Below are 131,645 nucleotides of genomic sequence, written 5' to 3' on the forward strand. Positions count from 1 at the left end.
GCCACACTGGCCGGCGCATTCACTTGCAGGCTTAAATTCTTTACACCACCAAGGGACCATAGACCTTAATATGTGACATGAATCTGAACTTGATACGTCTACCTATTCCTGAGAAAAAGGGGTCTAACCAACCGAACAGACAGACACACGCACAGATGGACAACATACTGATCCTATAATGGTTTCGTTTTTATCTACTTGTGTTCGGAACTCTAGAAAAACAGTCTCTCTTTTAGTAATGTTGTGCAGGACCTCTTACTGTCATTAAAGACATAACTGTTACCACACAATGTGATCAAAAGTATCCAGACACCGCTAGATGTCACGAGATGCGGACCCACCAGTATAAAAGGAGGCGCGAAGTACTGCGTTGTCAGCAGAGCTCACTGACTTCAAATGTAGGCTAGTAATTAGATGAGATCTGATTAAAAAATCTATCAGAGACATTTTAGTATATCTAAATCTACCCACGTCGTGTTGATGACGTGATTTTGAAGTGGAAACGCGTAGGAACAACCACAACTAAAGCAAGACCAGCCCCCCCGGCTAGCCGCGCTGTCTAACGCGCTGCTTCCCGAGCAGGAAGGCGTGCCGGTCCCCAGCACGAATCCACCCGGCAGATTAGTTCCGAGGTCCGGTGTGCCAACCAGCATGTGGATGGTTTTTAAGGCGGTTTACCATCTACCTCGGCGAATGCGTGCTGGTTCCCCTTATTCCGCCTCAGTTACACTGTGTCCGCGATTGCTGCGCAAAACAACATTTCCTTGTAAGCTTACACCATAATTATTCTACCACTAAAACGTTTGGGGTTACACTCGTCTGGTATCAGACGTTCCCGGGGAGGGGGCGGCGAACTGCACAATAATCCTTGGTTCGGTGTGCGGCGGCGGTGGGGTGGATGGACTGTTGTGGAGTTGTGAACTACTGAGGGCTATGGCAGGAGGTAGCCTCTCTGTCGTTTCTAGGTCCCCGGTTTAATACATACCGTACATACAAACGTACAAACCAAGACCAGGAAGATCTCATGTACTGATGGACAGGAACCGCCAAGTTTTGCAGAAAGTGGTTGTAAAAACAGCATGAAATCAGTATAATGAATCATTCTTGAATTCCGGTCCGCCAGCAACCCAGCTAGCATAGTGACTGTGCTGAGGAAGTTAAAACCAATGGAGTATAATGGTAGAGCAGCACTTGACAAGCCACACATTTTTGTAGGCAGTGCTGAGCGACGCTTGAGGTGGTGTAAAGACTGACGCCACTGATACTGGATGACTGGAAGCAAGTGATGAGGACTGACGAATCACGCTACACCTTGCGGCAGTCGGATGGAAGGCATTGGGTTTGGTGAATGCCTGAAGAACGTTACATGCCATCACGTCTAGCACCAATGGTGAAGGTCGGAGGTGTTTTTCGTGGTTAGAATGTGATCCCCTCACTGTGGCGAAGAAAACTGTAAACTCGGAAGGATATGAGCACATTTTAAAAGCACTGTGTATTGTGTACAGTAGAGTAACAGTTCGGAGAAGTTGACTTTGTACCTGCACGACCATGCGCCCCATCATAAAGCAGTGTCTATGAGGCAGTAGTTTGTGGACAATAACATTCCTGAAATGGACTGGATTGAACAGAGCTATAACATGAATCCAGTGCTACGCCTTTTAGAAGGTCAGCTTCGCTCCAGGCTCCAGCTCCCTACACTATTAACTCCTCTGGTTACGGCACTTGAGGAGGAAAGGGCTGCTGCTCCTCCACGATTTTCAGACCCGTCATTTGAAGTGCTCCTAGCAGAGTTAAAGACACCATAAAGGTGGCTATATTAATGTCCACTAATAGGTGTCCAGATACTTTAAATCAAACAGTGTATTGTTGACGAGGGGACTACGCTTCAGTATACTTTTGGAATCGATTACAGGGGATCAAGGAAAAATGAAAGTGATAGAAAGCACAATAAATTTAAGTAAAAGTGAATTGCTTAAGGAAGTGAGCAGTGTATTAAGAGGACTAATACAGCGTTAAGTAACATTAACATTTAACAGGCTTCTGAAAGGTAAAAGAAGGGGAGGAGCGGTCTGGCGAACCCAAAAGGATGTAACAGAAAGAACAGCGAAGAAATAAAACAGATCATGAGTGAACAGTGTGTTTATCTTCGCAAAAGAAGAGAACGAATGCACTGAGAGGAAAGTTAAGAGGTGAACGACGAGTTGAAATTAAAGAATAAGATCCAATGATACACTCAGCAAGCAGATAAAGAGATACTGCTGAAGAAACAAGATTATCAAACGAACTGAGTGAAGTTACAATGCGTCATGTTCCTGTGAGACTAATACGAGAAGTGTAAAGCAGACGTAGCTGAGATTACACAATGACAGACGTAGCATTCCGTTACGATGCCACTAAAGCACAGTTAAATTGTGTTAAGAGTACTTAAGGGTAATCAACGGTTGATTTTAACAATGTTCTCGAGTGATCTGAAATGTCCTCACAAACAAAAAAGAAAATAAAGTATAAGCGAAGCGAGTCTTTTTCAGCTAGTAATTATTAGATTTTTCTCGCCAGTTTCAGTTGAAAAATGTCAATGCAGTATTCAAATCGTTCCCACACTGCAGCGAGCGTGTCTTCATGTGGTTGTTGCGTATCACATATTATCGCATTATGACGATTCACCTTTCCATTGGAAATAGAAATGCCGTGTGGCTAGGACCTCCCGTTGGGTAGACCATTCGCCTGGTGCAAGTCTTTCGAGTTGACGCCACTCCAGCGACTTGCATGTCGATGGGGATGAAATGACGATGATAAGGACAACACAGCACCCAGTCCCTGAGCGGAGAAAATCTCCAACCCTGCCGAGAATCGAACCCGGGCCGTGAGATATGACATTCCGTCGCGCTGACCACTCAGCTACCAGGGGCGGACAGTTACATGGAATGTTGCCTCGTCACTAAACTTTAGGTGTGAAGGAAAACTGTCATCCTCCATTTTGCCAAGAACGAAATTCCAGAACTGCACACGTTGTTTGTCATCTTCCCGAAGAGGTTGCAGTAGCAGAATTTTGTATGGTTTCAAGTGTAATGTCGACACAACACACGCCAAGTGAAGTCGACGGCGGGCGCATGTTGGCCTGAGCTGCACGGCGAACGGATTTCTGCGCACTCCTTGTGAAACTATGACGGGTGCGTTCGACGTCTATGTCAGGCACTCGGGTACGGTCCGACGATTTGCCTTTACACAAACAACCCGTTTCTCGGAATTGTTCACGTCTTCGTCTAATGCTCTGTGCTGTAGAAGGATCCACACCACGCTGAACAGTTATTACTGACCCGCACTGCGCAAAACGTGGAACACAAAATGCTCTCTGTTGTCCCGACTCCATTTTTACTAGAACTGAAGTGGGCGCACACTGCTACTACCTAGCGGGAACCATGTAAAATTCGAGACCTTTCTCTTTCCAACCGTCTGTCGTTCACGCACGTATCTGAAATAACATAATAGTTTTGATTTTTTAAAATCGGATGAATCTTTTTGATACACCCTGCATTCCTGCTTCAGCCCTATAGTTTCATAAAATTCCCATAAGTGGTGGTGCTATACGTAGCCTTCAAAATGCAGCCTGTCACAGAGGTGCGTTCCATGCAGAGAGCTGTCACTTGAGTTTCTTTTGGTGGAAATCCAGAGTACTGCATATGTTCACAGGCACTTGCAGAGTGTCTACGGAGACCTTTCAGTGAACAAAAGCACGGTGAGTCGTTGGGTGAGATCATCGCAACAAGGTCGCGCAAATCTGTCCGATCTTCCTCGTGCCAGCCGGCCGCTCACAGCTGTGACTCCTGGAATGTTGGAACGTGCAGACACTCTCATTCCAGGTGACCGACGGATTATAATAAAAACCCTCGGTGCTCAACTAAATGTCTCTGATGGCAGTGCTGGCACAGTTGTCCACCAGACGGGGTATTCAAAGTTTTGTGCCTGTAGGATTCCTTCCCGCCTAACAGAAGACCGTAAAAAGCAACGAAAGACGATTTGCGAAGAATTGCTTGCGTGTTACATGGGTGAACGTGACAATTTTTGTTCTAACATTGTCATGGGTGGTGAAACATGATTTCATCACTTTGAAAAGGAAATAGATTGGCAACACGTGAAGTGGTGCCACACTCGCTCTCCTCTGAAGAAACAGTTCAAAGCCACACCCTCAGCCGGTAGTCACGGCAATGGTCTTTTAGGACTCTGAAGGGATTATTCTCTTTTATGTCCTCCCTTGTGGTGCAACAATCAACTCTGAAATGTATTGTGCTAACCCCAGGAAATCGAAGAAACGACATCAGTGCGTTCGTCGGCACAAAAATGAAAACCAACTTCTCCTTCTCCAAGTCAATGCAAGACCTCACACAAGGCTGTGCACCCGATAGGAGCTCAGCAAACTTCATTGGACTGTTGTCGCTCATCCACACTACAAGCACAGATCTTGCACCTTCCGCTTCTACTATCTGTTTGGCCCAGTGGAGGATGCACACCGCGAAAAGCAGTTCACAGATGATGGGCGGTTATTGATGCAACAAAATGTTGGCTCTGACGTCGACCAGGAGAATGGTACCATGCGGATATACAGGCCTTCCCAGTAAGGCGGAGTAAGGCCGTCACATTGAACGGAGATTATGTTCAAAAATGGGGTTTTTCAGCCAAAAGAGTAGGGAATAATGTGGTGTATTGGAATCCTGAATAAAACCAACCTGCTCTCAGAAAAAAAATGTGTTGTACTGCTTATTGAACGTCCCTCGTATAAATCCGCCAACATCACGATGTTAAAAGATAAGTTATGCAGTCGCTCCCAATCCATGTCCAACGTGTGAACAGTTTCACTACGTAACGTGAGCCCATCTCGTAATTATCTTCCCTTGCCGTAAAGTCCAATCTCTCCTCTTTTACCCAAGGCAAATTAGGAAAAATGGGAGAAATAATTAATAAAGTTTTGAAACTTTGGGAAAACACTCATAGAGGATTTATTAGTAAGAAACAGAAAATTTCCCTCCCATGGCGAGGGAGCATCGCCCTCCTCCACTCCATAATATAATTTTTTTAACTTTTTCCATTTTTTTACGAAAAAATTTCTAATGAAATCCTGTTCAGGGCAGGTCATATGCACGTTTTAATCATCATAACCAGTTTCTAAAACATTCTATGCGGCAGACTGAAAATTTATTAGCCAGCAAGGTTGGCAGAATTTTCAGCTTCGATTTTAATTCAGGTTAATCCTTCTTCTATTCCTCCACAACTACTTGTCTTTTATTAAGACACAAACATATATGTAGCACTTAGTACTACGAGGGTTGGAACTTAAATAGTGGCAACTATTTATTCACAACCGATACAAAAGAGTTACAAGTTTGCACCTGTTACTGTCCTTCAAAGTAGTCACCAGCGTTGTGTAGAACAAGTTGCCAGCGATGTGGAAGGCGTAGTATACTGTTAAGCAGAGCCTGTTCTGTTGATGGTGCCAATGCAGCGGTCTACTGCCCGTCGAATCTCTGGAACAGTTCTGAAGCGAATGCCAGTGGTTCCCTCATCTTCGGAATCAAATCAAAGTCACAAGGACTTAAGTCCGGGGAGTATGGTGGCTGGTACAGTACTTCCCAGTCGCATCGACCGAACAGAGCAGCCACTGCTTGCGCTGTATGCGCCCACGAATTGTCGTGCAAAATGATGGGTGGGTTGCGCAGAATGTGTCGACACTTCATTCGCAAAGTTGGTTGCAGGTGATGCTCCAAACATGAACAGTAATACTGTTCATTGACAGTCTGCTGTGGAGGAATGTAATGCATTTGGATAACACCATCACAGTCGTACACGAGAATCAGCATAACTTTCACCATACTGGGACTCTGACGCACTTTCGACTTTCGTGGCGACCCATAATGATGCCATTCGTTGGATTGGCGTTTCAGTTTTGGCTCGTACGCTGTGGCCCACGTCTCATCCAGCGTTACGATACAGTGTAAGAAAGCCTCTCCTTCATGCTCATAACACTCCCAGTGCGTCTGAACAGCGTCGTAACGCATCCATTTCTGCATATCCGTCAGTTCTTGTGGAACGCATTGTGATGCAATTTTTCGCATGTCCAGGCGTTCCTTCAAGATTCGAAGCACTGTCGCATGCGCTAATCCGGTTTCGTGGGCGAACTCACGAATTGTATGTCGTCGATCACTGTCCACAAACGTGGCAACAGCATGCAGTTCTTCTTCGGAGACGCTAGGACGACCTGCCCGATGCATGTCTGCCACAGTTTGCCGACCTTCACTGAAGGCTTTTACCCAACGTGCCACTGTTCTGTACGGCAATGCTGATTCCCCGCACGCCTCTTGAAGACCTTGGTGACACTGTCGTGCTGTACGACCTCTGGCACATGCAATCTTGATCCAGCTCCGTTGTTCCTGTTTCGAAATCGACATCGTTATGTTAGACCGTTCACTCACAACTGACCGTGTTTCCCTCGATTGTGCGCACGCTGGTGACATGGGACGGGCGAGTCCAATTGCTCTGAGGTAAGATAGATATGTCAACAACGTGTGCTATCAGCGACAATAGTAGATTCCATCCCGGCGGGGTCAGGGATTTTCTCTGCCTCGTGATGACTGGGTGTTGTGTGCTGTCCTTAGGTTAGTTAGGTTTAAGTAGTTCTAAGTTCTAGGGGACTGATGACCATAGATGTTAAGTCCCATAGTGCTCAGAGTCATTTGAAGTAGATTCCATTGCATAGTGTCTCCACAGCAGTGTTGCCACTATTTAAGTTCCAACCTACATAAAATGAAAAATCAGAAAGTCCAAGAGAGAGCTAAATTCTTTTTAAAACTGATATTTACTGATTCAGAACAGTTCCGCTATACAGTTTTTTGTTGGGTGTGTAATCGAAATCATTTCTCATGAATTTGGAATTGTTGTAGAATTAGTCAATAATTACTACCTTTATAATAATTTACAATCATCATATGTACAACTAAAATACCACAGCCTCTGTTGAACATTAAATAAGCTGTTGTATATAATTATTACATAGAATCATCCTCATAATTTTCTGTCAAATCGTTTAAGAATAACTTTAGTGCAGTTTGTCCTCGAAAGCTCGTGTACATACATTTTCTTCCGCGACCCTGACTGCAGCCGCGAAAATCGGTAGCAATATTTTGTCTGGAGTGGCGATCGTTACACGTGAGCTGGAGAGAGGGATGAGTTTGACTCCGTCCAACCCCAGTTTCTGGATCCAAGCTGTTCCCCAACTACAGGGTGCTTCAAAAAGGACTTTACAACTTTAAAAATTCATATAGATTTATTGAAAGAAGAAATAGAGTTGGTTTTAGTGTTACTTTGTAAGGGAAACACACACATCAAGTTTTTTTCTTTTTTTTCCCCTTAAACTAAAGATGTTGTCTGTGGCTTCCGTCGGTTATTCTGCACTCATCCCATCGGAAGTCAGTTTCTTCCGAAGCTCACTGTAACATTGCAGCTGTAACTTGCTCAGTGGCGGCATAAATTCTGGCTCTAAGTTAAGGTAAAGAAGCCGGCACAGGAGGTACAAACACGGTATCCTTGATAAACCCCATTAAAAAAAAAAAATCGAGTGGTGTCAGTGTTATATCCTGGCCAGTGGCGCCAACCTAGTCCGCTGCCAAAAGGTTGGCAGCGTCAAAGTCCGGACGCCGTCCGCATAAGCAGCGCCAGCGATACAGGAAATCGCCGGAAGTCTGCGCGCGCCACCGCTGGCTTCTGGCTTCTTAAGCGCTGGAGTCGCGAGCGCCAGGACAGTTCTGTATTCGCCGCTCAGTGGTATGCTCGCCACCGTTTTGTGTACTTACTAGTCCGTTGTGTGTTCATCGCAGCAGAGTTGATGTTTGTCGTCAGCCGACGCTGACCTAGCCGCTCCGACTCGATCTAGACAGATTTCTGTAGACACGGAGTTCACTACTGTGTTTCTGTATCTTCGTTAATAAAGATAAGTACCGACTGTTATTTAATCAGAGTGTTTGGGTTTCATCTTTCTGTTCACTGTTCCAGCGGACCGGTCGGCCCGCTATTAAAAGTGTGGCGGTGACTTCGTAAGCCGTTTCTACAGCGAAGTGTTTGTCGCGGCACCACCGCCATAAAAGGCAGGTTTGGGGAACGTGAGGGCCATGCAATTGGCGCATCACAGTCAATCCATTAACCCGGAAAGCTGTCACTGAGAAAATCCCGGATGTCAGCCTGGTCGTGGGATGGTGCACCATCTCACATGAAGTAAACATTTCGTTCTTTGTCATCCTCATCGATCTGCACCATATCCAGGTACACTGTCCCGTTGATGGTTCTCTCACGGAAAAAAGGGATCGTACACTTTGTTCTTGCTCAATGCACAAAAAACGTTCAGTTTAGGGCTATCACAAACATGTTGCAATGTTTGATGTGGATTTTCACTGCCCCAAATCCTACAGTTACGTGTGTTAACCATGCCACTTAAGTAAAAAGTCGACTCGTCAGAAAAAGATGATTTTGTCCAAGAAATGTTCATCCTCATGCAATTCGTATGTTATTCACTTTTTATCAGATACAGTGAAGACACTCAGGTATTTTTGTGTTTACTGAATGAAATGTTACAAATGTGTCTGTTAGCCTCACTCAGTGGTAAGATAATTTAAGAGTGGTAATGCATTTTAATGGTTTAAGTTTGATGACTATGCTCCTCACACACGCATGGCCACAGTCTATGGCAGCTGTGGGTGGACTAAGTCATAACAGTACCTGAGGGAAGCAGCAATCCGATGGTTGGGGTAAAGAGGAGGATTGGGGCAGAGAGGAGGGCGGATAGCAGGGTGGTGTCTGGGTAGGGCAGCTAGGTGCAGTCGTAAGGGGCGGGAGGGGGGTGGAAGGGAAGTGGAAAAGGAGAGAATTAGAGAAGAGGAAAACGACTAGTGAGTGAGTTGCAGAAGTAGAAGACTGTGTTTTGCTGGACTGGGAGCAGAGAAAGGGATAGGTTAAGTGCAGGGCAGGAACCAATGAAGGTTGAGGCCAGGGGATTACGGGAATATAGCATACAGGGTGTTACAAAAAGGTACGGCCAAACTTTCAGGAAACATTCCTCACACACAAAGAAAGAAAATATGTTATGTGGACATGTGTCTGGAAACGCTTACTTTCCATGTTAGAGCTCATTTTATTACTTCTCTTCAAATCACATTAATCATGGAATGGAAAAACACAGCAACAGAATGTACCAGCGTGACTTCAAACACTTTGTTACAGGAAATGTTCAAAATGTCCTCCGTTAGCGAGGATACATGCATCCACCCTCCGTCGCATGGAATCCCTGATGCGCTGATGCAGCCCTGGAGAACGGCGTATTGTATCACAGCCGTCCACAATACGAGCACGAAGAGTCTCTACATTTGGTACCGGGGTTGCGTAGACAAGAGCTTTCAAATGCCCCCATAAATGAAAGTCAAGAGGGTTGAGGTCAGGAGAGCGTGGAGGCCATGGAATTGGCCCACCTCTACCAAACCATCGGTCACCGAATCTGTTGTTGAGAATCGTACGAACACTTCGACTGAAATGTGCAGGAGCTCCATAGTGCATGAACCACATGTTGTGTCGTACTTGTAAAGGCATATGTTCTAGCAACACAGGTAGAGTATCCCGTATGAAGTCATGATAACGTGCTCCATTGAGCGTAGGTGGAAGAACATGGGGCCCAATCAAGACATCACCAACAATGCCTGCCCAAACGTTCACAGAAAATCTGTGTTGATGACGTGATTGCACAATTGCGTGTGGATTCTCGTCAGCCCACACATGTTGATTGTAAAAATTTACAATTTGATCACGTTGGAATGAAGCCTCATCCGTAAAGAGATCATTTGCACTGAAATGAGGATCGACACATTGTTGGATGAACCATTCGCAGAAGTGTACCCGTGGAGGCCAATCAGCTGCTGATAGTGCCTGCACACGTTGTACATGGTACGGAAACAACTGGTTCTCCCGTAGCACTCTCCACACAGTGACGTGGTCAACGTTACCTTGTACAGCAGCAACTTCTCTGACGCTGGTAATAGGGTTATCGTCAACGGCACGAAGAATTGCCTCGTCCATTGCAGGTGTCCTCGTCCATTGCAGGTGTCCTCGTCGTTCTAGGTCTTCTCCAGTCGCGAGTCATAGGCTGGAATGTTCCGTGCTCCCTAAGATGCCGATCAATTGCTTCGAACGTCTTCCTGTCGGGACCCCTTCGTTCTGGAAATCTATCTCGATACAAACGTACCGCGCCACAGCTATTGCCCCGTGCTAATCCATACATCAAATGGGCATCTGCCAACTCCGCATTTGTAAACATTGCACTGACTGCAAAACCACGTTCGTGATGAACACTAACCTGTTGATGTTACGTACTGATGTGCTTGATGCTAGCACTGTAGAGCAATGAGTCGCATGTCAACACAAGCACCGAAGTCAACATTATCGTCCTTCAATTGGGCCAAGTGGCAGTGAATAGAGGAAGTACAGTACATACTGACGAAACTAAAATGAGCTCTAAGATGGAAATTAAGCGTTTCCGGACACATGTCCACATAACATCTTTTCTTTATTTGTGTGTGAGGAATGTTTCCTGAAAGTTTGGCTGTACCTTTTTGTAACACCCTGTATACTGCAGGGAGAGTGCAGTTACGAGAAGCTGGAGTTGGTAGGAAGGAACCAGATGGCACAGACTGTGTAGCAGTCACTGAAGTGAAGGACAGTGTTGGGCAGCATGTTCAGCAACTGGGTGGTCCAGTTGGCTTTTAACCACGGTTTGTCAATTGCAAGTCATGCAGACAGACAGCTGAGATGCCTGTGACCTGAGTGGAGTAGGTGGTGATGCGAAGATATTGGGACATGTCATGCATCAATGTCTATTGCAGGAATATGAAGCATTGGGTTGGAGGCAGGGGAGGAGTACAGATGGAAAAGGATATGGTGTGGGTTTAGCTGTTGGCAGAGTGGCACTGTGGGAGGGGTCAGAAGGATAATAGGTGGGATATTCCTCTTTTCAGGGCACGAGAGGTAGTCGGACCCTAGTGGAGAATGTTATTCAGTTGTTCCACTCCTGGGCAGTACTGATTCACAAAGGAAATGCACCTCTGTGGCCAGATGCTGGGTATGTTTGGGGTGGTAGGTGGCTGGAGAGACAAGTCACAGAAGATCTGCTTCTATACAAGTTTGAGTGAGTAATTTCGGTCTCCGGAGGCCTTAGTGAGCCCACTGGTATATTTGGAGAGGGACTCCTCATCACTGCAGAAGCGACAGCCGCAGTTGGGTAGGCTACATGGTATGAAATGGTTGCAGCTATCGAAGTGGAGATATTGCTGGTGGTTGGGAGGTTTGATAGGGACAGAGCTATTCTTAAACTCAAATCTTGCCTTGCCATCATTCCCCAAATTCCTCTACACGGAAATGAGCCTTACATCTGCAGAAAGAACCGCAATCCACCACTTAAAAACTAATCCTGTCCTTATAATCATACCTGCCAACTAAAGTTCCACCACTCTGGCTTTGAACTACAAGGATTAGCTTGTGCAAGGTCTCTGCCAGCAGTCAGATTTGTCCACCTACAACCTGCCACCATCTACAATCCTGCTGCATGCTGTGAAGCAGTCACTGAAGTGAAGCACATTGTGTTGGTCAGCATTTTCAGCAACTAGGTGGTCCAGTTGACTTTTAGCCACAGTTTAACAATGGAAAGTCATGGGTACAGCCAGCTTGTTAGCTGTCTGCCCATGTAGAAAGTAGCAGTGGTTGCAGCGGTTTGTAGATCACATGATTGCTTTCACATGTTGCCTTGCCTCTGACAGGATAGGAGATGCCTAAGACTGGAATAAATGGTTTTGGGAGGATGTATGGGACACTTATCACATCTAGGTCTGTTACCAAGATATGAGTCATGAGGTATGGAGTTCTGAACAGGGGATGAGTACGGATGGATGAGGATGTTGTGTAGGTTTGGTGGGCACTGGAATACCACTGTGGAAGGGGTGGGAAGGACAGTGGATGGGATTTTCCTCATTTCAGGGCATGATTAGAGGTAGTTGAAACCCTGGTGTAGAGTGTGATTCAATTGCTGCAGTCCCAGGTGGTACTGAGGCATGAGGGGAATACTCCTTTGTGGCTGAACAGTGGGTATGGGAAATCAGTTTCGCACAAGGTTGTGTGTATAGTTTCAGTCTGTGATGGTCTCAGTGAGATCCTGATATGTTTGGAGATAGACTGCTTGTCACTGCAAAAGCAACAAGCACGGTTGGGTAGGCTGTATAGATGGGACTATTTTGTATGGAATGGTTGGCAGGTGTTGAAGGTACTGCTGGTGGTTGGTAGGTTTCATATGGATGGAGGTGCTAAGGTAGCCACCCTTGAGCTGCAGGTAAATATCCAGGAAGGTGGCTTGTTGGGTTGAGGAAGACCAAGTGAAACGAATGGGGGAGAATGTATTGAGGTTCTGGAGGAAAGTGAATAGGATGTTCTCACCCTCAGTCCTGATCAGGAAGATGTTGTCAATGAAATATGACAGGGAGAAAGGGTGGAGGGTTGGGATTCTGGGTGGTTAGGAAGGTTTCCTCTAGGTGACCCAAGAATAAGTTAGCACAGGATGGATCAATGCGAGTGCCCATTTCTGTACTATGGATTTACATCTACATCTACATTTATACTCCGCAAGCCACCCAACGGTGTGTGGCAGAGGGCACTTTACGTGCCACTGTCATTACCTCCCTTTCCTGTTCCAGTCGCGTATGGTTCGTGGGAAGAACAACTGTCCGAAAGCCTCCGTGCGCGCTCTAATCTCTCTAATTTTACATTCGTGATCTCCTCGGGAGGTATAAGTAGGGGGAAGCAATATATTCGATACCTCATCCAGAAACGCACCCTCTCGAAACCTGACGAGCAAGCTACACCGCGATGCAGAGCGCCTCTCTTGCAGAGTCTGCCACTTGAGTTTGTTAAACATCTCCGTAACGCTATCACGCTTACCAAATAACCCTGTGACGAAACGTGCCGCTCTTCTTTGGATCTTCTCTATCTCCTCCGTCAACCCGATCTGGTACGGATCCCACACTGATGAGCAATACTCAAGTATAGGTCGAACGAGTGTTTTGTAAGCCACCTCCTTTGTTGATGGACTACATTTTCTAAGGACTCTCCCAATGAATCTCAACCTGGTACCCGCCTTACCAACAATTAGTTTTATATGATCATTCCACTTCAAATCGTTCCGCACGCATACTCCCAGATATTTTACAGAAGTAACTGCTACCAGTGTTTGTTCCGCTATCATATAATCATACAATAAAGGATCCTTCTTTCTATGTATTCGCAATACATTACATTTGTCTATGTTAAGGGTCAGTTGCCACTCCCTGCACCAAGTGCCTATCCGCTGCAGATCTTCCTGCATTTCGCTACAATTTTCTAATGCTGCAACTTCTCTGTATACTACAGCATCATCCGCGAAAAGCCGCATGGAACTTCCGACACTATCTACTAGGTCATTTATATATATTGTGAAAAGCAATGGTCCCATAACACTCCCCTGTGGCACGCCAGAGGTTACTTTAACGTCTGTAGACGTCTCTCCATTGATAACAACATGCTGTGTTCTGTTTGCTAAAAACTCTTCAATCCAGCCACACAGCTGGTCTGATATTCCGTAGGCTCTTATTTTGTTTATCAGGCGACAGTGCGGAACTGTATCGAACGCCTTCCGGAAGTCAACAAAAATAGCATCTACCTGGGAGCCTGTATCTAATATTTTCTGGGTCTCATGAACAAATAAAGCGAGTTGGGTCTCACACAATCGCTGTTTCCGGAATCCATGTTGATTCCTACATAGTAGATTCTGGGTTTCCAAAAACGACATGATACTCAAGCAAAAAACATGTTCTAAAATTCTACAACAGATCGACGTCAGAGATATAGGTCTATAGTTTTGCGCATCTGCTCGATGACCCTTCTTGAAGACTGGGACTACCTGTGCTCTTTTCCAATCATTTGGAACCTTCCGTTCCTTTAGAGACTTGCGGTACACGGCTGTTAGAAGGGGGGCAAGTTCTTTCGCGTACTCTGTGTAGAATCGAATTGGTATCCCGTCAGGTCCAGTGTAGATTTGTCCAGGTAGATTTGCTTGTAAGTGTTATCTTGAAAAGAAAAGTAATTATGGATAAAGGTATATTGTTGGTCATGGTGATGAGGGTGTGGGTTTGGAGTCATTTAGGCATTGGGAAAGGTAGTGTTCAATAGCATCAAGGTCATGGGCAGTGGGGATGTTAGTGTGGAGGACTTTGGGATCAACAGTGACGAGGTGCTTTGAGGTAAAGGAACAGGAACGATGGAGACTTGGTGGAGGAATTTTTTAGTGTCTTTTTATATACGAGGGTAGATTATGTTTAATGGACTGAAGGCATTGTTCCACGAGAGCAGGGATTCTCTCCTTAACTGGGCACAATGGGGTGTCCTGGGTGGTTGGGTTTATGGACTTTAGGAAGCACACATAAGGTAGGAGTGATGGGGGTTAGGAAAACAACTGACTTAGGGTAGAGGTTCTGCGATGGGCCTTACAATTTGGGAGGTACGGCAGATCCTGACGGATTTCTGCAATCGGGCCACTGTGGCAGAGTTTGGAGTGGATAAATCTGACTGCTAGCAGAAAACCTCTGCTAAATAATTCACTCCACAGTGGTGGAACCTTTGTCAGTAAGTAGGAGTATAAAGCTGGGATTAGTTTTTGGAGAAAGATTGCAATTCTTTTGGCAGATGTAAGGTTTGTTTGCATGTAGAGGAATTTGGAGAATGATGGTGAGGCAAGGTTTGAGGTTAAGAATGCCTCTCTCCATATCAAACCTACCAACCACCAGCAATATGTCCACTTCGACACCTGCCACCCATTCCATACCACGAAGACCAATCCATGCAGCCTATACAGCTCTGGCCATCACTCGCAGTGACAAGTAATCCCTCTCCAATTACACCAGGGATCTCACTGACACCTTCAAAGACGGAAATTACCCACGCAACCTTGCACAGAAACAGATTTCGCATGTCTTATCTCTCCAGTTACCTACCACCTTCCACATCCCCACCATCTGGTCACAAAGGTGCATTCCCCTTGTGAATCAGTACTACACAGAAGTAAAGCAATAGAATCCCATTCTTCATCTGGGTTTTGACTACCTCTCGTTGTGCCCTGAAATGAGGAATATCCTACCCACTATCCTTCCGAGCCCTCCAACAGCGGCATTGTGCCAACAATGTATCCTTGTCCACCCCTACGCCACCACTGTGCTCAACCCCATGCTTCATATCCCTGAAATAGACCTCCACGCAACATGTGTCCCAGACATTCTCCCACTGCCATCTATTCCACTCTGGTCACAGGTATCTTCTATCCCATCAATGGCAAGGCTACCTGTGAAAACAGTCCTGTGATCTACAAACTAAGCTGCAACCAATGTGCTGCTTTCTATGTGGGCATGACAACTAACAAGCTGTCTGACCACTTCGATTTGTTTGCTAAAATTTCTGGATACTATGGTCGCCTATAAATTTATCTTGTAGAGTTTCTGTCCTCAAATAACGTAATGCACTCCTAACCAGAGTTCCATCATTTCAACCACATCTTGTCAGATTAACAATAAATACAATGTACATAACAATGAGCAACAGGCTGCTCCTTCCCTCTGGTCTGTATACAATACAGTAAGACAATTACATAACATTTTACATAACCTTCATTGGTAATGCAGGCTCATTGGTTATTCCTTGTCGGTCAACCATAACACCTTCCATCAGTGGCTGCACAGAATAACATGTCCACCGCAGCAAGTGACGACTTCCATTCACCACTTATGCCCATGAGGGGTGCAACTCCTGCATATGTTCTTGGCTCTGCGTAAACAGAAGCACAGTGACTGTGTTTTCCTCCAATCTAATTCAGTTAACTTAAAATAATAGTTTTTCCTCTCTACATTCATGTAAATATCTTCCATTTCTTGAAGGGCCTACGAGTGTACCATGGCATTTACTAATGATATGACATGTTACACTACATAACCAGAGTTATATGGAACCTCAATTACAACTGCATTGTATACAAAGGGTTATTGTAGACTGACACAGCCCTCTTCTCCAGATGCTGCCCTGCCAATTCACACAGACAGAAGTTATAGTCCCCAATTATCAACAGATTCAGTGTTTAACAACATATAATTAATATTTTTAAGGTTTATGTCAATTATTAAAGTGTAAGAAAGAGATTTTGAAAGTATGGCACCACATTTCAATTTGTACTGTGTATGTTAGTTGTACTTGAAATATACATTTTTCCTGAATATTTTACTTTATGACTTTTTTCCATAACACATAAAAATGTATTACAGACTAAACTGTGCAGCGCTATATTTGCTGTACCTTGTGCTACCTCGCTGGAGAACCTGTTCGAGAGATGGGTTTTCTTAAAGCCTCATACATAGCAGGTGGGGGGATCAAGTTAGCAGTTAGCATTGTGTTATCTACTATTCCCGACTCTCCCTTACTCATGCCAGTTTCTTTACATCATATTTACCTTATGGGATGTTGTATGCATCTCATTCTTAAATACAGGCATATGATAATATTCCACTGGGTTCCATACTCACATAACACTGATCTAACTAAATACTTTTTTCTGCATCCATGTGCTTCCCAATGATGCCCCTTTATTGAAGAGCACATATCTTACTTTTTCTCCTAACTGATTTCTTGTGAGTATTAGTATTCAGAGGAGGATCTGTAGGTAGTAAATCTCCCGCTCTTTTTATCATTAAGTAATAAGAAACTGATCAATTTTGCTGTGCTTAATCCATTCTTAGGTGTGTAAAGAGATCAGTCTAGTTCCTACTTATTTTCTAGTCTAGAATAAGAAACTAAGAATATGTAGTAACTTAGGTGGCCTAATGCGTCCCGTTATGATGAACTGAACAGATTTTGTTGACACCATTTTTCATCATTCCAAGAAAGGTGTATGATTTATTTAACTGCTTTTCTTAAGCTTCTGGCATCTCATTCTCGAAAAAGTTGAAATTAAGAATAATTAATGTCAACTTGTAATTTATCTTTTACAACTCATCAGCTAAAAGCTCATACATGTGGATCTGTTGCAAGTTTTAAATCGTGTCAGATATGGATTCATTGCTCAAAAAGCCATGAGATCACGCTTCAAACATAATGAAAAATAATTTATGTATTTGGTCTGTGCAATTCTTCAAGCACTTTCTAACAACTGCTTGTGTTTCTTAATGTACGTCTTGGCTCCTTCCTGAATCTTTTCATCCAAGATGAAATTTATAGAATATGATGAGACACAAATAGAATGTTTTTGAAAAATTGTACATTACTTTATTAAATAAACTTTTGTAAACAATGAACAACACAGTCAACAATTAATAGCATTATTTTACAAATATTCTCTCGCAATCAATCACAACAAATATCACATCTGTGAGGACACAACTTACAAGGAATTCTCGTCTGGAAGAGGATAACAGTGACATTCAAAATGCCGGGTTCCTTCTTTGTAGGAAGACAACCACATAAAACACAAATCAGCAACATGCATAAAAAATACTATGTTATCAAAATACAATATACAGCAGGATTTCATTACCTATTTGCAACAACACAGAAGATAAATGAATGATAGTGTTAAACTGACTGTTATGCAACACTAACAATATTCTCAACACAAAACTTATTTCTCAGAAAAGAATTAGCAGTAGTATTGTGTTAAATGTAGGCTGATATATAGTAGCTGCCCAATATTCATTTCATTAGCATAACATGTTGTTAGTTACGATAATTTTCAAATTTACATAAAAATTTTATACAACTAATACAGAAACATTGTACTTTTGTCAAAGGTTTCTAGCACACAGTGCTCTGTAAACATCATAAAATTAAAAAGAAAGTAAAACAGGATAACTTAGAAATATATTAGAGTTTGTACCACAATATTAATAAACAAGTTCTGGACAAGTTACTGGTGAATCATTTCTTTTCTACAACATCTATGTGCATGCTCACACCAGAAAACAGCACCTGCCTGTGAAAAATAATCTTCAACTCATACAAGACCAGAAAAAGAAATGTGTACTATTCTGGGGAAGTAAAATAGAAGACTCAAGACTGGTCACAAGAGCACTGGGAAAGTAAAATGCCCATGTTTGGCAAACAGCTTACAAAACTTGAATGCAACTAATTCTTGAGTACCATTCAATTGTTTTGAGTTTTTGTCAAGGCAGACTGATGAAAAATGTCACAGAAATTCAGAGACTTCTAGTGGGACTACAACGGAATGAGCTAGCTCACACAAAAGTATGACAGAGATGTTCTGGGAACTCACTTGAGAATCTTTTGAAGCCAGGCATTGTTGTTGCAAAACAGTACTGAATAAGTTTAGAGAACTCGTATTCACAGATGGCTGTGGAATATTTCTGCTGTTTCTATTGTATAACTCACAGAGGGATTGTGTGAATAAGGTTCTGCCTTGGTATGTGCTATATCGATCTTTGCAGTTGTACCACAGAGGATGCACGGTAATGTGAAGCCTAAGTGTGAATATGTGTGTGGAAACGAAGTTACAGCGGTTGTGTGGTGTGTTCAGCTCAGTTGAATTAGTTATTAAGCTGGAATCCCAACACTTTTGGATATTATTGTTTGTTTCTTGAACATACTGAATGTCTGAACGAAGGAACTGTCAGATCACCAAAGTTACGCGCTGTCGGGCGTGGTCGGCACTTGGATGGGTGACTTTATCCGGGCCGCCATGCACTGTTGCCACTCAGCCTCGCGATGCCAACTGAGGAGCTACTCGACCGAATAGTAGTGGCTCCGGTCAAAGAAAACCATCACAATGACTGGGAGAGCGGTGTGCTAACCACACGCCCCTCCTATCCGCATCCTCAGCTGAGAATGACATTGCAGTCGGATGGTGCCGATGGGCCGCTTGTGGCCTGAAGACGGAGTGCTTTCGGTGTGTGCTATAATCAGTGGCATACAAAGGCATAATGATGTTTATTGTTATGTCACCACATGTGAATGAAATAGGACAAAGTGTGTGTGTGTGTGTGTGTGTGTGTGTGTGTGTGTGTGTGTGTGACAATTTCAAATATTACTGACAGAAAAATTTTAAAGTAAGAAAGAACTATGCCTGTTAGCTCCTTCCTCAAAAGGAAAGAATGAAGGCAAGGTAAAATGCCCCTTTGACAAGGTCATTACAGGTACCCAACTTGGATTGGATAAGGAAATCCGCCATAATCTTTCGAAGGAACCATACTGACATCTGCTTAAAGGTTAATCATGAAAAACCTAAATCAGAGTGTAGCCACAAAGTCTTTTGCAACTGATTTATCACATAAACTGTGCTCGGTGCATTTATCACATTAATTCTCAATAAAAATCTGAGCATTCGATAGTAACCAATATTGTTTTCATCAGAAAAGTAAGACAATGTCTTAAAAGTAATTGAATCACATGGATGTAGTAGAGCCTATATTGACCAGAGGTTACACTGGCTTCATTGATAAACAGCTCTTGGAACGCCTTTGTTTCCATCATGGTGTGCAATTTGGTACACATTTCTATGCAACCTCTCAGTACCAAGTGGCCACTTCCACAAACTGCTCAGTGCGAAATTTGTACTGGTCTGAAGGTTTCGTGTTAGGGAGAACACAGCATGTTATCTTGGGTGGACAGTCATAGAAAAATGGAAAAGTAACTTCAGGTGTGTGTCAGGGAGGTGTGTATGGACCTTTCTCTTCCTCTTGTATATGAATGACCTTAGAGACAATATTAATAGTAACTTCAGATTTTGCACAGACGATTCAGTTATCTATGATAAAGTACTGTCTGGAAAAAGTTGCTCAAATATTCAGTCGCATGCTGATAAGATATAAAAGTGGTGGAAAGATTGCCAACTTGCTTCAAATGTTCTAAAATGTAAAATTGTGCACTTCACAAGACGAAAAAGTGTTGTATCCTATGACTACAATATCAACAAGTCACAATTGTAATCAGTCACCTCATACCTTGGTACAACAATTTGTAGGGATACTAAACAGAATGATCCCATAGGCTCAGTTCCTGTAAAGCAGGAGCCAGAATTCAGTGTATTTGTAGAATATTAGGGAAATGTAATCAGTTTACAAAGTAAACTGCTTACAAAATGCTAGTGCATCTCATTCTAGAATATTGAAGAGGTACGTGGGACCCGTGCCAAATACGACTAACAGGGGATATTGAACACAAACAGAGAAGGGCAGCACAAATGGTCACATGTTTGTTTGGTCTGTACAAGAGTGTTACAGACATGCTGAAGAAATGAACTGGCAGATACTTGAAGACAGTTGAGAACTATCCTGAGGAAGTGTACTTATTATGCACAGAAACCAGCTTTAAGTGATGAATCTAGGAATATACTACACGTTGCCAGGTATCACTCCCACAGGGATCATGAAGACAAGATTAGATTAATCAGTGTGCACAGAAGCATTTGAACAGTTGTTCCCACACTCCATACATGACCCTAATAACTGGTACAATAGGAAGTACTCTCTGCCATGTGCTTCACAGTAGTTTGCAGAGTGGACATAGGTCCAGACTGAGTCCCAGCAGCTTGAAGTTTGGGTCACAATCTGTGTCATTCAAACAAGATTTTGTGCTTATTCGTAAGGCTGTGTTCAACAACGGAAGATTTTTCCAGGTTTCCATATTCGATGTGCTGCTGATGTTGGGTATAGAAGTGGGAGACAGTTCGAATAGACTGTCCCATGTAGCTAAAGATGGTTTAAATCCCAGACATGGGATTTAAACATCTGCATAAAATTTCCCCTATTTCAATCAATGTTGCTCCACATAATGAACATTGTGTGCTAATCTTGTCATGTCACTCAAATATTTGGATTTGCATTTTCTGGAGGGAGCTAACTTTATTTCATGTGACTGATACACATTTTCTCGGAACGCAGAGGTTGGAGATTTATTTTGGGGCCAAGATGGTTTTTGTCCAATGTGCTTCTAGTTCTACATTTCAGCATGTTCATCACAGCTCTCTTTGGGGCAGGACAATGGAAAATGTGCCCACTGAGATAACGGTCTGTGTGGGTCGATTTATGATACACTGGGTGTCCACACTGACAACTCACCTACAACTTCTCCATTTCTGCAGTCAACTTCACGTTAGGGCATATGCTGTTCGATTCCCTGAAGACAACATGAAACATTTGGATTCCCTGGAGATAACATGACAAGGAGACCTCACGGACTGGCACTCTTCGTTTTTTTCATACTTGGACTCGCACTTGGGAGGGCAAATGTTCGACACATGTCCAGCCTCCCAAACTTAGGTTTTCAGTTATTTCCTTAAATCACTCCAGGCCAATGCTGGGATGGTTCCTTTGAAAGGGCACAGCAGATTTCCTTGCCCAGGCTTGAAACAATTCAAATGTGTGCTCCATCTCTAGTGACACCAATGTCAACAGAACATTAAACAGTCTTCCTTCCTTATTCACACTTATATGATTTGATGGGCAATGCCCGGAGGCCAACTTCCCAAAGCAGTATGATGCAACTCTCAAAAATGTCATACAAATTACTTTTGAAGGTTAGATAATTTCCAAGTGCTGTTAAGTACAAAAGATTTGTAGTTATTAAAATAGTCATCGAGAATAGGTGAGTCCACTATGTAAAAGTTTGGTAATTATATGATTGCTGGTTCAGATCTTGTTAGGAGCAACTTACTATTATGATTATTATTATTTTAATTTCATATTTATCAGCAAATACAAGTGCTAATTAACAAATGTTGAATCATAACTTTTTTAATAAAAATAACATCTTTTTAATTACTGGCTGCATGAAAATGAATTAAAATGCATTTCTGTTAAAGTAAAAACATTATGCTGTGATGGCATAAACAACCAGCAATTGTATTTTGTTATTTATTTAGTTTCCTGTTCCAGCTGCCACATGCATTGGAGGGGACGACTCACTAGATATATTATAGACCACAAGGGGATCTAAATGAGAGAACCCATTGAAAAAATTAAGAGGTAAAACCACATTTTGGAGCATTCTGGACGTTTCAGACCATATATTTCAATGGTGTTTCATACTCCTAAAGCTTGCCAATTTAAGCCTGGATTAAAATGTATTTTGTGATCATCGCGTATAAAAAGTTATACGATATTAACATTTATATTTACTGACAGTTTGTGTACGACTATTATCGATTATGTCCAATTAGGGAAGCATCAAGGAAAAATAATATGTATAAAACATAAGCTTTTTTGATCAGCTTAATAAACAGTTGATAAATCCCTGCAACGTAGGTGTTCTGCTAAATTGTAGTGGTAAAAATGAGTAGATTGAAACACTTTTTCCAATAAATATTTACTTATAATCATTCCTTTGCATTTTAAAAAGGGAAATCAGTCCAGTGGTGTAAGCGGAAATTTGGAAAATGCATACGTGTACACACACACACACACACACACACACACATTTCTATAACATATATGGATTATGATTCAACATTAGTTAATGAAAATTTCTATTTGTTAATACATACAGAATTCATAAAAAGAGAGAGATATTGTTACTGGGAGATTTTAAGATTTTTGCAGAACACGTTCACCAAATGTTTTGTACTTAACGGCGTTTAAAAATCATCTAATCTTTAAAAGCAATGTTTTTAAATTGTATCGTACTGCTGGTGGGAAACCAATGACCAGGCAATGGCCTTCAAATCACATAAGTATGAAGCAAATCAAAGAGGGCCAAGCTGTGTAAGTTCCCTATGTAAATCTGAAGGGCCGGAAATGTATTTGAACTGCTGTAACCCCATACTGAATCTCGTCTATTTCCTCACTTTTTCTTCCTCAGGGAAGCTAAAGACATAGCTTGGGTACGTCCGAAAGGAGGCATAGATCACTCAAAACCCACAATGAGAGGCATCCACCTGTAGTGAGGATGAACGGAGAGAGAAAAAAAAAAAAAAAAAAACTCTTGACTCCCCAATTTTACTGTGGCTAATACTGGTGTCATACCCACTACCATGCAATGAACAGCAGTTAATGGAGTATATGTGTGGAGGTGCAAACCATTTACATAAAGTAAAAGTGCCAAGAATTCAAATTCGTGTTCAAAATACTCCTGTAGTATCACATTAGCCAACATCTTCATCACAAAATTTCTGGTACTCAAAATTTGCAAGTATAAATTTAATCCACAGCCAAGTAACTCCATTTTAATTCAGGCATGTGCACATAGCCAAATTTGCTCTCCCTCCAAATGCACACACAAACAACAAACTAGCAATATAATTTTGTTTCTCGAATAACAATTTGCAAGAGGTTTAATTTCTCCGCAAACAGATCAGAAACATATTTCATCATTCATAATTTGCACTATAGGCTTTTGTGTATTACACCAGGAAGTTTAAATTACTCTGCAAAATTAAAAAAAACTTTGAAACAGAGGAATATGCATAATACCCCCCGCCCTTTACCCACACACGCACACACGCACACACACACACACACACACACACACACACACACACACACACACAAATTACAGGACTCGACATTGTTAAGGACTTAACAAACAAGACACACAGATGGGATTCTGTTACTGTAAATTGCCAATCCGTGTTTACATAATCACATACAATTTGTACATTTGTGGACCTGCCATAGCATCATGCTTTCATGAAGAAGATACTATGCTTCTGAAGATGACAAATTAATTTCTCAGTGAAATAAAAATATACTTGCAACTGATAACTGAATTTTATTCTGAAAAATAAATAACAAACTTTACTGCCAAATACTCCTGTAATCTTTGTAAAGTCTGATAAATTTCAATAAAAAAAGTGTGAAATTTTGGTACAATACATTGGGGCGGTTAAGCACGATTGACAAATGGTTTTGTTGAGATTCAAACAGATGCATTGTGTAGTTGTTAATGGCAAACCCTTTAGAAGAGGCAAGGTGTAAAAAGGAAAGGGTCTTGCGTTACTATGATAATCTTTTACATGGTGTGGGAGATGAAAGCACAACATATTTAATCTTCCAATGCGAAGCACTAGAGACTAAAAGACACAACATATTTGGATCATTAATTCCTAACAAATACCTAGTAAAAAGTCTCCTGCTGCTCTTCAAGGATACTGGCTGGCCTTACTAGAATGGCAGGGAAAGAAACTGCACAGTAAACTTAGTTTCGGTGGGAACAACAGGGATGAAGACCATTATTGTTTTGTCTCTCTGATTAAATCAAATCTAATTCTGTTGGAGGTTTGAGTCCTCCCTCGGGCTTGGGTGTGTGTGTTGTCCTTAGTGTGAAGTTTAAGTTAGATTAAGTAGTATGTAAGCCTAGGGAGTGATGACCTCAGCAGTTTGGGCCCATAGGAACTTACCACAAATTTCCAAATCCAATTAAACACTTTCATTTGTGTAGATGGGCAGCTACACAGATGAAAACAGAGTTTGGTGAGGTTCATGGTGACCACGGACTGGTATTTATGTCCATTTATCCAGAATGTGTCAGTTCCCGGCTGGTTCACTTTTAGGCCGGCTAACTGAGGAAGCTACTTATAAAACCACCGAAAAAGCTCGTAATACAGTAATGGAAGATCACAGAAAGAAAAGTGTAAGCTTACTAGCTTTGTTGGCATTTCAAATGAATGAAACACTACTTCCTGTGTGAAAATATCCTCATGAAAAGGTTGCGTGCACTGGTTTCATAATTACTACCTTTTGACCAAAAGCAATTACGCAAGAACATGCTGGCAGAGTTTATCCATGCTCAGGCACAGTATGCAGTACTTCTTGCAACCTGTTATCACAAGTCTTACAGTTTAAGATCAGTCATGTGAGAAAATTATAAAAAAACTGACGTATTTCCCTTGGTCATCATCTTATTTAAGTTTCTCCATTCCACATCAAGCTGAAAGAGTTCAATCATGGAAGACGGGTCTGGATTACTGCCACTTCTCGCATTGAAGACAGTTAAAACAGAAGCTAATGTAAAATAAATTTTGAGAATGGTTTTAGAGAAAGTATTCACTCGTTTTCATAAAAAAAATCTGAATAATTATTCTTGCTTACTGAAGCAACTGTCCACAAAGTTTCAGCTTGGGACTGTTACAGGAATAAACATAATATTTTCGTCTCTGCTTTTTCTTCTTGCCCTCTAGTTTTGAAAAATTCCCTTCATTATTCTGTAGAGGTAAGAGAAAGAAGTAGTACCTGTATTCCACAGAATACACTGTTATTAATGCTATTTTTAATTTCAGATAGTGGTTGAAAGGGATACTTGTGGCTCTGTGGGTTATGTTCAGTGCCAAAGAGAGGGACAAGAAGCATTACACACATCATAATATCTTTGGAGTGCTCACTGAAATCATGAAATATTTCATAAATTGAGAATGATTGTGGCAGTCAAAAATGTTCTTTCTAAGCAATGCTTACGAATGGAAACTATGGCTAGTTTCTGATACTATGATATTTGTAAAGATGCAAAGATGAAAATCACATAATGCATGCAGGTTTCATTACACATCACTTATTATACTTCACTGATTTGCCTTCCACTATGAGTATCACCAAGTTGCCTCGCTCGCAAGCATCCACAAGTTACTCAATATCCCTGAGCAGCTACCAAGGTCATGAGCAACTAACAAACTTGCTGCCCTTTATTATTAGTATTTCACACATTGCTTTCCACAATGTAAGATGAAGATTGGGTTTTAACGTCCTACCAACAGTAAGGACATTAGGAACGAAGCGCAAACTCAAGTCGGAGAAGGAAAGTGGCCATGTCCTCTTCACATAGTAATCCTAAGATTTTACTTAAGCAATTTATGGAAACTGTGGAAAATATAAATCTGGATAGTTGTACAGAGATTTGAACCTCCTTCCTCTCAAATGTAATTTGTGTCTTCCCAATGCATCCGTTCATTTGGTCTTTCCACAAAAACAGTAAGAACAATGAATGATTTTAAATTTACAACTGCATATTATTTTACACTACTATTTGTATTATAACAAACACTTGTTCAACATGAACAGTCAACAGCTTCTTTCTCTCAAACCACCTGGCAAATATTTTGGCTAAAGCAAGGCACTTGACAAGTAAACTACTCTCTTCAACACAGACATAATCTCCTCCCTTGTATAAAATCCAGGAAAAACCCAAGCTAAAAAATACTGTCTTTACATAAGACACAATCATTATTATTTCTTGAAGAAATGATGTGAATATGGCAATCAAAGAACAAAGACACACAAGACTAAGCAATAAGCCTTTTGAGATCTGAGCTGACGAGGCAAGTGTTTGAGTTTATTACAGAGAGTCAAATTGTCTGATCCCCAGAGAGACTTCTACTCTTATCCTGTAGTTTCCTCCTCAGTGCTGCCACAGCCACACCTGTAGGAACTGGCAACGACATAGATTGCTCTGCGACAGTCGGCCGAGGAACACAGGACACGGACTCTTGTCACGCCAGAGACAAATCCTGCTGGTGAATAATCCTGTCTATGTCAATTCTTAGTCCCTCTGTGCTACATTCCTCTTGTTTGAGCAGCACATTGCCATTGCTGCAAGCCAGCTCGTGCCGACGCAAGCCTCCCCTGTTGACAACAGTAATGTGTCTTTACTAGTGGAACACAGGTTGCAGAAAAACAATCAAATAAATGTCCTGAAGCTCAAAAGCAGCTGTCCACCAAAGGTTGTTTAATTTACTGAAACAAGTTGAACTTTTACCTCAAAGTTTTATGTTTTACATTACTGGCTAGTTTCAGCCCATGAAAATTTTACGGCAATGACCTGTATCATCATACCTATAACCACGTTGTGTCACAAGGGAAACAGGAATTTGTTCCCACACTCAAATCAAATTTTCTTAAATATAAATGTGAATAATTACGAGCAAACATTGCAGTGCATGCTGTATGGCAGTAAATTTGCTTACTCAGTTGATATACTAGGAAATCTGACTTGTGTCTTGTAACAAATTTCTGGTTTAACATAACTAAAGTTTGTTTAAAATGTGATTACATACAAATAAGTGCTGTAAATGTGAATTTTAAAATGGTCTCATGCCAAAACTAGGTCATTATGCAATATAAATTCTGAAACAAAAAGGTGCAACTGGTTCCAATAAACTGACCAGGCTACGGTGGACAAAATGGTTTTGATCTTCCAAAAATACATTACGGCTGTCGACTGAAATTTGAGAGAATCAATGAGATAAATAAACAGAAAAAATGTAAAAGTAAATAAGAAAAATGAAAATGGCAGTTTGCATAATATGGACTGTACAAGTGACAAACTATTGGATTATCTGCTCTGGAAATAAAAGAAAAAAATATTTTTATGTATATGGAAACATTTGTTAAAAAATAAAAGATATGTAATTCAGCTTAGCTATGAATCCTTTTAGTGTGTCAATATTTAATTTCATTCATCATGCAGTGAAACACCATGGACAGCACAACAAATTCAGGTGACTTTTTAAACAGTAACATAATCTCTTGGGATCTGTGATCCTCACATTTATAACAGTTTTTCATTGCCTGGATCACTAAGCTCCTCCCCCTCCTTTTTTATTTCATGTCAAACGATGGCCATCATATGTTGTAACCAATCCTTCAAGAAAAGTTAAACCCAGTGCATTTATATGTAGCAACTGTGGGGAACATATAGCCCTGTCATGGCTCCTTGCATAAGTTGCAGATTTTCAAGGGAAGGTGGAAATCTGAGCAATGAACAAGATAAAATTGGGACTTCTCTACACCTTTTTGAGTTGGTGGAACACCATGGTGCATTATTTGGTTCAATTAAAGGCAGTAACATTATATTTTACTCACTGAATACAACTTAACCAGCTGTTGCTGGATGATGTTATAAAATACAATGATACGTCAAAACACAATGACCACTCCCTTAATAAAAGTGTTGATCCACCTTTTGAACATAATAAGCAGCAATTCTGTGTAGCATGGATTCAACAAGCCATTGGTAGGTTTACAGAGTTTTGCTACACCTGATATCTAAGCGCAGCTCACGTAATTCCTGTAAATTAAGGGCCTCTGATTTGTGGGCACTGAGCTGGCAACTGATATTGTTCCTAATGTGTTCCACAACTTTCTAATCAACTGAATTTGGTAGCCAAGACATCAGAGGTAAGTTCACTCTCACACTCTTGGAAACACTGTAGAAGGAATCTGGTCTCATGACACGGACAGTTATCATGCTGGAAAATGGAATCTGTAATACCACAACCCTTTGGGACCCTATATCCTTTTACCAGTCTCATCCCCACTTTCCCGAAGAGGGAATATGTGTAATATCAGTATGCTGCTTTGATATTGTCTTTTCTGGTTATCTGTATTTGAATACACTGAAGATTTTCTTTTGCAACAAATTAATAATTTGCATTAATTTAAGCTATTGTTTTGACATTGTTTACATTGGGCCTCACCAATATGCAGAATGAAAGAAACTTGTTGGGTTAAAAGCTGATGTACCATCACAATTTGTACATTATACAAACTTCAGGGCACATGGTAGGGATAAAATTGCTATTGTAATTGTGGGGTGATTATCGATTGAAGTTCCGATATTTCTAGTCATTGAAAAACAGCTATTTTCATGTTTACAAGCTACAAAACAAATTGTATCCAGAATAGAAACATGACATGATAATTTTTCATGTGAGAATTACGCATACTGTTTTAATTGGTGTTAGTTAATGGAATTGTAATTTCGACTCTATAGAAATGTAAAGTTTTACTTGTACAAAATTTAATTAATTGAATCTCGACCTTTCATTCAATAAAACTAATCCCTCGGGTCACCTGAAAATGGAAGATGTATGTAAAAAGTTTTAATTGTTAAACCTAAAAATTTAATATGTGACAATGTCAGTAATTGTTTAAAATCATATAAATAGAACCGATTTGTACACCACCATATACCAGTTGGAGTTCAGTTTGACGTCAGTCACGAGACAGTCTTAAGTCAATTTTACATGTAGTTCACCGCCGAACATCTAGCGTGCGAAATTAAACTCGTTGAGAACATGAATTCCTGGAGCTTATTCCTGAGTGGCAATGCAGTAACATCAAGATGAACCTACGGTATCATTAAGAAGTAGCACTCTGATTACACAAGATACATGATATTTATTTGGTGGAAGATATCCAAAATATGATCTGGTATATTGGTTTCTTGTGTTAAGCAATAATACACATCCCAAACTTCGCCCCCATATTTTTTTATTTATTTATTTTTTTTTTTCTCCCACATTATATTACACATCGTAGTTGGGAAAGACCTCAAGCATTAAGGGATACAGGTGGTTCACAATAACATTCATGTAATCCATAGCTGACATCGTGACTTCGATTGATACCACAGGTCCAATGGAAGCCCAGATGAATGTCCACCACAGACAACACTTTGCGAAAAACCATTCCCCTAGATGATGGCATTCCCAGACACAACTGTCGACCATGTGTAACAAGAAACAAGATTCTTCCAACCAGGACAAACGTTTCAACTGATCTACAGTCCAGCTTCAGCGATCCTATGTCCTGTGCAGTTGTAATTAACGATGTTATTGGAGCAACATGGGAACACATAGCAGTCACCAGCTGCAGAGCCCTACGTTCAACAATGTGCGCTGAACAGTATGTTCTGGAACACTCGGTTTCATATCAACATTGTGCTTCCTCGAAGATAGGAAGAATTCTGAAAAGATACCATATCAAAAGTATTTTTAGTCCGCAAGCCAAGATTAGAGCGCTCCTTGGCTCTATAAAGGATGACTTGGGTTTGAGGCAGCCCGGTCTGTACAAGATCCCTTGCCACTGTGGGAAGGCTTATATTGGTCAGACAATCCGGACCATTCAGGACTGATGTGTTGAGCATCAGCGGCACACACGGCTGCTTCAACCTGAGAAATCTGCAGTGGCGGAGCACTGTCTCACCGAGGGACGCAGAATGCTCTATGACGAGACACAAATGGTTGCCCCTGCATCTCGCTATTGGGACTGTGTTTTAAAAGAATCCATAGAGATTCGTTTGTCTGACAATCTTATTAATAGAGACAAGGGTTATCTTTTAAGTAAGACTTGGGACCCAGTGTTATCTGACATTAAAAAACAACGGTCTGTGTTTCGAGCGTCGGAATAATTTTTTTTAAATTTTTGACAGGGATATCTCGATTTTGCCTATTTCCACCACTGGCGGGGCGGTATGTTTACTGCACTAGAGGGCAGTTACAGCACCTTCTCGCACACGCGTTGTGGGTCTTCTGCGGCCTATATTTGGGGGCCGCCGCTTGCGCTAGGAAGTCAGTTCCGGCGAGATCGTGCACCAGCACTCTCCCCTGAAGATGGCGGCCAGTTGGACCGCGGAAATATTGTGTCATGAAGACATTATGATCCGGCTGCATACCCGTGAAGAATATTATCAATTATTACGCTGGGAAAGCCTTCGTAGCCACAACATTGTGCTCTGTCATTAGAGCTGCCACAAATTGCCACCTATCTTGCTTATGGACCAGGCAAGCCTCTGACCTCTATGTTCCATGATGAGGTGTGGATGTCTGACACCTTGTCATCTACTAGTTATTTCACTGTTTTTCAACCAATGTCCAAAGGTGCTCACAACAGTGACACGCAAATAGCAAACAAGCTTCGACGTTTCTGAAATGCTGGTTCCAAGGCACCAGTTCATAACAATCTGCCCTCTGTCACAGTTGCTTATGTCAGTGGATTTCCCTACTTGCAGAACCCACTGTTGCCAGAATGAGTCCTCAATTGTCTCTGCTCTGCTTCTATACTCTCATTACTCCATCATATTTCTACATCACCACTAGGGTGTCATTCAGTCTCACAATGGGCAATGATTATTAAGTTCTGGCTTGTTTTGTAAATGAGCAGTTGAAAAAGGAAGAAAGGAAGTGGTACTGAATGACTTATAAATTCACTGAAATAAGTGACTAGCACAGCATGAGCTAGTTAGTTAGTATCATGTTCCATAGATAATTTGCATGGTAAATCATGATGATGTGGAATGAGTCATTTTAAAGTCACATGATGAATTATTCTAATTTGTAAATATGGAAACACGCTGCATGTTTATTAGCTTTCTGAGTTAGCAATTCCTTCCCACCAGCTTTCACACATTACAATAATACAATACAATACAATAGTGGAAATTCTTCTATGGGATAGAAGCAGTTGTCAATGAGAAACTTTTTCAGTTTGTTTTCAAATTTTTCTTTGCTGTCTGTCAGACATTTTATACCACTGGGTAAGTGATCAAAAAGCACTGTGCAGCCCTTTTTGTGCTAAAGACGACCTTAATGTGGAGTAACAAATATCATTTTTCCTTCTGGTATTGTAATTATGTAAATCATTGCTCCTTTCGAACTGCAGTGGATTATTTACACAAACTTCACAAGGGAATAAATATACAGTGAAGACTTAGTCAGAATGCCCAACTCCTCAAACAGATGTCTAGAAGATAATCATGGGCGAACACCACATATTAACACCACATATTATTCTTACAGTATATTTTTGAGCAATGAATACTTTCTTTCTTAAAGATGAGTTACCCCAGACCATTATTCCTTATAACATTATTGAATGAAAATATGCAAAACATGTTTACTTATGATTTCCCATCATTCTAAGTGGAAATGTGGTTGAACAAAACTGTTTTAGGAATTCCAAAATGCACTTCTTCCAGTTTAAATTCTCATCAATTTTTACACTTAAATTTTTTGAAGTTTTCACCTATTTATTATTTCCTCACTATGTGTTACAATTATCATTGGTGTAGTACAGCTAGATGTGCAGAACCGAATATGTTATGTATTTTTAAAACTGAGAATGAGACCATTCACATAAAACCAATCAATGATACTGTCGAGAACATTGTTTAACATTTCTTTCATTGCTGTTTGTATGCTTGGACTGATTACAATACCACAAGAAGAATACTGAGATTCAAACAGTCAAATGGCTTAGACAGATCACAGAAAACACCAAGCAGAGCTATATTATTATTTAATGGTTGTAAAATTTGGTGAGTAAACAAGAAAAAGGTATTCTCAGAAGAGTGGTTCTTCTGAAACACTAACTGTGACTTGTTTAGAATATTTATGTTGCTTCAGTGAGATACTATTCTAAGAATACATAAACTTTTCATAAATGTTGGAAAATGAGGTCATCAATGGGGTAGGCTGGTAGTTATTAACATCTATCTTATCACCTATCTTAAAGAGGGATTTAAAATGGAATATTTCAGTCTTTCAGGAAAAATGTCTTGAGTTTGAGGTGCATTACATATTTCAGGTAACACAAGTCTTATTATATGGGAGCACATCTTTAGTACTTTAGTGGAAATGCCAGAAAAACCAGATGAGCTTTTATTTTTGGGAATATATAATTTTCCTAATTTTAGGAAGAGAAGTTGCTGATACATTCTTAGGACTGAATTTCACGAGAGTTGCTTTTTCAACATACTGCTGTGATTTTTCTCTTGAACTGTTTGTCCCTATACTTTTTATTATAGCCCGGTTAAGAAATGATTATTAAATATATTTGCTATCTGTGACTCATCATTAATAATCCTTCGATTCAGTTCATTAGTGATGTTATCCTGTTCTGTGGCTGGTTGTCCCGTCTTTCATTTAACTACATTCCATGTACCAGGGGTTAGTTAGTTAGTTGGTTGCGTGTTCCATTGATCAATCGCACAGTACAGTAGCCGTTATGATGGGACATGTCAAGTGCACAAGAAATGCACATATGAAATAAATTATTTTTTTTAATATACAGGGTGTCCCAGCTATCTTGCCCACCCAAAATATCTCTGGAACAATAACAGCTATTGGAAAATGACTTTCACCGGTATCAATGTAGGGCTGGGTCCCATGAATATACATATTTGGAAACATTCTAAAACGAAAGCATATGTGTTTTTAACACAAACTTATGTTTTTTTAAATGGACCTCCTATATTTTTTCTTCAGCAATCCATAGCATGACAAAGCACATACACAATGGCGTTGATTGCGTCGGAATATTCCCATTACATCCCGAGATATTAAGACGCGAAGTTGACGCTTCACACACCCGACATGCGCTGCTAGCGCACGTCCTGAGGCTCAGGCGTGAACCCCATGCTGCCCATAATTGCGATGTGATTGACATGCGTAATCACACTTCCATACTTATCAAGAAGTCCGAAACGAATAATACGGTCTGCTGCCATCCTGCTGCGATTACGGGCAGCATGGGGGTCACGCCTGAGCCTCAGGACGTGCGCTAACAGCGCATGTCGGGTGTTTGAAGCGTCAACTTTGCATCTCAATATCTCGGGATGTAATGGGAATATTGCGATGCAATCAACGCCATTGTGTATGTGCTTTGTTATGCTATGGATTGCTGCAGAAAAAATACAGGAGGTCCATTTAAAAAAAACATAAGTTTGTGTTAAAAAACACATATGCTTTCGTTTTAGAATGTTTCCAAATATGTACATTCATGGGCCCCAGCCCTACATTGATACCGGTGAAAGTCGTTTTCCAATAGCTGTTATTGTTCCAGAGATATTTTGGGTGGACAAGATAGCTGGGACACCCTGTATATATATTACAATACAGAGTTAAAGATTAATATTTCTATTATTTACCCCATTCCCTTAAATGGCACAAAATGCATATACTATATCTATAGATTTATTTTTTCCTATTCAAGAATTCATCTATGGTATAGAAGGAGTTGTCAAGGAGATATGATTTCAATTTATTTTTGAAGCTGCTGTCTGTCAGACACCTTATTTCATCTGGTAATTTGTCGAAAATGTTTATAGCAGCATATTTTACCCCTTTCTGTGCCAAAGATAGGTTGAGCAAAGGATAGTGTAAATCTTTCTTTTTTTCTGGTAATATAATCATGAATGTCACTGTTGTTTTTAAAATGGGCCATGTTGTTGAGAAGAAATTTCATTAGTGAGTAGATGTATTGTGAGGCTGTTGTAAGAATTCCCAATCGTTTTAAAAGATGCCTACAAGATGTGCAACTATGAACCCCACACATTATTCTAACCACTTTCTTTTGAGCAGTGAATACTTTTTGTCTAAATGTTGAGTTACCCCAAAATATTATTCCGTATGACATCAGAGAGTGAAAGTATGCAAAGTATGTTAGCTTACTAATTTCTATATCCTCAAAATTGGCAATTATTCTGATAGCAAAAGTTGCTGAACCTAGTCACTTTAGGAGGTCTAAAATATGAATTTTCCAATTAAGATTCTTATCTATATGTACACCCAAAACCTTAGTATGCTCTACCCTCTCTACTGACTTCTAAGGATGTGTTATATTTATTGAAGGAATTGTACTATTTGCAGCAGAAAATTGGATGCACTGTGTTTTTTCAAAGTTTAGAGCAAGCCCATTTGCAGAAAACCAATTAATGACTTTTGCAAAGACCTTATTTGTATCATTTTCAATTTGACTTTCTTTTACTGGATTAATAATTATGCTTGTATCATCAGCAAACAGTGTCAGTTCAGCTTCCTGTTTCAGATAGGAAGGGAGGTCGTTCACATATATCAAGAACAGAAGGGGACCCATGATTGAACCCTGTGGAACACCTAATGTAATTTTACCCCAGTTAGATGAAGTGGCAAACTTATTTAAATCACTGGACCCATATAACGAAACTTTTTGCTTCCTGTTCTGTAGGTATGACTTAAACCACTCATATGCTATTCCATTTATAACACAGAATTGTAGTTTCTGTGACATAATGTCATGGTTCACACAATCAAATGCTTTGGACAAGTCACAGAAAATTCCTATTGGTGACATTTTACTATTTAAAGACTCTGTTATGCAGACAGTGAAATTGTATATTGCTGTCTCAGTGGAACAGCATTTTTGAAATCCGAACTGTGATTTACTAAGTATCCCGTTACTGTTGAGATGGCTAACCAATCTCGAGTACATTAGTTTCTCGAAGATTTTTGAGAATGCTGTAAGCAAGGATACCATCCGATAATTATTGACATCTGTGGTGTCCCCCTTTTTATAGAGAGGCCTAACAATGGCATATTTTAACCTGTCTGGGAAAATACCTTGAGTTAGTGGTGCATTACATATGTGACTCAGAACATCAGCTGTAATTACTCCACATTGTTTTAATACGTTATCAGATATGCCATCTACTCCAACAGAACATTTATTTTTCAAATATTTAATAATTTTACTTATTTCACAAGAGATTGATAGATGAAATTAATCTGACAAAATTTTTTCAAAACACTGTTCCATGTATTGCCTAGCTTTTTCTTTTGAACTGTTCTTACCAATTTTTTCTCCTACAATTAAGAAATGGTTGTTAAATACATTAGCTACTTGTGTATTGTTGGTTAGGATGGTCTCGTTATCTTTAACAGTAATACAACCTACCCCAGTGGTTACTTTTCCTGTCTTCCTTCTAACAACATTCCATACTGATTGCCAGAGTTGTTACATTTCTTCTCTAACATACATATTTCTTGATTTCCTTACAACTTTTCTCAGTATGTTACAGTAATTTTTATAGTGTGAAACTACTTCTGGATCTTTACTAGTTCTTGACGTCTCATACAGTTTTCTTTTTCTTTCTGAAGACACTTTAATACCTGTAGTTTTCCAAGGTTTCTTTGAAAAGCGTGTGATGTTACACACTTAGTAATTTTCTTTGGGAAACAATGTTCAAAGAGGGATATAAATTTATCAAGAAATATGCTGCACTTATCATTAGCATTTGGCTCATTATATACTTCTCCCCAATTAACATTTCTTAAACTTTCTCTGAAGTGCTGTATAGATACCGGGTTGAGCGACCTCACACTTTTACTTAATGTTTTCTGAACTGTACACCCTGTTAGATTTTGTAAGTTAATCACTTGTGCATCATAGTCTGACATTCCATTTACCACAGGGAAAGCACGTGTTTGTTTTTATCCTCTTTCTGTACAAATACATTATCTATTAACGTCCGTCCTACTGTCCTGATGTATACGTGTAGGGAAATTGATCACTTTCAGCTTACGTGGGCCAGTTGGAAGAAGACCAATATCTACTGGACACAAGTTGTATACCTGACACTAACAATAACTGCTGAGGGGGAAAAAAAGGGTTGGAGGGGGAGGGGCAGTGTCAGGTATATATTTAACGCATTGAAGTAATTTAGATCAATTTACAATTACTTATTCTTAGAAAGCAAGGTGAAATTAATTTGAAATTTTTTATGTGAGATTTCATAACTTAACATATACAGAATTTCACGGAATTTCTTTTACTGATTATGTGATAGATGTTCACTTCTTGGACTGCACTGATACTCGCTTTGGGCCGCATGTGGCCTGTAGGCTGAACACTCATGCCATTTACCCTTTACTACATTCTATAAAGCCTCAAGTCTATTGTCAGAAGTACTGATTTATGACATTATGTGTAAGTTCTTTGATTTTTTAATAACCGTCCTTAGTAACTTTGAGTAGTTTTTGTAGCATGCAACTATTGCAGGATCTCTACTCATTTTTGCCAACACATACACTTCCCTATTTCCTTCCAAAAGATCAACAAGAGCTTCTACCTTCGGTAGTATAAACACAATAACAAGTGACATATTAACTGATCACCTGTTCGTGAATTCTCGCCCACAGTGGCAGCAGCTCCCGACAGGTGTTTTCGGACTGCCGGGTTGTGTTCGGCTCACAGAAGAGCGGCGGTTGATGCGGTGTGCACGCAGTAGGTGCCGCTGCCACTCACGGTCCCCGCGGAAAGTGCGGCGGCAGTGGAGGCAGCGCCGGGGCGGGCGGTTCCTGGAGTCGTCGTGCAGCACCATGTGGTGGCGGAAGTGGGCCATCCGCGATATCTCCTCGCCACAAACGAGGCAGGGGAAGGGCTGCCCCCGTGAGTGTGCGATGCTGTGTATGCAGAGCTGCACTCGCGTAGCGAACCGCTTTTCACACGTCGTGCACGAGAAGGGCCGCTCACCAGTGTGCCACGCACACAGCGTCGCCAGCTCGGAGGCACTCTCGGCGGCGGCGCCGCACTGCTTGCAGGAGAATGCGGACTCCTCCTCCAGCCCGGGTTCGTCCCACGCCGGGCCCTGTTCCAATAGTCGGCGCAGTATCGGAGCTGCCGGAAAACAAATCGAGTGTCGTCAGCTAATGTGTAACACTGCCACACCTACGGCATTTGTAGATTTAGATGATGCTTTAGCACTGTCAACTCGATGTAATGTACGGAAATGAGCTCTCTGTGGGAGGCTACCATTAGCATTTGGATCACAGCCCCTGTCGCTCAGGACCAGACTCTATCCGTTACGCTGCTGATGACTTCAACACTTGAGAATGAATAGTTTAGGACAAACACCAGGTTCCTCTCAGTCATGCTTTAATGTGGTTGCGTGCAATTTCAAGTAAACACCATCGCGCAACATACAGAGCACGACAAACCGATGTCTATACAATTCATTATGCCGTGGCAGGAGGCAGTGGGAACAAATGCTAGTTATGAAGTAAATGTAATTTAAGACGCTTCCATGGCATGGTGGCAACGAACTCCAAGGAGAAAACTGTTAACGGTAAGGAGAAACGAGAGGGAGAGATGTTCTTAGTACACTGTACATCAACATAGATACTCTGCAAGCCACTGTACGGCACAAGGCAGAGGGTGGCCTGTACCACTACTAGTTATTTCCTTTCTTGTTCCATTCACAGAGTGAGGAAAAATGAGTGCCTATGTGCCTCTGTATAAGTCCTAATTTCTCTAATCTTATCTTCATGGTCCTTATGCAAAATGTACGTTAGCGGCAGTAGAATCGTTCTGCTGTCAGTCTCAAATGCCAACTCTCTAAATTTTCTTAATAGCGCTTCTCAAAAAGAGTGTCGCCTTCCTTCCAGAGATTCCCATTTGAGCTCCTGAAGCATCTCCATAATACCTGCATGTTGTTCAAACCTACCAGTAACAAATCTAGCAGCCCACCTCTGAATGCTACAATATCTTCCTTTAATCTGACATGACGCAGATCCGAAACACTCGAACAGTGCTCAACAATGGGTAGTAGTGTATTACACACATCAAAAAAGTTCTGCATCATCTCGGTTCCGAGGGTTCCGGAACCTGTACAGAAAATTGGAATATAGATCAACATGAACATCATTTCCGCCCTTTTTATTGCTCATGAAAACCACACACTGCATGTTGTACCACCATACAGCGAGACCTTCAGAGGTGATGGTCCTGACTACTGTAGACGCTGGTACCTCTAATACCCAGCAGCACGTCCTCTCGCCTTGATGCATGCCTATATTCGTCATAGCATACTATCCACAAGTTCATCAAGGCACTGTTGGTCCAGATTGTGCCACTCCTCTATTCAGTGTAGTCCCTCAGAATGGTTGGTGGTCACGTCACCCATAAACAGCCCTTTTCAATCTAACCAGGCATGTTCAATAGGGTTCATGTGTGGAGAACATGCCTGCCACTATAGTCGAACGATGTTGTTATCCTGAAGGAAGTCATTCATAAGATGTGCACGATGGGGGTGCGAATTGTTGCCCATGAAAATGAATGCCTCGCCAATATGCTGCTGATGTGGTTGCACTATAGGTCAGAGGATGGCTTCACGTATCGTACAGCGGTTATGATGCCTTCCACGACCATCAGTGCTGTATGTCAGCCACACATAATGCCACTCCAAAACAGCAGGGAACCTCCACCTTGCTGCACTCGCTGTACAGTGTGTCTCAGGCAGTCAGCCTGATCGGGTTGCCTCCAAACACGTCTCCGACGATTGTCTGGTTGAAGGTATATGTGACACTCATCAGTGAAGAGAATGTGATGCCAATCCTGAGCGGTCCATTCGCCATGCTAATGGGGCCATCTGTACCACGCTGCATGGTGTCGTGGTTGAAAATGTGGACCTCGCCACGGACATCGGGAGTGAAGTTGTGCATCATGTAGTCTATTGCGCACAGTTTGAGTCATAACACGACATCCTATAGCTGCACATAATGCATTATTCAACATGGTGGCACTACTGTCAGGGTTCCTCCGATCCGTAATCCGTAGGTAGCAGTCATCCACTGCCGTAGTAGCCCTTGGGCAGCCTGAGTGAGCATGTCATCAACAGTTCCTGTCTCTCTGTATCTCCTCCATGTCTGAACAACGCTTGGTTCACTCCGAGATGTCTGGACACTTCCCTTGTTGAGGTCCCTTCCCAGCACAAAGTAACAATGTGGACGCGATCGAACTGCGGTATTGACTGTCTAGGCATGGTTGAACTACAGACAACACGAGCTGTGTACCTTCTTCCTGGTGGAATGACTGGAACTGATAAGACTGTTGGACCCCCTCTGTCTAATAGGCACTGCTCATGTATGGTTGTTTACATCTTTAGGTGGGTTTAGTGCCATCTCTGACAGTCAAAGGGACTGTGTCTGTGATACAATATCCACAGTCAACATATATCTTCAGGATTTCAGGGAACCGGGTTGATGCAAAACTTTTTTTGATGTGTGTATATGTGGTCTCCTTTATAGATGAACCACACTTTCCTCAAATTCTCCCAAAACCACTGAAGTCAATCATTTGTATTTCCTATTATACAGTCCTTACATGCACATTCCATTTTATATTGCTTTGCAACATTACACCTAGCTGTTTAATCAACGTAACTGTGTCAAGCAGCACACTGCTAATGTGGGACCCGAACAACATGGGATTTTATCCAATTCACCTGCATTAATTTACACTGTTCTACATTTAGAACTAGCTGCCATTCTCCACACCACCTAGACACATTGCCTAAGTCATATTGTATCCTCCTACAGTCACTCACTGACAACACCTTGCCATCCTCCATAAGATCATCAGCAAATAGTCACAGATTGCTGCTTACCTTGTCCACCAGATCGTTTATGTATAATGTCTGCCAGATCATTTACGGATATAGAAAATAACAGCAGTCCTATCACAGTTCCCTGTAGCACTCCTGACAATACCCTTATCTCTGCAGAACACTTGATGTCAAGGACAACCTACCACATTCTGTTACTTAAGAAGTCTTTGAATCACTCACATACACGAGAACCTATTCCATATGCTTGTACAATCATTAAGGCACTGTGCCAAATGCTTTACAGAAATCTAGGAATATGGAATCTGCCTGTTGCCCTCATCCATGGTTCACAGTATCTCATGTTGTAGAAGACAAGAACTCTGCCAATCATATCAATGCTAACCAAAGCACTAACCGTAGGTGAGAAATGGAAGGGGAAACAGAAATTTTATATGCAATTGGAAAAAGAGATTTCTGGAAAAGTCATGAATTAGATGAGTCCATTGTCTGAGGCCTTGGAAGTGAGTTGAAGGGTACAGTTGGCACCCACCTCTCGAGCATAATGGCGGCACATCAGAGGCTAGTAAACCAGTTTAGCGGAGTGCAGGTTTAATGTTTACTTAGTGAACCAAAGCTGGACAGAAGACTCGAATGGTAACCGCCTTAGTGATAGCGTTCCTTACACATGCCAAACAGCGGAATGCGCTTCCCTGCATCCGACTTATTTTGAGTGACCCTCAGAGCATGGGGCTTTCTTATTCATTTGTGTAATTAACAGTTTATAAAGTTATACAGAATAAATGTTATCTCTTTTATGTCGTGGTTATAATTTTCTGCGCAACTCCCCTAAATGCGTAGTAAAAATGATGATCTAACATTAATATACATTTGCATCCATGGCAGGGAGTGATATGAGACAGGAAAGAGATTATGGTAAGCGTAGGCCTATCAGTCTTATTCTCACTGATGTAACAAGGATGCATTACACTGGAATACACATTTTGAAACTTCAAACGTAGCAGGGATAAAAAACAGTTAAAGTCATCTACAACTTGTAGATATGACAGACTACAGTAGTAAGAGTGAAAGGGCCTGGAAGAGAAGCAGTAAATGAGAATGGAGTCAGGCAGGGCTGTGGCCTCTCCCCAACATTATTCAATCTGTACACTGAACAAGTTGTGGAGGAAACCAACAAGAAATTCACAAAGGGAATTAAATTCAGGGAGGAAACCAATGAATTTGACAATGACACTGTAATTCTCTCAAAGACGGCAAAGGACCTAAAAAGAGCAGTTGAACAGAATAGTAGTATCTTGTAAAGAGGTTATAAAATGAACCTACACAAAAGTAAAACTTAGGTACTGGAACATTGTCAAGATGAACAAGGTGATGTTATGAGAATCAGATTAGGAAATGAAACTCTAGTAGATGGGTTTTTCTGTTTGGTGGCAAAATGTGTGATGATGACCAAAGTAGAGAAAATTTAAAAAAGCAGACTGACAGCAGCACGAAAAGTGTTTATGAAAAAGAGGAATTTGTAAACATCAAATAAGATTTTAAATGTTAGGAAACCTTTCCTGCAGATATCTGTCTGGAATGTAGTTTTGTACAGTAGTGACATAAAATGATTGTTCGACACTGATGGCCGGAGGCCACACCTGGGGAAGTTCGGCTGACAAGCTGCAAGTCTTTTCTGTTAATGCCACATTGAGCAACTTGCATGTCAACGATGATGAAATGATGATGAGGACAACACAACAACCAGACCCCGAGCAGAGAAAATCTCCGACCCAACCAGGAATTGAACCCAGGTCCACCGCATGGCAGTCAGACACGCTGACCACTCAGCTACAGGGGCGGACAGGGCAGTGAAACATGGACAGCAAGTGTTTCAGACAAGAAGCAACCAGTAGTACAGAAGAATGTTGAAGATTGTGTAGGTAGACTGGATAACTATGGAAGAGGTACCGATTCAAATAGGAGAGACCAGAAATTTGTGGCACAAACAGCTCAGTTGCTAGGCCACATCCTGAGGCATCAAGGAATTGTCAATTTAGAAGTGGAGGGAAAACGGTGAGGGAGAGGGAAAATGGAGAGGGGGAGGGGGAAGGGGAGGGGTAGGGAGAGAGGGAAGGAAGGAGAGGAACAGGCTCCATCTCAGAGTAGTACTTACACCCTATGTCGTCTACTCTGTTGGATGTAAAAAGGTTCAAATGGCTCTGAGCACTAAGGTCATCAGTCGCCTAGAACTTAAAACTACTTAAACCTAACTAACCTAAGGCCATCACACACATCCATGCCCGAGGCAGGATTCGAACCTGCGACTGTAGCGGTCGCGCGGTTCAAGACTGTTGCGCCTAGAACTGCTCGGCCACTCCGGCCGGCTTGTTGGATATATCCAAGTCTTGTTCTTACCCTATAGTTTTTACCCTCTACAGCTCCCTCTAGTACCATGAAGTTATTCCCTGATGTACTAACACATTTCCTATCCCTCCTGACCCTTCTTTTTGACAGTGTTTTCCACATGTTTTTTGGATTGCCAATTCACCCACTGTTTTCACACCTTTTCATATGACTTGCAGATAACAAAAGGAGACATAAGTTGGTGGTGGATAACAGTATGTCTATTGACAATGATGGAAAATTATGCACTACATGCTATTAATGCCACTTGAGGTGCAAAAGCATGGCTGACCACAAAAGATACCTGACAAACATGGAAGGTCTTCCCGCACTGTCGAAGGCAGAGAAACTGTGAGAAGGACGGAGAGCAGAAACAATCATCCAGGAGCACAGAATTACCTAAAAGAGTAGTGAGAAAATTACTAGCAAAAATTGACACTTTCCCGAACCACTCTTGCTGTGTTTTCAACAGCCAAATGTTTCCACATCTTTCAGTATGGCATGCAGATAACAATAGGATTTGTCAGCTGATGACAGATAACAATATGCCTGTCGATGATGATGGAAAATCATTCACGAGATGCCATCAATTATTGATCAGTCATCACATTCCTTCTCCAACAAATTGCAACAAAATGGAATTTTAGATATATGGTGTGTCTTAGTGACTTCATTTCGAGAAAACATCTTCTTGTGTTACTCCATGCACTCATCAACATCCAAAAGTATCATGGAGTAATTCAAATAAATCAAAAGTGGGTCATCTGTCACTTCCCACAAATCATGGAGAAAGTATTCTAGCAGCTGCCACAAAATCTTATGGATGCTGATGTTATCGTGATCAGAGAAGAGATGTCATCAATTAATATCAATCAGAAGAACGTATCAGAATTCCACTTTTCATCACATTACAAATGGCGGATTTCTGTTTTTCATGTTGAAAAAAGAAGATAAATATCAAATCACAGCATAAATTGAAACTTCTCTGCTTTTTTGTGATCTATATATTCTTAATAACAGGAAAACAAACCAAAAGTTAAATATTTTGTATTTCCTGCTTTTTAAAGAAAAATGGGAAAAAAAGAAAAAGAGGACAAACATTTTGTGAAATCACAGACCTCGCAGTCTGGTGTTGTGTGGCCTTGATTTTTTTCGATCAACTATGCCCGAATTGTCGGGGGAGGGGGGATATCCATCAATTTTTCAGTCTCAGAAACATTAAAATGTTTCCGTAGAGAATCCTTCAAATGTAAGGAAAGAGAATGTATGTGGTCCAAGACATAATGTATCCTTTAAAATTGCTGTCATCATCATTGTTCTTGCTCAATCATTTCTCACAATAAACAAAAAGTACATGATTTCGAACATCATTCAAAGATGTGTCAAATATTGCTCCAATCTATTTTATTTATTTTTTGACAAATTATTTTACAAAACATTTGACTGTTTTTTTTCTTTTTCTCATTTCTTAAAAATTTTCTTATTTGCATTAACAGTTTTCATTCATGAAAAATTCATTGTTTTTGTTGACATAAACGGTGTGTGCCCTTGCAAGTGATGAATCTGAAATTGTATTTTCCTATAACTAAAGCATACTGTGTTCTGTGTAATTATGTACATGAGAGAGATGATCAACAATTTGAAGGTACATTTACTGCCAAAGTATTTAAATCTGCCACAAACTTGGATAAAAGAAGAAAGGTGTTAGAAATCACAGATGTAATGACTAATTATATTGTAAGCATAGACCATAGACACCATAGACTGCACGTGATGTCATTACAATGAAACCAACATTTAAGGCACATGACTTGGAGCAGGACAATGAGTTTCTGTTATTACAGAATGTGAGGAGTTGAGTTGATAGTTATGGTTTTTCTCATCTATAGCAGAAATCGAGCATTGATTTTAACAATAAAACAATTTGCCTTATTACTATTACACATGTAATAGTGCAGTTAACCTGATTTCTCTGAAATTCCTAATATTAATGAGATGATTATTGTTTATACATGTGGCCACATGAAACATACTGACAGGTCTGTTTACAAGCAAGAAAATTACAGTTCACTAGTAAATACTTGTTTTTGTTGCACTGCGAGTCTTTTAGTCTACTGTTTCCACAGGAGTGGAACACACAGTATCAGTTTGGTAGGCAACATTACTTGACTGATGATTCCTCAACGAAATGTGTTAAATGTTTTGTTGTGCTTTTATAAGAAATGAAATCCACTTATAACCATAAGTGGTTATATTTTATGACTTTTTCCACTTAGTGACGCCAGTATGTAAAGCAAGTAAGAGATTTCCAGTTTACGTTAAAAGAATCTCCTGCGGCAACTTAACTGGTTCACTCAACAAGAAACAATTTTATAGGTATAATTAACAGTCTACATTCGTCTTTAATTGTGTATGACACTGTCAGAAGCATATCTGCACCATGAATGACTTTCACACTTGCATATAAAATTACTCAAGACCTGCTGGAAGTGTTTCTTAATGCTGTGATAAGTCATGGAAGAGCAGAATATCAGTCTAGCACTATGAAGCTGCTTCCAAGGCATTTTTGTTACACATTCAGACTGTTACATCTACTAGTTACGATTGCTCTGCCATTGTAATAAATAATGACTATGATTATGTATCTCATCCAGTTTCTTACACTTTGTATATGGCTAGGAAACTGGACAAAAAACTGAAGTGCCACATTTGGAAAATTTCACCATGTTCTAAAATTTTTAGTACCAGTCCCTTGAGCAGGAAAAACAGAGGTGGCTTATGTATTATATCCCATGACCATGTTTATCTGTGCACAGTGGGCCAGATTAGACAAACATCCATCTTTAATATGAAAAACCCTTTTAAGAAATTAGTTAGCTTTTCAGGACATATGGAGTGATGCTTTCCTTCAGCTGAATAAACACATTTCAAACATTCCTCCCCTTGATAATCACATTCATCAACAGAAAAAAAGACCTTTACTAGTTGAGTATTGTAGACAAGGCTACATGATGAAGTGAGACTCCACATGCAGAAGCTACACCGTGCTCTGATTAGAGGCACCCACACAAAAATAGTTTTGTTTAATAATCAGAGATTTGGTGATTGTTTTGAAAATAAAATTACATACACATGTGGTGGCACTTACAGCTGCAGAAGTCAAGTCATCTTAAGCTGAACTCTAGTTTTTGTGTTTGTTTGTGTGAAATAAATTAATGAATTTGAGTCCCATTCTGTATACCTTCTCTGTATGTTTCTTAAACCCTGTTGCTGACAACTGAGAAATTAATGCGTTTGTGTCAGTGTAATTCAGAATATCAGTTTCCAATTTTTTATGCCTTAAAACTGTTTTATCATCTTAATTGTTAAGATGACCAAACTATTTTTTTTTTTCTTCTTCCCCCTCATATCGAGTTTCCACTGCAGCAAAAATCAGTGTAAATAAAGTTGATTCTAAAATATCTGATACAGTAACAAATTTCCACAGTACAAGATATAAGCTTTGCATAAGTGCTGTTTTTCTGTGGCAAATTAAGTGCTTCTACTATTACCATCATCAGTACTTTCATTTTTCTTTTGTGTTAACAGCAGATTTTATAATTCTGTTCAACTTTTTGGCACCAGGTCAGGAAGTGAAAATGTTGTCATCAGAAATGTACTCCCTCCATGACACTTTACCACACAAAAAGCTGCAGCCTTAATGCACACAATACAGCCTATTGCAGATTCTAATTAAGTTATGAAACTAATAATGATCCTGTTTAAAAACTGCTGTTTAGCTCATTCTTCCAAGAGAGCAGTTCAAATCTATAAGAAATATACAATAATATTAACACAAACACAGTGGTATCAAGCTTGATTAATGCCTGTATAAAGAGTTTAGGATGTACATTGCTGTCCATATAAATGATTTTTCCTTGGTGTGTGGGGGGGAGGGGGGAGAACATATTTTATTATCTAGCTCAATACACAAGTATATCAACATTTTGTTATACATTACGCTCCCTATCTTCCTATTGTTTCCGTATCTGCATTGTATTATGCGGAAGTCAGAAAATATATGGGCTTATTTTGTGTAAAACCTGATATTATGCACATAAACGAATTTCCTTTCTTACAAAAGCATACTAAAACATTTCACACATATTCTTGTGGAATCGTTAGAAAACTAATGCTGCATGCAAAATTGTTATTTGTCTTCCACTCCTGAGGAAGTGGTGAAGTACGGGAATTCACAGTGGGGAGAGAGGGAGGAGGAAAGGGGGGAGGGGAATGAGAGAGAGAGAGAGAGAGAGAGAGAGAGAGAGAGAGAATGTATTCACAGAAGAATAGTGAATCTGTCGTTTGTTAAAAAGAATAGTCAATATGTTTCAACTTGACCACATGTATAATCGATAACTACTACTTTATTATCAGGAATTTCGGAGAAACTAGGTTAACTGCACTACTACATGTGTAACAGTAGTACTACAGTTCGTTGGAGTGTCAAAACCAATGCTTGATTTTACCTATAAATAGGGAAAACTGTAACTGTCAGCTCCACTTAACGCAATGCATAATGGCAGGAACTTGGTTTCCTGCCCCGCGTCACGTGACTTAGATGTTGATTTCAAGCCTTAACACAGAAGAGATACAGAACTGCACAGTCTATGTTATATATGGTCTATGGTTGTAAGGGAGACTGATAAAATGCCTTGGTGGGAAAGCAAAATCTGAGGCAGAATAATATCTGCCATGTGCATTTCCCTTTAAATGTACAATTTCGTTGCGCTATTTTGGTAGCTGTATCTGTAAATTCTACTGAAACATAAAACAAACTAACCCACTACTGCTAACTCTTCCTCCTATCATACAGAAATCCACTGAGTGCTTACTGAGTGTGGTTTGTTTAATTTTCTCTTCCCAATAACACAATTGTCTGAGGCAACCATGTGGCTTAACTCTTGTGATGAAATGGAATCTATACCATTACTGCCACTTGTTCACAAAATGTGTGTGGGAGAAGTATCCTTTGTACCTTGATGCCAAGAGAATTGATTCAGCATTTGTAATGTGAAGGTGTTCTGATTTTAATATAATTAATGCTAATCACCTAAAGTCTAAAAAATGTTGTTGGTTATGTCCTTAATGGCATGATACTGTGAAGGAACACAGTGTTGTATGGTTGATTTTAGCTCATACATTGCAGTATATAAATTGTAGGTAAGACATCAACATTTTATTTAAAATTGAGAGCAGAAAGATATATCATTACATTATTGATTTTTACTTCCGTTGGATGGTTGGGCACAATCTGCCCATTTCCATCCCTGCACATCGGAAATGATGTGTTCACAATTGTCATATTTCATAAATGGTTCAAGGTACCAGAATGAGGTTTTTTTGCAAATAACACCACACAAAGAGGCACATATGTTTTATGATAAATTCTCAAAACTTTTTTATTCACTGATGTGTGGAGGTAACTCATCCACAGCAGTGAGAGGTCAGTGGCTCAGGACACATACAGACTTCAACAGCACTGTAGGAATTCTAAGCGGCATGCATATGTGAATAGTGCCTGGGGAATGGCAGAACAGGATGTGTATACACATCCACAGCAGTGAAATGGTTAAGCATCAAGACAATGCAATGATGATTGAATAAAATACATCAAACAGAAATGTACTGGTAGCCTCCCTCACCCCCTTTGGCACATTTCAGCGTTATAACAAGAAGATGTGTGTGATCCACAGAAACAGTGCTCCAAAAAATATTTTAACTCTTTAATGATATATTAAAATACAACTAGCTAAATACTGCCTATTTGTGAGTTTTATTATTACCAGTTTTAGGTTTAACATCCATTGTTGTTTCCTCAACATTATCATCAGAGGCCAAGTCAATGACTTCAATATCATCACCACAGCTCTCCTTCTGATTACTTTGAGCAGCTAACCGATTTTCTCCATTAGAAAATTTGTCCTGCAAATTCTCTAGTGTCCACTGGTCCTCCTGTAATAACAAGGAACAGCATAAATCTGGCGTGAGTAAAGTAGTGGGAATGGATTAGGCATATTTATCAAACTGTTCATTATACACATAAATGAGTTGGTAGATAACATAGGAAGCTCCTCATACTCACAGATGATGCTGTTACATACAGGGAAGCAGCAATGCCAGATAACTGTACCAAAATGCAGGAGGACATGCTGAGGATCAACACTTGGTGATGGGCGTGATAGCTGACACTCAATGTAAATAAATACAATACTGTGCAGAAATATACAGAGGGGGCCATTATTATTTGATTGCACTATTGGCCATAAAGTGCTGGAAACATAATCTATTATAAAACGCATATATCCGCATATCTGCTGAGTGGGTCAGCGATTCACAGCAGCAGCTCGCAGCAGCATTTGCAACTGTGCCTCACGCAGTTGATACTGTGTTGCGGTCCGTGGCTTCCACAGTCAAACTTGCCGCACAGTACAGTACAGAGAGTTCAGAGTGCTCCACTTGCGCATTTGAGATGGCAGTTCTGCTGTTCACGCATGACAAAAATAAACATCAAGGTATGCTTCTGTCCTGACACAGCTCTATAAAACAAGAGGTGTTGCGCAATCCAAAGGACAGAGACTACCACACCAAAAATAAGCTTGAGGATGCAGGGATGGACATACCCCTTTCCACCCTGAGAGAGAAAAAAAATTTAAAGCTTTATCCAAAATGTGCCAATTTCCATATATTATGATCTGTACATCATACAAAAAAATTCTCATGGTGACAGTTTGTTCAAAAAGTCAAAATACAAATACACCTAAAATCCAACTAGCACTTCACGCATTTGTTTAGACACATTACATACATTAAATGAAACATTATCACTCTAAAATAATCCAGGAATTGCCTCAAACTAACGAAATGTAAGATAATATATTGGTTTATCTTTGGTACCCATGACTTTGTCTCTTCATTGAAGTTTGAAACGATCTGTTGCACTCTGGTGGTCACAATATGAAGGAAAACAGCTGCCAAACAAAAACCAGGAACTCGCACAACCATTGCAGTCTGGAGTGATGCAAAAAAGTGATGTAGTTTAACTGCAGCAAATTTATAACAAAACCTGCACAATAGTGCAGGCCAGGGTGGAAAAGGATAAGCAACTGAATGAAGATGCCAATTCAGGAACTAAAAAAGAAAATATTTTTTACTGGCTTCTTCCAGAAGAGAGAAGAACCTCTCCCTGAGATTACTGCTTCCCCCCCCCCTCCCCACTCTCCTCCCCCTATCACCACATTTAATTGTTCAAAATCATGTAAGGACAAACTGAGTAAACTGTATCACTTCGAAATTCATATCTTGCACAAGTCTGTTTTCATTCCATATTCTTTGGCAATAGAATTCTCTCATCCACCAACACAATTTTCATTTTGGTTTCCTATTGGTTTTGATGTTATACATCAGTATGAAGGCAGCTGATACATGTTTGGTATTGAGAGTGTTCTCGCACGCAATGAACAACTAGCAATCAGCAGTGAGCACCCGCCACATTTCAACAAAGTGAGGCTGCCGGTCATGAGCATGTACAGGTTTGCTGCAAACGAACTGCTACACGTGGCAGACACACTCGGTCAGTACACGGATTAGTAGCCATTTAGAGCAATGGCACCAGGCTTGGTAAGTACATGGATTAGGACTTACCATTTAGAGCAACCTAAAGTGCAAAAACTAAGACAGGAAAAGCAGCTGCCAGGTCAAGACTCAATGAAAGAAGCTGCAGACACTGCAATTCATTTATGAAAAAAAGGCTTACAAAACGCTAGCTCTACATCTGGATATCTACTCTGAAAAACAAAGTTAAAGTGCACGGAAGAGGTTACTTACCACAAAACAATATGTTGGGGTTTCTTCCTGTTCCAACTGTGTACGGAGCATAGAAGAATGCCTGCTAAAATGCCTCTGGGCATGTCCTAATTAGTCTAATCTTGTCCTCACGATCCTCACAGGAGTGATATGTAAGTGAGTGAAGAATATATCTAGATTTTTCACTTAATACCGGTTTTTTAAATTCTGCAAGTAGGCTTCTGCAGGATAATTTTCTTCCATCTCCAAGAGTACACCAATTTAGATTTTTCAACATTTCAATGATGCTCGCCCATGAGTCAAACAAACGTGTGATTATTCGTGCTCCCTTCTTTGTAAACCTTCTGTATTCCCTGTACTTTTTAGGACAGGTCCCACACACTCTAGCAGTATTCTAAGATGGGACAAACAAGGGATCTGTACACAAATGTCCTTGTAGACTGACTGCATCTTCCCAACATTCTGTCAATGAACCAAAGCCTGCCACCTTCCTTAACTGTAACTGGGCCTAGATGAAAATTCCATTTAATATACCTACAAATTGTTAAGCACAGGTATTTGTGCAAGTTGACTGATTCTAATTGTGAATTATTCATATTGTAGTCACAGGATATTAAGTATTTTCGTTTTGTGTAGTACATAATTTTTCGTTTCTGCTCATTTAAAGCAAGCTGACAATCTTCACACCACTGCACAGTGTTATCAAAGATCTGACTGAATATTTCTGCACCTTTTTCCAGACAATACTTCATTACTGCAGTATCAACGGTGTCTTTGCAACCTCACGTGATATACGGCTCACATCTCTGTGGAAGAAGATAAATTTAAATAGGCCACCATTGTACTACCACGAGCAAAGCTCTCTCCAAGGCTAGCTGCCTTCCTGTGTAGTGGGCTATGAATGTCATCAGAGCACACCGTCTACGTCTACATCTACATCTACATCCATACTCCGCAAGCCACCTGACGGTGTGTGGCGGAGGGTACCTTGAGTACCTCTACGGTTTTCCCTTCTATTCTTTGCTTCTACTCACTCCAAGGAAGTGTACCTGTCCGTGTGTCATTTTAAGATGCCGCACTCAGAGCTCCGCCCAATTTTGGAAGACTGGCAATGAGATAACTACTATGTACCAAGTGTGACACTCCTAATATTACAACAGCTAGCAAGTGACAGTATACTGAAACAGCCAGCAAGTGATCAACTTTACTGTACCAGAACCAGTGTGGAACAAATACAACCAAGGATATCAAAATTACATATATTTTCAACTGCCTTGTACATGTGTAAATAAATATGCTCATGTTTTATCCACTTAATAAATGTTTGGACTAATTTAGATGAACACACCACCTCATATGAACTACAGATACAACAGCATCAAAGCAGTTTGACCGATATTTGAATATTCCTCCTCAGTTTGTGCCCTTACCAGGGACCAGTAAGAAGTTCCTGCTGAGCAACCTGATTAGGTGTCAAATCAAAGCTGCTGAGCATGCTGTTGCCTCACGAGCGAGATATACAGTCCCCTGATGTCATAGCGATAAGCTTATCTGGGCGTGGCAGAAAATAAGAACGCTCAGTAGCGCAATGGCGTCACTGGAAGCTGAATTTTCCAGCGGATCGCGCTCTGTTAAAACTAGAGCGCGACAGGTATGATAATGAAGATTAGAAAACAAATGGGAAAATTCAGCACAGGATCATTTACTAAGTGTGAGAGCAACACAGAGATGCTCAACAAACTCCAGTGCGGACCTTACAAGAGAGGTGTTGTGCATCATGAAAAGGTTTACTGTCAAAATTCTGAGAGTATCCATTCCCAGAAGAGTCGAGAGATCAGTGCTCGTACAAAGACTTACGGACTGTTGTCCTCTCCAAACACCAGTCGTGAATAAAATATGAAAAGGGGTGGGGGTACTAGATGCTGATAGTGGTAAAAAAAGTATACTCCACTACACACCTTAACGTGGTTTGCTGTACTAACACTGATACTATGTACTAACATTGATACTGTGTTTCAGGTTGTATTCTTCTTTTATTTAACCTATAGACAAACAATCAACTAACACCAGTCCATACTACCTATTTCTTTGTGTGCCAATGATCTGGCTATTACCACACAAAGAAACATCTTTGAAGAAGTAGAATGGAACTAGAAAACTCATTAACATCTTGTCTGAATATTACCAATAACACTTTGCTTCTCCATGGCAGAATATGCGTGCCCCATATGGTCCAGATTCGCACATGCCATAAAGGTCGATAAAAGTTTAATAAGAGATACGTAGGCTTACAACAGCATGCGTGAAACTCAAACCTCTTGGAGATCAACAAAAACAATCAGTTTTTGAAAATATATTTGGATTGATAAAAAAATCTACTCATCATGTGGTGGCAGGAGAAAACACACATAGAAGTTAAGGAAATGTGCAAGCTTTCAGGGCTAGTGGAAGATTTGAATAGGAAGGAAGACAGATGAAGGAAAAGGACTGGCAAGGTTAGGAAATGGGAGAGTTATGAAAACGTTGCCCAGATCCCCAGGTCAGTGGTGATTTGCTGGGTGAGATGGGAAGGACAGACTGGTTGTTGGAGAGTGCGCCAAGAGATTTCAAAATCTGAGAGCTTACAGGTGCAAGACAGGATATTAAGCAATACAGAAATTACTGAATTCAAAGTTTAAGCTCTCACGTTTTCAAATCTTGCCCAGTGCAGTCCCCAACAATAAGACTTTCCTTCTCATTCTATCCGGTAAGTCTCCCCTTACCCACAGATCTGTGCAACTTTTCCACCACTCCCCTGTTCCAGTGTAACATCAAGTGCTGGCACGTCAGCCTGGAACATTACAGTAGAGAGGGCTTTGAGACGATGTCACCCAATAGTACGCTGACGGGCCCCTCTCTAGGATGACACTGAGACAGGAGCAACCTCTACACGAAGAGAAGATGAGCGCTGCTATTTGGCCACAGCCCAAGTTGAAAACGAGCTGTCCTCCGAACGCTACAGCAGTGACTTATGAACTGTATTGATTTGCTTGCATTGGATTTGTATATACTTAAGAACATTCATTAATTGCATATTGCCACTTGCTTGTGACACACCTTTGTGGATACACAAAGTTAAGTATTGTCATTTATCTTACTGTAATAAACTTTATTAATATTTGCTTGAACTGCTGTCTAGGGATCCGAGAAAGCAACTTTCCTAGGCACCCTATATCAGACGAGGAGGCAGAACACAACAGTCCCCACTTCCCAAAATTTGTCAGTTCTTTTCCTTCATTCCTCTTCTTTCCCTTTCAACTTTTCTGCCAGAAGAAAGGGCTACTGACTCTGAAAGCTTGCACACTTCCTTAACTTTTATGTGTGTTTTCTCATGCCACCACTTGGTGAGTAGATTTTTTTATCTAACCAATTGAATTGCGCAGCTTGGGAAGCTATGTAAGCAACCAGATTCTCTGATTCTGAATTGAGAAGAACTGTACATGAGCATACAGAATAATTTAAACAGACTTTCAATGACTGCCACCACACACAGTGCTACGTGCAGACTTGGCAGGCTTAAATCCCACAAGAGATACCTTATAGTGCCGACCTAAAGAAACCCGCAAAGGATTATCCAGGCTCACAAAAAGATGACCAGTGACAATATATCAAGCTGAAAGATTTGGAGAATGCTGAATCACATCAGAATGGGAGTAGCACCACTCAAAACAAAAGGAGCCTTAAAGATGAAGCAGACAACAAACATGCCTGTGGTCAAGTCCAGGACATGGAACATCATCTGCAATGTCCCAGTTGTCTAACAAGATGTGTCCTTGACAACCTATGGCTTGACAAGAAAGAAGCACTTGCTATGTCCTGATATTTGGCTGAAAAACTTCAGAGGAAATTTTCTGGACACAAAAAAATTAAATAACTTGGATCCAATCTTGTCAAACAATTTGATCCACTTCCAAAATTAGTACTACTACTACTACTACTACTACTACTACTACTACTACTACACATACAGTTTTTTTCTCAGTGACTTTGATCACATAAATCCCACAACATTGTTTTCAGGCAGCTACAAATCTGAGGGACATATGTATCACGTAATTTAGACAACAAAAATTTAAGGATGCTAAGTTTTCAAAAACTCACTGTAATGCACATCTCTGGTTCGAAATATATACTTGCTTCTTCTCCAGCTAGTTCCCAGCCCTCTGCAATCTGAAAGAGATTGCAATGAAATTAAGCAACAGCCGTTTAATACAGTTTTACTAGGAAAATACAGGAAAATAATGCTCTACAAACACAGAAGCTCAACATGTTACTCTTCTTAAAATGAGTTATTACAAGGAAATGTATTCTAAACACGGTACCTCAATCTCCTCCTTTATCAGGACTGAGTTTTGCCAATCTTGTGAACTGTTGTCTTCTATGCTGCATTCTGTTGTTATCTACAAATATATAAAGAAAATATAATGAGCTCTATGACAGACATGAGCCGAACTATGTTATTTATAAAGTAAATTGTCCATAATACACAATGAAACATGTGTAATACTAACATCGAACGAATTCTCTTGTTTTACATCTGCTTGAGTAAGTGCAAGGGGGTCCTCAATGTATACCATTTCCTGTATCAACAAACAAATAAAAAATAAAATAAAGACAAATCAATTACAATATATTCAATATTAGTAAACAAACCAAGGAAAACAATTTTTTTAAGCAAATCAAATCCTTTATCTGAATGAAAGTGAACAAAATACAAAAATTATTAATACAAAATCACCAACTGCCTGTATTTCAGTTTTTTAATGACCTACATGTATTTCAGAGCAATAGTATTCCACACTGTTCAGGAGCATTTCACTTAGAATCTTTAGATCTATCCTAATGTAACATGTTCCACATCCTCAATGATCTCCTTATGTAGTGTCAACTGAGGGAACATTGATTCTATATACAGGGTGTTTATAAATTACTTACAAAAGAGTAATCTTTAATTTTGAAAAGGCTAAATAACTTATAGAAATGTTTACAATACAAGGAAAAGGACAGATTGCTACTCACATGCTGAGTTGCAAACAGGCACAGCAAAAAGATTTTTACACATTTAGTTTTGGCCAAAGCCTTCTTCAGAAAAGAAAACACAGACACATTCACACAAATAAGCACACCTTATGCACACACAAGTGGCATCTCTGGCAGCTTGGACTGGCATTCTGGTCCATTGTGTGTTTGTGTTTACTTTTCTGAAGCAGGCTTTGGCCAAAAGCTAAACATGTAAAAGTCTTTTCATTGTGCCTATCTGCAACTCAATGTATCATCTTTATATTTCTTTCCTTATACTATTGATATTCCTACCTGGGTTTCCATTTATATAAATGTTAGATACAGCACTGAATGCAATATACTTTAAAGTTTTATTCCCGCCTAACTGTTAGTTCCCAATGTTCTTGTTAAGTGGCATGCACAAATGAGTTATTCCAGCATTCATCATGGAGTTGTATAACAATGCAGAGCATGGCCACCATGATCACCTCATTTAACCATAATGGACTTATGTATATGGTGTTACATTAAAGACAGAGTGTTTGTTCCTCCACTTCCAGAAAATGAGCTGTGTCAATGGGTAAGAACTGCCACCATACATTAAGACTGGCTTCATAGGATTTGGCATCAAATTCATTACAGATAGGACATTTCATGCATTACAAAAGGTAACCACATTACCATTTGTAAATAAAACTTGATGATATACTGCATTCAGTCTACATCAGACATTTCTGTAAGTTATTTACATTTTCACAATCACAGGTTACTTTTGTATAACTAATGTATAAACACCCTGTATATGAACGATCAGACAGATGGGCTGAGCAGCACTCTGAAACTGTTTGCTGATGATGCTAAGTGTATGGAAAAGTGCCATCACTGAGTGATTGTAGGACAACTCAGGATGATTTCCACAGAATTGTTATTTGGTGTGATGAATGGCAGCTTCCTCAAAATACAGAAAAATGTAAGATAATGGAAATGAGTAAGAAAAACAATCCTGTATTTTTTAATACAGTATTAGTGATGTGCTGCTTGACAATCACGTTAATTAAATATCCAGGTGTAATATTGCAAAGTGACAAAAAATGGAGTGAGCATATAAGGTCGGTAATAGAGAAATTGAATGGTCAACTCTTCAGTTTGTTGGGGAAAATCTACAGAAGTGTAGTTCATCTCCACAGGTGTCTGTGTACAGAAACCTACTGCAAGCCATAGTTGAGTGCTGCTCGAGTGTTAGGGTACACTATCAGATTAAATTAAAGGAGGACGTTGAAGCAATCACAGGCGTGCTGCTAAATTTGTTACCAGTAGGTTCAATCAATAAGAAAGTATTTAGGAATTTCTCAATGAACTAACAGGAATCCTTGGAGCGAAGAACACGATCTTTGCGCAAAACACTATTGTGAAAATTTACAGAACTGGCATGATTTCCCACTGATTTCTTTGCTTGTTTATTATTGTTGTAGTTGCCAGTTATTCTGGTATACAATAAACAAAACTAAATACTGAGGGGCTCTCATACTGTGATCATCTTCATCTCCCTATCTGTGTATCAATTTAGTCCATTATCTTTACATAGTTTATTGGTGTTCACCTCCATGTGTAAGTCTGTCATGAGTGTATCCATTCTCACCTATTCTCAAATGTCCATCTTTATATCTTCGAAATAAAAATACTAAGAAAAGTTACATAAACCAAAACCTTGAGACTTCCATTGCAATATGAGTATACTAGCAAGATATACTAAAGAATGCATATGTCAATGCTGTAACTTCCATTAATTTACATCACAATAGAAAGGAAATCGTAACTGAAAGAGGAGACGTGAGGAGATTCCTTATCACCAAAACTATTCTCAACAGCTCTAGAGAAAGTTTTAGATGCACAAATTGAGAAATGAAGGCATATTCTGTCTTATTGCATTGTATACTAACCACTTTTGTATAATAATTTATTATGTATACATCACCAAATTACTGTAAACACTGACATTATGATTTTCGGAAATGTATTCCCATTTTCAGATGCAACAAAAATCCACCAACTGTTTCATCATGTTTTACAGCTATATGTATGAACATAGTGACGATGATATAAAACACATCAATTGAGCACGCATCTCGCTGTGACATGATAAAAGATTTCTTATACAAAGTAATGAAATGGTGCATATTTTATTGATGTATGTTATACCATTTTTCAAGAAGTTCACTACATATATAACTACAATCTGTACATCATGGAGAAACCGTTTGTAGATTATGATCATATCTGAATAAGGCAATAAAATGCTGAACCAGTAATGTGACTATTGGTTGAAATTAGGCAATCCTAAAGTAATTAACAATTATATGAACTAATTATATGAACATTCATATGGCCACATGTTTCCATTTGACAATATGTCAAATCTTAATCAACCACTTCAACTTTGCTATTGGCACTGTACTGTTTGCCTCTTGCATAGGTAGACTTCAAAAATAAACCCAAAAAGTAGAAGCTGCCCAGGGAATGGGCATGGTGCAGGAATCCAGCATCATCACTCTAAGTGAGGCTTTAGTACAGGTAGCTTGCCATACCCTTTCCCTGGCCTGATATGAAGCGCCAAGTGTGTATTGTGTCTTGCAGATGATGGAAAGGAAGGAAGATTGGGTTTAATGTACTGCTGACATCGAGATCATTAGAGACTGAGAGCAAGCTCAGATTGTGTCAAGAATGGGGAAGAAAATTGGTCACCCCCTTTCAAAGGAACCATCCCAGCATCTGCCTGGAGCGATTTAGGGAAATTGCAGAAAACCTAGATCTGGATGGCCGGATGCGGCTTTGAACCATCGTCCTCTTGTGGATGACTGTGATGAGGCTTGTATAGTGTAGTGTTGGGTTCGTGTTGTTGTGAATGAAGGGAAGGGAGAGGGTGAAACCCAGTGCCCAGACCTATCCTACTCCTCTTGGTTAGCCCAAAGGGAGCTGCCAAACTAAACATACCTGTGTAGCAGATAGATCACCATCAACAGTGTCACATTCCCCCATCTCATGAAAAATGATGGAGAGGATTGTAATTTAATCCAGACATCTGCACAAAGTCTGGTGATTAGGAACTTTACGCCATCATCCCTCCTCCTCTTGCCGGACAAATACTAGTAGAGAAAATTTTCCACCATCAGGATCCAAACCGGTTTACCTCAGAGTCGAGTGTCACTGCAAAGATGTGCATCAGTGACCTCAGCTATGGTGGTGGGACAACAAATAGAAGTACTTAATAGAACAAGCCTGTAAGTAGGCCTGAAATTCAACTTAAATAAGAATGAACACATCGAAAAAATAGTAATACAAATTCACAGCCAAGTCATAGGTCCAGCTGATATGTTTTTGTATTTAGGACAGCTGAAAGCGCCTGTGTGGGCATGACAAGGTGGACATGGTTGCACTTACTGCAAACGCAGCTTGTAGACATAACACTCCAGAAGAATGACGTGTGTACCTACATCTGTTTCTGTAACTTCAGTATATGGATTATTGACACAAATGACTTCTTTGTTATTCTACAGAGGTTAGAACTGTGGTACAGATTCTCTTAACAGCAATAAAAGTGCTGTCAGAGTATGAGTCCAAAAATATCCTTACATGATATCAAGATCAAGAACATAAAAAGCCGAGCCCACAAATAAACAACGCTTACTCTCTGAACACTGATAAGCATATGCATGATTAGGTTGCTATCCTCTGTGATTCCAACCTCCCACTTCAATTACTGAGATATGTTTACAGTGCACAATCCTGTGGCTTATGACATCTAGAACTTGATATTAAAACTCACAACTAGAAAACATGTACAGAGTAAAAGCTCATTATGTCATTCCTGGAAATGAAACGACAGGCAAGATCGATAAAGCAGCCGTCTAGGATGGAGAGAGGGACTGTGCAGGAGTACCAGCTGCAAATCTTTTAAACATCCTCAATCTAGTAAAAACAGAGAAGTGGACACAGAATAGCAAGAATCATACAAACACAATACATAGAGATTGTTCCAGGATTACTGTGGTACTGGTGACTAAATTCTGAAAAGAGACACATCAGTGCTCCACTAGAACAAATCTCATGCCCAACCACAGTTGCTAAAGGAAACACCATCACATTGGCTTGGTGGCATCCCCATTATGCAATTGCAATTGCCTCTCTGAATAGACAGGATACTGCAAGTCAACTTCTGCAACATCTGGTCAACATTGGCTGCCCTTTGTTGGCTTCAATGGCCATGCCTCTATACATAACAGACTTGTCACCTTATAATGTGATGCAACTGTATTTAACTTTTTTAAGCTGACACTGATAACCATTGTATAGTGTGTGTGTGTGTGTGTGTGTGTGTGTGTGTGTGTGTGTGTGTGTGTGTGTCTGTGTAGGGGAGTGGAGTACCAACTATTATTTTATTTGGGAAGGGGGAGGTGGTCAAACCTATGCACTGTTTTTGTTTAATGAACAACTGTTAATCAAATACGTGTACTAGTACTGTGAGAAGATACAAGGTAGGCAAGGCTATATTGTTCTAAGAAGAAAAATTCATTAACACTAAAAATTGCAAATACAGACCCAATTTTATAAGTCCTGCTGCACAGAAAAAATTTCATTCATTTAATTTTGAAAAAGACATCACATAGTGGGAAATCATTAATCCTGCTTCTCTGAGACCTCTTACAAACAGTAGTTCAGAATTACTGTAGACCACCATAACAATCAGCTGTTGATAACTTTGTTGTTGTTGTTGCTACTACTACTGCTACTACTACTACTACTACTACACTATTAGAAACACTGTGCGTTGTCTTATTGGAAGAAAATCATAATTTCTTTGAAAATGAAGAAGGTACTTATTTGGTTTCTTTTTAGACACAAAAAATTTTATATAGAATTTCTGAACATAGCTTTCCTTCCCACAACATGGTGAACAAACTCTTTCAGGACATCCATATGGTCAATATAACCCAGTCCTGCCTTGACGTAGATGAAGGACTTGTAGCTGGGTTGGTCAGAATTAGAACTGTTGATATTTTTAAAAATCTGATGTATCGATATACTGACAGAAAAAAATGCAACATACCTGCCTATAAAAATATCAACTGCACATTGTAAATATACTGCTAGTTTTAGAGCTGTATATTTACGTATTATTATTAGATACTCTGTGCATCAACAAGCTAACAGCCTGCCTATCCCCCTTAGAGCAGGAACTGAAAGGAAAACAATGCACATTCACACCTGACGATAATCACTTTGATAACAATGGTAACTGCATTAAGTGATACAACAAAAGGTGTCTGATGGGTCTGTCGTTTGGTTTTGTCACGCATCGGATTTGTCCACAACAGTTCATGCTGACTTCCCTGTTTCTTCGTTTCTGCAAATGCCAGTGACCTAGCAGTCGTTGTGTCAAAATTGTGTGGTGAACCTAAACACTGCAGTTTCTGTTGGAAGCGCCGAGTGCCGATTACATCAGCATTTCCCCTCACACATCTCCGCCCACCATAAAAACCAATCTTATCATTTAGAGTTCTGTTCAACATTTTCAGCAACTGTTTTTGAAGAACGCCGATGTGCATTAAAAGTTGTTTTTAATGCAACTGGTGTGCTATTTCTTCATATTGGAAATAATGTTATTCCATTTACCCTGGTAACCACCCCCCGTCTCCCTCCCCATGGCAATTGGACTGCTACTTTTGTGCCACATATACTTGTTTCACATAGTCCATACTGAGAAGTCCGTTCCATACAGCCTAGCCACCCACGGTCGTCGCATCTGCAGTGACGAGAAGTCCCTCTCAAAATATACCAAGGGTCTCAGTGAAGCCTTCATAGATTGTAATTATCCTCCCAGTCTTGTACAAAAACAATCTCCCGTGCCTTATATTTCCAGTCTCCCATCACCTCCCAAAGTCTCACCGTCTGGCCACAGAGGAGCATTCCTCTCGTAACTCAGTACTACCCAGGACTGGAGCAACTGAATTACATTCCCCGCCAGGGTTTCGACTATCACTCTTCGTGCCCTGAAATGAGAAACGTCCTCCCTACTATCCTTCCCACCCCTCCCACAGTGGTATTCTGCTGTTCACCGAACCTACGTAATATATTCATCCATCCTACACAACTCCTGCTCCCAACCCCTTACCCCATGGCTTATATCCCTATAATAGAGTTAGATGCAAGACCTGTCCCATACATCCTCCCACCACCACCTACTCCACTCCAGTCACAAACATCACCTATCCCATCAAAGGTAGGGCTGACTGGTTTTGCATGTAGCCCTACGTGCAAAACCAGTCATGTGATCTACATGCTGCCCAACACGACATCCTTCATTTCACTGATTGCTTCACAGCCTGTGCCATATGGATCTTACCCACCAACACCAGCTTTTGTGAATTGTGCAGGTGGGAACTTTCTCTGCAATATATCCTACATTCCCATAATCTTTCTGGCCTCAACCTTCATTAGTCATTGTCCTCACCTATCCAGCCCCTTCCCTGTTCCCATCCCAGCATTACACAGCCCTAAAACTAACACTGCACCCAGTGTTTTTACTTCTCACTTTTTTCCCAACCCCCCCCCCCCCAAAAAAAAATCTCCCCTGCCCACTGTCTAACCTTCCAACTGCACACAGCTGCCTTACCCTCTCTCCACCTCGTCCCTACGTGCTCCCCAGCAGCACTTCACTGTCCCCCACGCCTACCCGTACTATTCCTCCCCGTCCCTGCCTGAGCCTCCTCCTTATCCCAACACTGTCGCCACTCCCATCATGCTCTGGTGCTGCTGCTCGCAGTGTGACTTCAGTTGCCAGAGACTGCAGTTTTGTGTGTGTGTGTGTGTGTGTGTGTGTGTGTGTGTGTGTGTGTGTAGTCTATTTCTGACAAAGCCCTTGCTGGTGGAAAGCTTGTTTGTGATCAGCGACTTAGCATCTCTGCTATATGGAGAGGAGTAACTTTCCTTTTCATAATACTGTTGAGTCAAAGAAATAGACTGGACATGATGGAAGCTCAAAATATGGTAAGACTCCTTCAAACAGTGAAAGTAAAATTATGTTTTACTACAGTTTCAAAAGCAGAAATTCAAATATTAAATGAAAATTGTGAAAAAAAAAATGTAAAATAAAAAAATCAGCATCGATATTGCCATTTTGATATCGATATATCGGGGGAAAAATATCACCGATAAATATTGATATTTTTCGGAAAAACTATCAATATCGATATTTTATCAACAGCCTTAATCAGAATAACTAAGCAAATAGATTCTTGAAACAGTTCCTTAACCCTATCACATTCAGGACTAAATTGTTTTCCAACAGATGAGACACTGCATGGTGTTACACCAGTCATAATGGTTGACAGCATTTCAAGCTGTGCATGAAGTCTGTAGAGGTTAAAGTCTGTTGTGTGTGTTCTCCACGCAACTCTTCTAAATGTCTTACAGATGGAGAATTTGTGGGGGAGGACCTAACAAGTATCTCTTCAAAGTGGGATAGTCGCTTTCGATCCTCTCGGTTCAATCTTCGCTCAATCCCTTTCAGAATGAGATCTAGAATTTTAAACACATTTTCCATAAAATGTTATCCATGAAACAATTCTTCACGAACAGAAGATGTTTCCGTGTGTTTCAGTCCCACTAGTATGTTTCTTAGCTGTGAGGCTTACGTGAACTAACAACTGTAAACAACAGGTATGGACTTGTGTGAAGCAGTGAGCATGTGGACATAGTGTGTCAACACTGTTGTGTCACAAATCTCAATACGGCAACATCTCTAAATTAGGGGTTCAAAACATTCTCCAAAGGGTTTTGAAGAAGACAAAACTGTGTGTAAAATTGTTAACTACCAAACAAAAGCAATGCGTGGATGCCTGCCACAACTTGAGGACATGCAAAATATAGACTATTCTATTCTGTAAAAAAAATCACCACAGGTGCTGAGACTAAGTGTTATCAATACAAATCTAACACAAAATGGCAAAGTGCAGAAATTCTCATGACGGGTCAACAATCTGACGACGTAACTGTCATTTGAGGCAGTGTGACATGTGACACCATTCCACAAAGAGACAGTTTCACATGATTGTATTAATGTTATGTGCTTTGTACTTAATTTGTGTGTGTGTGTTTTGTTTGTAGAGGAGGGGGGAGGGAGGAGGCTATGTGGAACACTTGAAGCATTAAAACAGCCTTCTTAAGCTTCCTTATATTTTTTATTAATCCAGTTTTAAATTTTTTTGGATTGATGGGGTATTTACGTCTTTCAGATTTAGGAACTTAGAATAATCTGTGACTTTTTCTAACAGCACACCAAACGCTTATGCAGTCCTAAGATTTGCAAGAGCCGTGTCTGACTGCACTAAAAATTGGATTCTATGCAAATCTGGCCGGTTCTTAGCATGGACCAAACAAGTCAACAGTGACTCTCATATAAAAAATTTATCTTAGACTTCCTGAGCCAATTCACCTACCCCACAGGACTGACTGTCTTTTCTCTCCATTTGAGCTCTGTGCATTCAATATTTCAGTTACTGTTTCCTAGACCTGGTTATAGTTTATCCCAAAATATTTAAAAAATTTTAGCCTTACAGCTCACAGAGTCAGTCACATCGCAATTAGCCACTGAAATTGTGGATCTGGATTCATCTTGGCGGCACCAGATGGTAGCATAACAACAGCATACATATTTTTCATTTTTGGGGATTAAATAACTAAATCTGATATGTATATAATAGAGGGAAACATTCCACGTGGGATAAATATATTCCCCCTAAGGTAAGTCTTTTCACTCCCGGGATTGGAATGACTCCTTACCCTCTCCCTTAAAACCCACATCCTTTCGTCTTTCCCTCTCCTTCCCTCTTTCCTGATGAAGCAATATATCTAAAAACAAAGAAGATGTGACTTACCAAACGAAAGCGCTGGCAGGTTGATAGACACACAAACAAACACAAACATACACACTTGTCTGCTTGTGTCTGTGTATGTGCGGATGGATACGTGTGTGTATGTGAATGTATACCTGTCCTTTTTTCCCCCTGAGGTAAGTCTTTCCGCTCCCAGGATTGGAATGACTCCTTACCCTCTCCCTTAAAACCCACATCCTTTCGTTTTTCCCTCTCCTTCCCTCTTTCCTGATGAAGCAACTGTTAGTAGCGAAAGCTTGAATTTTGTGTGTATGTTTGTGTTTGTTTGTGTGTCTATCAACCTGCCAGCGCTTTTGTTTGGTAAGTCACATCTTCTTTGTTTTTAAATCTGATATGTCTTTGACAGTTACCAAGACATCACACAATGGATCACAGCTTTTTGAAACTTCCGGTAGTGCAAGATCCATACAATGATTACTGCAGTAGGCATGACAGTTCTTTGGCTGGTCCTGAAGAAAGATTTCCTTCATACCCTTGTTCTGGACAGACATATTGGCTGCACCAGCTAAACAATGCGTATGTAGAAACTAATGGGTATGTAGAAACTGTACTCCCACTTAGATAGACTATGGGTCGGTTTTTTTTACCCTTATTACATGCAGCTGTCACTTGTGCTTTTTTCTAGTCACTTGGCACTTTGTGCTGGTCGAGAGATTCACGATAAATGCAAATTAAATAAGGGGCCTATGATGTAGAGTACTCTTTGTAAAACAGAACTGGGATTCCATTTGGACCTGGAGACACATTTATTTTCAACTCTTTCAGCTGTTTGTCTATGCCATGGATACTTATTACTAAGCCATTCATATGGGATTCTGTGCAATGGTCAAACAACAGTATGTTTGTACGATTTTCCTGCATGAACAATTTCTTAAATGTGGGATTTAAAACTTCAGCCTTCCTTTTGCTATCTTCTACTGCCGATCCAGACTGGTCAACGAGTGACTGGGTGGAAGCCTTAGACTCGCTTCGTGATTTGACTTAGGACCAGAATTTTTTGGGTTCTCTGCCAGATCTTTAGCCATGGTAAGACGGTGGTAGCTGTTGCATGCTTCACACATAGATCTTTTCACTGACACGTGAATCTAAGCTAATCTTTGCTTGTCATCATTCGCGCATTCTCTTTTGAACCGAGAGTGCATAATTCATTATGGCCACCATTCTGGAACTAAATGAAGCAGTTCATTATCTAAGTGAAATGCCAACAACTGTTTATCTGCTCTTTCTAGCAGAAACACTCTCCCAGCCCTCTGGACTCATTTATTAACTTTCATAACCATAGTTGCTATGATGACATCAAAATCACTAATCCCCATCTCTAAACTGATGCCATCAATAAGATCTGAGCTGTTTGTCGCTACAAGGTCCAAGATACTTCCACAGCATGTGGGCTGATCAGCCACCAGATACTGCACCCATTGGGTTATCAGAGATGTGCTACTTTCACTGTCAATGATCAGGCTTACCATGTATATTTTTAACTTTTCTGCAGCTTTTTTTTTCAGTGACAAACTTCTTTTTGAGCTGTTTCTTTCTGCTGTCATCTACTGTTCACTATGTCTATAGACCTAATGCAGTCATAGCAGAGAACGCTGTAGCTATTTTCTTCATAATGTAGCCACATATAAGAAATAAACTATTCCAATATCTTCCATTCCTTCACAGAAATTTATGATACGATAGAGCAGAACGTAGTTGGAGTTATAAGACGTTTAACATTGTTTGACTGATAGTTAACTGCAAGGACATGACAGTCTGATTCAGTTATAAGTGACTACAGTTGTCAGCTATATTATTAATTGCATTTTTGCTGACATACTGTAAAGATTATGTACACATCTAAGTGAATCGGGGTTGGCAGAAACCATATTTCCTCTATCCTTGACTTTAAAAGGGGGGAGGAGGAGGTAAGTGCCCCTTTGCCCCTCCCATCCACTGATGAGGTAACACAAGTGGATTGCTAACCATAAAGGACAATAGTGACTTTTCTTTCTTTCCTCTCAGCTGAGGTACGCCAGCCATCAGCAATAAACTGCAGTTTTTACACAGATAATTTATGTGGAATAATATTCATGTAATTAACACACTTTGAAATATTAAGTATTCTAAATTTGTGATTTACAAAAGTCAATAAAATTAAATTTCAATGCTTTGTGACAAACACAGCATTCCACGAAATTTTATGAAATTCCTAAAAGTCCATAGGTTTCACCTGTTTTTCCAGGTAAAATGTAATTCCTCGAGAATTCCAGATTTTCCTGAAGAATCACCCTGATTATGTATATTGATTCAAGTTTATATGTTACATGCATGGCCATTCAATACCTATTCAGATGCAAAATAAAAATAAATAAATTAAAAGTAATAAGAAGAAGAGTGCTTATGGTAAAATGAATAGGGGTTTCAAAGCCAAAATTACAATGTCTGATGAAAAGAAAGTTAACAATCAATATTTATTACCAGTATTAGCTTATATCAGTATGACATGGGTTTTAAATTTGAAAGCTATTTAAAACCACAGACTGTAACACCTGCATAAACATCAACACTGCAGATAAATTATGTAACAAACATTACAATTCCACCACCTCAGTGTCTGGTTCAACGAGAAACTGACTAAGTGGGGCGATACAGAATACACTGCCAACAGAGCACATACAAGGCTTGAACAATTCTACCCAAAGCTTAACCAGCAGAATACACAAACATGAGGATGGGTCAATCTATTCCAAGTGGACCAGCACTGGTTGCTTGACCACCTCAGAAAAAATTTATATTCGTTGGGTGAATTCCCCCATGTTTGGTAGACTCAAAAATATTTTTATTGGTTATCATTTACAAACAGCCACAAGCATTTTTTTGCATTTACAATCATCTATAGTTACTTTCTACAGAGAATGAATGGCGAGAAGCTTGCACTTAAAAAAAAATACATGATCAAAAAACAGATTTTTTGAATTTTTTTCATTCTTTGGTTTGCAATATATTTGTTAGGGGACCAGATAAATCTGTGGCTTGGTTCTAAAAGGGCCAATGTCAATATTTGTCAAAACTGGTTTTATTGGTGTACACCACATAGTTTCACATGCTCTTCATAATGTTAAAATGGCCAATGTCTAAGCCACATAGGATGAGAGATACTGGGGTTTTAAGTTGTAAGCCCCAAAATGTTTTATCAATTTTTCAATTGGCATAAAAGGGCCAATTTTGACATTGGCCTTTTACTAACAGATGGTTTTAACAATTGAAACAGTGCTGTGACACTGGACTTAAATCTGGTGGGAATACACAATAATAAGAGGCGTTCTTTTAAAAATTCCCCTTACCATTTGGCACATTGTTAGTGAGGAGTCTAGACAGTCTTGGTGGGCACAAACATGTTTCACAGAGGTGATAAGGAAGAACTTGAGGAACAAACTGTATCTGAAATATCACCACTAAAGTCATCACTTTGCCTTGAAGGTAAGTTTGCTAAAATAAACTGGTATCACGAGCATTTATCTCTAATTTTTCCAACACAAGACCGCAAATTGACTGGTATCTCTACTTAATGCCAATCTAAAATATTATCAACTGCCTTTTTAATTTATTTCATTTTTATTTGTGTTAAATCTTCAAATTTATCACATATATTTCGGACAACACAACAACACATATAAGTCACTGAGAAAGTAGACCTGTGTACAAGTCGGCATTCGATTAAACACTGAGTCTCAGTCTAGCGGCCGCCGCTCGGCTGGCCGCTTAGGTGGCGCCGCTGCTGCATGGCTGGCAGACAGCGCCGCACGTAGAGGACGTGCATAATTGCGTGGCGGCACTTTGAATAATCGTCGAGTCACAACACTTTTCGCCCCTTTGAAATTGTTGCACTGGTCTTGATGGAGGTGTCCTGGAGATGGCTAACGTCCATAGGCGTTGTTTGACTCACCGTAAAGTCTCGAGGAGGAGGCTTCCCGTACGGATGGAAGTGTCCCTGATGATAACGGGTCGAGATGCCAGGAGACGTAGGGGTCGAATCTGCTGGGGCCCCATGCACCAATCTGTCCGTTGCGGCAAGTCCAGTTGATATGACAGGAGACATGGGCGATGTGTCGGCGTCCGTTGGAGGAGGAGGAGGCGAGTAGATGTACTCCGACAGAGGATGGTCCTCCGGTTCCTGCATGGGCACGTCTCCTGGTGGCGTCCGTTCTGGTGCTGGCATCGTGATGGCGGTGAGAGGGCTGCGTTGTGAGCATTAAGAGATGCCAAGATCCCAAGCATCAGGTAGAGCCAAAGGTGGTGTGGCAGCATTCGGAACAGGCGTTGCTGGCACCCGAGGCCGAAGCTGGTCCGAATGACGCACTGCAACACCCGTGTCCGTCTGGATTTCATACAGGCGTCTGCCACGGTGTCTTAAGATGCGGCTCGGGCTCCATTTTGGCCGCCTGCCATATCCCCGTACCCAGACGAGGTCGTAGGCGATGAACCAGCCAAGTGAAGGCACCCGCGGCCGTGAGGTGGGAGGCCGCAGAAGATGAAGTAGCTTGTGGGGCTGTCGGCCATGTAAGAGCTCAGCCGGGCTGTGATCGCCCATGGGGGTGAAACGGTAAGACGCCAGGAACTGGAGAAGCACATCATCAGCAGCAGAAGAAGTCAGAAGTTTCCGCATCTGAGCCTTAAATGTGCGGACCAGTCGTTCAGCCTCACCGTTGGATTGTGGATGGAACGGCGGGGCCGTGACATGCGTAACGCCGTGACGAGCACAAAAATCCGCAAAGTCGGAAGAGGCAAATTGCGGACCGTTATCAGTAACAAGAGTAGAGGGGAGGCCTTCCAAAGAAAAAATGCGGGCGAGAGCACTGGTGGTTGCCGCGGTGGTAGGTGACGTGCAACGGACAATGAAAGGAAAGTTAGAATAGGCGTCAATTACGAGGAGCCAATAAGTACCTAAAAAGGGTCCCGCAAAGTCAGCATGAATGCGCTCCCAGGGCTTCTCAGGCGAAGGCCACGGTGACAAAGATGACTTCGGGGCAGCGGCCTGTGACGCATAAGGGCCGCATGCAGCGACCATGTGTGCTATTTCAGAGTCGATTCCAGGCCAGTACACATGACGGCGTGCCAGAGATTTTGTGCGAGACACACCACCAGTGCCCCTGGTGAAGGAGGCGCAAGACCGAAGCACGCAAAGACGCAGGGACCATAACACGCGGCGAAGCATTGTCAGTGGAGAGGAGGATAACACCATCCCTAGCCGTGAGGCGGTAGCGCAAAGTGTAGTAGTTCCGCAACGGATCAGAAGTCTTAGGGGAGGGGCGATCTGGCCAACCCTACTGAATACACCGTAAAACCCGGGAGAGGGTAGGGTCAGAACCTGTAGCAGCCGCCAGCCTGTCCCCAGTGATGGGGAACCCGTCCACAACCCGCTGCTCGGCAACATTCAGGTGGAAACACAGAAGTTCGTCCCTATCGAATGTCTGATCAGGACCCATGGGAAGGCGAGACAAAGCATCTGCATTCGCATGTTAAGCCGTTGGCCGGAAATGAATCTCATAATTGAAACGGGACAAGTAAAGAGCCCAACGCTGGAGGCGGAGTGCAGCCTTGGCGGGAAGTGACGTTGATGGATGAAACAGGCTAAACAAGTGGTTTGTGATCCGTAACGAGATGAAATTTTGAGCCATAGAGAAAAACACCAAACTTATGAAGAGCATAAATGATGGCCAAAGCTTCTTTCTCAATTTGAGAATACTTTTGTTGGGCATCCGTGAGCGTTTTGGAGGCATAAGCGATGGGTTGTTCCGAACCGTCAGAAAAACGGTGCGCAAGGACTGCACCGACCCCGTATTGAGAGGCGTCTGTGGCAAGAACAAGATGTTGGCCCGGTCGATAAGTAGCCAGGCACGGGGCCTGTTTCAGCATAGTCTTTAATTTCCGGAAAGCCACGTCACATGACGCGGACCAGTGAAAAGGCACGTTTTTATGCAACAGGCGATGCAACGGCTGAGGCACTGACGCCGCAGACGGTAAAAACATGTGATAGTATGCTATTTTCCCCAAGAAGGCCTGCAGTTCCTTAACAGATGTAGGGCGAGGAAGGGCATCGATCGCAGCGACAGTGTGTTGAAGCGGACGAATACCATCCCGAGAGAGTTGAAACCCCAAGTACGTGATAGATGCCTGAAAAAATTGTGATTTCTGAAGATTACACTTAAGACCGGCAGTCTGTAAGACATTAAAAAGTGTGCGGAGATTTTGAAGATGTTCTTCAGTGGTGGAGCCAGTGACAACAATGTCGTCCATGTAATTGATACACCCAGGGACAGGGAGCAATAATTGTTCCAAGAATCGCTGAAAGAGAGCAGGGGCGCTAGCAACCCCGAATGGCAAGCGTTGGTATTGATAGAGGCCAAAAGGCGTGTTAAGGACCAGAAACTGCCGGGAAGCAGCGTCGAGAGGAAGTTGATGATAAGCTTCTGACAAGTCAATTTTAGAAAAATACTGTCCTCCAGCGAGTTTAGTGAACAGTTCTTCAGGACGGGGCATAGGGTAAGTGTCGATGAGGCATTGAGCATTTACAGTGGCTTTGAAATCGCCACAGAGACGAATATCACCATTTGGTTTAGCAACTACAACGACAGGAGAGGACCACTCACTGGAAGTGACAGGAAGCAAGACCCCTGAAGCAGTGAGACGATCCAACTCCCGTTTTACCCGATCACGAAGGGCCACAGGAATGGGCCGGGCCCGAAAAAACTTAGGCCGAGCAGTGGGTTTGAGCGTGATATGAGCTTTAAAGTCGTTTGCACGGCCTAACCCAGGAGAAAAAAGGGACGAAAATGTCGTCGACAAGGAATCCAGTTGAGCATAAGAAATAGCGTCAGAGACAATATTGACAGAGTCATCTATGGAGAATCCAAAAACGTGAAAGGCATCGAAACCAAAAAGATTTTCTGCGTTGCTCTTTTTTTTTTGTTTTGGTGTTAGGGCACAAAACTGCTATGGTCATTAGCGCCCAGCCCGTGACTTAGGAAACAGTAAAAAACCGAAATTGAAAACCTGCAGCAATGGGAACAAAGTCATAAAATTGGAGAAAATAAAAGCAGAAGGAAGGCTTAAAAATCCACTACAGAAAGGGGTTGGTTGTCCCCAAAAATAGCTTCAAATGACTGACGTCGTTTCACTGGCACTAATAAACTGGAGAACGCGGTCGGCTGAGCGCGTGTCATCTGCTAAAATCGATGATAGATCAGGCAATAGCTGTAGACGGGAGCGTAATGGATTAAAATAGGGGCACTCAATTAAAAGGTGTCTTACCGTCCACAGCTGAGAGCAGTGGGGACAGAGTGGGGGAGGATCGCTGCTTAAAAGATGTCGATGGCTAAAAAGACAGTGCCCTATGCAGAGTCTAGTTAAAATTACCTCCTCCCAACATCGCGTTCGGGAGGAAGAGGTCCAAGCACAAGGAAGAGCTTTCACTTCCCGCAATTTATTATGGGGAAGTGTTGACCAATGCGCGTGCCATAAATGAACAACACGACGACATAAAACGCTCCGTAGATCGGCGAAAGGAATCGATGGAATAGCTGGCCGAAGAAGAGAGACTGCAGAATTGGCTGCAATATCGGCCGCCTCATTTCCACAGATACCAACGTGTCCCGGGAGCCAGAGGAACGCCACCGAGACGCCCCCCAGGTGGAGCAAGCGCAGACAGTCCTGAATCCGGTGGACCAGAGGGTGCACAGGGTAAAGAGCTTGGAGACTGAGAAGAGAGCTGAGAGAATCTGAGCAGATTATGTACTGTATCCGCTGATGGTGGCGGATGTAGTGGACAGCCTGGAGAACAGCGTAAAGCTCCGCAGTATAAACCGAACACTGGTCGGGAAGCCGAAAGTGATTTGGGGTGTCGCCAACAATATAGGCACTCCCTACACTTAACGATGTTTTTGAGCCGTCGGTGTAAATAAATGTGGCGTCCGTCATTTGTGCACATAGAGCAGCAAATGCCCGACGGTAAACAAGTGTAGGGGTACCATCCTTGGGAAATCGACAATGGTCACGGAGCAGGCAGATCCGGGGACGGAGCCAAGGCGGTGCTGTACCCCAAGTTGTCAAGAAGGTTTTCGGAAAGCGGAAGGAAAGAGAATGGAGCAGTTTACGGAAGCGGACTCCTGGGGGTAGTAGGGAGGAGGAGCGGCCTGCATACCCTACATCAAAGGAGGCGTCGAAAAAAAGGTCATGGTCTGGATTAACAGGCATGGAAGACAGATGGCTAGCATAACGACTCAGAAGGACTGCTCGCCGATTGGACAGCGGAGGTTCAGCAGTCTCAGCATAAAGGCATTCCACAGGGCTAGTGTAAAAAGCTCCAGACACTTAACGTAATCCACGGTGGTGGGTAGAGTCGAGACGCCGAAGAATTGACGGCCGAGTAGAGGAATAGACTATACTTCCATTATCCAATTTTGAGCGCACTAAGGCGCAATAGAGGCGGAGAAGGACCACTCGGTCCGCTCCCCAGGAGGTACCATTCAGGACACGGAGGGTGTTGAGGGATCGCAGACAGCGAGCCGAAAGATAGGAAATGTGGGAGGACCAGCGCAATTTTCTGTCAAACATAAGACCCAAGAATTTAGCGACGTCTGAAAACAGAAGGTTGACAGGACCTAGATGTAAGGAGGGTGGAAGAAACTCCTTACGTCGCCAAAAATTAACACAAACGGTCTTACTGGGAGAGAAATGGAAGCCGGTTTCGATGCTCCAAGAGTGGAGGCGATCGAGACATCCTTGAAGACGTCGTTCAAGAAGGCTGGTCCGTTGAGAGCTGTAGTAGATCGCAAAATCGTCCACAAAGAGGGAGCCCGAGACATCAGGAAGGAGACAATCCATAATTGGATTGATGGCAATGGCAAACAGTACAACACTCAGCATGGAGCCCTGGGGTACCCTGTTTTCTTGGGAGAAAGTACGGGAGAGAGTAGTGTTCACCCGCACCCTAAATGTGCGCTCTGCCATAAATTCGCGAAGAAAAAGGGGCAGCCGACCTCGAAAGCCCCAAGAGAACAGTGTGCGGAGGATGCCTGTCCTCCAACAGGTATCGTATGCTCTCTCAAGATCAAAAAATATTGCTACTCTTTGGCGTTTCCGGAGAAAATTGTTCATGATATAAGTGGAGAGAGCAACAAGATGGTCAACGGCAGAACGATGCTTTCGGAATCCGCATTGGGCAGGTGTTAAAAGACTGCGGGATTCCAGCCACCACGCTAGACGGTAATTCACCATACGCTCCAAAACCTTACAGACACTACTCGTGAGAGAAATGGGGCGATAGCTAGAGGGGAGATGTTTGTCCTTTCCAGGTTTCGGAACGGGAACGACGATAGCTTCCCGCCATCGTCTGGGAAAAGTACTGTCGGTCCAAAGTCGATTATAAAGGCGAAGGAGGTAATGCAGACTATGGGTTGATAAATGCAGCAACATTTGGACGTGGATACCATCCGGTCCTGGGGCGGAGGAGCGAGAAGAAGAGAGTGCATGTTGGAGTTCCCGCATGGAGAAAACAGTATTATAGCTTTCGCGATTTTGAGAGGAGAAAGCAAGAGGTCGCACTTCTGCTGCACGTTTCTTCGGGAGAAATGCTGGCGGGTAATTGGAAGAGCTCAAAATCTCAGCAAAGTGCTGACCCAACGAGTTAGAAATTGCGACGGGGTCCACGAATGTATCATGCGCGACAGTGAGCCCAGAGACCGGGGAGAAACTAGGCGCGCCTGAGAACCGTCGAAGCCGACTCCAAACTTCCGAGGAGGGAGTGAAGGTGTTAAATGAGCTAATAAAGAATTTCCAGCTTGCCTTCTTGCTATCGCGGATGACGCGACGGCATCACGCACGGAACTGCAGTTGGCCAAAGTAGGATGATGGCGGAAAACGCGGAGAGCACGTCGCCGCTCACGTAGTGCGCCACGGCATGCCTCGTTCCACCAAGGAACTGGGGGGCGCCGGGGCAATTCGGAGGTGCGTGGTATTGAACGTTCCGCAGCTGTAAGAATAACGTCGGTAATATGTGTGACCTCATCGTCGACGCTGGGAAAGCGACAGTCATCGAATGTCGCTAGAAACGAAAAAAGTGTCCAATCGGCTTGGGCAAACTTCCAGCGTCGCGGGCGCATATATTGCAGTTGAGGCTGCAGTCTGAGGACACAAGGAAAGTGGTCACTGGAGTGTGTATCATCAAGGGCGAACCATTCAAAGCGCCGAGCTAGCGGAACAGTACCGACCGCAAGGTCCAAATGAGATAAAGTTGTCGTGGAGGCAGACAAAAATGTGGGGACCCCAGTGTTGTGGCAAACTAGATCCGCTTGGTGGAAAACGTCTAGCAATATGGAGCCACATGGACAAGGATGTGGAGATCCCCAAAGCGGGTGGTGGGCATTGAAGTCCCCAACCAGCAAATAGGGGGGTGGAAGCTGACCAAGAAGATGAAGGAGATCAGCTCATGCCATTGGTGTGGACGATGGAATGTATACAGTACAAAGAGAGAACGTGTATCCGGAAAGGGAAAGACGGACGGCGACAGCTTGGAAGGAAGTGTTTAAGTGGATTGGGTGATAATGGAGAGTATCATGGAGAAGAATTATGAGTCCTCCATGGGCTGGAGTGCCTTCAACAGAGGGAAGATCATATCGGACGGACTGAAAATGAGGGAGAACAAAGCGGTCATGGGGACGCAGCTTTGTTTCCTGAAGACAGAAGATGACCGGCGAGTAGGATCGTAAGAGGAGCGACAATTCATCCCTATTGGCTCGAATGCCGCGGATATTCCAGTGGATAATGGACATGGGGTGAACAGAAAATGGAGGAATGTGACCAAAGTTGCTGTCAACTCAAAGACTGCTCGGAGCTAGCGACCGACAGCATGGACTGGCATTCAGCCGAAGGCAGAAGATCCTGATCCATAGGTTGGTCAGGAGCAGCTCCTGCCACCAGTGATCGGCCGGTTGACCGGCCACCAGCAGTGCGCCTCGGCGACACAGAAGACGGCCGAGGGTGATTTCCGCCAGGTGGTGCTGTAGATGGGACACGCCTTGGCGGAGAAGGAGAGGAACTGGGTTTCTTTGTAGCCTTCTTAGAAGTATGATGTTTAGATGAAGGAGGAACCGATGGTTGTGAAGTTGCGGTACGTAAAAACTCTTCACGAGTATGCTCTTTTTTGGAAGTCTTGGTGTCTGACTTTTGGGCTCGAGATTTAGCAGAACCCGATGAAGGGTGAGCCATAGAGTGGGCAGGCGAAAGTGGTGAGGTTGAACGGGCGATCTTTGCACTGGCCGATCTGACGACCGTGGCACTAAAGGTGAGGTCGCAAGTCTGCGTGGCCGCCTCCTTTGTTGGCCGAGGAGAAGCAAGGACAGTGCTGTATTTTCCTGTCTGAGGCACGGTGGGCTGTCGACTGGCGAATAATTTTCGAGCAGCAAAGGTCGTCACCTTTTCCTTCACTCTTATTTCCTGGATGAGCTTTTCGTCCTTAAAAACGGGGCAATCTCGAGAGGAAGCAGCGTGGTCACCCATACAGTTGATGCAGCGAGGGGATGGAGGTGGACAAGCACCCTCATGGGCATCCTTGCCACACGTAACACATTTGGCCGGATTGGAACAGGACTGGCTGGTGTGATTGAACCGCTGACATCGATAGTAACGCGTAGGGTTTGGGACGTAAGGGCGAACGGAAATTATCTCATAGCCTGCTTTGATTTTCGATGGGAGTTGAACTTTGTCAAATGTCAAGAAGACAGTGCGAGTTGGAATGATGTTCGTGTCAACCCTTTTCATAACTCTATGAACAGCCGTTACGTCCTGGTCAGACAGGTAGTGCTGAATTTCTTCGTCAGACAAGCCATCGAGGGAGCGTGTATAAACGACTCCACGCGAGGGATTTAAGGTACGGTGCGGTTCCACCCGGACAGGGAAGGTGCGGAGCAGAGAAGTACGCAGCAATTTTTGTGCCTGGAGGGCACTGACTGTTTCTAACAACAGGGTGCCATTCCGTAATCTGGAACAAGACTTTACAGGAACTGCAATTGCGTCGACACCTAACTGAATAATGAAAGGGTTGACCGTGGAGAAGTCGTGACCTTCGTCAGACCGAGAAACAACAAGGAACTGTGGCAACGATGGAAGAACTGTCTGTGGCTGCGACTCAGTGAACTTACGTTTGTGAGCAGACATAGTGGAAGGTGAGGAAACCATTGCGGAAGAATCCCCCATGATTACCGGCGTCTCCGATGGTGCACTCCTGCCTTGTGGGGGCCCTCACTGAGGGCACTCCCGTCTTAGGTGATTGTTCACACCTCAGGTCACACCTCCCGACAAACGGACGGAGGGACCAATCGGCACTTTTGGAAGGTATCAGCTCGGGTAATCACCCCTCCCTGGGCCTGGCCGTTACCAGGGGGTACGTACATGTCCTACCTGTCTACCCGGGGCAGGGAATTACGCGTTACCCCGTCACCGGCTACGCATGGAAGTGCATGGGTCGGCCTTCAGACACGCACAGGGAGGAAAAAAGAGAAAGGGAAAGGAAAGAAGAGGGGTCTCAAACGCCGCAGCGGAGAAAAGGGCAAAGAGAAGAGGGAAGGAAAAGAGAAGGACAGAGGAAGGACGAAGACTTGCAAGTATAGAAAGCAAGGAATTTGTAACAGTTTAGAGCGTCCGTCTCCGGATGTAGGCACAAACCATACTCCCAGAGGGAGAGAAAGGGAAGGAAAGAGCCAGAGGTGAGGGGGGGGGGGGGGGGGGGGCGAAGATGGGGAAGGGGGAAGGATGAGGAAAGGGAAGGTATGCAGCCCGGAAAGGAAGGAGGGCCACATCAGCTCGGGGTCCCGTGCTCGCTACGCACATGTCCACAAAAGAGTTGTGAACCCCCTGGGGGGCTGCGTTGCTCTGGTCGACCACAAATATGGGAACAGTGCGAACGACGGATTTGTAAGATACCTCAGCATTAAACTGTCCCAAGAGAGAAATCTTCTGTTTATTGTACGTCCGTAATTGCCGAGTGACAGGGGACAGGAGTGGAGAACCCAGCTGAAGATACGTCTGAGAATTAATTATAGTGGCAGCAGAACCGGTATCCACTTGCATGCGAACATCTCGACCAATGATTTGGACAGTGAGGAATAACTTCCCTGAAAGGGAAGAAGTGGAATTGACGGACAACATAGAATCAGAATCAGCGTCATGTTCATGATCATCATGTATGCGGTCGGATTTACAAACGGAAGACACATGACCTTTCTTTTTGCAATTGTGACACACAGCCCAACGTTGGGGACAATCCTCGCGTGAATGTTTCGTAAAACACCGCGGACATGAAGGAAGTTGCCGGGGATTTTGCTGCAGTTTCTTAGTGGGTTGTTTACGACTAGGCCGAGGCTGTGCGTGGGAGCGTACTGTGGCCACGTCGGCCGGCAGGGACGCGCCGCACTTGTCGTCAACAGCGCACAGAGGTTGTATTTCCCCGTTGTCACCCCACGCTTCTATTTGCGCCCCAGCGGCGCAAGAAATTTCAAAAGACTGCGCAATGGAGAGAACTTCATCTAGAGTCGGATTCGCCAACTGAAGGGCACGTTGCCGAACTTCTTTGTCGGGCGCCGACCGGATAATCGCATCCCGTACCATGGAATCGGCATAGGATTCTTTGTGAATGTCAGTAACAAATTGACACTTTCGACTGAGGCCGTGAAGTTCAGCAGCCCAAGCGCGATAGGATTGATGTGGTTGTTTTTGACAACGATAAAAGGCAACACGAGAGGCTACCACATGCGTTTGCTTTTGAAAATAGACAGACAGAAGTGAGCACATTTCAGCAAAGGACAAAGACGCAGGATCCTTCAAAGGAGCCAATTGCGACAACAACCGATACATTTGAGGTGAAATCCAGGAAAGAAACAGACACTTACATGGTTGTTCGTCCGTGACATGAAATGCCAAGAAGTGCTGTCGAAGACGTTTTTCATAATCAGACCAGTCTTCCGACGCCTCGTCGTAAGGTGGAAAAGGAGGTACAGCCAACGACGAGAAACGACCCGCATTTGACGCCGCGACGAAATCGCGAATCGCCGCTGTTAGAAGCGTTTGCTGTTCAAGGAGATTTTGCAAGTGTTGCTCAACAGTAGCCATGGAACCCTGTGAGTCAACGGTGAAAAGGAAAAATCCACTACCTCGTCACCAATTGTTAAATCTTCAAATTTAACACATATATTTCGGACAACACAACAACACATATAAGTCACTGAGTAAGTGGACCTGTGTACAAGTCGGCATTCGATTAAACACTGAGTCTCAGTCTAGCGGCCGCTGCTCAGCTGGCCGCTTAGGTGGCGCAGCTGCTGCATGGCTGGCAGACAGCGCCGCACGTAGAGGACGTGCTTAATTGCGCGGCGGCACTTTGAATAATCGGCGAGTCACAACAATTTGCTTTAAGGTCATCCCAGTACCAATACAGAAAGTAATGCATGTTCATCATTATTGGTAGACGTGATTTCAAGTTCTGATGAAGATTTATATAAAGATTCTGATGAATATATTCCAAGTGGTGGCAAAAGTAGTGATGAAAGCAATGTTGGAGGGAATATAGCCGTACAAAAGACAGTTAAAAAATCTTCAAGGATTGAAGGAATTGATCTAATTCAGCAGCAGCCTGGCAATGAAATAACAAAGTTCAGTTGAAGAGGAGGAAGAAATGTGATCATTCATACAGGAAAAGAAAGCGAAACGAAAAATTATGGGAGAAAAATTGGATGAAAGAATTGAAAACTGCAGGAAAGGAATATGTGATGTCGAAAGGAAAAGTTGTACCTGCTAAAGTTCTGAAAGTATCGTGCAAGTGCAGGAAAAATTGCAGAGGAAAAGTAAATGATGATAAGAGACAGAAAATGTTCATTGAATATTACAAATTGTCCCCAGAAGCTCATAGTTAATCATGTGACTGGGGAAAAGAAATACACTCCTGGAAATGGAAAAAAGAACACATTGACACCGGTGTGTCAGACCCACCATACTTGCTTCGGACACTGCGAGAGGGCTGTACAAGCAATGATCACACGCACGGCACAGCGGACACACCAGGAACAGCGGTGTTGGCCGTCGAATGGCGCTAGCTGCGCAGCATTTGTGCACCGCCGCCGTCAGTGTCAGCCAGTTTGCCGTGGCATACGGAGCTCCATCGCAGTCCTTAACACTGGTAGCATGCCGCGACAGCGTGGACGTGAACCGTATGTGCAGTTGACGGACTTTGAGCGAGGGCGTATAGTGGGCATGCGGGAGGCCGGGTGGACGTACCGCCGAATTGCTCAACACGTGGGGCGTGAGGCCTCCACAGTACATCGATGTTGTCGCCAGTAGTCGGCGGAGGTGCACGTGCCCGTCGACCTGGGACCGGACCGCAGCGACGCACGGATGCACGCCAAGACCGTAGGATCCTACGCAGTGCCGTAGGGGACCGCACTGCCACTTCCCAGCAAATTAGGGACACTGTTGCTCCTGGGGTATCGGCGAGGACCATTCGCAACCGTCTCCATGAAGCTGGGCTACGGTCCCGCACACCGTTAGGCCGTCTTCCGCTCACACCCCAACATCGTGCAGCCCACCTGCAGTGGTGTCGCGACAGGCGTGAATGGAGGGACGAATGGAGACGTGTCGTTTTCAGCGATGAGAGTCGCTTCTGCCTTGGTGCCAATGATGGTCGTATGCGTGTTTGGCGCCGTGCAGGTGAGCGCCACAATCAGGACTGCATACGACCGAGGCACACAGGGCCAACACTGGGCATCATGGTGTGGGGAGCGATCTCCTACACTGGCCGTACACCACTGGTGATCGTCGAGGGGACACTGAATAGTGCACAGTACATCCAAACCGTCATCGAACCCATCGTTCTACCATTCCTAGGGAACTTGCTGTTCCAACCGGACAATGCACGTCCGCATGTATCCCGTGCCACCCAACGTGCTCTAGAAGGTGTAAGTCAACTACCCTGGCCAGCAAGATCTCCGGATCTGTCCCCCATTGAGCATGTTTGGGACTGGATGAAGCGTCGTCTCACGCGGTCTGCACGTCCAGCACGAACGCTGGTCCAACTGAGGTGCCAGGTGGAAATGACATGGCAAGCCGTTCCACAGGACTACATCCAGCATTTCTACGATCGTCTCCATGGGAGAATAGCAGCCTGCATTGCTGCGAAAGGTGGATATACACTGTACTAGTGCCGACATTGTGCATGCTCTGTTGCCTGTGTCTATGTGCCTGTGGTTCTGTCAGTGTGATCATGTGATGTATCTGACCCCAGGAATGTGTCAATAAAGTTTCCCCTTCCTGGGACAATGAATTCATGGTGTTCTTATTTCAATTTCCAGGAGTGTATGTGGAGCGTTTAAGGGACAAACCTGAAGGAACTGCAAGCTGGCAGAAATATTCCAGGAAGTATTTTCTTTACAGTCCTTCTTTGCAGACTAAGATAGAAGTATTTCAGAATATGTTCCTTAGTACATTTTCTTTAACACAAAAGAAGGTAAGAATATTTGTGGAGAGAAGATGGGGCTGTGAAGGAGGAGTGTGTTCTAAAGATGGACGTGGTAAACATTCTAAACATCCGAAAGTACCACCTGATGACACTGATTTCATAGAGAACCACATTAACATGTTTTCTTCCTACGAAGGCCATTATTCTCGATCTCATTTTTCTAAAAAATATTTATCTCCAGACCTGAGTATTTCAGCAATGTACTGGCTCTATCAAGAATTTTGCCATACAAAAGGTATGAAGCCAAGAAGTGAAGCTTGTTATTGAAGAGTTTTTGTGACCTGTTTCAATCTTAGCTTCCACAAACCGAAGACTGACACTTGTACAAAATGTGGCCAATACATCGTGATGCTGAAGAATTGTACTGATGATGCTAAACATTGTAAGGTTGAAGTGCAACAACAGCAACATTTGGATTTAGCCCAGACTGCATACCATCAGAAAGACAGTGATAAAAAGAAAGCTGAACAGAATTTCAATGTAGTAACCTTGGCCTTTGATTTGCAGAAATGTCTACCCACTCCTTTTTTACAATGTGGTGCAGCATTTTACAAAAGACAACTTTGGACCTTCAACCATCTATGTAAAGAGACATAAAGAATGTTCTCGAGTATGTTACATTTGGAATGAAACAGTTGCGGGAAGAGGTGGCCAAGAAATAGCTTCTTGTCTATATGATTATTTGATGAAACTGGCCAATGAAATTGTTGAGGTACACCTGTACAGCGATTCATGTACCGGACAACACAAAAATATTTTTATTGCCATCATGTTTCTGAGAGTAGTGGAAGAATTCATGATGCAGGGAAGACTTTTGGAAATCAACCATAAGTTTCTTAAAGTTGGACGTACGGTGAGTATGTATGGAAGCTGACTCAATTCACGCAGCCATTGAGAAGACAAAGAAAACAACAACTGTTGAAGTAGAACTGCCAAGAGACTGGGCCAAATTAACATGCATGGTTCCCCGAAAGCCACCCATAACTGCAACAGAGCTGGAGCAAAATGAGTTCTACAACTTTAAAGACCTGATGAGAATTCATTATCTATACAAAAAAATTAACACAGAAGGGAATTCTATTGTTTGGAACAAGATAAAATGGATGAAGTATCACTCAGGTATGCCAGGAATTGTCTCCTACAAACAGTTAATCTTCAGAACAATGATTCAAGATGATAGATCTGAACAGAAAGAAAACTCGATGCTTGTTTATGCCAAAACTTGCACCTATTTCTGATGCCTTCATACCCAATTCAGAAAAGAAATTAAAGGACTTAAGGGATCTCCTTCCGTACATCAATGTAAGCAGTTGTCCATTCTACATGCAGTTCATCAATCACCTGAGAGCCAATACACAGTCAGATGAAAGAGATAAACAGATATCTTACGAAGGGAAGGATGAGGATGGTGATGATGGAAACGAGTGATATATTTTTTTCTCTCCCCTTTTACAGTATCAATTATAGTGTGTGCAAATAATTTGTATGATATTAAAAATTGTGAATAAATTTTCCCCCATGATTACGAGACGAAACAGTGTTTTCATGATTTACAGTGATAAAATGTGATTTTGGGGACATGTAACAGTTGCTATCAGTTATTAAATTCTAGAGGAATGAATAAAGTGATTTAATTAATGAGTACAAGGACATATTTATCTTAAACTTATCTGTTTCTGGTTATTCAGTGTACCTGACCCTGATGTCTAAAGGGCCAATATCAATTAATTTAAGAGAGTTCATGATTTTAAAAAAGGCCAATGTCTTCTTAAGTCCTTTAATTCTGAAGTTGAAAGTTCTAGAAATTTATTATTTCAAAATAAGCTTGAGTTAAGATGATTTACTATAATGATAGTAACAAATAGCCCAAAATATACTGTCAACAGTTGCCAGAAAATGACGGAAAATATTCAGAAGCTTATAACTTAAAACTAAGATTCTTGACAGTGGCCTTTTAGAACCAAGCCACAGAAATATCTGAAAATTACACACTTAACACGCCTTTTTGATATCAAACTTCAGTATAAATTTCAACTCCTGAGATTATATGGGAAGTTATAAAAAAGTTACAAATATGAATCAAAAAGACATTTCTTAGCATCTGCAATACCAGGAGTAATGGATAAAGTGTATCAGTTACATAATTTAAACATATCTAAGTTCCCTTTAAGAGAGAGAGGGAGAGAGAGAGAGAGAGAGAGAGAGAGAGAGAGAGAGAGAGAGAGAGAGAGAGAGAGAGAGACAACTCTTTACAATATCTTGTTCTCACCTTATTTGTTTTTACTACATTGTTCACTGAACAACAGAGAAATTTCAGCCAGTTGCAGCTGTAAATTCCAGGGGAGACAGCTTCTTCAGTACATTTTTAACCTGCATCCAGACTTGATCCTTTTCAAATTTTTTAAACTAGGTCCTCAGTTCTTGCGGGTGGTAAAATGTAAGAAGCACGTCTTGGTTTTACAATTAATATTATCAACTTCAGCACTCCACCACTGTCCACCATAAATATAAGCCACTATGTCCTTATTTTCAAGTGTCAGTGGTACAAGTTTTCCACATCGATGAAGTTCACTATAAGGGGATGCTGACGTGAACTTACACATGAGCAAGATATGTGACTGAGGTACACTATGTGGTCATAAGTATCCAGACACCCCCAAAAACATATATTTTTCATATCAAGTTGCATTGTGCTGCCACCTATTGCCAGGTACTCCATATCAGCAGCCTCAGTAAATATTAGACATCATGAGAGAGCATAAGGGGGCGTTCTGCGGAACTCACGGACTTTGAATGTGGTCAGGTGATTGGGTGTCACTTGTGTCATACATCTGTACGCAAGATTTCCACACTCCTAAACCCTCCTAGGTCCACTGCTTCCGATGTGATAGTGAAGCGGAAATGAGAAGGGGCATGTACAGCACAAAAGTGTACAGGCCGACCTCGTCTGTTGAGTGACACAGACTGCCGACAGTTGAAGAGGGTCGTAATGTGTAACAGACAAACATCTATGCAGACCATCACACAGGAATTCCAAACTGCATCTGGATCCACTGCAAGTGCGATGACAGTTAGGTGGGAGGTGAGAAAACTTGGATTTCATGGTCGTGGGGCTGCTCATAAGCCATACATCACACCAGCAAATGCCAAATGACGCCTCACTTGATGTAAGGAGCGTAAACATTGGACAACTGAACAGTGGAAAAGCGTTGTGTGGAGTGATGAATCATAGTACACAATGTGGTGATCTGATGGCAGGGTGTGGGTATGGCAAATGCCCGGTGAAAGTCACCAACCAGCATGTGTAGTGCCAACAGTAACATTGTTGTTTTGAATGGCACTATCACAGCACAAACCTAGATTTATGTTTTAAGCACCTTCTTGCTTCTCACTGTTGAAGAGCAATTCGGGGATGGCGATTACATCTTTCAACACAATCAAGCACCTGTTCATAATGCATAGCCTATGACAGGGTGGTTACACAAAAATAACATCCCTGTAATGGACTGCCTGCACAGAGTCCTGACCTGAATCCTATAGAACACCTTTGGGATATTTTCGACCGCTGACTTCATGCCAGGCCTCACTGACCAACATCGATACCTTTCCTCCGTGAAGAATGGGCTGCCATTCCCCAAGAAATCTTCCAGCACCTGACTGAACGTATGCCTGCAAGAGTGGAAGCTGCCATCAAGGCTAAGGGTGGGCCAACACCATTTTGAATTCCAGAATTACCGATGGAGGGTGCCACGAACTTTTAAGTCAATTTCAGTCAGGTGTCCAGATACTTTTGATCGCATAGTGTATAAAACAAAGAAAAGACAGGTTGCCTTTAATCTTCTGACAGGTGTTGAATCTTTCTTCCAAGACAATGGCAGTGAGTTCTTGTATTTCCTCACATTTTACAAAAACATTGGCAATCCCTTTTACTAGTTCTTTACAGAATTTATAAACATTTCTTGAAGTGTCAAGATCTGGTTCTCATAGGTCTTCTGCAGACTAGCTTTTGTGACAGCTAACTTTTTTGTACCACTGACACCATCCACACGCATTCTTCCCATGGCATGATGCAAAAAAGTGCCATTCTGCATGAAGTCAACAGTCTTCTTTGTGAAAAGAGAAGTTAAAAAAAATTGTTTTTATATTGGCTCGCAGCACCATCACAGAAGTATATCTGTTTGTTTATACAAGAGTGGTGCTGTTTTATGTAGTTTCTTAATTGCAGCTGAAAAGTATGCACTGCTGCACATTGTGGTCAATGTAGTCTCTTATGAAACAAAAACTGTGGCTCTTTAGTTTAACTTGATCTTTATATTAGAACACAAATGGATGAGCTGTGGCCTGTTTGTTTACCCCATGGTGCCCTTGTACTTGATCTTGAATTAAAATTGAATTTTATTTGATCCTGTACGATTACATGGTGTACAGCGAACGTACATGTAATATAGGACATGTCAAAAATAAAAAAAAATAAAAAAATAAACCATTATCACATACTTCCTAACTATTTTATCATCTTGAACAACAAAAGAATAGTTTTCAGAAAAGTTGGCAAGAACTAAGCATTCATCAACTGCCAAAGTTTGCTTTTATCCTTTCAGAAATTTACCCTGAGCTTTGACAATAAAATAATGCATTTTCAGATTTTCAAGGTTAGGTACCAACACTTCAAAAAAACTCTTCTTGTGGTTTTGTAATTGTCACAATTTTAATTCTGCCTTGTGTCACCCATTGCTTCTATTCTATACTGTCAGGCATCAAACTGTCTTCTTCTGCTTCTACAAATATGTCAAGTAAAGCCTGTTTCTCTAGACAGTCTTGACATTTCCCCATGATCATACAACAGTAACTGTCAATATTGCAAACCAGAACTTCCAAAAGGTCTTTGTAGTCAACTCTAAGATAGGTCCTATCTTTTCACCAACTTTATAATCTGGTGATACAAACAACCACAAACATTACGGGTGCTAAATACCCCTGCAACAATACACTATGTCAGTATCAACTCAAAAAATTTCGACCTTCCAACTTTAATGTCAAAATTTTCTTTTTTGAATTCAGTGAACAGTTCATTTAAATTACACTTTATCTTTTTTGTCTCTGCTTCTTAGTACCATTTTCTTCCACAGAAACACAATCTTTTTTTGATAGGCATCAAATGGCTGTTACTGTCATCTTCATAAAACCTAATAACTTTTTCAATCCTGTTTGCATCTATGACATTAGATGCATGTTTCTTTTGTAGCACTGATGAAACTCCCTGCAGTTTCACTAAGTGCACTGTTAATTTAACCAAATGTTCTGACTCATTAAATTTGTCACTAACTTTTGCTCAACTCCAAGAATTTGATAGTAAACTGGTAATCTTAACTTTGTCCTCTTTGTTTGAAATATGACATATAGTTTATAGCTTTTCTATCAAATCATTGTATTCGGTCAGAGAATTTTTAGAACTTCCATCTGGTTTCATGCAACTTTTCTTTTGACAACAGTTGCCACTTTCTCAATTTTTGCAATCAATGCAAAAGTACTTTTTTCTTCACTTAGTTTTCTCATTTTACTGGTAGGCGATGCACCTAGGATTTCACAAGCTAAATTTAGTTTTTTCATAGTGTCTCTTGAGACACAAAATTCTTTATCTAAACTATCACCATCCCCTCCTTTGTTAATGACAAATATCTTTGAATAACATGTTGGACACAATGAGTTTTCCTGGTATTTTATTGATAAAAAGGCTTTTATTTTCAGAATAATGATCAAATGTTATTTCTCTCAGAACTTCTGTTATAGGCTTCTTACGTTTCTTGAAAGGGTCCAAGAAAGACAGGCTAAAAAGGTTTTGAAATTTCTTTAAGTATTTAAATTCATTGTACTTGCAAGTTGAGTTAACCTCTGAGCTAATTCGTAAATAAAACACTCTTTCTTCTTCACTGTAATCTCTAAATAAAGCAATGTCTTAAGGAAACACTCCATACACACTTTTATGGCAAGCTTTATTATTAAGAACATCTATAGAACACTGGGACTCCACTGTTAAACTGCACACTTCAAGAGCTCATTGATGTTGGTGGAAGGGGAAAGACTATGCGCAGACTTGTACCATCTTGGCAGTAAGCCTATACAGAGTTGCAGATGCTGTCTGCTAGCCTGCTGAAACTTTCTGCAGAGGACTGTTTCAAGAAATAATCATTCATTACTTTAGTTTCATGTAATTTTTCATGTGTTTAAATTATATAATTGATATACTTTTTTCATTAGTCCCATCGAATCTCAAAGTTTTAATTTATACTGAAGTTTGATATCGTAAAGGTCTATTAAGTGTGTAGTTTTCAGACTTTTATCTGCCCCCCTCCCCCAAAAAAAAGATCAAGGATTGAAAAAATTCATAAAACCCTTTTTTTAAAAATAGAGTATTTTTTAAGTGTAAGCTTCTCACCATTGATGCTCTACAAAAAGCAACTACACTGTGTAGAGCAATAGCACAAAAAATATTAAGGCTGAGAAATTACTCCTTCTTTGGAAAAATACTGATCAAAAATGAGTTTTTTTAATTTGTGACCAATAACTTTGAGCCATCAAAATATATTAAGGAATAAATGCAGCTAGGTGATCATGGTTTTAATTTATAGTCCAGTGTGTACTGAACTAAATACTTCTTATTTGTAAGGTGTGGGGCAACCTATTACTGGATAATTTTAAAAACTGCAGATGCTTGTAAATGCAAAAAACTAATTGCAGACTGAAACAAAAATGGTCAGTTTCTAAATGATAAATAAAAAAAAAATTTAAAAATATTTTTAAGCCCACTAAACATTAGGGAATTCACCCAACAAATATGAAATTTTTCTGAAATGGTCGAGCAACCAATTATTTTTTTCCTGGATCACTTGGTATGGAATGACCTGGATGTGTGTGTCATCATCGGTCTAATGAGAGTGATGTGCACATCACTCTCGTTACACCGATGATGACACACACAGCCCTAATACATCTGCGTGGCCTGCAGGCCATACAGAACAAGGTCCTACAAATAATATGAGAGACTTCATAATACACACACAACACTGAAGTGCACAATGGATTCCACTTTGAAACATTTGTGGGGGTATTTTAGAAACTCACCACATTACTGGATAGAAAGTTGAGACATTTGAACCACCCCGTCATCTTCAATCTGGGGAACTACAATCGTAACCACAGGTGGAAGCCTAGAAGGCCAAGAACACTTTTCCTTAGGGATTGGTAAACTTCTAAGAGGAGCTTAAAATGGGTACGCAGATGACGCAATATGGTGGAGTCGTCTTATCACAGAAATTCTGACTTGCACTGCCAGCTGCGCTTAGTTTACCACCTGGCTTTGACAGAAAAGTCAAACACACCTAAACACAAACAAAACCCACATGACTTTCTACACCATTTTATAATCAAACTGACCTCTCTAGTGATGACCTTGGTTTGTTACATGGAATGAGGATACCGTCAGTGCCCAAATGCAATGGTCACTACACAATCATGGGCCTCCCACTCCTTGAGTTTCAATTTTCCTGAAATTTGCTGCAGGTGTAGATTTATCCTAAAAATGAATCTGCGCAAAATTTTAAATCATGAGCTTAAGTATATGAGAAACAGTGGTCTTCTGTTTGGATGGCTTTTCGAAAAACGTGCATGAAAACGAATAAAACCCACTGTTTGAAGTTCTTTTATTACAAGGCAAAAGCAAGTAGGAAACTCTTACCTTAAGGTCCAGGGTAACTTTCGGATATGAATCAAAAAATTACAGTGTGATAGAATGTAAAGCATTTTTTGAACCAGCATAATGCAATAAAGTAACTCAAAAAACCTGCAGAGAAAAATTCACAGATTTTTTTTATCCTCTTTGAAGTCAGATATCTCAGGAAGAAAAAATGCAAAGGATCTACAACTTGGCACATTTATTGACAATGCCTGGGATACGATTCTATTGGCATCTTCCTGCTTAGTTAATTATTTTTTATTATACTCAATCACAAACATGGCATTGAATTTAAAATTACAATAAATGTGCCAAGTTCAGTATAAAATGATAATTGAATCCTTTTATCACCCACAAGCCTCATCTCCTGATGTGTTCCCTTGTCCGTAAGTTCTCCAATCATCTGTAATCATCAGTTAATATTTTAATCATCCAACAATTAATTGGGAAAATTACAGTTTTGTTAGTGGGCAAAATAAGACATCCTGTGAAACTGCTAAATGCCATCTCTGAAAAGTAACTAGGACAGAGAGTTAGGAAGCCCACTCATGATGGAAATATACTGCCTCTACACTTAAAGTAGTAAAGGAGTTTTGCTATTTGGGGAGCAAAATAACTAATGATGGTCGAAGTAGAGAGGATATAAAATGTAGACTGGAATTGGCAAGGAAATCGTTTCTGAAGAAGAGAAATTTGTTAACATCCAATATAGATTTAAGTGTCAGGAAGTCATTTCTGAAAGTATTTGTATGAAGTGTGGAAGTGAAACATGGTCGATAAATAGTTTGGACAAGAAGAGAATAGAAGCTTTCGAAATGTGGTGCTACAGAAGAATGTTGAAGATTAGATGGGTAGATCACATAACTAATGAGGAGGTATTGAGTAGGATTGGGGAGAAGAGAAGTTTGTGGCACAACTTGACTAGAAAAAGGGATCGGTTGGTAGGACATGTTCTGAGGCATCAAGGGATCACCAATTTAGTATTGGAGGGCAGCGTGGAGGGTAAAAATCGTAGAGGGAGACCAAGAGATGAATACACTAAGCAGATTCAAAAGGATGTAGGTTGTAGTAGGTACTGGGAGATGAAGAAGCTCGCACAGGATAGAGTAGCGTGGAGAGCTGCATCAAACCAGTCTCAGGACTGAAGACCACAACAACAACAACAATGGCAACAAATAGACCTGACTTCTTTGAGGATGTCAACATCAAAATGACCATGACATGGTTGTAGCGACAATGACTGGCACAGCACAAAGGACAATTAAAATAAGCAAAGAGATACATATGTTCAACAAATTAGATAAAATATCACTAGTGTAGTATCTCAATGAGGAATCTGAAACTTTCAGCACACGGGAGGAGCATGTAGAGCAATTCTGGATCAAGTTTAAAAGAATAGTTGACAATGCACTGGATAGATACGTACCCAATAGAACAGTTCATAATGGGAGGAACCTCCATGGTATAAAGTCACTGTAGAGAAACTTCTAAAGAAACAGATATTACATCATAAACAAAGCATAGGGGTACAGATAGAGCGATGCTGAAAGAAACGCATTTGGCCACCATGACAGCAATGCACGATGCCTTCAATGACTGCTGTAGAAAATATTATCACATGATATTTCACAGAACCAAAAGAAATTCTGGTCATACATAAAGGCTGTTAGTGGCACCACAGTTATTTTCGGTCCCTAGCAAATGAGACAAGAACTGAAATTGAGGGTAGCACAGCATAAGCTGAAATGCTCAACTCCATTTTCAAACATTCATTTACAGAGGAAACCCACAAGAGTTGTCCCAGTTTAATCCTCATACCACTGAAAAGATGGATGAAATAAGTATTAGTGTTAGTGGTGTTAAGAAATAGCTGAAATCATTAAAACTGAACAAAGCTCCAGTGCCCAATGGAATCCCTGTCAGATTCTATACTGAATTTTCAGCTGAGTTAGCCCCTCTTCTAACTATAATCTATTGTAGCTCACTCGACAAAAAACTGTGCCCAGTTCTTCGACAAAGGCACAAGTCAAACCCACCTACAAGAAGAGCAGTAGAAGTGATTCACAAAACTACCATCCAATATCCTTGACATCAATTTGTTGTAGCATCTTAGAACACATTCTGAGCATAACATAATGAGGTATATAGAACAGACTTACCTCCTCCATGCCACTGACCATGTGAAATTCAACTCACACTTTCCTCATGACATACTGCAAGCTTTGGATCAAGGCAAACAGGTAGATACAGTATTTCTTGATTTCCAAAAAGCATTTGACTCAGTACCACACCTACGCTTATTGTCAAAAGTACGATCACAGGGGGTGCCACTAACTGTGGTGCCACCAACAGCCTTTATGTATTACCAGAATTTCTTTTGGTTCTGTCAAATATCATGTGATAATATTCTCTACTGTAGTCATTGAAGGCATAGTGCGTGCAAGTTTCTTCATTTATGTATGTGTATTATGAAATGGATGAACGTAGTGTACCTGTATGCTGGGACAATAATAAACATCATCATTACCATGTTCGCGGTACATGCTGGTTGGGTGTTGATGGGCCCTCCCTTGGAGATATGGTGCAAGTCATGGAGAAGCACTGGCTGTGAAATGCGAAGGAGGCGACATGGGGATAAAAGAAAACTTATTATATACTTACACAGTTGGAATCTGTTAAATAAGTCAGACCATTTATGAACTTGGACCTGAATCTTGAAGGAACTAAGCAATGCATGGGTAACTGTAAACAAAAGTATAATACATGATACAATGTTTATGAGAAGCACTGTATTTTGAGAATTGGATGTTGGATTTATACTCTTATTAACTTTGAGAAATTGAGTTCAATCAGAAGATATTGGCAAATGTACAGAAACAATAAGGTGAGCATGATTGACTAATAGGAAGTCTTAGCTCCTGATTGGTCTTAACTTCACCACCTGATATCACAGTTAAGCACGAGCAGAATATTGCATCCAAAACCACTACCTTCCAAAATCTTCTTGTCTACCACCTCCTAGACAGTACCACATTAATGAACATACAGAACCAGGTCCATGGACAGAGACCTGCATCCATTGAACCTGATAGAAAACTAATCCCGTCGTGGAGGTGATAGAAGAACTTTTTATGATGGTCACCACACAAGTGAAGGCATGGAGGGGCAGCATTGTTGTGTGTGTGCAACTGACAGATGCACAGTGGAAATGGATGGATCACAAGAGATAAGAAAAAGAAAGGAAGATTCGGTTTAACATCACTTCGACATCATGATCATTAGAGACAGAGCACAATGTGGGAGAGTGGCAAGGGTAGGGAAGGAAATCAGCCATACCCTTTCAAAGGAACCATCCCAGCATTTGCCTGGAGCCATTTAGTAAAATCACAGAAAACCTAAACCTGGATGGCCGGACACAGATTTGAACCGTCATCCTTCCGAATGCATGACCAGTGTGCTGAGGTAAGAAAAGACAAGAGGCCACGATCTAATGGAAGGTAGGTAGATGGCATTATAAAACAATGCTGTAACAAGATGTATGTGAATACTTAAAAAGATTGTAATGCATAGAAAAGTGTAGAAAAGACATTTATCCAGCAGTGAATGACAAATGGCTGATGTGTATAAATCACTGTTCCACAGAGGAAAGCATCATGAGGAAATGTACCTGCTTTAGATAATGTAAATGTCTCTTTAGTGATCATTCTTTCTCTGTGCCTTAGTGACAACAGAAGTCCTGTGAAAAAGATGACAAGCATTTCTGGCTATTGCTTCATACACTGTATTTTACAGTTTTAGCAGACTCTGCTAGTCAACTTCATGAGCCTACCTTGGCATTCCAGTCAACTATATCATCTCTAATGTTGACTTAGTAACACACAATTCCTGTAAGACATCTGTAACTGATTTCCCAAATTAGTTGAAATCTGTATTCAAGTACAAAATCACTCAGTTCTCTATGTTGACTCAGTCTGAAAGTTAAAAGGTTCTCAATATTGATGTAATCTACCTACACTTAAGTGCCCTTGCATACACAGCTTAACATCAAAATATATTAAATGCCTGGGGACTTTTGGCCAACAGAGTATACGAAAAGCGAACAAATAAAATGATTCATCAGGTTCCTCTACCAAATACTGATGAGCAAGCATGTAATAACTAACCAAATGTGCTATCAACAAAACTCGTTCATGCTTCAAAAACAGAAGTTAGCTTACTCTTGCAGTAAAGTTTCCTTTCTATCTCATATGGATAGAAGGAGAAATATCAGTGAAAATACAGTCATTGCTCTTCTCTCAGACAAAACACTGATGATGAACAATGTGCAATAACACATCATTTGGTTTACTATATACAAATACACCCATCACTTTTTTTAAACTCTCTCGACAAGGCTCACAGCAGTGAACGGACTATTAAGTGTCACACAACACGTGAGCAAAACCGTGTAATTAAGTGACGTGGGATCATAGAAGAATGAATATAATAGTCACATGGTATTACTTGCTACGAGTCAGACACTAATTACAGCATGCACTGAGGCTTTTATGCGATTATTCTTTCCTGCTCCATATGTGAGTAAATCGGAGAAAGACAAAGGTAATGAGAAGTAGTAGAAATGAGAAAAGCGAGAAACTTAACATCAGGATTGATGGTCACGAAGTCAATGAAGTTAAGGAATTCTGCTACCTAGGCAGTAAAATAACCAATGACGGACGGAGCAAGGAGGACATCAAAAGCAGACTCGCTATGGCAAAAAAGGCATTTCTGGCCAAGAGAAGTCTACTAATATCAAATACCGGCCTTAATTTGAGGAAGAAATTTCTGAGGATGTACGTCTGGAGTACAGCATTGTATGGTAGTGAAACATGAACTGTGGGAAAACTGGAACAGAAGAGAATCGAAGCATTTGAGATGTGGTGCTATAGACGAATGTTGAAAATTAGGTGGACTGATAAGGTAAGGAATGAGGAGGTTATACGCAGAATCGGAGAGGAAAGGAATATGTGGAAAACACTGATAAGGAGAAGGGACAGGATGATAGGACATCTGCTAAGACATGAGGGAATGACTTCCATGGTACCAGAGAGAGCTGTAGAGGGCAAAAACTGTAGAGGAAGACAGAAATTGGAATACGTCAAGCAAATAATTGAGGACGTAGGTTGCAAGTGCTACTCTGAGATGAAGAGGTTAGCACAGGAAAGGAATTCGTGGCAGGCTGCATCAAACCAGTCAGTAGACTGATGACAATTAAAAAAAAAAAAAAAAAAAAAAAAATAATGAATGGAACAGAATGCCACCATACCCTTCTCTGTGTTTTTTTGCGGACAACAGATGTAGATGTTTGGAATGGGATCTCTCTGCACCGCTGGTACTTCCATTTATGAGGAACAAGTATGCACAGTAACAAGAAAAGTAATTCAAACAAATGACAAGTTTACATGCATCCCAATTTTCTGTATCATGTGCTGAAAGTGATCATTAAAATTGGGAATGTTAGTGAGTCACATGTTGCAAACATAACTCTCCCTCCAACTCTATACTAATAAGTAATTTAATGCTAAATGTGATGATGGTATCATTCACCTGTACCAATTAAAGCGTCAATTATTTATTTTACGCAATGTAACCATTACACAAATGTGTATCACCAGATGCACGCGTTTTCAGTTTTACTGATATTCCAGCATGATTTATGCCTACCGTTTACTGACACTGTCTACTGCCTCTGTGATCTACTAGTTATCGTCAGTAGTTCTTGAGTCTAATCTCCAGTGACCACCACGGATGGTTCCAGGTTGGGGAGTTCTGCAAAGGGGTCCACTCAGTTAAGTCCAAATGAGAAGCTGCCTCACAAGTTTAGTATTGAAAGCGATAAACACAAGCCTCTCAAATGGTGTCAGAGTGCAAGATTTATAGCAGTCTAGAATCCACATGTCATCAGCGTAGTGTTACCGATAATGCACCTAACCCTAAGCTATATGACAACTGAACATTATATGGATTTCATGTTACATTATTTTGTTATTAACTCGTTGACTGTCACGAATCCACTGGTGGTGGATCTGTCACCCGCCGTGTCCGCCAGTGGCCCACACGTGTCAACATATTTATATTAAAATATAAATCAATCCTGCTACGCAAGTTGTAAATGGAGGCATACACCGAGAAATTCTTCAAGCTTGTTTTTAACTCTACTTTTAATAGTTTCTGAACTTTTCATGCTTTCTGACAAATTACTAAAAATGTGTGATTCTGAATAAAGGAAACTATTCTCCTGGTATTGAGTCTATGAACATCAAGTTGTTGGTTCAAAAGCAGTACACACTGTTTACAAGTTTCATTAAAAAATATACTGGGAAGCCACAGCTATTACTCCTAACTTTTCAAATAGGTATCAGCAAGATGGGTTTGAATACACACATACATTTTATTACATGCTTTGAGACATAATCCAAAAATTGATGTTTACAATACTATCATCAGTGTGTGTGTGTGTGTGTGTGTGTGTGTCAGGTTTTTAAAAGTTATAATTCTATGACAATATGGCTGTCAACCTGTTCTGTTTTGGGTCCTTTTATATTTTATGCATAGGCTACTCGGAAGCCTTTACGCTGATTCTGAGCTGCAAGTACTTTCTACACAAGAAAAAGTGAGGACCTTAAGATGATACGGTGAGAAACACCATGCCATTACTTCTGTCAAATGACAGTTGATACCTTAACACTATAAATAGATGTTCTACCAACCAATGCACTGATGCAAGATATTTTACAATGTTTATAATTTCATTTCATTGTGGAAAATAAAAACCTTAATACTAACAAGTCATGATCAGTTTTAAATTGCATAATTTTGTTTCATTATTAATTATGTTCAGAACATTCATCATAAACATCTGGGAGGAATGACAGTAAACACAACACAACAACATGCTGCTACATCAGTGTTATTATTCAGTGTGAGCCTTTTTCATACAATTCCAGGACGCTTTCTCTTTCTGACATCCACAGGCAACTCCTTACTTTGGAACAATGTATCAGTATCTGACCTAAAGTGAAACGGCACTAAGAACAGAGCTAAGAAAGTTGTCATGTCACTGACTGGATAAATCATCAAGGTGGATATCTGCAGTCTTTACAGAGATACAGAATGATGCACTATCAAGTTCGAACTACACATATCAAAATGAGCATACAGCTCCCAGAAATGTGACAGAACAGTATCTATTTATTACAACAAACTTCAATTCCTTCCACTGAAAGTAACTCGATTAAGACCCCACTCAGCTTGTAGGGCTAATATCGATAGTATGTCCAGTAAGTGTGAGTACATAGGCTATAAGTTCAGATTTCAAAGGGACAAGGGAATTTTCCAAGAGAAGCTCATCAGTGTGGACACCAACGACAATTGATAGGTTCCCGTAAACTAAATTTTTAACGACTCCTGTATCTTACAAGATGAAAACAACGATTAAAACTGAAAACGAAATGGACTTACACAAACGTAAGTGCTCAGATTATAAAGCAATGGAAAGACAATTACACAGATCATGGTAGTTGTTATGATTTACAACAAATATCTATTCCTTAGTTAGAAGATCCGCAGAATTAATTAGATATTACTTAAGTGTTGCAGTGCAATCACACATTAGTCCATGTCCTCCACCGTTATTTTAACATCGAGTAACTTACTCTTTTTATAGGCGATGCCATTGTACATAGCGCGTTCGTTTGCAGCCTCAAAATTTGAGTTATCTGGAAACAACAAGGCATCCATCAGTTTCTGACGCGTTTTCGGTAACTTAAAGTTCCTTAAAATGTAAAGGTGTGTTTCTTATACTATAGAATAAAATACATTGGGTGCGTTTTCCACTCATTTTCGAGAGCAATACAACTATACAGGTTATGTCTTGTAATATAAGTATAAAGATTCTTCGTCTTAGCTGCATTAGTAAAACTGTCAACTTCACAGAAACTGAACAAAAACACGACACAAAAATATATGTATATAGAAACGTCGAGCATTCACACCTGCGGCCAGTCATTTCTTTTCCATTACTGAGACCAACACACATTTCAGGGTCAAAGTTATCAAGTCATTTTAATAAACTTTCCTCTATCAATTATTGACCGACAAGAATGTAATAACCTGTTGCGTTATCCAACAATGCTTTCAACGAAACTCGTTTGTACTTCGAAAGCAGAAGTAACATACTTTTGCAGCATAGCCAACATAACCTGCAAAAAAGACATCTGGTGAAAAAAAGAACGAAACGAAGCTAGTGGAAAATGGTTGCGGAAAGGTTAGATTGTACGAGAATTCTCCCATTTGTCCTCTTCGGATGTCCTTACTGTCTCGTGTATGGAAATGAGTGAAAATGCGTAGCATTGTCGCTGTACACCATTCCTCAAAGTGTTATTTTGTGTAATTTGTAACTCGAGTTATTTCTAGTGCATTTTGGTAGAATGGTCTCATATCCGATTTTACGGTCATTTTTTGCACTGTTGCGACATATGCCATCACACTATAGTGGAATATAGTTCTTTGGATAATTTTCAAAGCCGGAATCATTCATCGAGCCGAAAATTGTGTTCCAGTATGAGAACGCTTGCACACAGTAGACGCCGTAACAAAATTTGACAGCAGTGTTCGTACCGCCACGCTCGCTTAATCTCATGTTAATATGAGTAACAGGAACATACCGCAAGGAATTTGTCACTCGGTTCTCGGAATGTCGTGTTACTTAACGGGTGTGCGCAGAAATTTTTCCAGGCGGGATAAAAAAAAAAAACTGCCATTTTTTGTTTGTCTTGGCCAATTTCGTGACATGTCAAGCCATAAGAACAAAATTTTATTGGTGGCACAAAAAAACTCTCTATATGCAGAGAATTGATGGCTATAACACAATAGAAAAATAATTAGTACTCAAGATTCGTCGGGAAAGGGGGAGGGGGGCGGCAAGTGCTCCCCTTGCCCGCCCCCTTGAGGACACCTGCATCTGCACCTACACTCTGCAAACCACGTGAAGTACATGGCAGAGGGTACGTCCCACTGTCCCAATTGTTAGGGTTTCATCCCGTTCCATTTTCATATGGAACGTGGGAAGAATGATTGATTGTGCATGCTGTAATTATTGTAATCTTATCCTTATGATCCCATGAACAGCAAGGGTCCCAACGCACTTCCCTGAGGCACACCCAAAGTTACTTCTACATCTGACAATGACTCTCCATCCAAAATAACATGGTGCATCCTCCCTATCAAAAAGTCTTCAGTCCAGTCAGAAATTTCACTTGAGACCCCACATTATCATACTTGACAATAAGCATAGATATGGTACTGAGTGAAACACTTTTCTGAAATCAAGAAATACTGCATCTATCTGGTTACCTTGTTCCAAAGTTTTCAGTATGTCATGTGAGAAAAGTGTGTGCAGGTTTTCACATGATAAGTGTTTTTGCAATCACCTCTTTATGTTATAAGGTTCTGCAACAAATCAATGTCAAGGGTATTGGACAGTAGTTTAGTGGATCACTTCTACTGCCCTTCTTGTAGGTAGGTATGACCTGTTTTTTTTTCCCCCCCTCCGAGAACTGGGCCACAGTTGTTTGTTTGAGGTATCTATGATATAGTTAGAAGAGGAGCTAACTCAGCTGAAAATTTGGTATAGAATCTGATTAGGATTCCCTCAGGGCCCTGGAGCTTGGTTCAGCTTTAATGATTTCAGGTGTTTCCAAACACCACTGACGCAAATCCTTATTTAGCTCATCTCTTCAGTGAAATGAGGATTAAATTGGGGAAATTCTCCTGGAAAGGAACATTTTAAAATAGAAATTTTGCTTTGCTACCCTCAGTTCCAGTTCCTGTCTCTTTCACTAGGGACATGACACTAACTGTGGTGTCACTAAAAGCCTTTACAACAACCAGAATTTCTTTCGGTTCTGTGAAAGATCATTTGAGAATTTGTTGCTACGGTAGTCACTGAAGACTTCAGACATCACTCCCTCGACAGCCAGATGCACTTCATTCAGCATCTCCCAATCTACAGCCCCCTGCTTTGTTTTACACCTATTATGCAGTAATCTCTGTTTCTTTACAGAAGTTTCTTAACAGTGATGTATACCATGACGGGTCATTCACATATGAACTGTTCTACTGGGCACATATCTAACCAGTGCCTGGTCAATTATTCTTTTAGGCCTGAGCGAGACTTCCTCTACATCCACCTGACATGTGCTGAAAGTTTCAAGTTCCTCACTGAGAGATGACATTACTGATTTTTTTTATCTAGTTTACTGAACACACACACACACACACACACACACACACACACACTTGGCTTAGTTGTCCTTAGTACTTTGGCAATCATTGTTGCCACAACCAAGTCATAGTCACTGATTTTGATGTGGACATCCTCAAAGAGGTCAGGCCCATTTGTTGCCATTAGGTCAATATATTTCCATCTGTTCTAAGTAGTTTTCAGAGAAGACATTTAGTAAAGTTTCACATGATGTTTTATCATGCCTACCACTAACAAAATTGTAATTTTCCCTATTGTTGGATGATTAATGTCTCCACTGATGATTACAGTATGACGGGGGAATTTATGTACAAGTGAACTGAGGTTTTCTCTAAAGTTTTCAGTTACATCAGGAGATGAGTCTGGTGGGCGACAGAAGGATCCAGTTATCATTTTATACACACCTCTAATACTGAGTGTTACTCAAACGATCACACATGCAGTTTCAATTTCTATCTCTGTGGACTTGAGTTTCTTGTCTACTGCGGCAAATGCACCACCTCCATTTCACATTTGCTTATCCTTTTTACATACACTTAAGTTTTTCCCAAAAATCTCACTGCTATCAGTTTCAGGTTTCAATCAGCTTCCTGTACCCAGTATTATGTTTGCTTCAGTGCTTTTCAGGAGCACTTCAAACTCTGACAATTTGTTGGAAATGCTTCAACCTGTAACAAATAGACTTTTAATACTATCACCTGTGGGTTTCCTACAGCCATCGTCATCTGGATTGGACGAAGGGTCACCTAATCCAAAAACAAACATTGTGTGCACCCCACACACAGTCAGCTTTCTGAGTAGCAGCCTCTGGTGTGTGGTGCACACCTCACCTATTTACGGGGACACTACAGTTCTTAACCCTATGGCGCCAGTGCAGGAAGTCGCAGCTTAGCTTGGCACAGAACCATCCAAACATTCCTTCCCCTCGACTCAGAACCAAAGGGCCACAATCAGTTCTGGGGACAATGCTGCAAATTGTGAGCTTCATTGACACTCTGTGCACAAGGCTCGTCTTCTCAACCTTTTCTGTCAGTTGCTGGAATGACCCAAGTGTGACCTTGATGCCCAGACAATACGCGTCATTTGTTCCAACGTGCGCCACAATCTGCAGTTGGTTGTACCCTGTTCCCTCAGTGGCTACTGGAATAACCTCTTCAGCATGTTAAATGAGGCCCCCAGGCATATGGGTGCACCTGCTGTCCTTTCCTGTCCCTTGCTGCCGTTTCCCTAAGGGGTACCATCATTCGCTTACTATCATACCATACCGTATTTATACCAGTAGCTAGAGCAGAAGCCCAAATACATTCTGCTCTACAAATTATAGAAATAACATAACATATTCAAGAGTGACAGAAGTAAAAGGTGAACAACAGCCAGTGTGTAAGTCGAACAGGCATTAAGCAAGTGTAATTGAGCAAACTAATCCTTCTTATTTATTTGTTGTTTTCAAAAAGACCCTGCCTGTGTTCATTAAAGAATTTCATTGGGTGTTACTGTTACTTCATTGTTTCACACTAAGCAAATCCTTTCATTCATTTAAAACCTAGTTAAAAGAATAGTGCAACTAATGCTTCAGCTTTTTTTCCACAAACATTTTTATTCAAGCAGTATGGGAACATTGTATATGTACCTTTTATGTTTGCAAAAGTGATCAGTTTGATGACTGCTGGCAAAAACTGTGAATGATTTCATGAATAAAAATAGTCTGACACTAATACATTGATTAAAAGCCAGAGTCATTCACATATCCTGTTTCCTAAATCCCACCATGCAAGAGAGCCTTCAGGGGTGTGGAACGACACGCAACCACACCCTGATACTTCTGTAAAGTGCACTAACACCAACTATCATTAACCTAACAATATAGTTCAGTAAGTAGTTGCACGTAGCTATTGGGAAGATAGCAGACACTTTTTTTTGTTGTTGTTCAGTTTAACTGAACAACATTTGCTTACTCTTGCAGGTAACACCACAATAGATGTGAGTGGACACAAGCAAATCACAGAAACTTTATGTGTGTACTATAAGGGCCATTCAAAAAGAAACAAGCCAGAGGTGTAATTACAGAAACCATTACCTGTGTATTAGAAATATTGACACCTGGCTGTTGAGACACTTGTCCCACTGTGACACAAGGCAGTGAATGGCTGCCTCATAAAATTCCCGGGGCTGCGATGTTAACCAGTTTGGCACATACAACTAGATGTCATCATCTGAAGTGAATTGTTTGCCCCTCAGAACCTTTTTAAAGGGGCCAGGAATGGCATAATCACAGGGAGAGAGGTCCGGACTGTATGGAGGATAGGTGAGAACCTCCCATTTGAATTTCTGGAGGAGTGCCGCAACTGTGCATTGCTTTCAACTATGATATTAATATTAAAGTCAGCAGCTATTACTATCTTTTTGCTTTTTTTTACTGACTTTTTCAAGCAGCCAATGAAATTTCACCAGAAAATCTTTAATTGTAGCTTTCTCTGGTACTCTATAAATAGAAATTACTACGGCATTTAGATCCCTCAACTCGATACAGCAGCTTTCAAATATACACTCTTCATTCAAATGATTTAAAATCATTTCTTTTTTCATATTTTATATCGGAATGAGTAAGTATGTAAGAGACTCCATGCGATTTCTCTCATCTACAAAAGCGGTTGGCTAATTCAAAACTTTAAATTTTATTAAGAATTTTAATGTTGTTAGATGTAAGCCAATGTTCATTGAGGCAAATAACTTTGATATTTCTACATTCAGATAGAATAATTTGTAGTTTGTCCACTTTACGACTCTATTTGAAAAGGCAGCACTTGGACCATTTAAGTTCAAGTGCATTATGTAGTGTCATTTTTTTCTATTTATTGTCTCAAGCATACTCTTTCTTGGGTACCATTTCAGTCTTGCTGTTTTCGTTACCAAACACTGTTTCTCATCCCCATCATTTTGTATATGGTTCCCCTATTTTGCAGAGTTTTATATGTATCAGTGAACATTTTACTAAAATTTTGGATCCTAACCTATTTAAATGCAGACCGTCTTTAGCCAAGCATTTATTGCTTAAGAATTTGTTCAGATTTATAAACATAGCTCCTAGATTATTATAGTTTTTGTTTAAATCAAGGTTTATTCTCTCAACATATTGATCACTGACTGGTCTGTAGATAAATACCACTCACCCTGGTTTTGTAGAAGTTACTGGTCGATCGAATTAAATTTTTTGTTTCACTTACAGTTTACTCTTCAGTGCTGCTTCTAAGAAAATTTCTACCTATGTGGATGAAGACTCCTTTGTCCTTTGTAATTCTTCTGAGATGCCTCTACTGAACCATCCTGTGAGCTACATATGTTGCTAAAGCGTTTCCTGAACTGGTGGTTCTTGATTCCTGGACGAAAATCTATTGTGGAATTTGGCACTACCACATTTTTCAGCAGAAAATCACCTATAGCAAGGAATTCATTTTTTTCACTCTATTTTTCATTAGTGAGACATTTTGAATTTGTTTACTGTAAGTTACACTTGTCCCCTTGTATTTATTTTTGGTTCTTGCGACTTCCATACGAGTTTCTTTCTTTTGTACAGCAGCCTCATTTGTTTGAGCTAATAACTATATCATTCTGCCTGTTTTTGAGGTTATGTGTTGCAAAAGCATTTTTGAAACAAGGGAGTAGATGACACACTGTCAGAACTATTGATAGTCTTGGAAGAGCCAGCCATGACAAAGCTCTTCCATCTGGTGTGCAAGATGTATGAGACAGGCAGAGTACCCTCAGACTTCAAGAAGAATGTAGTAATTCCAATTCCAAAGAAAGCAGGTGCTGACAGGTGAGAAAATTACCAAACTATCAGTTTAATAAGTCACAGTTGCATAATACTAGCAATAAATTCTTTACAGAAGAATGGAAAAATTGGTAAAAGCTGACCTTGGGGAAGATCAGTTTGGATTCTGGAGAAATGTAGGAACACACGAGGCAACACTGATCCTATGACTTATCTTAGAAGATAGGTTAAGGAAAGGCAAACCTAAATTTATAATATTTTTAGACTTGGAGATGGCTTTTGACAATGTTGACTGGGATATTCTCTTTGAAATTCTGAAGATAGCATGGATAAAATACAGGGAGCAAAGGGCTATTTACAACTTCGTATATAAACCATACGGTTGTTATCAGAGTTGAGGGGCATGAAAGGGGAGCAGTAGTTGAGAATGGAGTGAGACAGGTTTGTATCCTATTCCTAATGTTACTCACTATGCACATTGAACAAACAGTAAATTAAGCAAAAGAAATAATTTGTGAAGGAATTAAAGTTCAGAGAGAATAAATAAAAACTTTGAGGATTGCCAATGACACTGTAATTCTGTCAGAGACAGCAAAAGACTTGGAAGAGCAGTTGAATAGAATGGACAGTGTCTTGAAGGGAAGATGTAAGATGAACATCAACAAAAGCAAAACAAGGATAATGGAACATAGCTGAATTAAATCAGGCGATGCTGCGGGAATAAGATTAGGAAATGAGAGACTTGAACGAAGTACATGAGTTTTGCTATTTGGATAGCAAAATAACTGATGATGGCCATACCAGAGAAGATATCAAAAGTAGACTGCCAATTGCAAGAAAAACATTTCTGTAGAAGAGAAATTTATCAACATTGAATATAGATGTAAATGTTAGGAAGTCTTTTTTGAAGGTATTTGTCTGGAGTGTAGTCATGTGAGGCGGACCCTCGGGTGAGATACACCAAACAACACTTTATAATGAGGAGTTCATTTATTCACATCTTCACTCAAGAAAGGATTACACAGAACTGGATGGCGGAACTACACAAAGATAATGTTTCGCTTAGTCCAACGCCACATAGCCCCCCCCCCCCCTCCCCCCCTCAGTGCGGAGTACTTCTGAGTGGCCAGGGGGGGGGGGGAGGGGATGACATCAGGCAAGAGGGGAACACACTTCACCAGGTGGCAGGGAATGGCGGAGGTTGTGTCATGAGCACCGGATGAAGGGAAACACACGATGAACAGTGTGTCATCACGTAGTATTGTAGAGAAGTCGTGGATTATGTCCGGGGGTACAGGCACAAACACCTCAAGCTCGACGGCACGTTCAAGATCGGGGGGGGGGGGGGGGGGGGGTGAGAAACCTTGACAGGGCAAGGCAGGCGACGGGGGAGAGGTCGAAGGGACCAGAGAGGGGCCCGGCGGCGAGGGCATGATCATAGGGAAGCTCGACGTGGGGAGCATGTGATCACTCGACGGAGTGCGTCAGACTGGAGTAGAGGGCGAGGCTGGAGAAGAGCTTGACAATTGGAGCTGGAAGTCACTCGACTGAGTGAGTAAGTCCGACGTGGAAGGAGTGGTCGGAGCGTTGTGAGCCACAACAGTGAGTGGCGTGGTCGTGGCCTGAAGGGGGGTAGAAGCGGGCTCGACATGAGCAGGCTTAAGTCTGTTGAGAGAGACTGTAACAGTTGCATCTTTTATCTGGATGTCATAGGTGTTGGCTGAGCGCCATAGAACTCGATACAGGCCGGTATATGGGGGTTGGAAGGGAGCATGGACAGTGTCATCTCGGAGCATGACGTACTCGCAATTGTTCAGAGATTTCGGGACGTGAACCTTAGGGCAGGAATGGCTGGCGGGCGGAGGGATGTGGAGGTTGATGAAGTGGCGTCCGACGCGGTCCACGAAGGAAGGTAAGTCAGACTGAGGGAGAGAAGCAGTTCACCAGGAAGAACAATGTTCTGGCTGTATACGAACTCAGCTATTGTGCCTTTGATGTCTTCCTTATAGATCGCACGAATGCCGAGTAGCACAAGGGGAAGGGCCTCCGTCCAAAGAGAGTTGTGGCATCGAAGAGTCGCCTTGAAAGTGCGGTGCCAGCACTCAACTAGCTCGTTACTTTGCGGGTGATATGCTACGGGATGGATGCGGGATGCGCCAAATGTTACAAATCTCGTTGGACAGGGCCGACTCAAATTATCTGCCATGGTCAGTCATGATGACAGCTGGACATCCGAAATGCGATATTCATGACTCGACGAATGCTCGAGCAACAGTTTCTGCCGTGATATTGGGGAGGGGGACAGCCTCGACCCAGTGAGTTGTTCAGTCGATAGATGAGAGAACATAACGAAAGCCGTTAGAGGGGGGGGGGGAGGGGGAGAGGGCTGACAATGTCAATGTGAATATGCTGGAAATGTCCAGGAGGGATCAAAAAGGTGCCGAGGGGGGGTGAAGTGTTCTTGTGTACTTTGAAGTGTTGGCATGCGACGCAGGAGTGTGCCCATTGTTGACAGTCCCTGTTGACATTTCTCCACACAAAGCACTCCGCTACAAGGCAGGCGGACGCACGAACACCGGGGTGGGCTAAATTATGCAGTGCGTTGAAGACAGCTCGACAGAGCATGGTTGGGATGAGGGGGCGTAACGTGCCCGTACTGTCGTCGCACCAGATCTCACCACAAATGCCAGGCGAGGTGGTGCGGACAAAGTGTAGTGAAGAGGTAGAGTCTGAAAACAGGTTTTGTGTGTCCTCATCAGCGGGTTGGAGGTTAGGCAGTTCAGAGAGGTCTAACAGTGAATGAATGGCGTCGACTCGTGAAAGGAAATCAGCAACTATATTGTCGGCACCCCTTATGTGTCTGACATCAGTGGTGAACTGAGATATGAAATCCATGAATCTGAAATGGCGAGGAGGCGGGTCAGCTGGCGGGTTTGAAATGGCTGCAGCCAGGGGCTTGTCGTCTGTTAAAACATAGAAAGGGTGTCCCTCAGCATCAGTCTTAAAATGCTTGATCACTTCGTAGACCGCGAGCAACCCCCTGTCAAATGCGGAATATTTCCGTTGTGCATTGGTCAGCTTGCGCGAGAAGAGCTGCAGAGGCGAAGTTTGGCCGTCGACTGTCTGGCTAAGGACAATGCCGATGGCAGTATCACTCGCATCTGTGGTGATGAAAAGCTGCGCATTGGGATGAGGATGTGCGATGGTGCAGGCCTTGGCAAGAAGATTTTTGAGGACAGCGAAAGAGTCAAGTCATAGCAGGGGCCCATGGAAAGGGCTGAGATCCAGAAGTCTTGTTGCCTGCCAAAGCATCCATCAGTGGAGCCTGAATATCCGCAGCCTGAGGTAGATGACGGCGATAATAATTAACCGTCCCCAGAAAGTGCCAGAGTTCTTTGAATGATGAAGGTCTGGGTAAGTTTAGTATTGTTTGTACTTTGTCAGGGGGCGGTGAAATGCTGTCGGCAGAGACCCAAAAACCAAGAAAAGTGACAGCGGGTTGATATAGCTGCAATTTGTCCTGGTTGGTCTCAATGCCTGCTGCCGCGAGAGTGTCCAAAACAGTTTGCACATGCCGAATGTTGTCCTCGACGGAGGAGCTGAACACAAGAATGTCATCAAGATATGCAAAGCAGAATTTTAGTTCGAATAGCACTTCATTGATGAAGTGTTGCCAGGTCTGGGTTGCATTTTTCAGACCGAAGGGCATGAATCAAAATTGAAATAACCCAATTGGGGTGGTGATTGCTGTCTTCTCGATGTCTTCAGGAGCCATGGGGATCTGTTGGTAGGCCCATTTGCAATCAATGACAGAGAACGTGGTCGCACCTGCGAGGGAACTGGTAAAGTCAGCAATGTTGGGTATGGGGTAGGTGTCCGTGATTGTTCGTGCGTTTAGTCGACGGTAGTCTCTGCACATGTGCCAGGACCCGTCTTTCTAGGGTGTCATATGAATGGGTGTAGACCAGCTGCTGGCAGAGGGTTCAATGACGCCGGTGCTTAGAAGTTCAGAAATCCACTTTTTAAGGTCGGAGAGGTGCTTGGGACAAAGTCGACGTGATTTACTGGAGATCGGGGAGCCTGGTGTGAGGCGAAGCTTGTGAACTGTGCCATTGGTGACGACGGAAATATTGCCGGCGGCATGGGAAGCGGTTTGTTTACAATGTGCGGCGGGCGGGGCAGGCAAGGCGAGGTCGTGGTGTTCGGAGCCACTCGGTGGATCCGATGGGAGCCGAGGCGGCGAAGTGTCCCAGGAGTCAACGTGACAAGATGGCCGCCGGCCCAAAGCAGTGGCACTGTGGTCGGGTGAGCTTGGTAGAGCTTGTGAAGCATTAGTGAGTCCGTTGTCCGAGGGCATGGCCTGTGGCAGCACGGTCGCGGGTGAAGCGATAGGCGCGAGTGCACTGTTTGTGTTGTCAGTGGCGGTCTCACGGTGGCGCGCAGGAGCTGGAGTTGCATAGTTTGAGGTGCTGCCCACGGGGGTGGGTAGGAGCTGTCAGTTCGGGAACACATGACGCTCATCGCGCATGCACACTCGTGTCCAGAACAGCGACGGGGGAGAGGACGAAGGGACCGGAGAAGGGCCCGGCAGTGAGGGTGTCATCGTAGGTAAGCTCGACGTGTGGAGCATGTGATCACTCAATGGAGTGCGTGAGACCGGAGTAGAGGGCGAGGTCGGAGAAGAGCTCAGCGATTGGAGCTGGAAGTCACTTGACTGAGTGAGTAAGTCCAATGTGGAGGGAGAGATCGGAGCGTCGGTGAGCCACAACAATGAGCACGCTTATGTCTGTTGAGAGAGACTGTAACAGCTGAATCTTTTATCTGGTTTCCATAGGTGTTGGCTGAGTGCTGGAGGACTCGGTATGGGCCAGTATATGGGGGTTGGAGGGGAGCACGGACAGTGTCATCTCGGAGCATGATGTCCTCGCAATTGTTCAGAGATTTTGGGACCTGAACCTTAGGGCGGGAATGGCTGGTGGGCAGAGGGATGTTGCGGGAACAGAGGCATCTGATAGTCGGAATCGTGCACACTCCTAACCTCACTTATTGTTGCAGGCACGAAAACGTCCGGCGAAATCGGCGTAATCGACGAGTGAGAGGCATCGTGTTGCAGTCCTGGTGGGTGTACATCGCCTGCAACACCATGCATGTTGATCACGAAATCCAGCGTTAGGCGTTGGGCCGAAGCCATTATTTGAATGATGTGTTGATGTAATACACGCGAAAATAATTGATGCGGAGGCCATGGACACAGCAAAACGACGAAAACGGAAGACGTTACAACTCCGGGTCACCAGTGAGGTGGATGCTACATCTACATCTACATTTATACTCCGCAAGCCACCCAACGGTGTGTGACGGAGGGCACTTTACGTGCCACTGTCATTACCTCCCTTTCCTGTTCCAGTCGCGTATGGTTCGCGGGAAAAACGACTGTCTGAAAGCCTCCGTGCGCGCTCTAATCTCTCTAATTTTACATTCGTGATCTCCTCGGGAGGTATAAGTAGGGGGAAGCAATATATTCGATGCCTCATCCAGAAACGCACCCTCTCGAAACCTGGCGAGCAAGCTACACCGCGATGCAGAGCGCCTCTCTTGCAGAGTCTGCCACCTAAGTTTGTTAAACATCTCCGTAACGCTATCACGGTTACCAAATAACCCTGTGACGAAACGCGCCGCTCTTCTTTGGATCTTCTCTATCTCCTCCGTCAACCCGATCTGGTATGGATCCCACACTGATGAGCAATACTCAAGTATAGGTCAAACGAGTGTTTTGTAAGCCACCTCCTTTGTTGATGGACTACATTTTCTAAGGACTCTCCCAATGAATCTCAACCTGGTACCCGCCTTACCAACAATTAATTTTATATGATCATTCCACTTCAAATTATTCTGCACGCATACTCCCAGATATTTTACAGATGTAACTGCTACCAGTGTTTATTCCGCTATCATATAATCATACAACAAAGGATCCTTCTTTCTATGTATTCACAATACATTACATTTGTCTATGTTAAGGGTCAGTTGCCACTCCCTGCACCAAGTGCCTATCCGCTGCAGATCTTCCTGCATTTCGCTACAATTTTCTAATGCTGCAACTTCTCTGTATATTACAGCATCATCCGCGAAAAGCTGCATGGAACTTTGGACACTATCTACTAGGTCATTTATATATATTGTGAAAAGCAATGGTCCCATAACACTCCCCTGTGGCACGCCAGAGGTTACTTTAACGTCTGTAGACGTCTCTCCATTGATAACAACATGCTGTGTTCTGTTTGCTAAAAACTCTTCAATCCAGCCACACAGCTGGTCTGATATTCCGTAGGCTCTTACTTTGTTTATCAGGCAACACTGCGAAACTGTATCGAACGCCTTCCAGAAGTCAAGAAAAATAGCATCTACCTGGGAGCCTGTATCTAATATTTTCTGGGTCTCATGAACAAATGAAGCGAGTTGGGTCTCACACGATCGCTGTTTCCGGAATCCATGTTGATTCCTACATAGTAGATTCTGGGTTTCCAAAAACGACATGATACTCAAGCAAAAAACATGTTCTAAAATTCTACAACAGATCGACGTCAGAGATATAGGTCTATAGTTTTGCGCATCTGCTCGACGACCCTTCTTGAAGACTGGGACTACCTGTGCTCTTTTCCAATCATTTGGAACCTTCCATTCCTCTAGAGACTTGCGGTACATGGCTGTTAGAAGGGGGGCAAGTTCTTTCGCGTACTCTGTGTAGAATCGAATTGGTATCCCGTCAGGTCCAGTGGACTTTCCTCTGTTGAGTGATTCCAGTTGCTTTTCTATTCCTTGGACACTTATTTCGATGTCAGCCATTTTTTCGTTTGTGCGAGGATTTAGAGAAGGAACTGCAGTGCGGTCCTCCTCTGTGAAACAGCTTTGGAAAAAGGTGTTTAGTATTTCAGCTTTACGCGTGTCATCCTCTGTTTCAATGTCTTCATCATCCCGGAGTGTGAGATACACCAAACAACACCTTATAATCAGGAGTTCATTTATTCACACCTTCTCACAAGAAAGGATTACACAGAACTGGATGGCGGAACTACACAAAGATAACGTTTTGCTTAGTCCAAAGATGATACTAAGATCGATACTGGTGTCGATCACATCAGCACCACACATGTATGGAAGTGAAACACAGACGATGAAATTTTAGACAAAAAGAGAACAGGAGCTTTTGAAATGTGGTGCTACAGAAGAATGTTGAAGATTAGATAGGATGATCAGGTAACTAATGGGGATGTACTGAGTGCAATTTGGGAGACAATAAATTTGTGGCACAACTTGACTAAAAGACGGGATCAGTTGATAGGGCACATTTGCGACATCAAGGGATCACCAATTTAGCATTTGAGCGTAAAAATCATAGTAGGAGATGAATACAGTAAGCAGACTCAGAAAGATGGAGGTTGCAGTAGTTAATCGGAGATGAAGATGCTTGCACAGGATAGAGTAGCATGGAGACCTGCATCAGACCAGTCTTCAGACTGGACTGAAGAAAACAACAACAACAATAACATGGGATTTCTACTTTGTTCCCACATGGTGCTTTTAATCATTACTTTTCCTGAATCAATACCTAAAATAAGGGAAAGGCAACCACTCATCTATCACGGACCAATGCATGGAGCACAGAAACGTGTAACAGGAAACAACATTCACACTAGGTTTCGAGCTCTTGCTCTTTTTATAGCAAAAGTACACCCATTTACACACACAACAAAACAGACACCCAAACACACACTCTTGTGGCCATGACAAGACTCATGTGGCCAAGGAAGTGTGTGTTTGGATGTCTGTGTGGTTGTGTGTATGTGAATGTGTGTACTTTTGCAAAAAAAGAGCAAGAGCTGGAAAGTTTGTGTGAATTCTGTTTCCTGGGCCATATTTCTGTGCTCCATGCGTTGGTCCACTACAGGTGAGTGGTTGCCTTTCCCTTATTTTACATATTGCTCTAAACAGAAATTTCCTTTTCTGAATCAGCTCTTCATAAGTATTTTTAAAAATTTGTTTTTTTTTTCCATTAACATAGTTACATTAGTACGTCAAACATGGAAAATCGAGGCTGGAATGTAACAGTATTATGAAAAGGATAGTTACTACTCACCATATAGCACAGATGCTGAGTCGCAGATAGGCACAACGAAAAGACTGTCACAAAATACCCAACATCTGGCTTCAGCTGCCAGAGATTGTAATCATGTGTTTGACTTGTATTTGCTTGAGTTTGTGTGTGTCATCTATTTTTTACAAAGGTCTTGTGGCCGAAAGCTTATTTTGTGACAATGTTCTTGTTGTGCCTATCTGTGACTCAGCATCTTTGCTATATGGTGTATCCTTTTCATAGTACGGTTACATTAATAAGTACTATAACTCTCAGAAAAAAGCCTGACTTCCCTGAAATCAGCAATGGAACAGTTACTAACAAATATAGGGTGACTAGCATGAGATAATAGAATGCCTCAGAGCTTTCAAATTGTTTAACAGTTAATAGTTTATGTTCACAAATATTCTCTGACAGTGCCCAAAGAAGCATAGGTTCAACAAAAATTGGCAAACTCCTCAGGGCAAAGAGACAGTTTTTATGTCCATTCATTATTTCTGATTATTTATTTCATGTGTGAGTTTTCTTGAAGAAAAGAGTGCAGTTGTAGTTTATTCTTCACTGATTGTGAGGCCAAGTAGCAGACTGCCCTCTCTGAAGAAGAGAGGTGTCTATAAGTGTAACACTTTAACACCAAGGCCTTTCATAAAATGGACCAAGAGCATGCACTTGCTACGAGGTGCACCATATGACTGACCAAAACTGCGTCATCACTATGAGACAAAACACAATTCTAACGATGTTCAGTATTATCAGTTTATACAATGTAACCCAGCCAACCATTGGTGATGTGTTACAAATAGAGTAATATACAGGATGATTCAGCTGCCCCTACCAATAAGTTTTATGCAACCTGCAATGCCTTCAAAAACCACGTGTGAGATTTCATATTCTCTCACTCGCTACATGCAAACTATTAGTCCTATAGAAAAAATGAACAAGATCTTTTTGTAGGAAATTTCACGTAGTTAAATTTTGTACCGTGATACATTTTTGTTGTAGGTCATGGTTTTCGAGTTATTCAAGAAAAATATGTTTGAAGCTAACTTTTTCTTGAATAATTAAAAAGCTACAGCCTCTAATGAAAATGTATCCCAGTACAAAATTGAACTACATTGAATTTTCTACTAGAAGGTTCTGTTTTTTTTCTATAGGACTAATAGTCTGCGTGTAGCAAGAGAGAGAACATGAAAATCTTGTATATGGCACTTGAAGGCATTGCAAGTTGCATAAAACCCACAGACAGAGGCAGCTGAATCACTCTACACACACAATTTTTCTGAATTGATCTAAATGAAGATGTAGTAAAATGTATTTACCCTTGTTATATAAAATTGACTGTTTTATGTGAGAAGTTAAAATATAAGAATTAGTATAAATGTTTACTTATAATATAGCCAGTGCTGGGTGAAAGCTCAGATCGAAAAGGAGCTTGTGAACTACACTCTTAAGGGGGAAAATGATGGACATACCATGAAAGAAATATCTGAACGGGATGGAGATCGGTAGATGGGATCTACATGTACAAATGATTACAATTTCAGAAAAATTGGATGATTTACTCAAGAAAAAGAACTTCATAAATTGAGCAAGTCAGTAACACATTGGTTCACCTCTGGCCTTTATGCAAGCAGTTATTTGGCTTGGCATTGATTGATACAGTTGTTGTATGTCCCCCTGAGTGATACCATGCCAAATTCTGTCCAACTGATGCATAAGCTAGTCAAAATACTGAACTGGTTGAAGGACCTCACTCATAATGCTCTTAACATTCTGAATTGGGGAGAGATCCAGCAACCTAGCTGGCCAAGGTTTGGCAAGCATGAAGCCTAGCTGTGGAAACTCTCACTGTGTGCAGATAGGCATTATCTTGCTGAAATGTAGGCCCAATATGGCTTGCCATGAAGAGCAATGAAACAGGGTGTAGAATATCACTGACGTACTACTGTGTTGTAAGGGTGCTGTAGATGACCATCAAAGGATTCCTGCTATGAAATGAAATGGCACTCCATACCATCACTTCTGGCCAATGGACAGACATATCTTTACTGGTCATGAGGCTCATGCCCCACACCACTGCAAATGCACTTGTCGGTGTATGGAGGTCAATGGTAGTCAGCATAAAAGGCATCATGAGCTCAGCCCCCTTTCTGTGAGCCACTTATTAATGCCCCTTGTAGTCACTGAAGCACCAGTTGCATGCTGGATCGATGCTAATGATTGACTCTCTGATGACTGCTTGGTCCTCATGTACTGTCGTCCATCTAGGATGACTGCATCCTTTTTGACACTGTGTTTGGCCATAGTTCATCTATTCCTGCCAACATTGTCAAATAGTGGCAACGCTCCTATTCAAATCTCAAGCGATTCACTTAGTACACCAACTGGCCGCTATGAGCCCTCCTACATGTCCTCTCTTAAGTGCTGACATCTGTTTATGTTACTTATGTGCCTGTCTGTGAGGCACAGTTACTGTCCAGTTGAGTAGATGGAATAAGATTCACAAAGATGTTATGCCATGGTATTGGCAAGTCCCCTATTTACTATGCTCAGCAGCTGTATGGTGAAATTGTGCTGCAGCATCATGCACTCATTCATTGCCCACCAAAGTTTACAAATTTGCATTTATTGTCAATACCCATATCAATTTGTGACCAATTTGCATAACTCCTTTGTGGTGCTTTTTTTTGTCTGAGAGTGTATGTACTTTATTTCATTGCATCTTTTTGCTGATACATTATTTCTGTGTATAGCAGGCAGTGGGAAAGCCATTTGTAGCACAGAATTGTGTGGTAGTGAATCATGAACTACGATAATGTTGGAAAACAAGAGAATCAAAAGTGTTTGAGATTTGGTGATATAGAACAGTGCTGCAAATTAGTGAGACTAATAAGATAAGGAATAAGAGGCTCTCCGCAGTATTTGAAAGGACAGAAATATGTGGAAAACATTAACAAGAATAAAGGTCAGGATGACAGGACATATGTTAAGACATCATGAAATAATGTCCATGGTACTAGAGAGAGCTGTAGACAGTAAAAACTGTAGGAGGAGGAGATTGGAATAAATCCAACAAATAATTGAGGACATAGGATACAAGTGCTACTCTGATATGAAAAGGCTGGCACAGGAGAAAAAGTTGCGGTGGGCCTCATCAAACTAGTCAGATGGAGGGGAGGACAGAGAGAGGGAGTGGGGGAGGGTCAGGGAGGTGGAGAGAGAGAGAGAGAGAGAGAGAGAGAGAGAGAGAGAGAGGAAGGAGGGGGGGGGGGGAGGGGGAAGGAAAAATGGCAGAGCTCATGTGTGGTGCAGACGATTCTGTGCCATGTGAAGCCACACTGTATGGTTATTGCTAATGTGGAAGGGTTAAAGTCATAATAAACTGTCACCTGGGAGTTTACAAAACTCGTCATTACTTAATAGTTCAAATGTGTGTTTCTGCCAATAAACATATAAATGTAAAAGTGCCACAATCAAACAATGGAAATCCTATTTTTCATAAATAATGGTTTTGCTGTGTGTTCACCAGTAGAGATGGTACACAGCCATACACAAAGAGGATGCCACACGGCAATGCCATCATCTGTTGTGGCAGAAGACAGTTATGGTCAATCACCATAAAGGACAAACAAGACATGGACTGTGTTATGCTTCTAGCATACATCACTAAAATAGTCCTCTCCACCTGCCACAGTTATGGTCCAGTGCCGTAGAGGGCATGCTAAACACGGACTGTACCCTGCTTCCATCTGACATCACACAAATAGTTCTCAAATGAATGCTCATCTAAGTGGACACACAGTTCCACTCAGCCAGTATCTGCACTGAGTCACACCCATCTGACCAGTTTCACAGTGAGTGTGTAAAAATTATGCCTCAAGGCAGCATCAGAACTTATCTACTGTCATCCCCAGCAGAGCCTGAATGGACATTTACAGGATCCAGCAATAAAACTTTCCTCATATATATAGGTTTTCACAGAAAAAGTAAATATGATAGAGAAAAATTACTTTTATTTATGAAAAATACATATTTTGCCATTTTGGATTATTTGGTTTTAAAAATTATATCTGCTAAATAATGTCCACCATCGTTGACACATTGACGATGTCTGTCAAAAAGTTTTCTGTACATCTTCATGTCATTTCTCTTGGAATGGCTGCCACTTCTTGGGTAATGGCCTCTTAAAGTGCTTCCAGTGTTGTGGGACGCTGTTTGTACACTAGAGCCTTTAAATGGCCCCAAAGAAAAAAATTACAAGGCAGTAAATCGGGCGACCTCGAGGAGCACGCAATGTCTTGTCGCAAAGAGACAAGATGACCAGGAACCAACTCGCGCAACATTTTCATAGAATGCCAAGAGGTGTGCGATGTTGCTCCATCTTGCTGGAACAACACTTCGTGATCTGCAATAAACTAGTTTAGCCTAGGTTTGAGGAAGGTCTCTAGCATGTGAAAATAACAGTTTGTTCATTTGAGCGAACTTTTAACAATATTGCCACACTTCATACGTTCCCCACACAAAACATTCAGCAATGGCACACCAAACTGTCACCTGAGGGTTGTGTAGTGGTCACTGATGAATTTCCGTTGGGTTTTCTGCAGCCCAGTAGCAGAAATTCTGTTTGTTTACAGTTCGTGATAAGTGGAAATGGGTCTCATTCAAATAAATAAACAAAGCAGCAGGTGGAATGTTTGTTTCAAAGAATTTCCTCACATGCAGCTCTGCACATTTAAAAATCTCTTTCACTTAATTCCTGGGTAACCATCATTTTGAAGGGCTGCGTATGAAGTTCTCTATGAAGAATTCTTCTTAACACTCCTACACATAATCTCAGGGCAGCTGCATTTTTAAGTGCTGAATGCACTGGTGACTGTTGTGCAGACACTCTTACATGTGCCACATTTTCCGGCGCTGTTGCAGTCCAAGGACGGCCAGTAGGTTTACTTTTCAGTGCTGAGCCTATCTTTCTAAAGTTTGACACCCACAGTTAAATAGCTTTTCTATCTGGGACACAATCATGTCGGCCAAGTTCGTTACTGAGTTCTAATCACAGAACCACCGTTACGAATAAATTTCTCCACAACAAACATGTGATGCCCACCAAGCCACACCATGATGCAGACTGAAAATGGCACATACACCACTTTCAAACAAAACGCCCTCAATATCAGTATCCTCACAACATCTTGCACACTGACTATGTCAAATGCATGAGATTTTATTGCCACACCCTTTACTAGTCGTTAACCATCATTCAGTGGATTCGTAACTAGACCAGTGTTCTCAGGTAGAAGTGCGAGTGAACTTTTCACAATATTGCCACGCTTCATCTTCACACTAAAGTTGAGTAGTTTAATAATTCCTTTAATCAACTATTGTTAAGTGATTTACAATTTCTGTCCAAACCCTGTGAAAAAGCTGTTTAGTTATTGTGTGCTAGCAAGCCCCCTCAATAACGGCAATTACTTTTGGAGGTAGGAGATTCTCTTTCTGCCACACTTATGTTAGACACCATGTGTATTTCATGAACATGACAAGTTTCTTAAGGGGAGAGGAGAAAAGGATAGGTTGTGGGAGTATAAAAATGAAGAGCAGGTCACTCAGACCCCAGGATGAGAGAGAACCACTTAGTAAGGACAAGGGGAGGCACCCTATCTTCTCCTTGACAAGGGAACTATAAGCTTCTAAAGCTAGAGGCTAGGATAGTGTCCACTTTTATTTTTGTGAGTGTGTGTGTGTGTGTGTGTGTGTGTCTGCAATACTACACATTTGCCTCTAAAATGTAATTCTGACCAGCAATTCTGTCTAATAATTTTTATTAGTTTTCTCTGTTGAATCTTCCTTTGATACTACTAGGAGTAAAAGATTATTGCTGTGATAATCTGACTGCACCAAAAAAATCAATAAGGAAAGAAGAATAACTGGATGTTGAGTGAAAAGGAATTTAATGCTGATGTCTTTGTCCATTGATTCAAGTTAATGGAGATGTATTGATGGGGTTAAAGGGACCAAACTATATTGTCATCAGTCCCTCAATAGCCTGTGTGTCAAGCTGGGAATAGTCTCCAGAGGCAAAGGACACAAAAGACAAATCCTGACTTTATACAAAAATCAACAAAACCAAGCGTTACAAGCAAATAGAAGTGAGAGAGGGGTAAAAGGGTGAAGGTGAGAAAGCTGTCCCACACAACACGGACAATGTTGACAAAATCTTAGGAGAGAGAACAATGATGGTGAGACAATAAACTGACAACAGATGTAAAAGAAGAATTGAAAAGATGAGAAGGGCAGGAGTCAGTCTGAAACACTGAACAAGGGCAGGCATGGGGACCTCTGGGTTGGAACAGGCGACAGGGCACCCCTCCAATCCCTCAAGCGGCCGACACGGCTGATGTGCCCCATGTCACAGTGAAGTGTAACAATCTGCTTTCACAGGTAAAATGTAAAACGAGATGAGCCACTTTGGCATCAACTGCTGGCATGAGAGGCTCTATGTCAGTAAGTTTAAGGTTTCGCTGTAAGGTGGTCTAATTAGGGCAATCCAGTAGGATGTCGGCGGTTGTCAGACAGGCGCCACACTGTTAGTGGGGTGGATCTTCATGTTGTAGGATGTGCTTATGGGTCAGCCAAGTGTGGCCGGTGCAAAGCTGACTGAGAATAGTAGATTTCCTGTGAGACGAATGAAGGGAACACTGCCACATTGTGGTGGTCTCCTTTATGGTTCGCAGTTTATTTGGTGAAACTGCGGCACGCTAATCAACGTTGCAAGCCTCCAACAACGGACGACATAGAATCGACCAAGGTCTGGTTCCTGTATCCTCACCTCCAAAATCAGCATCCTCGTAGCCAACTGGGCCATCCGGGTCAGCATGTTCATTTCCTGGGTTCCCAATGTATCTGGGGTCCAGATTAAAACAACCGACTGACCAGCATGGTGGAAGTCACAAAGGGGATCCCAGGTCACAACCAGTTGAGTTACAGTCACTTAAGGAGATGTCACTCACACTAGTATTCTACTTTAACTCCTCGGTGCAAATTGGAAAAGCTATTTTTTCCCCAGTGATGGCACATATGGTGAGAGGAAGGTGGGCTGTAGGGTGAGGAAGCAGCCCTCATTTCTCCAATTACGGAGAAATGTAAAGCTAGGTTTATCACTGAGGGCATTATAAGAGATATACTGATTTAATGGAGAAGAAATATAAACTTTAAGGTTTGCTGATGACGCTGTCATTCTGTCAGAGATGGCAAAGGATTTGGAAGAAAATATGAGTGAAACGGATAGTGTCTTGTAAATAGATTATAAAATAAACATCAACCTTTTGACAGCATTCATTTTACACAAAAATAAGTATTTTAACATGTTTTCAACTTTTATGACTTATAACGTATGAGCCTCCCCCATGAACCATGGACCTTGCCGTTGGTGGGGAGGCTTGCGTGCCTCAGCGATACAGATGGCCGTACTGTAGGTGCAACCACAACGGAGGGGTATCTGTTGAGAGGCCAGACAAACATGTGGTTCCTGAAGAGGGGCAGCAGCCTTTTCAGTAGTTGTAGGGGCAACAGTCTGGATGATTGACTGATCTGGCCTTGTAACATTAACCAAAACGGCCTTGCTGTGCTGGTACTGCGAACGGTTGAAAGCAAGGGGAAACTACAGCCGTAATTTTTCCCGAGGACATGCAGCTCTACTGTATGATTAAGAACATCGAGTATAGATTTAAGTGTCAGGAAGTCGTTTCTGAAAGTATTTGTATGGAGTGTAGCCATGTATGGAAGTGAAACATGGACGATAACTAGTTTGGACAAGAAGAGAATAGAAGCTTTCGAAATGTGGTGCTACAGAAGAATGCTGAAGATAAGGTGGGTAGATCATGTAACTAATGAGGAGGTATTGAATAGGATTGGGGAGAAGAGAAGTTTGTGGCACAACTTGACTAGAAGAAGGGATCGGTTGGTAGGACATGTTTTGAGGCATCAAGGGATCACAAATTTAGCATTGGAGGGCAGTGTGGAGGGTAAAAATCGTAGGGGGAGACCAAGAGATGAATACACTAAGCAGATTCAGAAGGATGTAGGTTGCAGTAGGTACTGGGAGATGAAGAAGCTTGCACAGGATAGAGTAGCATGGAGAGCTGCATCAAACCAGTCTCAGGACTGAAGACCACAACAACAACAACAACATATGAGGGCATGTGGCACAATTCATTTAAAACAATTATTTGTATCTCATTTTGTATATAAGAACAGTTATTAGTGAACAAACGACCACAGTATCATAGCTGTGGCAGGAGCATGAAACACTACATAATAAAGCCATCACATTTAAAAGAATTTGTACTTCAGTATTTATTGCAACATTCTAAAATGCCATCTCAGAGAGAACATTAAATCTGAAATGACAAAACAAAACTAGAATAAAAAACAATTTACAATAAAATATTTTAATACTTATTAAATATTTAAATGTGCAAAGATCATAGGCTGTGCCAGTGCCTTTTGCCAGCATTCATTTTACATGGAAACAAGTATTTTAACATGTTTTCAAACTTTTATGTTTTATAACATATGAGAGCATGTGGCACAATTCATTTAAAACAATTATTTATATCTCATTTTCTATATAAGAACAGTTATTAGTAAACAAACAATACATTGTTAATTTTTAATTGTACAACAACATATAATCACAAAAATTGCACAATGTAAGCCTAATGCGAATATATTCAGAATAGTTGTGAATTTAAAGAACATTTTTCCTGCATGATTTAATATACAGTCATATTGCAGAAACTGTTGAGAGCAGCGGAACAGAGAGGATATTTTTTTGATAAATGCATTCATACAAAATTCAGTCTTTAAAATCTCTAGAAAGAATACAGAGAAGTATAAAGCATTCTTTTCATAATCATTAAGTAACACAGTCTCTCAGATTTAAGCATCAATAATATGCAAAAGCTCAAAAGATACTTCAACTGCAAAAGTTAGTATTACAAAAATTATTAACATTTCCACAACAGGTATTTAAGAAACTGCCTGTCATAAATTCCATGTCACAGCTACTAGTCAAACTCTTTCAGAGAGAAAACAGAAACATATTTATAACAGATGGAAAATTGGGTTTACTATCCTGTTCAAGACGAGGTCGTTATATACAAAGCACGAGCTTGGATGGGACAAGGGTGAGGAAGGAACTGGCTCTGTCATTTTCAAAGAAAACATCCCAGTATTTGTCTTCAACAGTTCAGGGAAACCATGGAAAACTTTTCAAAAACAGCATTGTTACAAGAAAAACAAAATGGCTAATATATAATTCCCTAGTCCACCCAGTTATCACATATGGGTCAGAGGTACGGACATTGACAGAACACGATAAAAATGCACTAAGAACCACTGAGTGGAAAATACTATGCAAAATTGATGGGCCAATAAGGGAGGAAGAAGGCTGGAGAATACGCTACAATGCCGAATTACAAGAGTTAATACAAGGCAGGGACATGGTAAAATTTGTGAAATCACAGCGAATACGATGGCTAGGACACTTGGAGAGAATGGCAGGGGATAGAATTTCAAAGAAAATGATGAAATGTGTGACTCATTCAGCTACGCAAAAAGGGAGGCCTAGAAGAAGATGGATCGACGAGGTAATAATGGATATCACCAGTATGGGATCCCGGGGGTGGCAAAGAGCAGCAAATAACCAAGAAGTGTGGAAGAAGCCAAGGCTCACCAAGGGCTGCAATGCTACTGAAGAAGAAGAAGATGGAAAACCTAAATCTGGATGGCCAAATTGAGATTTGAACCCTGCACCTCTTGAGTATAAGTCCAGTGCATTAATAACCACTGCTCCATTCCACTCACATTTGCAGCAGTCCACTAGACCAGTACCAGTTAAAAAAACCTTACCACATCCATTAGTGAAGTGACTGAACAGAGTAAACAATTACAAACACAACCCTCCCAACACAATAAGCTGTGTGACTGAATACAATATAGTCACAGCTGTTTTTAACTAAATGGTTCTTTTTTTCTACAGTGGAATGTACACCTGTATGATACTTCTTGACAGAGTAAACAACAGTCAAGTCAATGGAAGTGACGTGGCTCACCTTGTCTAAAAAATCTGTCTACTGGATGAGGACTCAAACCTGGATCTGTATCATGTAGAATGTAAGGATAGCCCAGCATGCTAAGTGCATTGACTTTAAAAAGTAAGGATATGGGTGTGACTTCCAGTTAATACTTGGCCAAGTGTCTACTCAGGAACAACTTTCTCCATGTTACGAGAAACCACAGGTATTCCCAGTCTGCTCACTTGAGACCCTCAACTACAGACACATGAGTTGCAACAAATAAAAAATAATGTTTCAAAAAACATTGATCCATTATACGCCATTACCTAACACGTGCTCCATGCCACAACACACAGTGACCCAGTATAGTCACATATATGAGAGGGGGATCCAAAAGTAGTTGGAATCATAATGTTGCACATAGAATACTTGTAGTAACAGACTGCACCATGGGAGGCTGCTGTAGAACCTCTCCAGAGTCATTCTGTCGAGCAATGTCACTCGAAAATGACAAGAGTGATCCCTGGAGCATTTTTCTGTGTGCCATCTGTAGTGAATCATGACATGAAGAAATATGCAGCTGTGAAGTTTTGTTTCATACTCAACAAGAATGCAGCAGAAAATGCTGTGAGGATGCAAACAGCATACAAAGAACATGCTCTTAGTGGAACTCGAGTGTACTATGGCTTTTTTGTCTTAAAATTGGGGAAATGGCCATTGAAAGTCAGCTCCATTTTGATCAACTGCTTGAACCAAGGAACACATTGGCAAAATCTGTAATCTCATCAGTGAAGACTGACACAGGAGGATTGGCAAACTATAAGACTTATACGGGTTGCTCTGGAGCACAATTCCGCACATTTTGAACATCGATTTGGTAATGTGAACAATGGCAGCGGAAAACTGTGTCCAGAGTTCTCACCAGCAATCAAAGGGACCAGCGTGTTGAAATCTTTCATACAACGAAGGATGTATTCAAAGAAGATCCAAGTTTTTCAACAAAATCATCACAGGTGATGAGAAATGGTGCAATAGGTATGATCCAGAAAGTAAACAACAGTCAAGTTAGTGGAAGTGACCTGGCTCGCCTTGTCTATAAGAAGTTAGTCAGGTGAAATCAAATATGAAGACAATGTGTGTGGTGTTTTTGTTGTGTGTGTGTGTGTGTGTGTGTGTGAGTGGGGGGGGGGGGGGCATCAAAAGAATTGTACGCACAGAATTCATCCCTCAAAAGCAGACAGTGAACTGACATTTCTATTTACAGATTATGAAAAGTTTGCACACAAATTTAGTTGAAAATGTATGATTTTGTGAAATTTCTAGCAGTTCCTGCATCATAACAACTTTACTGTACACATGGATCTTTGAGTGTGTTTATGCTGCCACCTCACTTTTCACTGGCATGGCCAAGAGAGTCTTACTGGCCCATTTAACCTGCTCCATTGCTACTTCCCTGCCGACTGCTACATCCCTCACTAGGTGATGACATCGAGAAGGTTTGTGCATATCGCCACATGCCCTGAAACTTGAGCTGTGACTGGCTGCTTCAAGGGCTCTCCAGCAGTCCCATGTTTCACTCTGCTAGCTATGTGAACAGCTGAAGTGTAGTTACTCTCATAGAGCAGTGAGGCTGAGCATCATAAATGTAACAAGGCTCCTGGTGAGTAGTGAGATGTGGTGCGTCAACAACGGGGTGATAACATAAACATACCCTTAGTGTCTGCCTGTTTTTGTCCTCAATAAAACAGTTCCGTGCCCGACACACCCTGTTTGCTAGATTTAGCTCCTGCAACTTCTTCCTCTTCCCCAAGATGAGAAGGAACTCAGAGGGAAAGCATTTTGCCAGTGTTGACAACGTAAAATACAGTTGTGACAGTGCTAGCAGGTATCAGAGAGGACAAATTTAACAAATGCTTCCAACATTGGAATGAACATTTGGACAAGTGTATTAGTGCTAATGGAGAGTACTTTCAAGGAAATTAAAGTTGTGTTTGGGAAAAAACATGTTTTTTTTAATAAAGAAAATCTGCATATTTTTAGATCCTCCTCATCAATGAGAATAAAAACAAAGACAGAGAAAACAACAAATGCCTACAGAGAGGAACAGCAAACAAATCTGCCACAATGCTCCCTCTCACCAGACAGAAAGAAAGGACAAATAACAGAACCATAAGAGAGACTGTACAGTTAAGAAAACAGCTTCAAAACAAAAGGTTGTAATGTGGCAATATTTTCAGTCACACTGCTGTCTTTGCTGCCTATGTGATGTAAGGTAAAACATTTATTTGTAAAACACATTAAATGAAACTTTGCCTATTATAATTTGGAAATGATTATAAAATGTTTCATGTTGAAAGAGTGGGGATTGAAGCAAAATGGCTTTGTCTGCTCATTTGGGAGTAGACAGTTGCCATATCCATCAGAGAACCACATTTAGGCAACGGCCAATGACAACGAAAAGATACTGTCATTTTAAAACTTCCTGGCAGATTAAAACTGTGTGCTGGACCAAGACTCGGTTTCATATCAGCACACACTCTGCTGTAGAGTGAAAATCTCATTCTATACTGTCATTTTGTTCTCATTCCCTGTGATCTTTACTTAATCATTGTGTAACAGTAAAACATAAAAAAGAATACTAAGAATGACTTGCAATAAACATGTTGTACTGGTTAGTTGCCATTTCTGTCTGTTACCCGAGTCCATATAATGTTGACGACGAAAGCAACACAGTTGTAACCATGAATTTAAACTAACCAAAAATGAAAGTAAATATTTCATTGGGGCAGTGAAAAAATAAACTATGGTGCCTGAAGAACTTATCTATCATATTTTCCAGTACTCTTGGAGAAGTATACAAGGAAAAAATTAAATAACAATATTATTATTACATTACTAAGTGTATAAACCAAAGGGCTAGTATTCAGAACATGGTGGAAATATCTGCCATCTAGAACACTGACAAGATTTTGAATATTATAAATTTTAACAAAAGGGAAAAGAGGAGTGATATCCTGATGATGAATCTACCGTGCACTACAAAAAAATAATTTAATAAAGTTATGAAGTCACGCAATATCTCAGACACTTCGTGTAAAATACATTGCTATTAGCACGTTAGCAACAGCATAAACAAAAAATTAAAAACAGTTACCCTTTATCACTATATCGATTGACGCGTTCCCTGGATACTTACAAAGCAATATTTTCTCCTAAAAGAACCGGAATGAAAAGTATAAATTACATAGTGTGATATTGATGTTACACTTGTATGAGGCTACATAGCAGCATAGTATATCAGGGCAAGCTGACAACTTGTGCCAGCTACATAAAATAATATTTCAAGATGCTCTTCCCAGTTGAAAAGCAGCAGAGGCACATCAGGCTCTAATATTTTGTCGACAATCAGCTCATTTGAGACAAAACACAAACTTGGATACAGGAAGGATGGAGCAGGAAATCGACTGCGTCCTTTTTGAACTGGTCATCCCAACATTTGCCTCAGCTGATTTGTGGGAACCCCAGAAAATCTAAATCTTGGTGACCAGACAGGGACTTAAACTTCTGTCTTCTAAATATGAGCCCACAGTCTAACTTGCTTTAACCCATTCATGATACCATGGGAATCCTACATCCTGCAAGCCAGATGGCTAGTTGAGTCCCAGTCCTCCTGAATGCTAGTACAATGTCTTGATGTCATTCCATTAAGTTCTTCCAAACTCATGAAATGGCCAGTGTTGCAAGAGAAAATATCTTTCAGGGAAATTGAGACAGTCTTAACAAACACAGACATTCATGCAGACAGAGGACATTGCTTAGGAAGAGAGAAGAGCACTAGATAAGCTTACATCCCAACCAAACTGTACAAGGGACATTCAGTAATTAAAGAGACACATTGCTGAAGAAGAAAAACAATTTGTAACAGTTTTGTACTTTCATAACTTTAGGCTGGATTCACTGGGATGAGCTCTGAGAACAGCTGATGGATAAAAATTATTTTGTTTATAGCCTCAATTTGGCATATAATGATGGTGTGTCCAGTTGAAATTTCAACATCAGTTGAACAATGTTCTGTGATCCATTTTCTGCTTTCAGAAGGTGAAAAACCAGCTAAAATCTTTTCCTGAATGATTTTACAGTATTATGAAAGTTGTATGAACCACAGAAATTTTTATAAGCCAGTAGAACAGTTCAAAAATGGTCCAACCTCAGTGATTGAAGAGCAAACTCTTTATCAGCCAGTTGAAGTGTCAACTACTTCACATGAAACCTGCATTGATGACATTATTAATGAAGTTGAACATATAGCAGAAACAGCTGGAGTAAGTGGTACCACAGTTCACAACATCGTCGGTAACAAGCCCGAGTACAGCAAAACAAATATGCATGGTGGGTTCCGAAAGATTTAATGCAACAATGTAAGGAAGCAAGATTCAAAATGTGTAGACTTGACAGAACACTATGCAGGTGAAGGTAACCCTTTCGAAACAAGATTGTAATGTGCTATGAAGCTTGGCTTACCCATTTTGAACAAGAGTCCAAATATAAAGCACGGAAGGAAAACACACCAGCTCACCTGTCTGAAAGAAATTTAGAATACAAGAACCAGTGGGAAAAGTCATGTTGACCATCATTTGAGATGCCCCCAGAGTGTCATCTTTTGTGATTATTTCAAAGATGAGCATACAATAAACAGCACCTACTACTCAGACATGCTGATGAACAAAGTAAAGCCAGCACTGAGGAAAAAAATGCCATTGATTTTAAAGAAAAGACATGAGCTTGCTACGTGACATTGCTCGCCCTCACACTGCCCAGTTGACCAAAGAAACCATAAAAAATTTGGTCCACATTTGACTCCTTCAGATTTCCATTTCTCTGGATCACTCTAGGACGCATTACGCAGAGAAAAGTTCACCAACAATATGGAGATCAAAGATTTTGTGGGAAAGTGGCTCAAACAACAAGACAAATTCTTCTTTGGAGCAGGCTAAAAAAGAAACTAGTTCATCACCGGGACAAGAGTATTAATATTAGTGGGGATTATGTTGAGAAGTAAAAAAAAATGGAAATGAAGTCCCATGCTTCTTTACAGTGCGTAGGGGAACGATGCGGGAGACCCGCACCGCCTTACTAGGCAAGGTCCTAATGGAGGTGGTTTGCCGTTGCCTTCCTCCGACTGTAATGGGGATGAATGATGATGATGAAGACGACACTACAACACCCAGTCATCTTGAGGCAGGAAAAATCCCTGACCCCGCCGGGAATCGAACCCAGGACCCCATGCTCGGGAAGCGAGAACGCTACCGCGAGACCACGAGGGCGGACATGTTGAGAAGTAGTGAAAGTCTAATTTTGTAAAAATATTGTTTTTTTGCATGAGTTTGTCTCTTCAGTTATTGAATGTGCCTCATAATTTTCCAATTGTGATATAAAAGGTAGAATATTCATCATAACAAATCATAACATAGTAAGTGGTGAAAGTATTCCATCATTTTTTCCTTCTCAAGCAATAGCATACTTGAATTTAAGAAAGGTAGGGACAAAAAAAGTAAATGTTCCCACACTCCATTATCAAAAGATTATTTGTGATGACAATATACAATACAATGGGCAGACAGGTCAAATGTTTAAAACTTGCTTTAATGAATCTATTTAAACAACAAAATAAAACTGCACTAGATACAAATTTGTCAATACACACCCACAGAATCAGTCATAAGAAGGTAATATGGATATTTCACATAGAGCCAACAAAGAGTGCTATCTCTATGTGCTAGATGAACTGCATGTATATATACTGCCAAAATAAATGAACAGACAAGATTCTGAATGAGAAAAAAATTTCACAATGGTTACTGCAACATTTATGATGATGATCTCTGGTAAATCTAGGAAGTGTGCTTTTTACTCATTGTACCACCATGTCATGCAAATGACTGTGGGTAAATAGAGGACAATGTACAAAGCTGTCTGCAGAAAGTATAAACATACATAGTTCTTCATGCTTTTCTGGTGGTTTGCTGATATTCTTGAGTTGTTGGGTGCGCTGTCAGATATTGTCACCTTTCTAGATCAATATTTTGGTGACATGACTTTTCGACTTCCTCATATGCTACCTGACACTGGTCCAATGACTAAAGTAACTGAAACCAATGACCTTTTATGATTCATATGTAAAAAGTATTTATCCTAAAGAAAGGAAGGGAGGAAGATTAGAGTCTAACAAAATCGAGCTCATTAGAGACAGAGCAAAGCTCAGATTATTTCAAGGATGAGAAAGGAAATCAGTTGTGCCCTTTCAAAGGAACCATCCTGCTATTTGTGTGGAGCGGCTTACGGAAATTACAGCAAACCTAAATCAGGACTGTCAGATGTGGATTTGGATTGTCATCATCCCGAATGTGAATCCAGCGTGGCAACCACTGTGCCACCTCACTTGGTACAGAAATGTCCAGCCATGTGCAGCAGGCTATGTGGCAGTACAATACTTCATACTTTTCTTTTCCCCTCTCATTGCCATCAGTAACAAATGAAACACTGTGCTCTACAAGGACTCATAGTCACCCAAACAAAAACAGTTATTTCTGACAAACTGAATAAGTGACACTAACAAGGAACACTTGTTCCACAACGTAAGCCAAAGATAATAGTAATGCTACTTAAATGCTGTATAGATGAGTCAAACAATGCAGTAATGACTGCTATGACAGCAAAACAAATAAGCTAATAAAAATTGCACAACTGTTTAGAACACAATGGCTTAAAATTATACTCTAAGACAACAGCAGTAGACAAAATTTATCATATATATATACTTCAAATACATTGAATGGTACGCAACAACAAATATTTGAGAGATTGTATAACTATCAACATTTTGCAATATCAATTTTTGTTCAGATCTAATAATTTTTCTGTTACCAGAAACAGCACGTGACATACCAGTATTTTACTGAATTTTATTATTATTGCTTATTTGGCATAGAATTAGCACTATGTGATTTTATTCTCCCTAATACATACATGACTCTTAAAGACTTCAATATTATCAACTGATACACTAAACTCCACTATCAATAGAGGTCAAAACAAAAATTGCAGTTTTCAAAACTGAGCAATATACTTCAGACAGGAAGCTGTATGATCTTAAATCTCATCTTTTTTTAGCATTATTCTTTCTCAGTCACTATTACTATGCATGTAATGAGCTTAATTAATTTGACAGTCATTCCATGTATCCACACTATGTACTATATTGCATGCCCAGTTCCTTTGACCGCTACATAGATACTCATTTCTACTTAGTCTAGTCTTAATGTTCCACTGTATGTGATTACACCACATAAATATCAGTACTTTTTACTTGCACATTTTCAGCTATAAATAAAGGAAAAAAGTTAGATTCTTTATATCAAATTAACTAAAAACATACAGCTTGTAATTCAGTGGTCAAAGTGAACCAATAAGGATAATGAACAATGCATGACTGTCTCTACATACCTGCCTTTTGACATTTCTAAATACAGAGTAGGTAAGAGTAATTAATGCAGTGAACAATAACAATGAATTTGCAGGGTGCTTATCTGATCACAATAACTGTCATTGTTGTTCATTTGCTCTTGATGAGCTCAATTGCCACTGGGAACTTCACTATTCTTATGGGTACTTAAAAATGCGTTTTTGGTGAGAGACATAAACTGCAAGTAGCATGATATTTTAACATTTCTGCCTCTTTTACTCTACTTTATACATGGATCTACAGTCACTGGGAATTTCTTGAGGGCACTCGCTTTTCATCTTACGTCATTTTTATTTTTGAAATAATCACTTTATTTCATGATTTAGTTATTAGCTGATTCCACCTCCTTGAGCATTTTCAAGCTCCCTCGGTAACTTGTATCACAGTAAAAAATTGTTATCATACACCATCTTGAATTCTATAGATCTGTGTGGAGAAAGCAACATCTGAAGGTCATGGTAGTTATGGGCATAACTGAATTCCATACGCAAAAAGAGAAAAATGTGACTCTTATGTGGGTTTTGCCACTGTGCCAACGTACAACAGATTTTACCGTAAGATGTCGAGCAGGCCATGTGTAGTTTTATTTGGAATGTGAAGCTATCATATTTCAATGTGTCATACACTGGCAGTGACAAAACTTGTGTAAAGGACTACATTTTTATTTCTGTTTACTGAGTTGGCATCTGAGATAGTTGTGCCTGTACCTATCATGATCATAATAACTGTTATTAAGGATGCCATCAGATGGTCCTTCCTTCATACAGATGTCTGGAATATAAGACGGTATATGATTACAGTTTTTTACTGTGATACAAGTAAAAGAGGAAGCTTGAAAAGCCCATAGGGACAAAATTAACTAACAGCTAAATAATAAAAAAATCAAGTGATTATTTCAAAAATAAAAATAGCCAATGCAGGAAAATGACTTCCTTCACAAAAGTTCCTTTAAATTTTATTTTAAAAGAGCATCATCCCTACTCAAACATCATTCATTCTGAATTTGACTTTGAGCACTAGTTACATTGGAGGAGGGGGGAGGGGGGGCAAGGGAAGGAGAGGGAAGCTATGTTATGTCTTCTGCATGGATGATTAAGTGGAATGCCCCATGTTATGCAGTAATCAACATCTGTAACTTTCACTTCAGTACAGTTTAGTTCTGAAAGATTTATGACAGAGAACAAATTTTTCACTCTACAAGAAATGAGCGCCATTATGGAACTTTTTGGTAGTTTAAAACTGTGGGTGGACCAGGACTCAAACCTGGAACATTACCTTTTGTGAGCAGTTCTCCGGAATGTATGAGAGAGGTACTTGCAAAAGTAAAGTTGTGAGGGAGGATCACCAGTTGTGCCTGGGTAGCTCGGTGGGTACATGCACTGCCTGTGAAAGGCAAGGTTCTGAGTTCAAGTCCCAGTTGACACACAGTTTTAATCTGACAGGAAGCTTCGTTCCTGACACATTTTATAGAAGACATGTTTCTGGGTGTTTAACCATGCTGCCAATTCCATTTTCATATGCAATATTTTGACAAATGACATAGTCATCTTTGTTGGATGTTGTTAACAGTGGTCTTAAGATGCCAGGGCCCTGTATAGGGCCAACCTACGAAGTGTTTGTGGAGCATCATGTAGCATTTCCATTTCGGCACTCATTTACTGTACTGTTCTAATGAATCGTGCAGTAGGCATCTAGATGTTCATTTTTCTAGCACTCCATGTAACAAGACAAGGAATGACTTCTAGTTAGTACAAGGTACACTATGAAATGCAGCATGTGGTGGCGAGCAGAGTATGTATGTAGCTGTACTGCATTCAACAGTAAAATGAGCACAGGGTACAGCTAAGCATTTCCTGCAGTAAGGGTAGGGTAGATATGTGTAAACACACACTTAGTAGCCAAACTCCTGCAATTACTTAAAACTGACAGCGGGCCAAATGGTTTTATTACAAGAAAATCTGCCAACACCTGCTCCCACCAGTTACTGCCCTAATAAACTCCAGAAATAGCTAACCAAGTAAAAGATTGCTCTGAACTGAGCAGATGATGAACGGAGCACTAGTTTAACTGTACAGTTTAACTGACTCTACCATCAATTACATTAATGTAAAGTTACTTTCTTTAAATTTTTTAAATTGTAAGAATGAACAGCCAAGAAAATATCTGCCCTTATCATGTGCTTTAGTTTAAGAAGTTAGGAGCTGCTGTATTCCTCCCTCTGATGTTCTGTAACACTACTGTTATTCAGTCTGAAGACTGATTTGATACTGCTCTTCACTCCAGTCTATACTGTGCAAGCTTCCTCATCTGTGATAGAAACTTGATAAAGCCAAGATCTCATAAACAGTTCTTTATTTACCAGTTTCGACAGACTCTGCTGACATCTTCAAGTGTTCAAAAATTTTTGTTATGAAATGTGTTCATTTTGAGTAGGACCTCATGCCAAGATGTCATGTAGATAAAATATAGCACAAAAGGTTTGTTGTAAATAAAACATTTAAAATGAAAAATTACCTTGTGCACATGGCCTCATTCATATACATAATGCTCACAGATGATTGTTACATCATAAAAAACTCAGTACACAACAAAATGCACAGTAGCACATTTGTCTGCATTAGCTGGACATATTCTAATCCTTGTAGATCCATCTTAGACAGTGGGTACCATCGCCTGACACTCCAGCCAGTCTCCAGGGATCCTGGGGTCAGCAGGTGTCTGTGCCCTTTCTGTCAGCCACCATGGGCCACCACCCTAGCCTTGCTGCACTGCAGAGCTCAGACACGCCTGGATCAGTAAGGTCACCACTCACCACCAGCTGGAGCAGTCTGTCACTCACTGCTGCAGTAAATTTCCTTAAGATGGAAAAGCTTCTGTCCATAAATCAGCACACAGACTTAGAAAGCATCACTCGTGTGGAACTCAGCTTCCCCTTTTCTCGCACAATATCGAACCAGGGATGAAGCGTAACATGCACATTTCATATCCCCTAGATTTCCAGACTCTTAAACAAGATATGAGCATACAGAACAGGCTGCCAGATATGCGAGTGGCTTGAAGAATTCTTCAGTAATAGAAACCAGTATGTTGTCCTCGATGGTGAGAGTTCATCAGACACGAGGGCATTGTCTGGAGTGCCTCGGGGAAGTGCGATAGGACTGATCTTGTTCTCTATATGCATAACTGCTTTGAAGGACAGGGTAAGCAGCTATCTGTGGTGGCTTGCTGATGACGCTGTGATGTATGGGAAGGTACCATTGTTAAGCAATTGTAGAAGGGTACAAGGTGACTCGGGCAGAATTTCTAGTTGGTGTGTTGAATGGAA

General features: G+C 41.2%; 1 protein-coding gene across 2 annotated transcripts; it reads right to left on the reverse strand.

Annotated features, from left to right (window-relative positions):
* Positions 1-23,620: 23,620 nt before the first annotated feature.
* LOC126106802 (zinc finger protein 543-like) lies at positions 23,621-96,756 on the reverse strand. 2 transcript variants are annotated; one of them, XM_049913193.1, is made up of 8 exons: positions 96,665-96,756; positions 96,208-96,270; positions 54,798-54,866; positions 54,609-54,686; positions 54,388-54,456; positions 48,228-48,396; positions 36,791-37,292; positions 23,621-26,702 (listed from the first exon to the last, which is right to left on the reverse strand). In XM_049913193.1, exons 2-8 carry the CDS (start codon positions 96,226-96,228, stop codon positions 26,570-26,572), a joined length of 1,041 nt encoding a protein of 346 aa, XP_049769150.1. In that variant the 5' UTR covers positions 96,229-96,270; positions 96,665-96,756; the 3' UTR covers positions 23,621-26,569. The 2 variants fall into 2 exon arrangements, with proteins under 2 accessions (XP_049769150.1, XP_049769149.1); XM_049913192.1 differs by having other exon boundaries at positions 96,547-96,752.
* Positions 96,757-131,645: the final 34,889 nt, after the last annotated feature.

The sequence above is a fragment of the Schistocerca cancellata genome, chromosome 10 (genome assembly GCF_023864275.1).
Source record: "Schistocerca cancellata isolate TAMUIC-IGC-003103 chromosome 10, iqSchCanc2.1, whole genome shotgun sequence".
Classification (NCBI taxonomy): domain Eukaryota; kingdom Metazoa; phylum Arthropoda; class Insecta; order Orthoptera; family Acrididae; genus Schistocerca; species Schistocerca cancellata.

Coding starts and splice junctions, on each gene's coding strand:
- LOC126106802 (XM_049913193.1), bottom strand. CDS start 96,228: ATGGCATCGCCTATAAAAAGA. Junction 54,867..96,207: donor TGGCATCGCCTATAAAAAGA/GTAAGTTACTCG, acceptor TTGTTGATACAG/GAAATGGTATACATTGAGGA. Junction 37,293..48,227: donor GGATGTTAAACCTAAAACTG/GTAATAATAAAA, acceptor GTTTTCCGGCAG/CTCCGATACTGCGCCGACTA.